The following is a 102,520-nucleotide window of genomic DNA, read 5'->3' as shown; positions in this document are numbered from 1 at the left end:
AAGTCTTGAGATAGAGAATGCTCAAAGTCTTCCACACTCCACAATCACATCATTATGTTTCCTCACTCAATGCTTTTCAAATATTCTTAAGCTCTTAATGAAATTTGGCTTACACTAACACTAGATTTCCAATAATACCCAAATTGGTTCTGTACTAACATGTGGGAATATTTCACTTTTCTTGTCAGGATTACTCTATTTTTAAGTTTATTTGGAAAAATGAATATATAAAGTTAAGATTCTCTTAATTGATATAAGATTTTCAATATTTAGAATTATCAACTTTTAATTTGACTTTCTCACTTCTTTGAAGTGTAACCATACATTATAAATCTTTCTCAAAATTTAAGTATTTTACACATAAATTCCTTACTTGTATAACACTCTTTTGAAACTATACAAATTGTTGGATGCTTTGAATAAGATAAGCACATCATATTAAGATAGTTTCCGTCTTAATCATTCACAGTATGAAATTGTTTTCATTGGAAAAAATTTCAATGTTAAACTTCGTGATCATGTATTTAAACCTTACTCTTAAATTTCTTTCCCTTGTTCTTACATAGGATACTAATTCACTACAAGAATTTTGATACATAAAGTTGGCCAAAATCCGCAAAATAAAAAAACATTCACCATTTAAAAATTTGCCTCAGTTTTGCATAAAAACATTGAAGTTCATAAATTAGTATCGATTTCAACAGAAAACAACTAATAGTCGACACAAGATAGAACAATAAAAAAACGATTTAATATTTATTAAACATAAAAGTGGCTCACCCTTAAAGGATTTAAATATTTATTAAGTTAAATGTGTGTTTACATATTTCTATAAAGGACATCTATAAATTTATTTATTGTATTATATTTTAAGAAAGACAAAAAAAATGAATTTAAAAATTGGATAATAAATTGAGAACCATATTTTTATGGGTGAAAAAAATATAAAAAAATATAAAAGAAGAATAAATATATATAAATTTCATGCAACCTGATCAAAAATTAAAAGAGTCAATATTTCTTTTTTACAAAACTGTATTATAATGAAGTTGTTAACACTAAAATAAGTATGAAAGAAGGAGATAATTGTGAGCTTAGTAGAATATAGATAAATATGAAAAAAAGTGTGTAAAGGAGATTTATATAAAAAATTGAGATAGAAAGCTTGTTATTTTTAAATAGTATTTGGATTAAAAAATAGTTTAAGACTTTTACATTGATTTATAACATCGACTTAATCAACAACACTAACTCAAAATAAATATCATATTAATATAATTCTAATTGATGTTACAATAATTTAAATAAATATAAATACTAAAAAATATAACATTAATGTAGATTAACACTAGTCTTCAATTTAATTCATGTTGACTATGTTGGTTGACACTAACATAAATATTTTTATTCATTAAAAAATAAAAATAATTAAATTCATAGAACTGCCTAAATCAATTTTATTAATATATAACATTAAATATGTTGTATTAACACTAAATCAATATAATATGATAATATCACAAATATTTATTCATTAAAAAAGTTTAAAATCATTAATATCAACTAAATGTTGATTAAACCGCTACAATAATATCAAAATTTGGTTAACGTTAATATTTATAAACTAATTTTATGATAAATATTAGTAAACAAAATACAAAAAATAAAAATGTTAAAAAACTATTAGATTATATATATAGACATAATATATATTACACATATGCTTATATATAGACATAATATATATTACACATATATTTTTATACTCATAGTTTCACATGTATAGCTAAGGAATAATGATTATATCTGCTAGCTATTACATATTCACTAATACCATACACACTCTTATAATGAAAATTCAATTTGGAATATTTGTTGGACCAGAACTATAATTTGGAGGAAAGCAATAGTTTTATTTTCCCTTCTTTTAAACAATATGAAATGTGTCAACAAAACTTTTCTGTTATTTCAGTCCATACTAATTCACTTTTCTCTATCCAATCAAAACCAACGTTCAGAGGCTGAGATTCTGTTATTGTACGATAACACGGTACACTCCTACCGATCTACCCAATTAATAATTAACAAAGCAAAGTTAATGAAATTAAGCTAAAGTTTCAAAGAGAATTTTCCAGGAATAAAATCAACTGATTCACCCAAATCACTGAATATATATTCCAACACAGATTTTTCTTCTTAGCCACTTTTTTTTTTTTTTATAAAAGCTCCTTACCTATGCTATATATCCTACTACACCGTCCAACCTTAATTTTATTTTATCATATTATTTATTTTTGAGGAGCTTGTTACTTCTGTTTGGACAGGACAAGACAAAGGGTGATGCTGATTTGTGATGAGACAAAAATGTTAGATTTACCTTGGTAAAGAGCAATGCATTTATGTCCCTCTTGTCACATTCTTCACTTGTTCATCTTCACATTGTAGTTAATCTACCAGCTGGCACACCACCATGATTGCACATTATTTACTGTTGTAGGGGGGAAAATAGGTGATGGGTCCTTGGATGAAATGAAATTCCAATTTCCTGATTTCATGGTACAAGAGAAGGGTGGTGGTGAATGGTGATGAATGAGTTTGAAACAAAATCATGGTACTACTAATGGAGTGAAATGCATGCAGGGTCAATAATTCATGTTTGATACAGGGCCCCTTGCTAGTTGGAATACATTACTACCTGCAGGCTTTTTGAATTATATCTCACACTTCATCATCTGTGCTAGGTGACAAGATTAAAAGACTCTGATATGACCCTCCTCTCTTGTAAAAGGATGAATAGGCATTCCATTTAGCACAAATAAGACCTGACTTGGCTAGTGCTTAGTGCTGTGCTTCGATTGCACTCACAACATAGTGTAACACACACTCTTCCTTTTGCCCACGCCATCAAATACAAAGACCTCTGGTCATCAAATCATAATTTCACCATGGAAACACTTTGTTTCAGCTCCTAAGAATCATGTGGGGTGGTGACATATATATGCTTAAATTTTGAATGCCTATTGTACTTGTACTAGGTAAATGGTGCATACAAAATTCATCTTCACTTTCTCTCTCTGATCCCTCCATTCCTTTGTTATTTCATTCTCCTTTTTTTTCTCGTTCACTCGTGTTTATGAAAATTCCCCTGTCTCTCAGGGTGTGATGTGGTAGTAGCGTGTGATGTGGTATCTGCAAGAACACTTCAAAGATTAATTCAGTATTTTGTATTAATTAACATATAAAGAATTAAACTAAACAATCTATCTACTTGTCAATGGACTTATTAGAGTTATTATATTACTGTAAATTTTCTGTTTTTTATTTCTTTTTAGGCATGTAGACTTTCGACATAACCACCTATGCTTGATGACATCTTTTACTGATTTTCTCAACACTGTGCCAATCTAAGATGGTTGCTCCAAATTACCAAAGCAAATACCAAATACTTTATAGTAACTTTTAAGTGTCTCATGGATTACTGACTAGTAATTATGCAATGCATGGTGTCATATAGTTATGCCTAGTATTTCATAGACTTTCACACTTATTTAGTCTGTGTTTGGTGAATATTAAATTGATTCTGCATAAAATTGATATTATTATTGTAAAAAGGTTAATTATTAGTAAAAGATGAATCCAATTCGGCTACCTCTGATGTGTTCTTTATGCCTGCAATTCAACACTTCTCTGCATTATAGGCACACACTGTTTTTATTTTGGCAGTACATCCATGCGCAATGAAGCCCCAGGCAGTCCATATACACGTGGAAGAACACACGCCTTTGCATGATGGGATTTTCTTACTTTTGCATATTAATAACATTCTTCAAACACCACCTATTCTTAAGATGTTACTGACAACATTTTTGACTCACGAAGCCCCTCCCCCCTGACTGAAAAAACAAACCAATGATGAAAAGTTAGGATGTGATCTCTGATTGACGTGGAAAGAAGATGGTTCACTCTACCTACCTTAATCTTATTATAACTATTTACCAAAACAAAATCTCAAGCTGGTAATTAAATTGTATAGATGGTGATAATGCAGAGGTGAATCACTCACAAGCACACATATATGACATTTTCTTGTTTTACTTATTTCAGTAAGGAGCATCTTAGCAAGAAATTAATTGAAATTGTGGGGCCTAGCTTCTCTGATCTAGTGCATCAAATGTGCAGAGAGTGGCATTGTTCATACAGGAATATGATTGTCCATTTAGGACTATAAAATTAAAAGAAAAGTAGGTTGGGACTCCACTTGTGTTTTATCAAATCCTTGATGGGGTCAAGGGAGTGTTATTTTGAAGATTCATGCTGTCTTCTGCCCTTTACTACAAAGTCTTTGGTTCGATTATGACAACCATTTCATATGCTTTAGTTAAACTTTATTCAATTCCCTGTTTGGGAGCTGTAATTCTTTTTACGCTTTCTAAGTTTCCATTATTTGCTTCTTGGCCCTTTCTTTTGGCTTCTTTTACTCATGAAAAATAAAGCAAAACAGAACTTAGAAAGTTCAAAGTCGATGTGAGATATGAAAATGATAATTTGTATATTTATAAGTGATTCGATAGTGGATGATCTGATAAACTCGATAATAGATGATCTGTTAATAGATGATCTGTTAATAGATGATCTGATAAATTCTTCAAACACTTGTTAAAATATACCATTGACAAATATAGCTAAAGTTAAAATGAATGAGTTGATTATTGAGGAAAGAGATTAGGATGATGAGAAGTGGTAGTTAAAAAGGTGAGTGAGGCTTATCTTATTATCCTGTTATCACTGTGGCATGACTGTAGGGAAAATGCATGACAAATTGGACCCCACAAATTGACACAACCATGGAACATAGGATTGTGATGGGGATATAGTTGGGCTTGGCCTAACTAACCCTCAAGAACAAAAAGACCTCCCCATACTAGTTAACACTATCCTATGTAAGGATTCATACAAAGGACATGGTTTTGTTTAGAGAAGGGGGAAAACAGTGAGAAATTCAAGCACTGAACTACCTTCAAATCAAACGATAAGAGTGCTGTTCTTGGGACCCATCAACTGCGACAGAGAATTTCCATTTTTCAATCATAGGACCTTTATTATACACCACCGACATCATCTTCACTGTAAAACTCCAAAAGGTTAAATAAAATACACTGCGTAGTATGTTTACAATCTATTTAGAGTTAATTTCACACACATACGGTAGAAATTCATCATATACTTCACTTTTAACAATTCAATATCTCATTAGTATATTATTCACTAATTTATAAAAAACATTAATTATATTCTAAACATAGAATCAAACTCACTCACGAATTTCTAACAAAAATAAGTATGATAATCTATATTATCCATATTAAAACTCAAAAATATTTTATATATTCTATAATAAAATAAGAAAAATGATAGTTTGACGGTTATATATAATTTTTGGTGTGATGAGTTTAAAAATAAATATTTATAATAAAAGATGAGTTTGAAATTAAATGATATGAAAAAATATTAAAATAATAATATTATGAGTTATAATATGGTTGTATATAAAATGTAAGTTGTCAATGTATCATTATTCAACAAAATACATTGTTGGTATACAATTTAAAAATTATAACCAACCCACATCTAGATCCAAATCAGTTATTTTTAAATGTTATAAAATTATAGTTAGTTTCCCTTAATGAAAAAATTCACTCAAGTTAAATTCTTAGAAGTCTTCGTTTTTAACACGGGAAGATTAAACCTCCTCAGAGAAAATCATGATCATCAAAGTAAATATATCATTTTAACCTTATAGGCTAATAGATATTTATCTTTGACCACCTTAAACCTACATGCAAACACAAAAAATATAGATAAGAAAAATTTAATCTAAATACAAATTTGATCGAAAATTTAGTCTTTACTAGTTTAATTGAGAGAGACTCGAATTTTGAATAAGATAAACCATTAACTCATAATATTAAGAAAATACAGAGGAATATTAATTTTAGATAAATAATGTTATTTTATGAAATGAAACTTAAATAATTAATTTTTATATTTATAACTTTTAACTTAATCAATAAAACATTTTTATTTTATCTTATTTAACTTACTTGTACTCATAGGCCAAATAACTCCATCTTTACACTAATTATTTTTAGAATTTTTTTCTTTTAAGTCACTTTTTCATCTATAAACAAATACTGTTTAAAAAATAGAACTTTATGCTATTTTAGACTAATATTATTGTGATTTCAAATTAATTTTGAATTAACAAAAAATTCTGAACATTAACGTTTCCGTGTCAAAGATGGCGAGCCTTAATAGTTATAAGTTATACAATATTTACTTAAAAAAATTGTTAGTGTAAGATTATTTTTAATGCTAAGTGCTCCATAATATATATAACTTTGTTTGCTTTTTGTGTAACTATGATTTGTGGGGAAAATAGTACTTAAGTGGAGACTCATTGTCACAGAGTTAGGAGACAACATACAAGTTCCTCCATTATCTTATGGTCTTCCATTCAAAAAAAATCAGGAATATATTAATAAGGGTTGAATTTTTTATAATATATGTGAACAATGTTTAATTGAAAAAAAATATATTTCAATCATTTTTACACCTTTAAATAATTAAACTTACGTTATGATGCATAAAGAGAAAGAGAAGTCAAAATCGACAACTTTTCTTGTACACGATATTTGACTTTTCAGCAGTTAGTAATCGTTATCCTGAGATGATTAATTATATCAAAACACAATAACTACTTTTGAAATCAACGTTCTTATTTTATTTTCTTAAAAAAAAAAACAAGAATTAATAGTATGTTTCACTGTAACATAACTTTCTTTGTGTATTTTTTTCGTATAAAATATTTTTTTCGTATTTTTATACGGGATAGTCGTAATTAAAAAACGCTTTTCAATTGAATTGTATGGATTGTTTATCACTTGTCTCCTATAAAACTCAGACACTTATCTTAAATGATATGTCAGTGTCGGATACTCATATTGAACTATGAGTGTACAATTTAAAAAGTATTTGTTGAATTTCTGACAATTTTAGTACGGTTATAACACAATTTTAAAAATGAAAAATACATTAATTTTATAAAAATTTAAATTTATTGTATAAATTTTTATTATGATTATAAATATAAGAAACAAATCCTTTTGAACCAATTATTAAAAATATTTTTTTCTCCAAAAAATAATCTAAAATATATTTGTACACATAAATTTTTATTATCAATTTATATAATTCATAATTATATAATATATAAATTTGTGTTCCCGTATCTTACATTTTAGATTTTATTTTGTATCTGTATAACTCGTCTTGCTTATTTGTTTAAGTTTAATTAAATAATTATATGTCAAAAATTATAAATTTTTCATTTGTTAAAATAAGAATTATTATATAGAAAAAGAGATACCTTTCACTTCTCAAAGTAACGGCGTTTTGTCTCCCACCAACCCATATTTCTCGTTAGCACTTCATTCTTTCATTAAAAGACTACATTCAACATTAATTGTACTGATTAAAAACAAAAAAATAAATTCCTTAATCAATAGTAATACTTTTTACTTGTAATACAACACAAAAATATAAACTCAAAGTCAGAATCATAAAGAGAAGTAAAAAAATTTAAAAAAAATTTAAAAATATGGTGGAGTTTTTTACAAATAAACTAAATAACGAAAAGTCTAATATATATATATATATATATATATATATATAATATTTTAGAATTTTGATTTATATTCTTTTAAAAGTCTTCTTTACTAAATTTTAAAAACCAGTTCCTACCTGTTGAAGCCAACAATTCAAAAACTTTGCATAAATGAATGAAAACTAATTTCAAATCAACCATTTTTTTTAATTTGTTTGAGTGTAATTAGTTAAAATTCTCTAATTTTAATCAAACTAAACATTCAACATTGTTAACAACCAAAATTTTCAAGAGTCAATCACATCAAAATATTTATCTATGAACCAAGATCAACAACCAATATACTCAATTATCTAACTTAACATTTTATTAAAACAAGTTTAAGTTAAACAAATTAAATAGTTTTTCAAACCTTATAAATCACATGTAATTCAATAAAAATACAAAGTGACTATAAAAACTAATTTAAGATGTAAAGTAATTAATAGCTCACCTTTTTTATAGTTAAAATTAAATATTAATTTAGAATTTAATTTAGAATTTTTTATTAATAATAAAAAATATTTTAGATAATTAATAATTTTTGCCTAACATAAAAGCCCTTTTTTATATAATAATTTTTTAGATTATAAAATAGTATGAATATAATAATTAATTATTTTTTATTTCTAAAATTAATTTATATTTAATCATTTTTTTATAGTAATTATTTACAATCTTTTATTGAATTGATTATTTTCCTTTTATAAATATATATTTTTTGAATTTTACATTATGTCTATTAAAGTTTTTTTGTTCTATAAATATTTTTGCAACTTTATGACAAAGTACAATCATTTAACCTTTTTTATGTATTATAATCTTTGTCATTGGCATGCCTTTACTGTCTATTACTGTCTTTAAGCAATGCTTGAGGCAAAGTAGTAACAAAAATGTTACAAGAATTAGTCACGAGTTAATTATTATTATTATTATTTTCTGATCTTTGTTTTTGCTTTTGAATTTTGTTTCAGAACTCATGGATTTCTTGTTTTTCATTAATTGTGAGTTTTGTTGTATTTGGTTTTGGTCGATTTTCTCTTTATTGGTCTCTCATTATTCGTGTAACTTTTGTTTTTCTTTTTGTTCACGAGAATCCAAGAAGCATAAGAGCCAAAAAAAATGTGAAGGTGGCTACATTGAGTGATTAATTTATGTATGAAAAATTGGGTTTTCGAGAGAGACACTGTTCGTTCCATCATTTTCTTTGATTCCTTACTCCACCTTTCCACCCTCACTGTCTCACCTTTCTTCCAACCAAACCAGCTGCCCAAACAGCATCTTAGCTTTTTCGTGCAAATTAGCACATTCTACAAAGCATAATAACAACAACTATAAACTATATAAAAACAATTTTTCAAATTTATACCACTTTTGCTTTTTTGGCATCTTACATATCATCTGCATAAACTATCACCTTTATTTACTTTCAGATCCAATATTTTTCATACAAATTCTAAAACTTTTCAAAACAAGTAACTATGGTTAACAGAATGATTATTCTAAAAAGCAATTGGGTTTTTAATTATATCCTTTAACTTAGCACTCTTATTGTTTTGTTTTTGGTTGTGTGGGAAATTAGAACAACTCCGAACATCATTAAAGTAGTGTGCTTAGGTATTAATCTGTATGTAACACGTTTTTTTTAAATGGATAAAATAAAGAAAGTATGGCGGATACTTTGTGTGGATTGTCGGAGTAGTTGGTCACAAAAAGATTCACACAAATTTATAAAAAACTAAAAAGGAAACACAGGCTTCAAAGAAGAATTTTTTAAAAATTGTGGAATAAAGCGGAAGCAGTTCCGCATTTTCTTTTGCAAACCACATCCTCATTCTTTGTTTAATATTGCCACTTCCCTGTCATCAATGCAATTGGTTAACACTACTTAACAGAGCTGAGAGAAAACTTTCATTCACTTGTTCACTCACATAACATCGCATATATATCTTTCTACTGTGGAGTTGTGGCTATTCAAATCCATATATTCTCTCTTTCTTGATTTGTGTTGTGAAACAGTTAAAAGTGGAGTTGATGTCTGAGGCATTGGAAGAGGTTCCTTCAATGAAAGGAGGGTGTGAAGAAGGGTTGAACCTCAAGGCCACCGAGCTGAGACTTGGGTTGCCTGGGTGTGAGTCACCTGAGAGGGAGGGTGTGTTTAAGACTGTGGTGGTGTCTGGGGCCAAGAGGGGTTTCTCTGATGCCATTGATGGAGGTTCTGGAAACTGGAATGGTGGATCTGAAGTGGGTTTGGGGAAAGATGCTTCCTTGTTCTCTCCTAGGGGAACTGTTAGTGCTGCCAAGTCTCTCACTCTCACTGCAATAGACTGCACCAACCAACCAACTGCTTTGGGTGCTTCTGTTCTCAAGGAAACTGTTCCACACTCTCCAAAACCATTGCATGAGAAGAAGCCTCAGATTTCTGCTCCGGCTGCAAAGTATATATTTTACTTTATCCTTGTTTCTTGCTATTAAGTATTAGATAAGTGTGTGTGTGTGCTGATTACTGTTTTTTGTTCTTGTTTGTTGCATTGTTTCTTCTTGTGTTTTATTTTATCTTCTTAATTTCTTTGTGTTGGCAATTATTTTATTTATTTGTCTTGTCTCTGTTTAGTTTTTATACTTTTTCTTTGTGTTTTCAAGAAGTTGGATGCAAGATGTTTCTTTTGATATTGAGTAAGTGGATGAGCAGATTTTTTTTCTTTCTCAGTTTCCTTTTGTAGTCAGTTGGAATTTATCCAGAAGCTTTGGTTTTTAACTCGTTTTTAGCCATATTGACTAGGTTGCGTGATCCATGTAGTTTAAATTTATTCCATCTACTAGGATAAAACTTTGTTGTTAGTCAATTAGAAAATAAACTGAACCTGTTGCTGGTTATATTCTCATGTTGGCCTCTAGCTTAAAAGGAAGTTCTATTGCTTGTGTTCTATGTAATTCAGAGGATATTCTTTCTTATTTAATAACCATCTTACAGCTAATTTGGTTGTTCCACAATTTTACTTCGATGTCTTGGTTGGTTGTCTGTGATCTTTGGTTTTGGTATATGATTGAGATTTCACTCCTCCAATTATCATTTTCTACTCTTCCTGTTACTGAAAAAGTTTCACCCTAGACATGTGGATACAAATCTGTACTTGGTAGATATTCCTTTGTGAATTTGGGGCCTATCATTGTATAATTTGTTGTTGTTGTTGTGTTGTGTGAATCAGGGCACAAGTTGTGGGATGGCCACCAATCCGTTCTTTCAGGAAGAACTCAATGGCTTCTCAGCCTCAGAAGAATGATGATGCTGAGGCAGAAGCCAAGTCTGAATGCCTTTATGTTAAAGTCAGCATGGAAGGCGCCCCATACTTGAGGAAAGTGGATCTTAATAGTTTTGGCACTTACAAGGAACTCTCTTTGGCACTTGAAAAGATGTTTAGTTGTTTTACAATCAGTAAGTCCCTTTCTACTTGCTATCACCTTCTGGCTTCTCTTTGTGTGTCTTGCCACTTGCTCTCTTGCATATCAACAAATTTTCAGATAATCATACTTTGAAAAAACATCTTATTTAGAGTAGAATTTAGATCTGGCATCTGTTTAGATCAAGCTACTTAAATATCACAGGTTCAAGCATCTTGTAACCATGAAGACTCAATCGAATGGTTTTGATGTAACTAGTTTCAATTGAAAAGGAAAATATGATGAAATCAAATGTCAAAACTCAAAATGAAGTTTGTTTAACAAGCACGCATATGCATGGATTGTGTTACATATTCTAATGATGTTTTATTGACAAGATCAGGTCAATGTGGCTCTTATGGGGTTTCTTCTGGTCGAGAAAATTTAAGTGAAAGTAGATTGATGGATCTTCTTCATGGTTCAGAATATGTTCTTACCTATGAAGACAGGGATGGAGATTGGATGCTAGTTGGTGATGTTCCTTGGGAGTAAGTGCAATTTCTGTTTTAGTTTCCAGGACAATGTTTAAGATTCACCAATTTGATAGTTAGACATTATTTTGTGGTAAAGTATCATGATTAATAAACTATCATTTTCTTTATCAGTAAGAATGATAAATAAATATGAATCTCTTCAAGTTCGATTAATCCATATTCCATCAGAAATCCACCCTTAGCAACATTCAGAGTAAACCAACACAATCATAAAACATAATAAGCCACCAAGCATAAATCATGATCTAAAGTATCATGATTCCTTTATTTGTTTAAGAAAGCATATCTAAAGTGATTTCTAACTTTTCTTTTAGGATGTTCACTGAGTCTTGCAAGAGGCTGAGGATAATGAAGAGTTCTGAAGCAATTGGGCTAGGTAGGTCCAAAGTTGTTTCTAATAATTAATCTGTTTTATGGTGTGATGTTTATTGTTACAGTGACCTAAGTTGTGATTATTGCAGCTCCTAGGGCCGTGGAAAAGTGCAAAAGTCGCAACTAGAGGAATGGTGTTGTGATCATGAAGGATGAAAGATCAGATTTAAGCATATAATACCTTATTTCTTATGTATAATTCTATATAGGAGATTGGGGTGTCCTAAACTTTTTAGTGGGTAAGGTCTATATCATTTTGATGTAGAGGTTTAAGGTTTTAGCTTCTTCTTCTCCCACACTTCAATTACACTCGTTAAGGCTTAGTATGTAAATTTTTTAGTATCTCTGTAACAGAGCTTTTTGTTTGTCTTGCCAAACAAAAGAAAACAACATCACACTTTCTTTATATGCATCTCACCACTCTTATATTGTAAAGTTAAATATTTATTTTCAAAATTATGTCCATTCTCATCAAGTTAATTATGTGATTTTTCTTATTCCCTTTTTAAATGTTTTTTAATTATAGTTTTTTAAGTTAAAATCTTTGTACATTGTATTAAACTAAACATTTTTTTTAAAAAATTAAGTCGAGCTTTAATACTATTATAATCTTTATCAATTTAACTTTAAAATATATAATCAATTCTCCATTAATTTCTTTTTAGTTTTTCAACTCTTAAAGTTGCAATGCTATATATATATTAATTTTAAAGTTTTTTCATGTCATGCATAATCATCTTTAATTACATTATGTTTTATCATTAAATCTCCAATATTTTATTAATATTTTGTTATTGTTTGGGATTAAAATTAATGCTAGGAACCTCACTTAATATGCTGAACATCATCTTCACTTTGTTATTGGTTGAGATTAAAACCATTAGTGTTTCCAACATCATCAGTGTGTGATTGTTCAGTCCATTTTTCATCAATGAAATTTGTTTCTACCTTCTTTTTATAAACATATAAATAAACCAAAGTTGTAATTGTTAATTCCAAAAGAAATCAAATAAGTTAGTTTTATAAACCAAAGAATTTATATAGATATTATAATGAATTCTTCAAAAACATCATCTATACAATATAAAACTTAACACGTTACATTAAAAAGATAATGAATATAAAATCATATTCTACATAAATAGTTGATATCAATTATTTTTTTTCACAAAATCAGTTATTAATGTTAGTTTTTGTAAATAAAAAATTCCAACCTACAATTTATCTCTTATCTTTTATTATATTTACCGCAATCAATTTTATATATTTTATAAATGATAACATTTTACTTATTTTTTCAGAAAAAAAAAATTATAAAAGTTTTTCTATAATATTTTAGAAAAAATAGAATAAATGATTTTTTTTCATAATTAAATTAATTTATATTTAAAATATTTTATAGGAACTCTTTAATATAATTTTAATTTTTAAAATTATATATAAATTAATATTTTTTAAATAAAAACTATTTTATTTATGAAGTATTTATTGAGAAGTTTCTTTAAATATAATTAAATAACACGTATCATTCCAACTATCAAAACCAAACCACAGTAAAATAGCTCGTCTGCTTCACAGCCCAAAAATACAATAAATTGGGCTTTCCACATCAAAGCCCAAAATATAACTGAGCCCTATAATGAATTGGGTTCAAGTTTGAGCTTAACAAAAATTAAGATGCTAACTTTAACATTACTCAAAACTTATTTAACATCATAAAAACACTGAACACCAAAAAAAAAAAAAAAATCAAAGTTAATTTCTATGCACCTTATTGTTGGTGTAATTTTTTTTATATTATCAACTAATTATAAATCAAGTTACATATGACTTTGAAAGTAATCATCGTAAGAAAATAATTTGTTATGTCTAGTTAAATTTCGTAGAAAATTTGTTAAGAAAATAGGTTTGTGGAATGATTGATAAATGTTTTAATAAGACATTCATACTCCCACAATCATAATCATTACTTTTGTACAATTGGATTATCAAATAAACTAAATGGTAATTTGTGAAACTTCCATAGACCAAAAATTGAGAGGAGGTGAAAATAAGAGAGAAGATTAACACGTAAAGTTATTTTTGTTGAAATGAATTATTAAGAAGATTTAAAAATAAAAATAAAAATGGTGGGTCTTGATTTAAAAATTTCCCATGCTAAAATATTGAGAAAGTGAATCAAAATGTTCAGAGGACACATTGGTTGTGCTTCTTACATTTACCAATTTTTTTTCTATTTTTCTTGCTTATTTTTTTTATTAATCTAAACACCTTTTTACTTTTTCTCATTTTCATTTATCAAATTTTTTTCACTCATAAAATTTCATTCCTTCCAAACATAAGAAAAGAGATCTAAATTCATAATTAATAAATTCTTAATACATATTATTTTGTTATATATTCGCGCGTATGGTCTATAAAGATGTCTACATTTTATTATTATGATCAAATTAAATAGATCTGTTTTTATTATATTATTATTTTAAATTTTAAATAATTTATCATTTTATTTATTTGGTGACCTACTTTACTTGTATTAGATACAAGTACAAATATTAGTACACACTTTGGAGCAAATAATTAAAGAGATTAACTTATTAGTTATATATATATATATATATATTATTTTTAAATGTATATTTTTTTATTACTGAAAGTTTGTATGAACCTTCTGAAATAAATATTCATGTGTTTTTCTTAGATTAACTTACGAACTAGTCTCAATGATAATTGATTAAATTTGGTCGTAATTTTTAGATGGTGGTCTTTTCCCTTTAATATTAGTCTAATATATTGGCTGCTTAATTTGTTTCACACTACTTTTCTGGCTTCCATCCCATGGAAAAGAAATTGTGAAATTTTAAAGTTCAAACATGCACATTTTACAATAAAAACAGAGAATATTATTTTAAAATAATCCATTAAGTAAGAATAGCTACTAAAATTGAATCCCAAAATTCAAAATTTTATATCATGGCATCAAGATCTTCCTACAGTATTGGTTTCGGTTTTCATAGATTTTACCTAATCCACTTAACTACAATTTTTGGTACATCAACTTAACTGGATTTAGGAAGCAATTAATTAGTTTACGACTATATATGTTATGTCTGATTTTGTTCTTATTTTAGAAAAAAATATATTAAAATTTTGAAGTCATGCAAACACAATTGGAATGCAATAAAAGGGAAAGGACATAAAGATTTGCAAAGAGAAGATAAGGGAAGGTAGAAAATTGAATAGTGTGATCACATGCATGCATGGAAGGAAATCTTTATGGGAAGTATGAATTGGTTTTGTTGGGTATGCTAAATCTAAGGATTAATTCAACAACCTCATAATCAATAAAATAATGGATCACCATGTGTGGAACTCTCATAATAATTTAATTAAAGATTGATGGGAATGACATCATGGATTGGTGTGCTATAGATAATTGTGTTACATTAAACCTATAGTCTAAGCAAGCACCAACTCTCTTCTTCAAACACAACTTTAAAGGCATATTCTCTCTTTCATTCAAAAACACCCAAATTAATCTCACAACAACTCTCAATCACACGTGAAAAGCAGAGTAATTATATATATATATATATATATATATTTTATTAAATCATACTATTTATATTATTCATATTATTAATAATAAGTATAATAAAAATCATAATAATACTAAAAAATTGGTTCTGTTGTATGGTGTAGTGACTAAATGTAGTGGTTAAAGTTTTTTGAGTCACTGAAGAAACTTTAATTCGAAAAAATCCGTATGTAATTACTTTTGGTTTACATACGGAAAAAAATCCATATATAATATCTATTTACATACGGATTCTGTATGTAATGTTGACTTTAGGTATGGATTTTGATCCGTATGTAATAATCCGTATATAATTCATGTTTTTCTTTAAATACAAACTTTATTTTATAAGTCAGTTTCATAAGATTAAGTTAAACTTATTATTTGATTACCTACCATTAGTCTATTCTCAGATTATTTATTATATACTTTCACATGTAAGAGTTATATTGAAAGATAAATAAATTATTTTATGATGTATAAGTAATAATGCAAAATAATATAAGAGTTATAAGCAATTAAGAAAAAGGACCACTTTGCATCTCAATCGATGTGTGTTTGAAAGAATGTTATTTATTTTTGTTGAACGTGTGTTTGATGCAATATTGGAGGCAAAAGATTTTCTTGGAAGACAAAAATTGAGCATGAGAAATGGATGATATGGTGCCATTGATAACAGCAAAAGGAATACTATAATTCCCCCGAAAGATTATGGCAATAACCAATATAGTGGTGCCATTGAATCCTCCCAGTATATAGCAAACCAAAACTAAAAAAATAAAGAAAAGGAATCTTATTCTGATGGCCTCCACTGGAAGGGATGGAAATTTATATATATATACCTTAAAAGGGTCCTTTATGGTATGATTGATCCTTAAGCAGACACTACTCTAATCAATATACAGTGTACATATATAAGAAAAGAAATGAAGATCTCTGATACAATCATGTCTCATATCATCATACTCAATTCTATGAAACCATATCTAAGATAGATCATGTGAGCACTTGGGATGTTGGTTTTCTGAATCAATCAAATCTCTATTTATATACGCTTAGGAGCAAAGGAGGACCACTCACATTAATATTGCCACATTTCCAAGTAATCAGTGGGACCATTTTTTTTATATTAGGGTTAAGAATCCAACTCTTCATTTTTCTCACCATGTGCTCACGACCATTTCCTTGTAGTTTCCAAGGTCCTGTTCCAGTTAGGTTTATTCAAATTTTTAGACTTTTTCTGGTTATATATATATATATATATATATATATATATATATATATATATATATTGTGAGGAAATCTTACACCTAAGCAAAACATGTATTCCGTGGCATCTCAAGAAATAGAGATCTATAGCTGCAAGATTTTAACTCCAAGGTACTTGTTTATTTGGAAAAAAAAAGTAGCCACAAAACTATGTGTACTTGTGACAGCAAACTCATCAGTTTTCGGTTTATAAAATATATGTTCAAGAGCCATGCATTTCCCACTTGCTTTAGATCGACTCTATTTTATACCAAGATGCGTAAATTAATCGAGTTACTTTGTTGTCAACTAAAAAAGAGAGCATATTTGATGAATTGTAAAACATGCTTCACTTCAAAGTTTTTATAAGCAACTGGTTCATTTTTAATCTAGAAATTAAACACGATGAATCTTGAGAAAAACTAAATTCATGTATGCTTTATATTTTGAAATCAAATCTAACAGTACAGACTCATTAAAGCTGAAAATATAAGAATAAAATAATATTTTTCTTAAAGTAGAAGTATGTGGTAGTATTATGGCTCCGATTGTAATTAAAAATCGAAATCTACTCATTCTTGTATTTAAAGATATTCGATGTTTGAATCAGTAGAAATCTTGGAATTTTGAATATTTGGTCTTGAAAAAGGTGTAACATTTATTACGTGAATAAGTCAATAACAAGATTAAATACAAAGGGAGAATAGTGAAAAGATTGAAATTTTGAATATTTGATCTTGAATAAGGGGTAACATTTATTACGTGAATAGGTCAATAACAAGACTAAATACGAAGAGAATAGTGAAAAGATTGTAATATACATTGGAGTATACGTTAGAGAGAAAAACATATTATACACTACTACATTTGTTCTTAACTAATTTAAATTTTTTGGGTTTAAAATCGTGTACAATCTTATTCCAAACATATGTGAACTAAAATAAAAAGATTAATTTTAGAATTGAAGGATTAATTCCAGAAATGAAAAGGAGTGAACGTTGATTATGTAATTAGTGATGAGGGTGGATGATCTTAGAAAGAATAATATCTTTTGCATAGATTAAAAAGGTGGTGACAGAAGGGAGATGCATTAATTGTGTAAGGAAAGGGTTGAATATTGAGTTAACTTAGCCGTGAGGAGAGGTAGGCTCAAGTTCCCGTGTGTGTGTGAATGAAATGAAATAATTAAGAAAAAAAGAAGATAAAGCGAGAATCTAATAAAAAAAGGGGATTGTGAGTGATTCTATGTAGATATGGGACCCGTTGGTTGAGTTAGGGAACTTTGTTTGGCTGCACTTCCATACACAGCGTTTTGGGTGGGATCGTTTTGCTCTGCGAATCAAGTTTCCATGTGTCCACAAAATCACCAATAGATATCCAAACGTCCTTTTCCACTTTCCTTTGTCTTCCATGCATAATTGATCACATAATTCTTTTTCATTCATATCAAAATTTAGTTTTATGATTAAGTTTTGTTTGGATTTTTTTTGACAAGTGTTTATTATGTAAAAATATTATATATAAAGACCTTATTTATTATTTTTAAAAATGATTAGTTTTATATTTAGAACAAAATATACACCATCCCATTTGAATATCATTTATACTGTATTCCATTGTTATGTTTAAACATTTCACCTAAAGTTCATCAACAATATAATATATGTATCATATTTCTATCATTGTCTAAATATAAATAACTAAATAGTCAATTAAAAAATTTATATCCTTGATCTGATTTTAAGCATTTTTTACTTTTTTTAATAATTGATAGTTAAAATCTTGATAACTAATTAGGTATCAATTTAGAAACTATTTAACAATAATAAATTTTTATTTTTTTTTAATTTTTAAAATGGTCTCTTATTTAGACATTAATTATTAATTTTTTTAAAATTGATTTTTATTTCATGAATTTCTTGTAGTGATATATATATATATATATATATTTTGTTATATTCAGTTGAGTTTAGAGAAATTAGGATATTAATATATTGGATGTTTTTTACAATTTCTTTTTAATTATTATCAGATTTTTTTACTAGGTTGAAATATCTCTAGTATATGCCTTGATTATTAATAACAGTTTTAAACTAGATTTTATGATTGAATATCTTTACTTCAGTCTTTATAGTAATATTTTACAATGAAAATTATTTCTTTAAAATGTTATCTGGGTTATTTTAGAAAATACTAAAATAATCAAATTAATATCAATCTAATTTTTTTGAAGCAATATTTAATTTTTTAAATATAACAATATAATTAGAATAAGGATTCACTGATATTTCATCAAAAATAATAATTGTCATGCTTTATTAGAAGAATAATTGTTAACATGAATCCCAGAGTTTGATATATATTTCTACATATTTCATATTTAGTTACCATTTTTACACAGACTCTCCCTATATTTTTTCTTCTTCTTGTCACATGTTTTTTTTCCTATTACACAGTCTCTTTCAATTTAGAAATGCATAAAATGGTGTGCTTACAATTTAAAATTGTTGAAAGAAATAAGGGTAGGTGTAAATTGAACAGAAATGAGTAGTTCTTGTTACCTTTTCATACACGTTATCTATAATACTTCATTGTTCAATGTCATCGATAAGACCTTTTTTTTCAATATAGAATTATTCGATGCCTTGCATTACAAGAAAGGAGGCACCAAGATTTTCCTCTACAAGGTTTTAGCTCACATATTATTCTATTACCATTTTTTTTCTTCACAAATCATTAAAAAAAATATATATAAAAAAAAACACCAGCTGCTTCTGAACAATTTTTTAATGCGTATTTTATTTGTAAGCTCAAACATTTCATATTCCCTACCATAATAAAATCATAAAATAGAAACCAATTTTTAGAGACAAAAAATAATTAATTGTTATAGTGACTAAATTAGATATCATTTTAAAGACTAAAAATTCGTTTATTTCTAAATTAGTTTATATTATTGTTAAATGGTTTCTAAATTGATATCTAATTAAACAACCAAGGTTTTTGTTACCAAATTTAGAAACTAAATAATTAGTAGTTAAAACTTTGGTAGCTAATTAGATACAAATTTAGAAACCATTTAACAATAATATCAACTAATTTAAAAACTATTTTTTTTAATTTTTAAAATGGTCTCTAATTTAGTTACTGTAATATAGAATATAAAAATTTTTAAATAATTAACTAAAGTCTCTCTTTCAATCTCTTGTAAACTTTATGGATGTGCTATTCAAGTACCTTTCTATATATATATCAACACAAAATACATATAAACTTAGTTCATCACATAAATTTCGGTTAAGTGACTAATTAGCATTAATAAAAGTTATTTTCTACTCTCTCTTTTCACTTGAGTGATAAAATGTTATTTAAACAAGAAAATAAAAAAGAAATATTTGCTCGTTTTATCTATTTTTATTTGAAAGAGAAAATGCCTTACTTAAATTAAAATATATAAAAACTAAAATTATGACCAATTCAAACTTTACAAAACGTACCGAAAACATCTTTTCTATCAATTCTAATATATTTTTTAACAAGTTTAAATAAACATACTACTTTATCAATTAAAAAAATAAACAATACTACTCTATTAATTCAAAACTCATGGAATACTAGACTAGTCAAAAATAGTTACTTCAAAACTAAAGAATAATATAACCTAATCATATCTAAAATAGTCCAATCATATAATAATTCAATTTAATGATCAACGTTAGAATATCTAGCCAAAGTCAAAACTTCATAAGTTTTTATATTTTCAAATTATCCTACACAATTAGACTAATAATTGTGCACTTACACAAGTTCTAATTCTTCAAAAATAGACTAATCAACAACTTCAAAATTAATCTTATAAAATATAAACTCATCTTAAAATATTAAATGTCATCATAAGATCAGTTTCATACCAAAATTCAAATTAAACTCAATCAATATAAATTTATCAACTTCTCTTACTTTAAATTTTGTGCTCCTTATTGAAAAGAAAAAGAAGAATACAAAATTAGAAAAAAAAAACTTATTTTTAAATATCCTAATCATAAAAATAAAATATATCACTATAGTCTTACCATGTCAGTTTTACTATGCAAGTGATACGCAAGAAAAGAAAAAAAAAATGAAAAATAAGTGAGTAGAAGTTTGTGCAGGATATTGAAAATAATATGTTTTACATTTAAAGATTGGGTTTTATAGTCTGGAAGAATGAATAACTCACATGTATACAATAGCCACAAATATAATGCATAAAATTAAAGTTGAAAATTATAGTAAAATGGATAAAAAGAGGTTGAATATATAATAGTTGCAGAATAAAAATTAAATCACTCCTTTTGTTTTATTATAAATAAAATAAAATAAAAATGTCCAAGACAATAAACATATGTGATTTCTAAGTTTTGTTTTTATTTATTTATTATTTTTAATTAATAATCTTACGCATCAGTGATATGGTGACAAAAATAAACATGAGATGCTGTGTGTGTCTGTTTTTTAATTATTTAATTATAAGTCACATCATATCATTTGATCAACCACAACAGTTTGTTACATGTTTTAACGTCCTAGCAATTATTAAAGTGATATAAAGTTTAATTAGGTATTTATTAAATAATATTATTCACATTTAAAATTCCTACAACATTTTTACTCCAATATAATAAAATTGAATTTTCATCTTAAGCAAAAATCTTAATTAAATTTATTTAATGTATTGTTTGAGACCAACTAAACAATCACATTAAAGAATAAATTAACAATAAATATAAGTAAATAAATATTTTATTGGATTATATTTTTTCAAATTCAAGTAATATCTCGAAAAATCCGTTAATATAAATTTAATGAAGATATATTTGAAATATATCTTCCTACAAATCTGGATGACACTCCTAGAAATGAACAACCACTCATTTATTTAAGATATGTGACATATATAACCCATCAAGCAAATAACTCATTATTAAATACTATAAATAAACTCTCTACAAACGAGTAAGTACACTTTTATCAACATATACTTTCAATACAGAGTACTTATTTGATCGTCGGATAACCTTTTAGCAAGTTTATTTTTTATCGAGCACTAAGGAACTAAGGAGAGGAAGTGTTGAAATCTGAAGGAGTGAAAAACTAAAGAACGAAAATACAAATGAACACGACCGAGCGACCAAACAATAACAATAGTTACATCAAATCTCAGGTATTATCTTGGTCCATTTTATCTATACAAGTGCATTTAATTTTCTAAATTTTTATAAGATATTTTTTAAATTATTTTTTAGTTATATATTGTTATATTTAAATTAAACGTATTTTTCAAATAATAATATTAAATATAAAAATTTATTAAACGTCCCTTTATTAAATACAGTTTTTAAACCACAGCGTGAATAAAAATTTGCAGATCCAACTCGTGCACTAATTTTTTGTATATAAGTAATTGTAAATACAATATTAGAAAGTAGAAGCTAAACTTATGGCACACTCTAGCATTATAATTAATGCGGTAGATTTTTAATTATCATTCCTTAGTTTGATTCCAGGGAAAAAAAGTGGCCAATCATGTGTTTCACGACTGGTTTTAATTAACTATATGTTTTCATTAAATTAATGATGAGTTAGTAGACTGAATTATCTTATCGCACTGCTTCATGGAAAATTTAATTAATAATACTAGTAATTATCCCAAATTAGTTGTAGTTTATTCAATTTGATATTGTCTATTCTTACTTGAAAATAATTTCATCAATTAATCTATGACAAAAATAAAATAAATAATGTATTATTTTTGCATATAATTATAAATATTTATACTATTTTTTTAATTTAGAAACGTTATTTGAGCGGTGAGATATGATTTAAACTATTTTATCCAATAACATCACTTCTGAATAAATAAAGAAGAAAACAACAAAAATAATCCATTTGTATGCTTCAATATCCATTCCAACAACAATACATATAAGCTATCAACTCTCAATCTCTTCATCTACAATATGTCCCTTTTATCAAACACGAATGAAAAGAAAAAAAAAAAACAATGCAATCTTTGTTTGGATTGAACCACCTACCAAAACTCCAATTCAATAATCTTGGTCATTGTCTAACTTTTTCCTTTAACTTATAATAAAGCAAAATTAAAATATTCTATAAACCTATAAAAAGTTAAAAGAAGAGAGTGTTCAGAGAAGCAAAAGTTTGAATAATATAAATAATGATATATAACTTTTATTTATAAACTTTATTTTTAATGATAAAAAAGTCACCTCTTACACAATTTCTTTTTAAAAAAGCACAAATTACATAAAGCAATAAATTAAATAGTGTAAATTTCAAGTAGGTGAAAAAAGAGAGTGCAATTTGTAATTAATTAAAAATGTTAAAAATGATGAGTTTAAATTAGAATGAATATTGATTGTGTTTAAGTGTAGTGTGTTTTGTGGTTAAGGAAATAATGAGATATTTTTGGTGTGATTTGAAGGGGTTCACATGTCTGGCTAACAAATTGGAAGATTCTTACTTTCCACCACACAAACAACTCATAAAATATGACCCACAAATCATGCCTCAAACAGCTCACTTAGATTTCCTATCTCAACACTTAACTATAACCACATAATTATTATTATTATTATTATTATTATTATTATTATTATTATTATTATCATCATAATTATTTTTATTATTATTAAACATTAATCATAAGATCAGTTTCATACCAAAATTCAAAAATATTTTTTAGACCTTTGAAAAGTGCGTCAAACCTGATGGAATATAGAGATATAAATAAAAAAAATTAAATCACTCTTTTAATCCCTATTTTTTCTTAATTTGTTCAACAACATTCATTAACTTTAGTTAATTAAATACTAATTTAGAAACTATTTATCAATAATAAAAATTAATTTAAAAATTAATAATTTTTTGTCACTAAAATGGTTTCTAATTTAGTAACTATAGTAACTAATTATTTTTTGTTTCTATTTAGTGATTTTTTTGTGGTGTATGTTTTTTTTTCCTTGTATTTTTACATGAATTTGATTTTCGTCCCTAATCCAAACTCTAGCAAGGAAACTATTAGAATAGGTTATTTACGTGACAAATAAATATCCAGTATAAATTAAAATGTTAAAATATTTCATGTTGATTCATCGTTCATCACTAACATGAATGTTGTAATATCATACTACAATCCGCGTTGAAAATTTGTGTTACATAAAAAAAAAACACTAATAAAACTCATTCTAATAGTTTCTTAACTATAAATACCTATGAATTCTAAAATTTATACTAAAAACAAAAATTAATTTCACATTATAACACCAATCCCTTCTCACTAAAGAATATTTCAGTTGTATATTACTTTAAAAAATCCAATGTACATGTTATGCAAAGTATGTATTGACTTGAACTTAAAAAGGTATCTATTTACTCAAAACATCACCTAATGATGCATGATCCCAATCTCAACAAAACATATATCTAACAAGGTTTATCAAAATAAATATTATAAGAATTTTCCAATCAATCACTTAAATTGCAAACTTAATTATAAATACAGCATGACCCTTAAAAATGAAATGAGACTAATATGAATCCGATTTAAATTCTTCATTTCAACATAACATTTTAGCTAAATACTAATAATAAAAAATATAATGTTTGACTAGTAGCTTTAGCTAACTTTTTTTTCCCTGATAGTTAGAAAGTTTTATTTGACTATCAATATTTAGTAAACAAGTTTATTTAGTATTAACATTTTTTATTACTTTAAATAACATTTCAAGCTCTTAACTTTTACACCTTCTAACATATAATAAAACAGATTTGTTAACAGATACACATCATTGTGTTTTATATTTGTTAAACAATTATGTGTACGTGTATCTTGTTATTAACTTAATCATCACACATACACATAATTGTTATAAGGCTATTATAACACGACTCTGTCTGGCTTGTTGTTCTCCCATAGCTAATAATATACACACTATGCAGCGCGTGCGGCTTACCTAATGGCGCGTGGCTGCACATTATGACACAATACACATTATTTATTTAAGATATTAAATTGGAGACAATCCCTATCAGAAAGAGGGTCCAAAGTGTATATAATAGATGCATATGTAATCATTATTATTAATATAAAAATAATCAAAATATAAAAAATATCTTGAGCCAAGAGAATAGGAGCTATATAACATTCATACAACACTGTACGAAAATATTTATAATTTTTAAAATATTAGATATTAAAATATAAATCTATATATTATATAATTATAATTTAATAATAAAAATTTAAGTGCATAATTATGTTTTAGTTATTTTTAGCATAAAGATGTTTTTCATGATTGATTTAAAAAGATTTGATATTTATTTTTATAATTATATTAAAAAATTATATAATAAATTTAAAGTTTTAGAAAATTAATCTATTTTTTTAAATTGTGTTAGAATCGTGTTAAAATTGTCAAAAATTCAATAAATATTTTTAGAATTGAAAACTTTACCAATGTTTTACCAATGTTATACCTGTCAATAAATATTCTATAGGTATCGATGTTCAATACAAACACGTCATTTAAGATAAGTATACAAGTGTTGATAAGATAGAAGATAGATCGAAAGAAGAGAAAAGATTTAGAAGTATATAACATTGAAATCTGTAGACAATCTCATCCAGCGATGCAATACACATACTTCCTCTGCTGCAAGTAGTTTAAAAGACCCATTTCAGATCTCTCCTTTCCCATCATCACAACCTACAAAACTTTTCTTGAACTCATACCAAACCCACTTCAACATTCTCCATTCCATTTTCAAGATCTCTTTCCAACATCATATACATCAGAAGAAAAACCAAGCATGGATAGCAGTTATTTGGGAGAACCAAACTTTGGAAATGAAAGATCAAGTGTCTCTTCTTCAAGAAAAGGGAAGAAGAACAACTCAGACAGGCCTAAGCAACCACAGAGAGGACTTGGTGTTGCTCAATTGGAGAAAATCAGATTACACAGTCAAATGGCCTGTGGCTATCACCCTTCTCTCCACGGCCCTTCCCCTTCTACTTTCACCAACGTAAACCTCTATTATCTTCTTCTTCTTCTTAATTCACTAAAGATATTATTTTTTTTTCTGAATTCGTTTCATTTGTCCCTCACGCAGGAAGATCCAAGAGTGCAAATAGCATATTCATCGGTGCCCTCATCTTCTTTTTCTTACTCATCGTCTCCTACATCATCATATGCAGCTTCCTATGGATTCCAACCCGACATCATGGTAGGTGCAATTTTGGCTTTTCTTAAATATACCAATTGCTTTTCAACTTTTACTTTAAATGTTATAATTTTACCTATTTTAACTCTCATATTCTTTTGTGATGTGGGTGACATGTTCCGCACATATTTTTCACCTCTCTCACTAATAAATAACATTTACTCAAAAGTCAATCTATGCAACTGCGCAGTATATATAAATGCACAGCACGCGATGTGATATACAAACTTGGCATTATAAATATTTTAATTCTAAACTGACTTTCCTCTTTATTTATTTGAGTTTGAATTAAAGTACTACTTTATATTTCAAGGGTATATAGTACAACTTTTCAAGGACTAACCCTAGGCGATGAGGGACGAATATTTGAGTTATTGGTACCTGAATGGACCAAAAACATTCTATAACATGTGGAGGAGAGCCAAGATTACAGTTGCCTAATAATCTCACATCTATTTGTTTCAAGTTGCAATATATATATATAGTACATATGTAGTTTTTTGTATTTTCTTTTTTTTCATAAAATGTGCAAGTATGTGATAATATATATATATATATATATATATATATATATATATATATATATATATACACATGAAAGTGAGTGAGTTGGATTGGAAGAAATCCTACAATTTTGACAAAAATGGTTTGCTTGTGCAGATGGGCATATCCGAATATCACAAAACAAACATCAGATATGGAGATTCTCAGAAAACTAATACAGCAAGGTACTTAATTCTTGTCCAGCTATGCATCGATCGATTCTTGCATTCAACAGCTGGTTTGCATGTTTTTTTTTATTTGGATTGGTGTCTTGAAGCATTGGTTCATATGAAATCCATTAGAAAACTTGAAGTGTAAGAAGAGTTTGGTGTTGTGTGCATTGTAGACATGTGATCGATAATAGAAATTATGGTAGAGTAATTTTTTTATAAATTATATTGTTCTGTTTGTTTTAGAAGCTTGTCTCTTGAATTTAAGGATATCTAGTTATATTTTTTTATATAAAGATTGAGATATTTATTTTTGTTGATAAAAGAAAGATCGATTCTTGCCCTTGAGAAAAAAGAATGTCTTTATAAAAGATTATATTCTCGTTTTATGATGAATTCTTGCTGATATGTGTTTTTTTTTTCTGAAACAAAGATGGGAAACTACCAACGCCATCTTTGAGAGTCAGTATTCTGCTCCATCCAACGTTACTCGACCCTTTATAAACCTAAATGTAAGGAAATTTTTAATAGTGCTCCGCTATGATATTCCATGCAGAAATTTGTATCCAAAATCAGTAAATTCTAAACGATCTTACTATGTTTTCCTCTATTATTAGGACCCGCAAGACATAAATACAAGGAAGCTCAGAAATGGTTCTGTGGGTTCAAGCAGTCAGAACTCCGAATTTACTGATTCTCAAGAACTAGATTTGGAGCTCAGATTATCTCTTTGAACTGCCATTGATAAATGCAATGATGTCTTCTTATATGATCAATTGTAATGCTTTTGTTGACAAATTAGAATTGAAAAGCACGAAAGGTGAACAAGCCAATATATGTGTTAATCTACTTAACCTAAAAGGAAATGATCAGTGAGTTGTATCAACCCATCAACCTATACCAGTTCTTTTTTCTTTGAAAGCTGGTTCTTAGAAGTTTATTACAGTCTACTATTTTTTACCTGTGTCTTTAACATTTTTCTTAACTTTTTATTCATTTTCCTATTTCATTTTTTATACATTTTAAGTCAACTCACTTTTGTTAAAGAACCACCTCTTCCCGTCTCATTTAAGACAAATTGATGGCTTTGTATCATGCTAGAAAATATGAAAATAATGAAACAAATATTTTGCAGTACAGTGGATAATGAAAGGAAAGATCCAAGGAAGGTGGAAAATAATGCAACATACATCAGTCCCTTCAATTATTTTGGAGTGTCTGTCAAACGGACAAGAGAAAAGTTCCATTTTATATACATATTTTTTTCTTTCAAATAAAAGGAAAGAAAATTGTATTTCTTTTCTTATTCACTATTTTACCAAATAACCTATTTTAACATAGCTAAAACATTCTGACCATTATTTTATGTATTACAATTCACACTATACTGATAGATTGTAGGCAAAAAAAAAATGATTAATCCTGAATTAGCTGATCCGATCATAATACTTGCAGTATTGAGCAGACACGTTTTCAATCAGATTAAAGTAGCAAAGATTGATGGGAGAGAAATGTTCACATGCGACTTTGAAACTGAAATGTGATTCAACGTTGAAGGTTTGTGGTGACAAATATGGAAAATTTGGTCGGTTACTTTCTTTAATAGGAAGGAAGTGTTAGGTATTTTTGTTAACGTGGTTTTGCAGAGTGATGAGGACTTTAATAAGTGCAAGTTTAGGTATGGAAAAGATGGATATAATTATTAGGCGAAAACTTAAGACATAATAATGTAGATGTGTCAATGGTTACAAGATCTAGCTGCTGTGGGGGACAATGGTCATGTCAATACCACAAGAAGAGCTGGATTATGCAACAGTGTTCATGCCTGGCTGTTTATGAAGATGAAGATTAGCATCAATGGCAGCATAAAGTTTTCCCACTTTTGCAAATTTTCCCTACTTTATATGTTTATGTAGGGTGTCAATGAATCAACCTCCACAGGTAAATGATGGAAAACAGCTGTATTTAGTATTAACCAAGTAAAAGAAATTTAATTATTTATGACTAAAAAATTATTAAATATAAATTAATTTAATAAAAAAATACATGTAAATAATTTGCTTCTAATCTTTAAAAAAAAATTGAAGGGGCTAATTTAAAATTAATAAAATATTACATAGGCTAAAAAACAATATTTTATAGGATTATAATAAATTGCGTGATAAAAATAAAAAATTACAAAAACCAGAAGTCAAACCATTTTTTTAAAGATAAAATAATTATATTTAATATATTTAAGTTTTTATTATTTTTCTCTTAACAAAAATATTTATAGGAAGCTTCAATCAAGAATTGTATACCTATTATTTAGTGGTTCATTATCTTTATGTCTCATATCTCTTATTAAATATAAACTAGATTGGAGATAAAAACAAATAGTGAGTATATTAACTAAATTATTAATATTTAAATTAGTTTTTATAAATAGTTTTTAATTGATATTTAATTAGTTACTAATTTTAGAATTTAACTAATTAATAGGTACCAAGGATTTAGATACCACTTTAAAAATTATTTATTAATAATAAAAAATTATTTATTAATAATAAAAAATTAATTTAAATATCAATAATTCACTTAGTCTCTATCTAATTATTTTTTATCTTTAAAATTAGTTTTTATTTAATGATTTTCTTTTAGTTTTTATCTCACCTATTTTATAAAATATATATTTATTTTAATTTTATTGCATATAGATGTCTAATAATGAAAATAGTTATCATCTTATTTTAAACCTTTAAACAATACACAATAATAGAAATAGAAATTTTAACCTATATCATCTGGTATATCCAAGGATACAAACGAGGTCTAAAGGAGTTGATGGTTATAAATTTAGTACATTATTATGTTAACTAAAAAAGAAAGTGTGACTATATTTCAGCTGGCTCCTTTAAAACACTTTCTATTTTGGGAAATGCCTTTGACCCAACCATATAAAAGGTCATGCATGAAAGGGAGAATTAGGAAGAATTAACAAAGGAATCATCAGAAACCTGAAACCAGAAACCAGAGGCCCACAGGGGCTTTAACACGCCGGTTTCTGGTGCTTCCTTTGTTAAACTTCCTCACATATACCAATTATGGCAAACCACCTCAAGGTTCTTTTTGTTTGCACTATCTTGTTCCTTGTGGTGGCTGAAGCCAAACACAAGAAAAAGCACAAACACAAAACCCATGATGATGCTCACCATTTTCCAAAACAATTCAGTAACCCTCAAAATCCCGAAGTGCAGGAGCAGGAATCATCATTTCCTCAAAATCCCTACTTTTCTGAGCCACCACCTGTTCCCTTTTATCCACCTTTTCCCTTCCCTCAACCTGCTCAAGAACCTAAGGGTCCATTCGTGGTAAATTCCATTGGAAACTGGGAGTTGATTTCAGAAAATGCAGGTGTTTCAGCCATGCACATCAACTTGTTACCCACAAACAAGATCATCGTCTTTGATGCCAAAGTTTATCGCACCTCTAGAATTAAATTACCTGAAGGGGTTCCATGTGTTCCATTCAGAGATGCAGGCTCCAATGAGGACAAATTCGATTGTTTTGCTCATGCAGTCGAATATGACATCGAGACAAACCTAGTTAGGCCACTACAGGTGTGCGTCATTTGTTGTTATCTTATCATAATTAGACTTTCATTTCATAAAAAAATTGCATATGATATAAACTTTTCCTTTTTTTATTGTCTTTTCTTGGGTTAAAAGAAGAATGATAAAAGAATTAAGTTGGTGGCAGGTAGCAAAGGGAGATCCATGGTGCTCGAGTGGAGGGGTTGCACCTGATGGTACCTTCGTGAGCACTGGTGGTTTTAACAGTGGAGGGAAAAGCATTAGATACATGGGTCCTAACTGTGATGGTTGTGAATGGAGGGAATACGACAACATTCTAGGAGTAGATAGATGGTACAAACCCTTGTTCATGTATAGCACCATTTTCACAAAAGAGAAATATATAATTGATTTGAAATTTATGCAAACTTGTGAATAGGTATTCAACTCAACAAATCCTTCCAAACGGAGACTTCATTCTGGTAGGAGGGCGCCAAGCATTTAGCTATGAGTTCGTTCCAAGAGAAGGCCGAATGAGCGAGAAACCTTACTTCTTCCCCTTCTTGTACGAAACCTCAGACCTTGACGAGAACAATCTCTACCCTTTCGTCCATCTTTCCACCGACGGTAACCTCTTCATCTTCTCCAACAACCGCTCCCTTCTTCTCAACCCCATCTCCCACAAAATCGTTCGCACCTTTCCCGTCTTATATGGAGGCAGCCGCAACTACCCCACCTCTGGCATGTCCGCTCTCCTCCCCATTGACCTCAACGACCCCACCTACAAGGCGGAGGTCATGGTTTGCGGCGGCAACGTTCCCGACGCCTTCCACGTTGCTGAAACAACCAAACTCTTCCTTCCAGCTCTTCAAGACTGTAACAGGTATTACACGTTAAACCTCACATCTAATTGTCTCTCCACAATTAATCTTAGATAGATTGTTTAACCCTAACCTTACTTAACAAACTAGACAATTAAGATTACTAGATGTAATAATGTGTGATTGAAAAGTGACATAAAAGTTGTTGATCACTGCAGGTTAGTGATCACAGAGGATTTTCCTGAGTGGGAGAATGAGTTGATGCCTTCAGGGAGAACGATGGGAGACCTGTTGGTGCTCCCCAATGGGCAACTGTTGCTGATCAATGGTGCAATGAAGGGTACATCTGCATGGTGGGATGCTGACATGCCTAACTACACACCCGTGTTGTACAAACCAGATGAGCCTAAAGGGTTGAGGTTTACAAGCCTTATGCCAAGCATCATTGCAAGAATGTACCACTCTACTTCCACAGTGCTTCCCAGTGGCAAGATTTGGGTTTCTGGAAGCAACACGCACAATACCTACAAGGATGTGGACAAGTTCCCAACTGAGACTAGAGTTGAGGCTTTCTCTCCTCCTTACTTGGACCCCAGTTTTGACATGTATAGGCCACAAATTAACGAGGATGCTTCTGAGAAAGAGCTGACATATGGTGGTTTCTTTGAGACTAGTTTCACAGTGGAAGGTGGAGTTGGATTGAGCCAAAGTGATATTCAGGTGTCCATGTATTCGCCACCTTTCACCACCCATGGATTCTCTATGGGACAAAGGCTCTTGTTTCTTAGGATTGACGAGTTCATAACAGAAACTGAAGGCTTTTATAGGGTCAGATTGGAGGCTCCTCTATCTAATGCGGTTGCTCCTCCTGGCTACTACTTGTTATTTGTTGTTCATCGTGGCTTGCCTAGCAAGGGAATCTGGGTGCACATACAATAGAGCAAAATTATTTTGGATTACTGTTAATGAGAAATTTTCCTCATAATCCTATTCATGTTTGAGTGCTTTTTCTTGTTTTGGTTGTATTCCTTTTAACAATCATAATATTCAAATGATTCATTGGTATGGTATACTCAAGGAAAGTGCCCAAGTTTATATATTATTAATGGATAGGTAACACTACTTATTAAGTATATTTGAATTGTAAAAAAGTTATGTGACACTCTCAATACTAAAACACTTTCCTAAAAATAATATAATAATATTTTACATTAAAAAATAAAATAAATATAATTAAAATATTAATTTAATGAATTGTTAAGTTTGTGTATTTAATTTGAAGAGTGTCAATGTATACCCATTTGAACTGGGTTATTTATAGTCCGTAAATACATTAACGGAAGGAATTATCTTTCCTGATCGATAAACACACAAGTAATAGTGTAAAGTCTAATTATCTACGTTATTTGAATTTTAATGCAATAATTTTTATTTTCACACAGCAACAAATTTTCAAGTATACGTGAGTACATCTCTCGCAGTGTCAATTTCCAACATGCATATATTTTTCTCTATTTCAAATGTTGAAAGTAAATTAATGAATGTGGAAAAACCACTTATGATACGATATCATCAGGTTCTTGTCTCCATCTATCCTTGATAATAACAACTTTAATTAATGTGAAATTTCTAATACACTTTCTTATATTAAGAACATTGTTTATATTAAGAACATTGTGTGTTCTCATCGAAAGGTTAAAATCAAAAGGAGTCGACAACAAATGAAACGAATAATACAAATTAAAAAATAATTCATTAAATCAATATCTGTAAATTTACATAAAAAAACTACAAATATACTATTAAATTAAAAAAAACTAATTATATAATATTTGTAATACCTAATTATGTCTAATTCTAATAAGAACTATGACGGCTTTGTATAGGTGATGCCCTAACTAGTCATATGACAACCAATCCAACCTGAATCAACTTTGATAGGAAAACCTCTTTGTTAACTACATTTCTCCACAGGGGTCATGAACCCTGCAAAATAAAATTAATTCTCTCAATATTATATGTAAATTGTCTTACATGTAAGACTAATAGTTAAAAATTATGAAAAAGGATAAAAGATTTATTAAAATTCTCTCAGTTTTTCGATTCAATTTAAAAAAATCTCACACAAGACGGATTTTATATATATATACATGTATATTGATGTAACTTATAAATACTTGTGAAAAAAAGTTGAAGAGTGAACAGATCATGTGAAAAAAATAGAACAGGCACACGCTGAAGAGTAGGACAGATCATGTGAAAAAAATCCAAACACTATATTTTCAAAGTAATGCAGTTATTAAACAATAAGCTTTTATAATTATGAAGAAAAGAAGGTAAAAAAGTTGATGTCAAATGAATATATAAATTTACTGAGTTGTTAAGATATCGTTCTCCATAAATAACTGTTTCTGATCAATTTGTGGAGATATGACCAGGTATGGACAAGTGCGTTGAGATCTTCATGATCTGTTTATAACACTGAAACCACAATTCTAATATTCTGCTGCATGGTCCAATTCTGCTACTCACATTCTACATTTCTACATGATAATTTACATTCCATTCTCCCAAGTTCCAGCTTGCTCAGGCATACACAGTCTTAGTTGGCAGCAGAACCTCGCCAACTTCCCATGAATCCTGCCTTGTGAACCTCAAAATAACAAGCCTGTAATAGCTGGGAAATATTTAAAATATAAAAGAAAGATTGCAGCAGACTTTAAAGTTCAAACACTTGTACGCCATTGGGAGCCAACTTATTTATGAATCCTGACATAAATTCAGCAGGCTCCCAGTTCTAAAAGTAATAATATCAAAATGACAAATCCTATGAAGAGGTCCATATATGTTAATAGCAATTAAATGAACAGAGTTCGTCTTTAGATTTGAAACTTATATAATGACCGCACCGAGCAATCGTTATTTCATAGACACAGAGGTTGTTCGCCGGAGTTAGTATGTCCAAATTTGAAAAAATGTTGATAGCTTTGTTATTCTTTGCATTCCTTCCCAGCATTATCCAAGTGGATGCCAACTTTTCCAAGAGCATGCACCTCACTTGGGGAGTCCAGCATGCATCAATTCTGGGTGAAGACCTTCATCTTGTGTTGGATAAAACCTCAGGTGAAACATTTATGATTAACATGCATCAATTAGATTTGAATTGAATCGGATCATATGGTGAGAAATTTTTTGCATCCATAAGATAGGAACAATTAGAAATATTACAAGGCTGATGGCATTGCAATTGAATAGTGGTGGAAAAGAATGATAAGATGGTTTAATACAATAACATTTAAGTCTAAATATACGAGCATAACAATAATATGTTCATAGAGAATTTTACTTCTGATCAAACAAAACAATGCCGAATATTGTGCAAACTAAAGTAAAATAAATAATAAAAATGCATTTATACGACTAGCTAAGTGGAACAATGTGGTGTTGTTGTTGCCTTCGGATTTCAGGGTCAGCTGCTCGATCGAAGAGATCATTCTTATTTGGAAGCATTGAAATGCAAATCAAGCTGGTACATGGTAATTCTGCCGGAACAGTTACAGCATACTATGTAAGTTCAATGGATCCAAGACATCTCAATAACACCAAAATATCTACTTTTAAACAACCAAATCAAAAAGCTTCCATTACTATAAGAAATGCTAATTAATGTCTCTTGCTCAAATCCACAGCTATCCTCTGCAGGGAGCGAGCATGATGAGATAGACTTTGAGTTCTTGGGCAACAGTACAGGACAACCATACACTGTCCATACTAACTTGTACACACAAGGAAAAGGAAGCAGAGAGCAACAATTTTACCTCTGGTTCGACCCAACAGCTGATTTTCACAATTACACCATTCACTGGAATCCCACAGAAATTGTGTAAGTTGATCAATTTTACCAAAGCACGAAGTTATTCATTTTTCTAAAATTGCTCATGATCCATTAACTAGAATTCTGTGACCGGTACCTCAGGTGGTATGTTGATGATGTGCCAATTCGTGTCTTCCGAAACCATGAAAAAGAGGGCATCACTTACCCAAACAAACAAGGAATGAGGGTTTACACCAGCCTATGGAATGCAGACAACTGGGCAACCAGAGGCGGCCTAGTAAAGACGGACTGGAATCACGCACCATTCACAGTCAGATTCCACCATTTCAGAGCAAGGGCTTGCAAGTGGGCTGGAGCAAAGAGCATCTATCAATGTGCCTCTAATGCCCCTGCAAATTGGTGGACTTCAGCTAGATACAAGAAGCTGACACAAACTCAGTTGGGGCAGCTGAATTGGATCAGAAACAATTACATGATCTATGACTACTGCACAGATACCAAAAGATTCAACGGACAAATGCCTCCAGAATGCTTTAAACCACAATTCTAAACATCTGATTCGTATTCCCTGCAGCCAATTTTCCACCATTCACACAGTCAGTCGGCGATTCAAAACTGTTACACAAAGATCGGACAATCATTTTTTTTCCTTTGAAAATCAAACTTAAAACATGTACTTGAAATCTGACCGTCCTATCTTCATCTAACAGTCACAAAAAATTCCATTGACTGTGTTAAGGTGTGGAAATGCCACTGCAACTAAACGTCGCGGTTTCAAGGCAACGCACACGGCAGCTGAAGTGCTTTCATCTCCTTTTTTCTTTCATCTCATATTTGTTTGTTATTTGTCACGGTTCGGTGATTCCATTCTTGTTCACCATGTACTGAATAAGCTTTTATCCATGGAGAAATAAATTATAAATTATGCGACACAGGAATTTGCAAAGTAAACCCTAAGCGTGTAGTGCGATTGGAGGCGCGTAAGCCGTAACAAAAGAACGGAGTAACAAAGATTAAAAAGTTTGAAAAATGATTTTACAAAGATTGCGGAAGAGCTCGGACTAGGAGTTGATGCAGAAGCAGAGACCGAGGACGATGAGAGCGGTACCAAAGAAGGCGCGGAGGAGGTGTGTGCGTTCGCCGAGAAGGATGCCGAAGATGGCGGTGGCGGCGAAGGTGGTGGCATTGGTGACAGGGACAGCGAGGGAGAGCGGGGCGTCGGAGAGGATGGCGAAGAAAGTGGCGGAGGCGGAGAGGTTGATGAGGAAGGGAATGGAATATTGCCAGATGGAGAGAAGCTTGAACCAGTTCCCGAGGGAGATGCGCACTTTCTGGCTCATAGGTGAGTGGGGATGTGGCTTTGCGGAGGATTTCAGAGCCTCGTCCCAGAGAAGCGCACCCCGGCGCATGATAGCGTTGGTGGCGCCCCATACCATACCCACTGCGATCATCTTCTCCATCTCCGCTCCCTCACTCTCTCTCTCTCTCACGGCTCTAAGTTTTTTACACGCGTTCCTCATGGGCTAGGCTGGCCCAAATTACGCTGGGCCCTTTAACCCAAAATATTTTTTTGCAAAACATTTTCTTTATTTCAATAACTTCTAAATTAAGGCATTATAAATTAAACCTTATGGGAAAATAAACATTATTTTAAATCTGAAAGAACGAACAAAATATATTGATCAGAAATTGTCTAAATAAGATACAACACTTTTAAAATTTAAAACTCTTGGCAAATAATTAAATGAAAATATTTTATTTTCTTCTTCCTTCACCAACCCTTAATTATTGTATATTTAAAATATAAAAAAATAGTGTATGTTAGTGAATGGATAATAACAGAACTATATGGTCCTATTAAAAATTTCAACCTAAGTAACTTAATTCTTTCAATAAAAATTAAACAACATCCTCGTTTTGAAATTTCAATTTTTTGTGTGTTTTAACTTTTAATTTATATGGGGATTAATATTTAGAAGGTTAATTAATATGTAAAATGTTAAATAAAATCATTACTAAGTCAAGTTATTTTTCCTGTAAAAAAAATGTCAATTTTATTTTCCCAACTATAACTCGAAAAAAAGAATTATTAAAAATATTTGAAACAGGTTGCTGTCAAGTCGCGTGCTTACTGCATGTCATATGTTTTGTCTCATTAAAAATCAAATCCTGTGCTTTGAAGATTTTGTCTTTTGGAAGCGCATACGTACATTCTTTAAAATATTGTCTGAAACAATTTCTTTCTTATAAAAAGTAGTTTAAGTTTTATGAAAACATTATTTCTTTATTTAAATAATAGCTACAGCAAGTATAATTTTAAGATAATTATAATAAAAATAAATAAAAGTATCCTATATAATCATTTGTAATCACGTGAAATTGTAATATATATATATAAAGATTATTAACTTTAAAAAGGTAAATATAACGCTTGCGTCTGTATCAAAAAGCAATTCCTTTGAAATTGATAGATAGGCCTAATCAAATCTTATATTAATTAAACAATTAGTTAGTTAAACAATAAATATATTATGGTCCCCATGGATGTTACTTATAATATAAAATTTTCAATTTTTAATTTTTAATTTGTGATTTGTGATTTTTTTTATTATTTTAGCTTGTCTATAATATATAATAAATGTTTATTTACGGAATTAAAATTATAATAAATAAAGATTTTTAAATATGTAAATTATATTATAAATCAAAATCAAAATCCTTTTTTAAATGTTATAATAAAAAATGTTGTTATCACTGGGTAATATAAAAGTATTATAGAACTTGTAATTATTTCAGTATTTTTGTTTATTAAGCCTATTTTTAAAATATTAAAGATTGATATTTTCTTTTGAATATTAAATATCATATTTAATAATTAAACATAACTTGTCTTGAACTTAATGTAAGTTAAATCACAACTTCACTAGTATTTTGTCTTAATTTTCTTCATAGAAACAAAAACACACTTCTAAAAAATGTAAAAGCATTTTACGTAAATAAAGTTTGACAATTTGTATTGTTTTCAACTTCTTAAAACTAAAATACGTAAATATAAAAAACAAAGCAAACAAAAATAAAAGTAATTATATATAACAACCTTAAATACAATATTAGATATTTTTTTTTCAATAAATTATAATAATTTTTTTAATGAGAGCATTTATAAAAAAATTTATATAAGTTTTTACATATATTAAATCCTTTAATGTTAATTTAATACGTTTATCTTTTATTGTAAATGTTATAAAGAAAATACATTTAAAAATATTTAATAAAAAATTATGATAACTGATATATTTAAAGTTTAAAATACTATTATTAATAAGTTATTTTTTAATTATATAAAATGAATATCAATATTATAAAATTAAAATATTAGTTTATTATTTAGTGGAAACGAACTACAAGTACAATCACTATATACGTTGCATATGATACTGAAATGACATGTGTTAGCCTTTCTGACCTGTATTATCACCAATAGGCAATCATGACTCACTTTTGAAAATAAATAAAATAGTACATTCAACTGGATCATAACAATCATTTTTTATACCCGGAAATAAAGAAATTCTATTAATTAAATAATGTTTTCTTAAGATATTAAATTCGAAACTTCAAAAATCTTTCTTATAGACAAGAGATATATCTAATTTTTGAAATGTATAATACTAAAAAATATATATTATATAAATTAATAATGAAAATTTATATTTATAAGTATGTTTCAATTTTTTATATAATATATATCCGTATTTTGAGTCCTAATTTTAGATATTCTACATATTTTTTTTTCGTATCAATACAAATAAACAGTTATTTTAATAAATGCGTAAGATGAAAGTTTATATAAAAAAATGTGATAAAACGAGTGAAAGAGAATATGGATAATTTGAATTGTTTATTATATTTAACTTCTAATTTAGAAGAACCATCAAATTTTTTTACTCTTTATCCTTTTTAAAACTTAATTATATTATGATAGAAGCAACTTTAAGGTAAAGAAAACTATTTTTTTTTAACTTTAATTTAGGTTGTATGTGATGACTGTAAATTATATTACAACTTTTATATTGTATAAAGTTGTAGTTGTGATATTACCTGGATTTTTGTATGGTGTGAGATTGAATTTGTTTTTTAACTATAAACTTTGGTTCTTTACTAAGTTTTGAGAATTAGAATAATGTGTTGAGTTTTGAAATTTATACACGTGAATTGATCATGATATCAATGATAATTTTAAATATGTAAATTAAATAATGCACATAGATTGAATTTAGATCAATATATAGTAATTGATTACTCATTTCATTGATTTATATAAATGATAAATATAAACTTGTATTGAATATTGTGTTTATATTTTAAAATTATGACATATTTACATTTATAACCATTTTATTAGTGTAAAATCATTTGGATTGTTGTTTTTTTAAATTTTTATGATTATTGTTCGTATATATTTCAAGTATCCATTTGCTCAAATGAGATAAAGATAGAGTGCAAGTCTATCAATTTTGAATCTTTTTGCTCAAATCACAAGTATCACGAATATAACTTGTTGACTTAAACAATTATAAAGAAATGTCAAATTTATTTTCCACAAATTAATATTGCTTAGGAGATAATGTTTTACTTAAACGATATTCTCATATGCATACGCTATGTGTAATGATTTCAAGTGTTTTTAATTTGTATTAGTTACGTATAATATAACTTTTATAAAATATTTTGGTGTTGTTGTTTACAAGTTTAAAATATATTATACGTATTTGTGATTTTAAATTTAAATATGAAAGGTATGCATGATGTCTTAATTATCTATGCACTAACAAATCTAAAATACTAATATTAAGTATTGAAATCATTATGAGTATGGAATATTCATGTTTTACTACTAATCTAAATTATGTAAATTAAGTATAGAGTATAAAAATATATTAAATATGTGTAAGGAATTATCTTGATTGTATGTAAATAATAATGTTTATTCAAAAATACTTTTGATCATGAATTAGGTATTGATCTTAAGTGAACTTACTTAAGTTTTCTAGTAATCATTAAATCAGTAATGTTAGTATTGAGGATTTAAATCATTATGGGTATGAGTCATTCAAAATGAATAGACTTAAATTACATATATTAAGGAGTGAAGCGATGATAAGAAACTAATAAAGATTTATCTACATTAATATGTTAAATAAGTAAAAAAAAACTCATTAAATGTGAGTAATTATGTTTATCTATAAGATTTTAATAATAAATTAAGTGTTATTTTCAAGTATGTTTACTAAATACTTTCTTATTATAATTGGTTGACTTTTAATAATTTATTTGAATATTTATTTATAATATTTTATAATAATAAACACATTGATAAATTGGAGATTGATTTTTTTTTTATCTAAGATTTGAATTTGATTGAAATTTAGTCTGTTATTTTATAACATATATATTTGAATTTGTTGCTCTTATTTATCTAGTTACTTCATTATAATTATTAGGTTCAAAGGTTTTTCTTACAAATTTTGGATATTAGACAATTATTTTTAAGAATAATATTACATATTTATTATTTGTAAAGTCAGTTGTTTAAGTATTTTTATTATATATATAAATTATGTTTTATAATTAAAGTCTTTAGTTTTTAGATAAAATGTTAGCGGGATTTTCCACAAAAACTTTCATTCCATTTTTTACCATTTTTTCAAACATATTATATATAAAAAAATAGACTCGCTTTATATCATTTAAAATTGTATTATATATAAAAATTCGACACGTTATTAAGTCAGACTATTACTATAATGAATGACCGTACTTATACTTAGATCTTGTTACGACGGTCTTAAATCTGTAGTTGATTCTCACACTTAAAAATTATAATATACAAATATAAAGTCATTTTAGATAATCTAGCATTGAATAAAAAATTGTGAGTTTTATTTTATTAATTCAGTCTTATAATAAAATCTGCATATAAATTACACCAAACTAAAATAATTTAAGTAAAAAATTTACAAATTACACAAACAGTAAAAAAAAGTTATATATATTATCCGAGTATAGATTATCCAAATAATTATAATAATAAAAAAACAAATTGAAGGGGTAATGTAGAAGTTAGCCCAGGGAATGATAGTATTGTCCACGTATGACAGAACACTGAGTAGTGAACAGGAGATAAAAGAAAGGCACAACAACACATAGGCAATCCTCGTGAACATGCTAATAGATCACTGAAAAGACATAAATACCCTCGCCTCCTCTCTTATTTATTTTGTCTACAATACCCTTCCCTCTTTCTTTCTATCTGCTGTGTGGCTTCGTTTTCTCTATTCCGAAGGGACAATCAGCAACCACTCCGATTCCCAAATCATACTCTGTTTTGCTTCTTGAACCTTCCCAACATGGAACGCATCGTTGGCCTCAAGTACAAGCTCGGCCGCAAGATCGGAAGTGGTTCCTTTGGTGAAATCTACCTCGGTCAGTCCTCTCTCTTTCTCTCTTCTGCTATTCATTTCACAATTACCGTTCACTTTAACTTTCTTTGTTCTCATCGCTCGTTTCGATTTCGCTTTTTGCTGCAGCGACGCATATTGACACCTTCGAGATCGTCGCCGTCAAGATCGTAAGATTCTGCAGATTGCTATTTGTTTGGGCCTTCTCTGTTTGTGTTTCTGGTTCTTTCCTGTTTCTTTGTTATTTCGCAAGCGCTATTGTCTGATTGAAGTTGCATGTGCGAATTTTTGTGTCTGATTACCGTGCATGAATTGGCACGAGCTGTTTTGACTGACGGCTGCTACCAGTTAGGTTTTTAATCCGCTGAAATTTAACTTTACCTTGTGTTTCGATACTTAGTTGCTCTCTCGCGTGTTTCAGGAGAATAGTAAAACGAAGCATCCGCAACTTCTCTACGAGGCAAAGCTCTACAGTATTCTTCAAGGAGGAAGTATGCATTTTGCCATTTGAACTTTTTTTTACCGGTGTTGTTTGGAGTTGGAGCGTATCAGGAGGTTGGTGAATTTTGATTAAGATTTTGGATGTTGTCACGCTTTTGCATGCAGGTGGAATTCCTAACAGAAAATGGTCTGGCATTGACGGGGAGGATAATGTGCTTGTTCTTGACTTGCTTGGGCCGAGTCTTGAAGATCTTTTTGTGTATAGTGGAAGGAAGTTTTCGTTGAAGACAGTGTTAATGTTGGCTGATCAAATGGTAAGTTAGTCTGGAATCTTTTGGCGGTATAATCACCAAAGTGGATATTTAAATCAGAGGTATCTAAACATTATGTTGCCTCAAATGGACTTGATGAATTTTCTGTTGAGCTGAACTGAACTCCCTTCCTCCCTCCCTCACCCTTCCTGTCAAACTTCATTCATTTTCTTGTTAGTCTTGCAGTTGCATCTTCTTATATATTTGACTCTAACTACTTTTTCTTCTTCTTCTTCTGGACAGATCACTAGGATAGAATATGTGCATTCTAAAGGATTTTTGCATAGGGATATTAAACCCGATAACTTTCTCATGGGACTTGGTCGGAAGGCCAACCAGGTAACTATTCATAGCACGTCGAACTTGCCCTTAAATTATTTGTTATTGGTGTTTATTTAGGTTCCACATATGTATGTAATTGTACTGTCTTTTTCAGGTTTACATAATTGATTTTGGGCTTGCAAAACGATACCGGGATTCGACTACCAATCGCCACATCCCTTATAGGTGCTTCTATAGGATTCCCTGTTACTTGCTCATTCGTTTTTTATTTTTATTTTGATTCAACATTTATATCATGTAATTTTCTCTTGTCTGGTTTTGAATTATTTTGATATTCCTACCAATCTATTAGTAGGTTTACATTGATATATTTTTATATTTTTATTTGGAAATTTTGTTATTTTTCTCTGTATCTTATTTCTTCTGATCCACGGGAATACTCTGGAATAACACTAACAATACAAACACGCAGGGAGAACAAAAACCTAACAGGTACAGCCCGATATGCAAGTTGCAATACTCACCTTGGAATTGGTAAGTTTGAAGTTAGAAAAAGTTAGACCTTTCTGCCTAAATAGATTTCTTTTGTTTTTCATTTGCTATATTTTTTATTTTGCAGAGCAAAGTCGGCGGGATGATTTGGAATCTCTAGGATATGTACTTTTGTATTTCCTCAGAGGAAGGTACAGTATTCTGCTCTCATTTTCTTCTATAAGTATTTTTTTTTCTATAATCTTTAATAATTGGGATGATATAATGAAAATCCTCACCATTTAATGGCTATATTTCTGTCTAGCCTTCCTTGGCAAGGTCTAAAGGCTGCTACGAAGAAACAAAAGTATGATAAAATATGTCAGAAGAAAGTTTCAACTCCTATTGAGGTAAGTTTGGACTATCTGTCTTGTGAAGAACACCTCCCCCCTCCCCAAATATAATGGTATGCTTATCTGTTTGCTATTTTCCTAAGGTACTTTGCAAAACTCATCCCGTAGAGTTTGCTTCGTACTTCCATTACTGCCACTCTTTGACATTTGATCAGCGACCTGATTATGGATTCTTAAAGCGCCTATTTCGGGACCTATTTGCTCGAGATGGTGAGTATTAAAGTGCCTATTTTGATACCGTGAAGAATCTAAGATTTCGTTGATATGCTTTATAATTGTTTTCTCTAAATAAAAATACAAGGAAACTGTTGAAATTATGGGGTTTTAGATGTAGAGAAAAGGAAAGGAAATAGATAAAAAAACTAAAAATATGCTGAGATTGATATTGATTTTATCTCTTACTTTGTGATACAAAACGTAAAGCACTAATTCTTATTTATAATAACACTCCGTCATAATACTAACTAAATATTATGATTTTACTTTTCTTTGTTTTTCAGGTTATGATTTTGATTACGTTTTTGATTGGACCATTTTGAAGTACCAGCAATCACAAAAAAATGCCGTGCTACCTCCACTATCTGTAAGCATTTGATTTTTGGGCCATGTTCTTCCTGTATTTGAGGCAGAGGAATAGGGTCACTGATTGTTTTGCACATAGAATCTTCCTGTGCACCTAACTAATTTAAATTATGCCATATCACAGCCGGTTCCAGGAGCAAGTAGCAGTCGAGCAATCCCAATGGATATTGACAGCCATCAAGGTTGGTTGAATCCTTTTATGCATGTCAATGTTATCTTTAATTTATTAAGGATAGGATTATGGACAAATTAGATTTCTACTTTAATAAATGTTTTTTTTTTATTATCTGATTGGTATGTTTTAATATATATTCAGGGCATGTTAAGGAGCGTATTAGAGCAGGCGATGCGACTGGTTCTGGTGTTAAAAATCAGCTTAAATCATCAGGGGGTAAAAATTTGAGTAATGAGAATCCACTTGACAAAAATGTAAGCCATCTTATAAATTTAAACTTTTTTGGCTGTGGTGACAATTCTGTGATTGCACACTCTTATGTCTAAAATTGAACCAATCAGCGTGTACCAATTATTATTCTATTATTTTTTGTAGATTTATGGAGAAGCAAATATACCGTCTGCTTCATACTCTCCTGCTAGTACTTCGAAAAGAAACTCCTTGAAGCAATCTTTGTCTGCTGAAGCTTCCAACCATGGACCATCAAGTAACTGGATGTCATCTCTGCAGCACATATCTTCTGCTAAATGAATGTCAAATATGGTAATTTTCTATCTTTTTTCTTTCCATACTGAGATTTTTTGTGTAATACTTATCCTTGGCCATTTGTACTTTGTTGTATTTCCAGATATGAAGCTTTAAAGAAGATTCTATGCATCTTTTCTCAAGTGTTTGGTCAACAATATTGAAGTGCATTCTTGGAGACTGCAGATGTGCTATACAATCGACAGATTGCGTAGCTCCTATTTTGAGGCCATTTAGTATTGCTTCTTTCCTGAGGTGACTACAAATGATTGTGCGGTATTAAACAGACTTCCCAGGCTTGGCCCCTGTGCTGTACATAGATGTCAAATTTGGCACACAGCAATATTGTGTATTAATGTTTTCATGTAACATTAATTTGTGAAGTAATTGAGTTTCTCCAATATGTTACTTGATGATAATGATCCTTGCGCCATATAATAAGTGGCAACAGAGTTTGTTTTAAAACTTGAAAATTGTTTGTCAATATTATAAATTGCAAATGTATTTTCTGTTTCTTTTATTTGGATATCTTTGAGAACAGTATTTTAGTATTTGCTTCTCAATTTTTTTTCCTGGTTGTATTTGGTGTATATAATCGAAATGGTACTTTGCACCCACACATAATGTTAGGAAGCATCCGTAGGTAAAATTTCTTAGAATGAGACAGTTATGTAATCTGAAAGAGTTTCATATTTATCAATCGTTTTCATGTCAAGTATTTCAACTTCCTCGTGACATGATTTACCTTTCATGATGGTTAGTTGCACTCTCTTGTTATTCACCAGGTTATCGAAAGTGTAAGTTATTCTGATACTGAAGCAAACATTATGGCTGAAAGATCACTGAAATAATGATCCCTTTTGGTTATCAAAGGTAGTTATTGGTGCCTTGGCATCTATTTTTAACTTAAATGAATAAGATGTCGTACCCAAAAATCAATCAAGATTTGTGCCCCATCATCATTTGAAACTTTCTCATTTACTTTTGAACTCAAAGTTGTTGAAAAAACAAAGGAGAAACACTACAATACCCTGGCACCGTAAAAAATTGTAGTTTCATACAATTGACAGTAGTTGAAATACTAGAATGGCATTGTTGGAATAATTGGACATAGTTACCAGTAGTTGGAATAAAGATATTTCATGCTTCAGATTATCTTTGATTTTTGTTGACATTTATAAATTATATGGCTTCATTTTCATTTTTTTAATACATCTCTGATGCTCAAGAAACACTGTATGCTTGTAGGTATCACAGATTTGTCATTTTTCTAGGTTAATTTATACTGGAATTCCTGGGATGAAGTGAACAATATGGTCTTTTTAAACTGATGTATATTTCATGTTCCTGTGGTAGCTGGTAAATTTTACTGTGCAATTGGATTGCTCAATTATAGAAGTTCATGATTTTTACTTTTGCAGGACTTCTTTTTCCAATCAATATTGTCTGAAGGATGAAATTTGACAGACTCAATGATGCTGCTACTTCTGATAAATAATTCAGCATAACCACTCGCAGAGACTAGGTGAGAGAATGCATCATGTAAATATTGTCAATGCCTTACATACCAGTATCACTGAGCATGATGTGTCAATGTGGTTCATCATATGTTAATGGAAGTAGGTAGTTATTGACTTCAACAGGAGACATGACTACCTAGTAATGGTGCTTCAATTTAAGAATCTTGAATCGTTTTGCTGGCCCAAATAGTAATAATTAAATTTTGAATTACAGCTAAAGCTGACAAGATGAAAGATAGATTTATTTGTTTCTATTTAGTGGTGAGCCCATGCAAAATGTCATCTACCAGTGAAGTTTGCAAAGCTTTTGGTGCTGATATGGTTTTTTATCCGTATATATATGATACAAATTATTATATGATTCTCTAGTGTTCTGAAACTTGTATGTTTGATGTGAGCCTTGATTGTGATCAGTTTTGTGAAAAGAAGGAAGATTTACACTTTGAATTTCCATTGCTTTAGGACAACGAAAGCTTCGTAATTTTTGAAACTAGAGTTGCTCGTAATTTGAATGTTAGTTGGTAAAGCTCTATTGAGGAACATATATATATCCGTTTTCTTTTATTCAATCCATCATTTCTGCAAGGTTCCAAATTAATTTTTTAATCAATGGACATGACCTATTATCATTATTTTTGGTACTTGTGTGTACGAGTGTCCCAAAAAAAATCTCTACAAAGGGGCCATGCATCTGAAGGAACAGATAATTTTCATAGCCTGAACAAGATTTGGTTTCAATTGAACTGAATCTCATTCTTAATTGGGGTTTCCATGGACAAGTAAGACTACCTTTAACTTCTATGACCCCTCTCCCCATTTGTTCTAGTTCAGTGTAAATGCTTATTTTGTTACTGAATAATTTGTTTCATGTTTCCAACTATTTTCGAGCCACAGACCAACTGTACCAAAACATGGAGATCTTGAATGGAAACTATGAACTCGCAGATTTCATATGCAAGCTTATTCTGTATACTAAATCTTCTTAATTCAAGATCTCAATGTTTTGGTACAAGCAACGAACAAAATTATGTTGAAATATAAAGTAATATAGCAGGCATTTCCATGAGGCTGGTGTTTCAGTCATATATTGCCAAACTAATCCTGTTTGAGTTGTTCTTGTAAAATTCTGATGTGTCAAGTAATTCCCAGGCGAGTAAATGGAAATTGTGCTTGAAACACAGGAAATCAGCACCCGTGACGTGCACTTGGAATTTGATTAGTTGATTGCATAATGCTATCAGAATACCAGTAGCATTTACCTTTGAATAAGGTTTTGCCTATTTATGGGACTGTAGGTAAATGTTATTCAAATGATTATAATGTAATTTATGGCTAAAGATTTTTGCTGTGTTTTAAAAGCACGATATTATGGAGTTGAGATGTGGTACAGTTTTTTGTTTTGACAAAATTAGACTCCATTCACCAATTACATACACGGAGTTTATGAACTTGGCATGAAACTCTAAGTTAAGTTTCATTGTCTCTTTTTGCTATTTTTTTGTTGTTTTCTCTGTTGTACAAAATGATTTCTAATCTTCAAAATAACCACAAAATATAACTAAGATAACTTTGATTCATGATATACTAAAACATATATATATTAACTATTATAAAAAAATTATGGTGAAAAGGTAACTATTATAACTGTCCATATCATGTTTTTAATTTTTTTTTTCTCTTTTATTTTATTTTATAAATCGCTAATATTAACCACTGAATTAAATTATCGTTATAGTTACCATAATTATTATCATTATTATCGTAAGTATTACTATTATCACTATCATAACTTTTATTATTGTTATTATCAATGTTATTAGAATTAAACATGTGACTACACCAATTGAAAGTTCAATTGGATTGGGTCCATTTTAAAAAAATATACTATTGTTTAAAATTTTAATATAATAATACAATGTATGAGTCACGTTAATGAAAAACAAAATTATAGACATAAATTTATAAAATTAAAATTTCACTCAAGTAATATATATATATATATATATATATATATATATATATATATATATATATATATATATATAAACAAACAAAAGATATGATATTTAAGTTTACTATTAACAAATAAATCCGTAACAATAACAAGTCTCTTAAAAAATCTACTAAATCAAAACACATATGTGCTCTAGTCAACCAGGTCAACCTTTTAACATGTTGGTTTTACAATTCGAAACAATTGATCCCGTTGGAACAACTATGTTGCTATCATTATTATTAATAACATGATTGTAAAATAGTGATGTTGGTGATCGCATTCTACAAATAATCATGACAGTAGCAACGAAACAAATTATAAAAATAATATATAATTATGACAAAAATTACGATAATAATAATACTTAACAGAATATTAAAATCTAAATAATTATATATTAAAATTTAAATAATTAATATTTAAATTTTTTATTGTTAATTATATACTATTTTAAATTATTTAACAATAATATAAACTAATTTTCAAACTAAAAATTATTTTAGTCTCTAAAATATCTTTAATTTAGTTTCCTATAACAACTAATTATTTTTGTTTTTATATTTAGTTTTATTCAATAATTTTATTGTAGTGAATGATTATTTTTTTAATACAAATAAATAATTAATAAAAGATATAACATACTATTTTCACTTATTTCTATATTATTATTTTTGTCTCTTTACTTATTATGAAATGAATTATTTTATTCCACTTTTATTTTCTTCTATTTTAAAATACCAAATAATTAAATATTTAGTTTTACTTTTTACATATTTAATTTTTTTCAACTTTCTTTTATTTCCAGTTCATTTGTTTTACCTAAGTGGTCTCACTCAGCCAAACACAAAAATAAATAAAAAATCTCGTAACCTATAAAAAATAAGGTGGTAATGTTAGTTACTTTTAATTTTCGAACATCATAAGAAAAATATTTGATTTTTTTTTATCAAATTTAAGTTTTAATTATTATGACATGGTTTTCTATTTAATATATGGCTAATTTTCCCAGCACCACCAATCAATTTTGATCTGCATCTTTTTTTTTAAATCCAAAATTCTCCTTCTCATTTTTTTTTGGATTTTCGCATTCAGAACTAGAAAAAGAAATTTTCAGATCTTAACGTTCAGAAGCCATTTATGTGTGTTTAAATAGGACGTTCAGAAGGCATTTATGTGTGTTTAAATAGGACTACAAAAGGTCATTTCTAGAAAATACATCTTAAATTTGGATTTATATATCTAAAACTGCTTTTTTTTTTTTATATAGTGGATATAGATATTAGGAAGATTAAGGATAAAATAGATATTTACAGGATAGGTAACACGACACAGACACAGATACGTATAATCTCTAAAATGTACACGGTGACACAAATCTATATATTATATAATTATGAATTATATAAATTGACAATAGATATTTATATGCACAAGTATGTTTCAGAATTTTTTGGAGCAGGAAGATGTTTTTCATGACTGGTTCAAAATATTTTGTTTCTTATTTTTATAATCATAATAAAAAATTTTACAATAAATTTGAGATTTTAGAAAATTATTGTATTTGTCTTTTTTAAAATTGTGTTAGAATAGTGCTAAAATATTTATGAATTATATAAATTGACAATAAATATTTATGTGCACAAGTATGTTTCAGAATTTTTTTGGAGCAGTAAGAAGACTGGGTCAAAAAAATTTGTTTCTTATTTTTATAATCATAATAAAAATTTATACTATAAATTTGAGTTTTTTTGAAAATTATTGTATTTGTCCTCTTTAAAATTGTGTTAGAACAATGCTAAAATTGTCATAAATCCAACAAATATTTTTTGAATTGAAAACTTCACCTATAAGTACCCTATGAGTGTTGACACCGATATGTGTATCCGACATACCATTTAAGAGAAATGTCCAAGATTCATAAGTTGAATGTAAATCACAATTGATCTGGTGGAAGAAGAAGCAACCATAATATATTTATGTATTTCTACCCACTTATTTATATAATTAACATTTATATTTTTATTTATTTAAATTTTATTTTTTTATTATACTTTTTACTTTATTTTTTTTTTCTCTCGTGCAGGATTGTATGAAAGTAAATTAGGAAGAAAGAAATATGAATATTGAACGTTTATGGTATAATTGTAAGCCTATAAACCCCTGACGAAAAGAGGTGGGTTTTATTGTAGGCATGGGGGAAAAGCACAAAGAAGAGAAAAAAAGAGAAAGAGGCGATTCAATGGAAACCCAAAAGCAGAACAATAAAAAGCGGAAGCAAGTTTTCCCATACGGAAACTACAAGAGTTACTATGGATATCGAGTATTCTTCTTCTCTTTCATTTGTTAGCGTTTTTTTTATTGAGTTTAAGGTTGCCCATGTTCGATATTTTGTTAATTTGATGTTGTTTCAGATTGATCAAGGCATGGATGAAGATCCTCGATTGAAAGTGTTCAGAAAGGAGTGGTTTGAAGGGAAGGACTGTCTTGATATTGGCTGCAACAACGGGATAATCACTATACAGATTGGTAATTTTCTCCCTATTTCCTTAATATTTCTGTTTCAATGATTTATGCCTTCAACTAAGCTATCATTCAAATGGCTATAAGTTTGACTATTGCTGTAAAGTAAATAACTATTTGCATCTCATGCTCATTGCTTCTCCCCCACAGCACAGAAGTTTTGCTGCCGGAGCATTCTTGGACTTGACATTGATTCTGGTAAGATTCTAATCTTTTTTAATTTTTATTGCCTGCCTGATGGTATCTTGTGAGTTAAAATTCAGCTTTGTTCTGCATATGTTTCTTTCTTACCCTAGACGAATGCCAAACATAGCATAATTCTAATGTGTATGTCTTGAAATTAAAAATTGATATTGCTTTGCCATGAACAGTAAAAATAATGTTTATTTTTCTGTAGTTATTAGTGAAAACAGTCAATGGAAGCAGAAAACATTTCCTTAGGGCCTCAATTTTTGAATTGAATAGGGCTTAAACCAACTCAAACTATATTCTCCTTGCAACGGGACAGGTGGCTAATATGCAGTATACTTCTCTAGCAAAGTAACATTTATGATTTAAAATCAGCATAGAATGAAACAGTTAGTTAAAAAAATATATATTTAGAAATTGATTTAACTCTATCTCAAGGAGAAAAGAGGGTGTAAAGATGCTCTGAATTTTGTTTCTGGTATCAGTATTGGATACTTATCAGGAAGTTAGATAAGTTGTTTACAATTATGTCAATATCATATTCATGATTTAGAAACAGATAGTATTAAGTATAAACTCCTTACTCAACTTTTGAACTTGCCAATTGGGTAGTACCAATAATTTTTTTAATTGATTTTTTTATGCTCAATGCTAGATCGAGTTCAGGATGCATATTGGAATCTCAGGAAAGCTCTTAGATGGACCTCTACTGGGAATAAACCTGTGAAAGCCTCCAAACTTCAGGACAAGGATCGTGCTGATGATTCAGGCAACAGTGTTTCTGCCTTGTCTAATGAGACTAAGGAGATTTCAAAGAAACATTCTTCTTCAGAGCAAAGTGATCTGTTAACTATAGTTTCATTTAGACGAGAAAATTTTGTTCACAGTCGACATCCACCAGGAAAGAACTATGATACAATTCTTTGGTAAGTTACTGTGTTAGTTGTTGCCCCCTGTTTCACTTCCTGAAAAACATTTTTTGGGCTAAAACTTTTAAGGGGAGGGACTGAAGTAGGTAGAAATTTGTCATGCCTTATGCCCTATAGGAAAAGTCCTGTTCAAATTTGTTTGGATTTGATTTTTTTGTCCTTTCTAGTCCTTTCTACTCCTTTTTTTGGATTGACTTCCACTGGATAGTTGCTATTTATTGAAAATAATTTGGGCAATATCCGAGACCCAGAAGTTGTCTCCAGAGTTAGGTCAGGAGCGCTTTGGCTATGTTTTTCTAGTTAATGTGGGACATCCTAATACCCACCACTCACATCCACCAATGGATAACTAAAGGGTAAATTTTGCATGATTGGACATGTGTGGATTACCTAACATCAAGACTAGATATGTGTTCCATTGTTATCAGTATAGTTTGATTCATGATGCAATAATGATTTGATTCAAGTAGCTAGCAATATGAATCATTGAAAAAAATCACTGTGGTGTGGTTCTTGAATCGTACCATGAATCACAGGTGAATAACAAGTATCACTACATTACCATTTGATGAATTATGTGATTCTATGGCTGGTGAGTTGCGTACCAAACTAGGTCAGGTTATGCACGACCCAGCTCTGAAAAGACCAAGAAAATATAATATTATGTTCTCAACCCATTCTTTTTGACTTCTTTCTACTCTTCTTTGATCCTCCTCTTCTTGACTCTCATACCTTTCTTTGATACGTTTCTTTTGATATAGTAGCAACTACTTGAAGATGGTGATTTTTTTTACTTGTCTGTGGCCTGGAAATTGTAAATTTCAGAGGATGGTCTTTTCTTCTTTTCAAACACTAATGTGGTTAGCTACTATTCGTTATATTTTATCTTCATAGGTAAAACTCTTTAAATTATTCCCCCTAAATGTCAACTATACTAAGGAACCCTGGTGTGAGAAAACTTCTTACAGGGGAAGCTATGAGCAAGGGTCATTGTTCTCAGTCTTACCCTTGCATATGAAAACAATCTTTTACCGAATTCAAACTCATGCCAACCAGTGACCCTGGTGCAAGTTTACCGCAATGCCAGGTTTTGCCTCCTTCCTCCTAAATGTAGGCACCAGATTCAAAATAATTTGTGGAATTTGGGTCCATCAAACACTACCACTGTTTTGGCAGTTTTTGTAGATGCTGGTATCTGTCAAGTTTGGCATACCAATATTATATATTTTATTAAAAAATATATTAATTTGTATATTGTGTATGTTCCATAATTTTAATTTGGGTTGAATGTGTTTTTAGATTTATTTGTTTCAGTTATTGATTGTGAATTTGTACTTCTATGTCTTTGTTAGTTTATGGACTATATTTTATTATCAATCATGAATCTTACTATTCATGATACCGTTAAATTCACAATTGAGAAAATAGACATTCCAATTCTCCATTTGAATGTTGATTCAATTGCCATGTCTGGCACTATACTGATAGTGATATAATTCAGCCTCCAGCTAACTTGAAGGGAAAAATTTCCCAAGTGTTGTTATAAGTACTTTATGGCCATATTCCTAGTCTATGTGTGACATCTTAGCACTATCCTAATGGATATCTCATATTTTACTTTTTTGTTCTTAATGCTTGGATATTTTTGAAATTGCATTTTTAAGCATGATTACTCATTACTTTTATTGACCAAGCACTTGCATTTTCAATTATTAAGCTGCAGGAAGAAAGATATTCTCAAGTTGGTTTTGACTTAACCCTTTCTCTATAACAATATTACCCGAATATGTTTATTTTGATTTGTCTCCAATGTGCTGCTTAGGTTAAAATATAAGTTATCTTTCCATTGTAGTTTGAGTGTAACGAAGTGGATACATCTAAATTGGGGGGATGACGGCTTAATTACTTTATTTTCAGAGATTTGGGAACTGCTCCGACCTGTAAGTATTATCTCTTTTTATCATCCTATTGTTTTTCTTTCTACTATTTGTCTTGACCACCGAATATAAAAATGTTGAAAAAGAAACTGAAAAAGTATATATGGCTGCACATGATTTCTTCTGCAAACCTACTCCCAGCCCCTTCCTTTCTCTTTAACCTGGTAGTCATGGATGTTTTCTTCTACACTCTTTCTCAAGTTCCATCTCCTCACTCTACTCAGACTTTTTACTTTTTCTTTTTGTTCCAGCTTGGATTAATATTCTTTACTTCTTTTTATTTAATAATGCACATGATCTCCAGGAAACCAGCAAACCACCCAGTACCCACGCATCCCTACCTTTCTGTAACTATATTTTGTTGTATATGTAAAAAAACATTATTTCTTCTGTGCAGGGTGGCATTTTTGTGGTGGAACCTCAACCATGGAAGTCATATGAAAGCAATCGTAATGTATCAGAGGTGATAGTTTGCTAGCCTTCCTTTCTGTGATTATCATGTTAATATTATTAAAGGGGTACTGGGAAGTGTAAACTATAAACCTTTACATGCATACTTTGGCAAGCTTACTAAGTTTACACTAGTTATCTTTGATCTATTCTTGTAAAATCTCTGCATGGTCTGGAATCATTTTTGAAAGTGGAAAATGTTTTCTTGAAATAAACAAATCATTAGCTTCAATGGATGTATATTCTGTAATTCTGTTTTTATGTTAATGGAACAACTAATGCGTTATGAATTTGCTGATATTTTACTACTGTTCTTAAAAATTTCTTTAATCCTAGCTGGACAATGCTAAAAATAAGAAAGGGGCTATTGAATTATTTCATTTTTTCCATTATGCAGACCACTGCTGCCAACTACCGTAATATTACAATTCGTCCAGAACAGTTTCAGGAAATATTATTAGATAAGGTTTGCGTTGAATATTTATTTTGGAATACTACCTTCCTCTTTTGGTAACAAGCATTCCTGTTGTTGCATTGCCTATTTATCATGACTTTATTCAGATTCTAATGGCTGATGTTTAAATGACTCAGATTGGATTTCGAACTGTAGAAGACATCACTTCTGGTTTGACACTTAGCAAGACTGGTTTCAATAGACCAATTTTGGTTTTTCGCAAATGATCTGTGCAGAGTTAGTTGCACAGTCAATGTCATAATTTAGCTTTTGCTCCGCAGAGATGCGGCTGTTATATATTGAGATCAATGCTGGTTCTTACCGACAGCAATCTTGCATGCAGTGCAGATACTGTTCACGAAACAGTAGTAAAACAGATTTTGAGTTGAGGGGGTTGAATGTAGAGGAGGAAAATGCATATCCATGTATTTTTATCTTTTTGTGTAAATACGAATGGCTTTTATGGAGCTTTTAAAAGTGAGTAAACACTCAGAATACTTAAAAATTCACTCCACTTAATTTGATTTTTAAGCTAAGAAATGTGATGTAATTTCTCTTATGTTTTATAGATTGAAATTGAATGATTAAAGGATGTGTTATGTTTACAATTTTGTAAAATATCTGGATTGACTTTTAGAAATAATGGTAGCGTTTCTATTTTTCTCCAATGTCCTCTTGGAGTATTTATTCTAAAAATGAATCATGTTTATTTCAGTACTTTTCTTTTTTTAATTTAAATTTTTGTTTCTATTTAATTGTAATTTGTTAAGTTCAAGGGAATATTAGTATTTTTTATCAATTAAATATTTAATTAGTTTATCTATATATAAAATAATTATTGAATCGTTGCAAGTACTCATTGGGTATGCGTGTGTGCGCGCATTTGCATGCTCAGAAAAACTCACGTGAACGTGCACGTGCACAGAGGAGGGAGAGAATGACTAATGGTGCCTATGTGGATTTCAATTTAACCCTCATAAATAATAACCCTTTTTACAAGCTCACAACATTATCTTGCATACCAGATCACACAATTTTGTTATGGGCAACAAAGTTAAATAAAAGACTTAATTATATTTTGATTTTTTTTTCTTAATTTGAATTATAGAATTTAAATTTGATTCAAAATTTGAAAAAAATAATTATACATTTCATAAAATTGAATAAGTAGCTATCTAATACAGATTAGACATATATCTATATTTTGAATTATATAAAACGGAGATGTTTCTCTTAACTGGTTCAGAATAATTTGTTCCTTATTTTTTAATATAATAAAAATTTATATAATAAGTTTGAACTTTTAAAAAATTAAGGTATGTATTTTTTTTAAAATTATGTCAGATGTTAAAAATGTCAAAAATTAACAAATATTTTTTTAATGAAACACTTTACGATATACCGTATCAGCGTTTAGTGTGTCCGATTTAATTGCATTGTCTCATTAGCCTGATAAATCAGTAGTTAAAGGTGATAAGAAAGAAATGTATAGTAGTGAAAGCAGAAAAGTCAAATGTGTGAAGAAAAAGAAAAAGAAAGGATGAGAGGCTTTACTAAAAATTCAAAAACCAGGGTCCAAATGAATTATGGTCATAATTGCCTCATTACTTTTACTTTCAACGTTTTCTTCATCTCACCTCACTTCATAACGCTCGTCATTATTGCACTTCATGACGACTGCACCAATTCCTCTTATATCTTCTCTTCCATATTCTTCATTCTCCTCACACCATGGACCCTTCATTTCATGCTCCCGAGGCCTCTGATGAAGAAGAACTCACTTTGGATGACTTCCTCAATGATGCCAAAACAAAGAACAAAATTCAGCAGCTGGCTGCAATGGTTGGTGTTCACACTACAGAACCAGCGATTGTGCTCACTGAAGTAGTCAGAGCTCTCAAACTCTTCAACCATTACTATAATATTACTACTTCAAAATAATGTTTTAGTTCTTTTCCATAATCGCCTTCATGCTTTTTTTTTTTTCTTTTGTTCATATGATATGCGACTTGCGTATTTTCTGTCATCCTTCTACCAAATAATACTTTCAGAATCTGTCTTTGGATCCTTCTTACTTTTCTTTAACTCTTCTCATCCCACTTAGATAACATCAAATCTTTCATCCTTCAATTCACTTTACAGTTTTAGGTTAAGTATATTTTTTGTGATAGTAATATAACGCTTCCTAATCCAAATTTTAGATTTCGGTTATAAGTATTTTACCAGTGTTTTTAAGATCTAACAAATAAATTTTCAACAGATTATCATCAACACCAACATCTTTCATCTTTCATACTGAAAATTTGTTTATCATAAGAATAAGAATAGTATGAATTCATTTCAATTATTTTCTATTGTTACAAAAACTTAAAAAAGTCTAAACTTTGGATTAGGAATAAAAACCACCTAAAAGTACATTCACGAAAATCATTAAATAAAAATCAATTTTAGAGATAAAAAATAATTAGTTGCTACACTGACTAAATTAGAAACAATTTTAAAGATTAAAAAATTATTTATTTTTAAATTAGTTTCTATTATTGATAAAATAATTTTTAAATTTGCATCTAATTAGCTACCAGGTTAAAATCTAAATAATTGATAGTTAAAATTCTAGTAGCTCCTTAGATATCAATTTAGAAACTATTTATCAATAATAGAAATTAATTATTTGTCTAATTTAATCACTATAGCAACTAATTATTTATCTCTAAAATTGATTTTTATTTTAATGATTTTCTTATCATTAAGAAACAAACATAATTAACCCTTTAATTTTTTTTATTTAGTGAAAGATTCATTTCATTATGTCCATGATTGGCGAGTTTGGAATGGAGGAAAATTAAATTAGAAAAAAAAAATCCAGGGAAAGAATGTAATATATATAACAAAAATGAAAAAAAAAGGGTATATTATTGACCAGTGTTTAAAAATTAGACTAATTCCATGAAACAGATAAATAAAAGGTGGTGGACTGAAAATTGTGATAAACAAAGTTGGTTGTTTAAAAATATTTTCAAAATGCAAAGCTAAAAATTGGTATAAAAGGTTGCTTCCACCATTTTGTTTTCTACTGTATATGTTTTTTATGGTGGTGTGTTCTAGTAACTGGGTCTAAGTTCCAGAATGAAGTCAAACCATCAATATCATAATTTCTTTATAAATATATATATATATATATATATATATTAATTTTATATAATTTTTCTATTATATAAAAAATAAGATAATTAAAAAATTATTTATTATACATTATAAACATTTACAACTTAATTGTAGAATAAAAATAAGTATTTTTTTTTATATAAGTAGTAATCTATTTTCATTATCCTTTATTGTAAATCTTATAAAATATTATTAAGGATAAAGTGAGAAAATAATTTGAGTGGAAATCTTATTATACATTGTTATAAATGTTACAATATTATTGTATGTATTAAATAAGTAAAAAAAAAACACTAGTTTTCTAAGTATTAAACATCATTCTAAGTAATCTATTAAAACTAAGGGACACTAATATTAACTCATTTTACTAAATACGAAAATTAGTTAAAATTGTTTATTTCTTTTTTTCATTTAAAAATAATTTTATTAAAGTACATTTTATTAACTTGATTTAAAAATAAGAGTTATTGAGAATAGAATCATTGGTTTTTTTAGTAAGTGTGTATTATATGTTGGATGTGTTATATTATGGAGGTAGAGTTTTACTTTAAAGAAGGTGCTACTTTGGGATCATAATGATTTCTTGTTCCTTTTTAGGTAAAATTATTAGGCAATTTTAGGGTACAAGATCACTCAAGTAATTTTTAATATGAAGCTCAAGAACTGTCATTTTCATTATCATTCGTAAGGGATTATAAAATTTTGATCACACTTAAAATCTTTAAAATGTATTCTGGTGTTGATCTTGGCTTGAATGTTGCATCTCCATCTATTTACCATTTTTTTTACATTTAATCTTTTGGGGTTAATTATTTATTTTTCCAGTTAATCAATTTATCAACACGTTGGATTGATTATTATTTGATCTTAAGTACAAACTTAAGTAAATTATTATTTTATTTAAATATAAATTTTATGGTTTTTTGTTTATATTTATAATATTGTGTTATGAATATTGTTTTTTAAGAAAATGAACTAACTGGATTTTGTTGTTGTTATATTATATAATAAAACTTTTCTGATAATTTTTTAGTGACATGTATTATAAATTCATTAAACCATTATTTCATTAATTGTTCACGAGATAAAAAGATATGTTAAAAAAGAGTAAATTAGCCACGTAAAATAGTGATTTATATCTTATACTTCGATTTTTTTTTATATATTATAGCACACTATCAAATTATATGTTTGAGTGACCTATTTTTATTTAATGATGCTTTTAATTATGTATATAACTAGAAATGTATTTAAAATCAGTACATATGATTTTTTTTTTGTTATTTTTCATAATTTATAGTTATTTACATTTTTTTACTTTATTTGTGTGAATTTATTGAGTACGATGTTTTGATTTTAGAGTATAAACTAGTGAGCATGGGCACGGTCATACGAAAATTTATTTTAAATTGTATGAATCTGATTAGAAAAATGTGATTTTGAAATATGAAAATAATGATGTTAATTAAATATTATTAATAATATTTATGATTATTTCGAACCTGATTAAAAATAATATGTCTATATATTTATTAATGGTATTTTAAAATATGATTCTTTAACTTTTGCTCATAATTTAGTAAAAATTGAATGTATGTTAAAATTTAGCAACATACTTTTTTAAAAAATTTATATAATTATTTGCTAATAATATACATATTTATGTTAACTATTTTAATAATTAAACTATATAAATAAAAAATAATGAAACAATAAAAATATCACTTTCAAAAGAAGTGAAATAGTATTAAAAAATTAAATAGTATCTAAATTACAAAAACAACAATTTTTTTCTTATAAATGAAATCAATAAATTAATATTAATTTCATAAATTCGTATTATTATAGGACAATTTATATTATTATATATAAATGTAAATAAGTGTAAAACTTAGTAGATATATAATTTTGAAAAACTGTCTTTGAAAATAATATTGGTGGTTGTGTTTGTATTTTATAGTAGAAGGAGGTATAGCTTGAGTTAAGCGTAACAAAACCTGAATTTTCATCACATTAAAAGACTTCAAAAGATTAAAAATAAATTTATCTAACCACGAATTAATTCCCTGTTGTTAATCGGATAACTTTTCAGACAACTTTAACAGCATCAACTATGGTAAAATAAATAAATAAAAAAGCAAGAGATTAAAAATCGAATAATTTTATAAAGTGATATAATTTAATTGGCTAACACCGGAGTCCAAAATTTATAGAAGAGTGATGATCCATCTGAAATATTGGGAGTGAACAACGAACGGCAAAGTTTGTCAAAAGCTTTCTTCATTGTATTTAGACAAAGACATCTGCTACAGCTTACAGGGTCGGTGCTATTGTGTCATTATTACATTATCTACAAAATCTGATTTGAATATGATACATCTGATGCAAATATTTTCCTTCAAAGAATACTCTATTCCAACTCCTTTAGAAAATCAACATTATCTACAAAAACCTGCACATTTAGAGGTGGTAAAGCTAGTTAGTCACAAATGCTGATTAGTACGAATGAGCAACAAGGATTGAATTTCAAACCACATGATCATAAAAACATTGATATCATGTCATGAATTAACTATCCTATCATCAGTTCAGATTGCTAGTAAGAACATATGAATGATTTTATGTTTAACAGTGTCGAACAATCAAAATTTTTATGATCAAGTAGTTCAAGCTTTCATCTCTATTGCCATTTCTTCTAAATGAAGATAAAGTTGAATATACTGTAAAAATGGGCCTATTGTGTGAAGGGTGAGGGGGCATGTTAGTGATATAACTTAATCCTTTTAAGAGTGTTTGCCTTCGATAAGATATTAGAGCCTTTATCAACAAACAATCAAGTTCAATCCTTGTCTATTATACATAAGCTTTTTTTATCCAAGCCTCATTCATGAGCTTTCATTTTCTAGCTTAAGCCTTGGGAGACATTAAATAGCAAGATCAATTAGACATACCGACTTCCAACCATCAGGATCCAAGCATGCAGTAATTTTGGTGTTGATACCAGGTAATGGTCCAGGTTCACGAGTAATCTTTCCTCCAGATAGTTTAATCGCTTCTGCAGTTTTGTACACATCATCTGTGCCTACTGCAATCTGCAAATTGGCATAGAAGTTACAGATTTGATAGAAAATGAGAAAAAAGTTTAGAGAGAAAACAAAGTAGTGCGTGTCACTTTTTAGATAAATATAATATTGTTATTTCTCAAAAGTTGAATACAGCAGCACAAGTTCTTGTTCAACTGATTCCTGAGTCCTGACTACCTTACACATTCAGAATCAGAAAGGTGTGCAAAGAAAATCAACAGAAGAATTGTCTTTGGGTAGGTATGAAACAAGTCACTAAGAATCTACAACTGGTCAAGTACAGAGAGCTTGGGTAGTTAGTATGAGATCATACGTATTGTGCTGAAAAATTGAAGGTATGAAGTTAACTATGGATACGAAAACACAAGGTAACAATCATTTCAGTTAGCTTCTGTTTGTTCAAACTCTTTTACTGTTAGCGAGGATCGAGAAGAGATGATATGCGATTGTATTGCACTTTTAGAACAGCGGTTGTGAAGTGATTTGCGCTGAAACTCTTGCGTGCATCACAGGTTTCAACTTCTGCTTTATAATGGTGAGAAATGAGAAGAAATTTACGTTGACTTGTGGCTTATAAGCTTCATATAGCATAATCAATTACTTGAACCCATAATCGATTGAGTTTTATTTTTCTATTATAATCAATAATAAATAATTAAAATAATCTAAAAATAATAAATAATAACTATAATAAATGAAATCATTTTACTTTTCACTCATTTTCACTCTCAACTCATTCAAAGAATATCACGTTCCACTCTAATTCCCTTTCTTTCTTTCATTTTTACTTTCTCCCTTACAGAAAATAAAAGCTGATATAATAATTGTAGCAATGAAAACCTCTTCCACAGATCCCATAAAAAGAATTTGGGGAGGGAGAAACTTCTACTTACTTGAGCATAAGCATTTCCTTTATCGTATTCAGTGACTCCATAATTGTAAGTCAACTCCAGAACAGTGCTTTTATCTTCTGGACCATAACCCAGCATTGCTATGGTATACTGCCCAAAAGAAGGCCATCAAAGAAACACAGGTGAAATGAAGATAAGCACATGCCCTAAAGTATCAAATAAGGTGTTGTGAAACAATTTTGAGGCAGATAAAGCAAGCAAGACGAAAACCTCAAATTTATAAAGGAAACCATCATAAAAATCAGAAAAAAAAATTTCGGAAAGTTGCATTTGCAGATCATCAAATGTACTTGCAAAAATTTCACACACTCATAAACCTAAATTTAAACCATCTTAACTGTTAAATATAAGGTATATAATTTGCATATATTTCACAGAAAAAAAAAAAGTAAAGGGGAAGTCATCATACCTTGTATTCTGGATTGTCTCGAGTACGAAGCAGCTCCATACCAAATGCCTAAATGTTAAAAACGACACGACCTTAATTTTATGCAAAGGAAATAAGAAAACAGTAGAGTCTGAACCAACATAAACTACAAATGACCCTAACCTTCTCATAAAATTCTATGGAACGATTAAGATCACCCACTCGGAGCATTACTTGGCACAAGGGTTCAGGAGTTGGACCTCTTTCTATAAGTTCAAATTTGTAACCATCGGGGTCTTCAACAAATGCAATTACTGAACGCCCTCCCTTTACAGGACCAGGCTCTCTAGTTATTTTACCACCCTTAGCTCTTATTAGCTCCACTGCTTTTACAACCTAATAGAGAATCATACAAACAAAGAAATTCTAGCAATGTGGTCAAAAGGCCAATAGAGAAGAAATCCTACCAACTCAACAGGAAAGAACAACCTATGAGCACTACAAAGATGTTAAAAAAAAGGACCACAGAGGATGCTAAAGCTTGGAAAACTTACATCATCAACGGCAATACCAAAATGGCCAAATGCAGTTCCAATATCATACTTGTCAACTCCATAATCTGAAATGTTGTTAAACAAAAAAGCCAAAATCAATCGAAAACTCTCTTTGCATAAGCAGACATAGCTTACTCCAACAAAGAGCCAAAGTCCTATAATTATTACTAAAGGTCATTGAGTAGACTAGATTTTGCACATTTCAAGAGGAATACCATTATAAACACAGTGAGACCCTTACTATATGTCAGTTCAATAACAAAGTGTGAGTCTTCAGGCCCATATCCAAGAAAGGCATTAGTATATCTCTCCTCCGGTATGTCCCTCTTTCTGAGGAGCTTCATTCCAAGACACTCCGTATAAAACCTAAAATCACCAAGAGTAAACGCTCATCCATAAACCTTTTTATATCACAGATAAGCAGCTTTCAATCAATTAAGCTGAAGTTCTCTCATTTAGCTTCTTCTAAATTTACCTTAACTCATCTATGCTGATTTTTAACTTAAGGTAGAAACTTAATTAATTTTTTACCTTTTTTTTTCTCTCCTATAAGTGCTTATTGAAAAGTTTTATCCAAACAAGACCCAATTGGGATATATATATAAGACAGTGCATACTTTATGGTCCTGTCCAAGTCCCCAACTCGATACACAACGTGAAGCATTCTTCGATTGTCCTGCTTGACCCACTCAAGCACATTTTCCGGTGATGCAGCCGCGACAGATTGAGACACGTCCCCTGACGCCATGACTCTCACGGGATTACCATCTTGTCTCAGCACTCTGGAAGCCTTCAGGCCAAAACTATGGTACCGAGACACTGCACCCAAATCCAAAATTCAATTTCAAAGTGTTGAATCAGCACAAGTGGCAATTGAAGCAGCAATTGGGATTGAAAAAAGGCAACAAATACTCATCAATTGAAGTGACAGAAGAATATGAACTTACCAGAGAAAGAGAGACGGGGAGAAGGGTTGAAGAGAGGAAGAGAGGAAGGTGGAGAGATGGTGAGAGAGGAGAGAGTGGGTCGAATCGAAGAAGCCATGAGAACCACTCTCACCATTGGTGCTGTGTGTGGTGTGGATTAGGGAGAAGAGAAGAAAAGAGAAGCGGAGAATAATAGGTATTATATTGGTTCGGTAACTTAGCTTCTCAAATTTTGTTTCCTTTGTTCCATCATTTTTACTTTGCATTATTCCATTTCTCTGGAATTATTGTTACTTGATTCCTCTTTCTATTCCTTTTCCCTATCATTTGGGAGTTCGATGGAACGTTTCAAACTTCAAACCAAAAATAAATTAATCGTCTTCTACCAATTAAAATTTTATACAAATCTCCATTTTGATTTTCAAATGATTATGTTTTAAAAACACTACACCTAAAGATCATACTAAAAATATAAATATACTTTAAGAAATTTATTATTAAAAATTACTCTGTCTAATGAATATATAAATTGTTATAATATAAAATTCATAATAATTACATATTTTAAATATAATCTATCATATTATACAATTCATCACAAATTAATATTTAAATTGAATTTACAATGAATAATTTAAGTCATAATATAATATTTTCAATTATATAATATAAATATTTTATACATAATTGTAATTAATTAGTAAAGAAGAGTATGTTAGCATAAATTACTAATCAGTATAACTAAAACACTGAATAAATGTTAAAGAAATCAAACTTAATTAGTTAATATATGAGTTATTTCTAAACAGGGACGAGAATAGGTGTTATTCTTTAAATTATAAACTTAAATAAAAATTTAATTCTAAAATGTAAGTCAAACTAAATATATGACAAACTATCAATAAAAATCAATCTTTTTAAAAAAATCAAATAAATTATATGCAAAGTATATGTTTAAATAAATTTTATTTTCTTAAAAATATTTTCAATTCTAGAAATCTATATATATGTATATATATATAAATAAATATATGAAAAAAAATATAAATCATTTTTCAATTCTTAATAATTTTACTGTAGTAGTTTGATAAAAAAAAATCAAATAAAGATACTAACAGCATGTATTCTGATATCATAATATCTTATCCACCTAATAACTAAAATATTTGTATTCATTATTATTAATAACTAAGATACTTTACATATTTAAGATCATTGTGATTGAAAATTGAATTCTCGAGTGATTGAAAATACATTATATTTTTCAAAATGATAACAGTTAAATACCTATTTTTTTTTAAATTATGACAAATTAAAATTTTCAAAACATGCTTTAGACCCCTTTCTCGTTACTTTATTATCTCAACCTGCACACAGTAAATTTCCATCTTAATCTTTAGAGTTATAAATATCGATTACTTGATTTTAATTATTCAATATTTACTTTTAACCTTTAATTGATAAAGTTAAATTAAGTTTAACCCTTTTTAATATCCTTTACAAAATTAAAGGTTGAACAAATTATGTTTATAAGATCTAAAAGGACATTTATTTTGACCCAGAACACTGCCCCTTAGATTATCATCTTGACTATATGAGCTCAATAATAAAGGTGACATAGATACCTCATTCTACATGCACCGTTCAAAACCAATTTCATTTCATACTTTTGAAAAACTAACCCATGTTTAAATGAAAAATGAAAAATGAAAATGAAGGAATTTTTTATTTTTAAAAAATAATCAATAAATTAAATTAAAGAAGTTTTAAATTATTTATACATTTTGTTATATTATGAAATCAAAAATCTGAATAGACGGTCTAGCGGTCACTTAGTAAAAAAACAATGTTCACGTCACATCACAGAGTAGGAACATTAATCTCGATTAGGGATTATAAAGTGGGATTAAACGTCAATTAGATTTTGTTTAATCATTCTGACAGGATAAGATTCACTAAAACGGTATAAATAAGAGAAAACTTTCATAGTGAAATGTAATGTTATTTTGAATTTTGAATTAAACTACCAAAATTGACCTCCTCTAACTTGAGTGTCAGAGGATCTTTGTAGATACTCTTACCCTCTCGGACATCCAAGAAGAACACTTATAATTAAAGAGAAGACAAAAACATCTTTGCAGGTATCCCACCTGGACACCCAAAGAGAACAGTTAAAATTAAAGAGAAGACAAAAATAATTCGATTGAAGACATTCGGTATTGGATAAATTGTAATAACACATTTTTTGGGGACTGAGGATATTATGGGAAATGATTATTTTCTTTACGCATTTCATTTTTTTTTTTCCTTATATTGAAAGTGATATGTTTTCTCACTTTCTTTATTATCTTATAAGAGAAATGTTTCTTTATGTGCATTTGCAGCAATTACTTTTCGTTCTAAAATTCCTCAAACTACTGAACTCTAAAGAACAAATCATTACTTTAGAAGATGAAAATTAGTTCTTAAATTATATTATAGTTTCTAAGTGAGTTTTAAACTTAATTTTTATTTTTATTTGCTTAAGAAATGTTGTTTTCATTTTTAGTATTACGTGTTACTATTTAATTACTTATGGGTTGAATAAAGTGTCAAATGACTATTTTAAGTGACGCCTACTAATATCTTAGATATAACTAGTAAAATAAATATTATTTAACTATCTTAAAATGAATGTGAGAACAAATGGTGATTTTTAAATTTTGAAGGGATAAAAAAATTATACATAGATTAAAATAAAAATTCATGCATTTTATAAAGATTAAAAACATTGATTTAAATACCACAGGAATAAAAAAATAAAACTTTTCATAAAAATAAAAAATTAAAACTTATTTATTTTACCTAAACTAAAAACATATTTAAGTCAAAATAGTAAAAATATTCTTAAATTATATTTAATTGGTCATGTTAATATATATTTGTTTTTTTTTATGAAATAGCTTTTAAGTCATTCCTTAGGTTAGGTGAGAAAAGGCTACATTATATATATATATATATATATATAATAATAATAATAATAATAATAATAATAATAATAATAAATATATGTATTATTTAATTTTAAATATTACAAAAATATGCTAAAAATTCTCTTTCAAAATGAACTTTTTCATATTAATTATTTAGAGATAGATTTCACTAAATAAAATGTAGTGTAAATAATGAGTGATGAATTGTTCGATTTTCAATAATAACAAAGAAAAAAACACATGAACAACATTGAAGAAAAGAATTTTATTAATATCTATAGTCTATCCAAAACATTTACTCAGAATGTGTGTATGGTCTAAGTTTATAAAGTCTTTTTATAAATATATATATATATATATATATACCTTATACTAAAGAGTAACCGAAAATCGTTCAAAAAATAAAATTATCAAGTCAATTATCGAACACAAATTAGACTGTAAAATTCATTTTAATATTATTAGATTATCTCCAATAGATATTTTATTCTCCTTCACATCAGATGGTCTAATTAGACTGTTTGACTAAACTCTCCAATAGACGATTTGTGTATATGATTTAGGTCAATCATTACAATTCTCTACCTTGATTTCAAATCATGGGAGAGCTATCAACTTCAACTTTCTTTCGTCTCAAATGAAAAATTAACTAGCTTCATACACTATCTGAATCTCAATCTTGGTAAAATTTTTGTAAATATATCTAGTGAATTTTCTTATTAAACTATCTTATTGATCTTGACCACCTCAAACTCAATAATGTCTCACGAAATGTATTATGATGTATATGTGTTTCATCCTCTCATGGTAATTTTGATTAGCTATAGATGTATGTCACTTTGATTCTTACAATGAAGAGTTCAACTCATCCCCTTCAATTTCAGTATCTCATCTACCCCTTTTGTGAACGCAATACATTTTGTATGAGTTGTAGATAAAGTCACCGCTAATTGTATACTATATTTATAGTAAACTACATAATCAATGTCCAGATACCCTTCTATAACAATTTTATGAAAGGTAGATAACTATATACCAAACAAGACAATATTGTTCTTCTAAATATTTCAGCACCCACCTTAAAACCTTTTAATGAGTTTGTCTAGGTTCTCTCATATATCGACTAACAATACTAAGACTATGAACCATATCTATGCATAATGTTACCAACTCCATTAGCATAATGTAATATTCATCTTCCTTTTTTTTTCTCCAGTACTTGAATCTTGAGCAAATATCCCAGAAGTATTTCTATAATTCCAAATCTTTCAACCACATTCTATAAACACCAGACAAACAAAGCATCACAAGTGTATGATCCCTATAAATATTCATTCGTAATATACGTCTCGTATCGGGAGACCAAAATCATTCATCTCGAAGTTACTTTAAAAGTTTAAACTCCTCCAATTCATCTTTTTATTGGTAGGTATAAGGATGTCTACACCAATTGTCATTATTTAGACAAAGCTGGTTGTGTCAGTACATTTATTGTGGAGGACTTCTTCAACCAATCCAACAAAATTTATCAATTCACGACTTTCTATTTCAATTTCGATTTCTCTGTTTCATAAACTACCCTTCTTTGTCCAAAAAAAATAGAAACCTTCTTAAATTAGCACAAACGTAATTGGTTGTGTTCCTCAGTCTTTTGTCTCTCTTTCTTTCGGAAATTGCTGATTGTTTCTACCTCTATTCATAGTCTCGTAATTGCTGATTGGTTGATAAATAGCACTTGCTGTGATTCTCAGGTGTTGTAGATTGAAACAACCATAAAAAAGTGTTTTGTTAGACAACTTTAACTTATAGTGGTTTGGTTTCCAACGATATGGAAGCTTCACCTAAAGTAACTACTCCATTGAGGAGAATTTGCACTGGAAGAATCTCACAAATTTTTTCCTCTCGCGATATTTTGACATACATTTCATTTATTCGGTTTGATGCTGTTAATTGTTTCATTGAACTTAGTTAATTGAGTTGATGGTTCTTCTTTCAAATAAATTTATATCTATGATATAATATATCAGATAATACATTTCCATAACTTTCAAATGAGAATATTTATTCTCAACTTATATTTTCCAAGAAAAGTAAAATAAAATTACAGAAAACAAACATCTTTCAAACACTGAGGGTTCACAAATGAAATGATATCAACGAAAGGAATGATTTATTGTGGTATATTATAATACAAGGATATGAAATAATTTAAAAGCAATAATTTAATATTATAGATAGATAGATAGATATATAGATATAATAGGTTAAAGTTTTGATAAATCAATATTGCCATTAACGTATGTATATATTATAAAGTAAAGGTGGAAAGTAGTAATTTGAGTTATTGAACCAATATATGGTTGAGTTGAAAATTTATTTATTTATTAATTAGAAAACAAAAGAGTGAGAGTATTAAGAATAATAATAATCTAAATGCTATATCTTTAAAGACATTTGTTATAATTTTAATAATTTATAGTATGCATTAAAAAAAATATTTATTGTGAATTTTAATTATATATAGAAGAAATATTTATGAAGCGCTATACATGGACTAAAATACCAATTAATAAAGTATTAACCATTTATACATAAAATCCCATATCTGGATAGAAAAAATTGATTTAACATTCAAAATAAAAACCAGCTTAAATAAATCAACATTAAAATAAAAATAAGATTAAATTAAATCCTTAAATAAATTATTTATCACTAAATTTCTCCATTTAATTGTGAATTTTATGCTATGAGATAGTTTTGAATTAACTTACGCTCAACCAATTCACAAGAACAAACTAATGTTTAAATTAGATTAATTAAATATGTTAATTGATTTTATGTATCATTATTTAAAATGCATTTTAAAAAAACAGATATAAACCATATCACATGGTTCGACAATAGTTGACTATTTCAAAATAAAATAGAATGCATTGACGAATGCAGCCTCCATATTAGAAAAATGATGAATTTTTGATTGGTAAGTTGTCACAAATTATATATTCACGTAATTTATATGACTGAGATAAGATAAGATTGACCATTCAGTTTGATAATTCCACACTCTGACTCTCACTCTTATCATTTTTTATCTTAATCTATATTTCCACTGCTAATGATTTAAACTTAATTAATTAATTATTCCTTAATATATTTGTTTGTGAAAGGGAAAAAATAGCATATTTTATTCTGGCAGCATTAAATTAGAGTTGTTTCCTTTCGTAGTTGCGCATTAACTGTGTTTACGAAATCTGAGGATCCGTTGATGGGTTAAATTGGTACTATCTGTTCACAACTCATGTTGTGTGTGATGTCATTTGAGGTTATCCATTAGAGACACTTAACATAATTGATTCAGAAAAGAAAATGAATTTTTCTTATGAATTTTTAATGTCCTTTTGCCAAAATACCATTTATGATTTTAATTCTTAAAATGTCTCATTCTTTTTCCTATACACATTTGGAGAAATAAAAAGTTCAATTATTAGTGTCCTTTAGTGTTTAGGGTGAAAAAAACAAATTATTAATGACAAACTAAATATTTATTTATATATAGAAATAAATAAAGAATATTATTTTATTGGAAATGAAAACATTAATGAGTGGGGTAGGAAGAAAAGAATGAATAGTAATTTAGTAAACGTTGTATTTTAGTATATTAATTTAAATAAAATAAAATAAAATAAAAAAGAGTTACCTTTTGATGAGTTGGGTTGGGGCGTTGACTAGGACATCCTTATAAGAGTCATATGAAGTGGAACTGTGTGTGTTGTGTTGTGTTGTGTTGAGCTCTGTTCTGAAACACTAACACAAATTCAGAGATAGAGAAATGGCAGGTGGAGGAGTAGAAAGTGGAGCACCAGGGAAAAGGGCTCACCTTTACGAGCACAGATTCACTCACTATTTCGCTTTTACATGTTTCGTTGGGGCCCTTGGCGGTTCTCTCTTTGGCTATGATCTTGGTGTTTCAGGTTCTTCTTCCTCTGTTCATGTTTCTGTTCTGACATCACTTTCACATGCTCTGTTCTGCCAAATTATGTTACTTTTTCTTCTTTATCTGTTTCATCGGTTTCTCTTTTAGATTCACCACACCTCTTCGTTGCATTAAAGAAAAGTAACAACAAAAATCTAATTACTTGACGATGATGCATTGGTACTCGAAGTATAAACTTGTGAAGAATTTAATATAACGATCGTGAAAAAAGGGGGTTTTGATTTGATTTTGATTTATTGTTGAAACATGCGTATAGTGTGTATTGATTTTGACTCCAAAACTTTGCCGGGGATAGCCGCTGGAATTTAGTATTCTCTGAATTCATGATACCCTGCAATTATTCAGGGTATTAAACAAACACTGTTTTTGCATTGCTTCTTTTACTTTATTTTTTGTTATTCCATTGTGTTTTTAGTAGTATTATTGGTTTTTAATTTGTCTATGTGTTAATTCATGTTTTCACATTTTACTTTGTTAGAATTGAATTCGTTTTTTCTTGGACATGTCTTCCATGGGCTAGGGATGTTCCCAAAACTAAACTGAACTTTGTTTTGAAGTTCAGTTTTTTGAAAAGATTGCTGTAAAAATGGTTTGGTGAACTGTTATAAAACTGAATTATCAATTTCCATCTTCAATGTTTGATTAAACAAACTATCTACTTTTGTTGTGTACAAGCAATGAAGTTGCATATGTCTGAAAGCTTACGTTGAACTATGATATGACATGACCGCTTACAAATTTGCTGCAGCTTCTGTTCAGATCTATATCTGTCTTACTCCATGAAGATAAATGGTTGAGAATAATGTTTAAAACATGAGAATTAACTATTTTTTAATTTTAAAAATAAAAGAACAAAGTCGTATAATTTTGAAAACAAATTCGAAAATTCAGTGAAACACGAGCCAACACAAATAAAAAATCAGATTACAGAAGATAAATCAATAGCCACGAAAGAGACGACAACATCTGTTGAACTTTTGTGAAATTAATTTTGATACTAAACGCAAAGACCCGTAATCAGATTTGGTTTCTTAATTTTCAGTTGAAGTGGTATTATTACCTCCCCTGCATTTTTTTATTACATCAAAGTAAGTTGAGAATAAAAAATTTAGTTGTGATGGTGTGGTGTCAGGTGGGGTGACTTCAATGGACGATTTCTTGAAGGAATTCTTCCCAGACGTGTTCAAAAGGAAGCAGGAGCATCAGAATGAAACAGACTATTGTAAATATGACAACCAAGTGCTGACACTGTTTACATCATCTCTTTATATCTCAGCACTGATCATGACATTCTTTGCTTCCCCCTTAACAAGGAAGAAGGGAAGAAAGGCCAGTATCATAGCAGGAGCCCTTAGCTTTCTAGCAGGGGCAATCCTCAATGCAGCAGCCAAGAACATTGCAATGCTAATCATTGGCAGGGTTCTTCTTGGTGGAGGCATTGGCTTTGGTAATCAAGTAAGTCAAATGCTCCAAAACTAAACCCATCAACCCTCACTTTAGTCCTCAGATTACAAGACTCATTTCAGTCCCAATTTTATAAATTTTACTTTAGTCACTCATTTCATTCTTTTCTAATTGTTTCTGAATGGATTTCCAAGCATGCATATGATAGTTATAGAGAAACATTATTCTTAATGGTGCATTCAATTGTGTAGGCTGTTCCATTGTATCTTTCGGAAATGGCTCCAGCAAAGAACCGAGGAGCAGTGAACCAACTGTTTCAGTTCACAACTTGTGCTGGAATCTTAATTGCAAACCTAGTGAATTACTTTACCAACAAAATCCATCCGCATGGATGGAGGATATCGCTGGGTTTGGCAGGTGTTCCGGCAGTTCTTATGCTCATTGGTGGTCTTCTCTGTGCTGAGACACCTAACAGCCTTGTGGAGCAAGGAAAGTTGGATGAAGCAAGAAAAGTATTGGAAAGAGTTAGAGGTACGAAGAATGTTGATGCTGAATTTGAAGATCTTAAGGAAGCAAGTGAAGAAGCAAGAGCTATCAAGAGCCCATTTAAGACACTCCTGAGGAGGAAGTATAGGCCACAACTGATCATAGGTGCCTTGGGGATTCCAGCATTCCAGCAGCTAACTGGCAATAACTCCATCCTCTTCTATGCCCCTGTCATTTTCCAGAGCTTGGGATTTGGTGCTAATGCTGCTCTCTTTTCATCTTTTATTACCAATGGGGCTCTTCTTGTTGCCACTGTGATCTCAATGTTTTTGGTTGACAAGTTTGGTAGAAGAAAATTCTTTCTGGAAGCTGGATTTGAAATGATATGCTGCATGGTAACTACTTGTTCAAGCTTTAGTTTTATCAAACAAATGCAACGCTTTTAATGGAATTGCTTATTGGACCTTTTTTTATTGCTTTGCAGATTATTACAGCTGTGGTTTTGGCTCTGGAGTTTGGACATGGCAAAGAACTTGGGAAAGGAATCAGTGCCTTTCTGGTTATTGTGATTTTCTTGTTCGTATTGGCATATGGAAGATCTTGGGGTCCTCTTGGGTGGTTGGTTCCCAGTGAGCTATTCCCATTGGAGATAAGATCAGCTGCACAGAGTATTGTGGTGTGTGTGAACATGATCTTCACTGCACTTGTTGCTCAGTTGTTCCTCATGTCACTTTGCCACCTCAAATATGGAATCTTCTTGCTCTTTGCTGGCTTAATTATCTTCATGAGTTGCTTCGTTTTCTTCCTTTTGCCGGAAACAAAGAAGGTCCCAATTGAGGAAATTTATCTTCTTTTTGAAAACCATTGGTTCTGGAAGCACATCATAAGATCGGACCAAGACCAAAAGACATCAAACTGGAAACCAGTAACTACAATATAAAACTGTCAACAGAATAGATTGAACAAGAATATATGTCTTGTCTTTCTCTTTTAGCTATTTGTTTCTTACTTACATTATCAAAGAATTAAGTGTATTATGTTATTGCTTTGAAAATATAATTTGTTGCTCTTAAAATTGTCCACAGTATACTATATAAAGACCATTACGATAATACTTAGAGCAATGGCAAGATATAAAATGAAACAAAAGGATTTTATTTGATTCATTATGCCTAGTGATTTATGACTACCAATAAGACCCGTTATACTTGGAGTGAGACAAGTACTATTTCTTTAGCATGGTTGCCACTCCTTTCCTTGTGGAATAAAGTTATATAGAATTTGATTCAACACTTTTTAATTTTTTTAGATGAAAGAATTATTATTTTATAAGTTAAATGTTTAACTTTTAGATTTTAAATAATTATACAAAATAAAATACTATTATTATTAAGCATATAATGTGAAACTAGAATTAGTAAGCATGAATTGTATTAAATTAAATTCTCTCAACCAATATAATTGTATAAAAGAAGAAAGGAAAAAAATAATTAATATAATGCTATGTTACTATATAATTTAAAAACATATTAAAATTAAATAAATATGAAATATTTTTTTATTAAACCTTATAAATATTTACAAAATTTATCCAATTATTTATAAATTTAGTCCTTATATATTATCAGGATAAAATAATGTAAATAATTTAATTAAGAAAAACATATTTTAAATGTCAAAAATAATTATATGATTAAAATTAATTATTTAAATATATTGTATTTTGGAATTTATTTTTTAATTTTATAAAATAATAACTTTATAACTAATCACCTTTCAATATTAATTTATATTCATTCTCATTAAAATAAAATAAAAAATATTTTAATAATTCGCAATACTATTCAATTAATTTTTTCTATCACATCAATTAAATTTATTTCTATTTTTCTTCTCACTTTTTACTTAATTTTTCTTAATCCAAAAAAATCCACTTAATCCAAACGATTTACGTCAATAAAATATACTGTACCTTCATAGCATCTAGATGGATATCTACGAAAGAGTGTTATAATAAATAAAAAAATCATTTTAATATAAGTCTTATATATATATTGATTATTTAAATTAAAAAAATTATTTATAAATTGAAGAAAATTATTTATATGAATAGATTTTTATACTTTATAAATACCTCTTTTTTAATTGAGAATCATATTAAAATAATAATTTTTTAAAAAATATAAACGAATCTCATTATGAATACAATAAACAATCAAGGATGTTTATTTTTAAAACTTGAAGATATTAAAATTTTTTTGAAGAGTTACTCGTAAAGTGAAGAAAATTATTTATATAACCAACATTTTATAATTACAAAACTCAAACAATTTTTTTGTTCAGTTAAGTTTTTGTCCTACACTGAATAAATTTAAATTTTGTTTTGAAAAGCAAAGGAATCTTATTAGTGGTTTAAAGAAGAGAGAATTGTAGCAGAAAGTGTGCCAAATTTGTTTTTAGAAGCAATGGAATTTTATTAGTGGTTTAAGAATGCCAGAATTTAGAACAAAGTGTAACCACTGATTCTAACCCATAAAGCAAAGATAAATACAGAAAATTTTAGTTATATCACTAAATTTCAAACTAACTTTAAAGTACTTATATTATATAAGAAATATATTAAAATTATATTATAAAGTAGTTATTTTTTTAGGTAGGAAATTTCATATTCTGCATTTCTTCTTTTCTTGAATCTTGATGGAAAATTTTGTTTGACATTTCTGTGAATAGTAAACAACACACTTCATACCTCCTTATAATAATATAATAATATTTTAAATTAAAAAATAAAATAAATATTATTAAAATATTAATTTGTTATTATGTTATATATATGATTTTACTGTATACAGTTTTAACATATCATCACTCTCTTTTTTAAAGGTGTATTTCCCTACTAACAAGTTAAAGAATTATACTTCACTCATCACAAAATACCTTTTATTTTTGTATTTACAAATTACAATTGATTTTTTAGAATGTTTATCTGTTTTAATTTTTCATCTTTTATCTCTATCTAAATTTAAATTTTTACAATATTTTAAATAATCGATAATTGAAAAACAACCGTATATCACAATTTAAATTAAGATTTAATAGTTATAAACTTTCATTATAAAACTTATCACAACATGAAATGCACCAATGAACAAAAACCTACTCATGTTTAAGAATCTCAATTAAAATCTTTATAAAATCAAATTTCTAACTAGAATAAGTTGTTAACAAATTGTGACTTTTAGGTAGAAAAAATAATTATATCTAAGTAATTTTAGAAAAAAAAATGAATAATGGAATCCCTATATTATATATATTGGTATGGATTAATTTAATTTTAATTAACTATGAAAATCTTTAAAACTAACCGAAGTAAAATCAATTAAATATTATTAATTCATTTTTATTTTTATTTTTTCAGTTCGAGCAATCCAATCAGTCCAAAATACTATTGTTTTAACAGAACATATATGTTATTTATAAAAATTAACAGTTAAGTATAATAAATAATTTAGATGAGTATTTAAATAAGGGTAACGTTTTAGATCTTTACTATGAGACTCGGACACACGTATAAGTGTCGACACGACATTTATCGTGAAGTGTTCAATTTAAAAAAATTTGTTGGATTTTTGAAAATTTTAACACGGTTCTAACACAATTTTAAAAGGTATAAATACAATAATTTTCTAAAAACTCAAATTTATTATATAAATTTTTATTATGATTATAAAAATAAGAAACAAATTCTTTTGAACCAGTCATGAAAAATATCTTCCTGCTCCCAAAAGAATCTGAAACATACTTTTGCACATAAATATTTATTTTCAATTTATATAATTCAAAATTATAAAATATATAAATCTGTATCCCCGTGTCCTGCATTTTAGAGATTATACATATCTCCGTGTCTCTGTGGGTCAGTGCTCGTTTCTATGTTACATAAGTGTAAAGTGCTCGTATCTATGTTACATAGGTGTAAAGTGCTTTTATATTTCCAATAACAGGTTTATTAAGATTAATGTAACGTACCATTTTTATATTATATTGTATTTTATATATTTATCTGTATATAATTATTTAAGACGTGTCTATTATTAAATTATTACTATTTTTTCGCTTTTTTCTCCAATATCATACAATGTTTCGTACTAATATTATTTAGCTTTTACTTATATTTAAAAAATTATTTAAAGCTTGCAAATATGTTATTTTAAATTATGGAAACGAGTAAAAGCTATAGTGTTTTCAATTTTTATTTTATGATATCTGTTTCATTAAATTTATTAAAAAAAATTCTTTAAATTCATTAGAAATTATTTTATACATAAAACTTTCCAAATATAATTCAAGTGTGATACAATCCAAATTTGATATAGTTATAAGTGCTTTGAATTAGATACATCCTCCACATTAAATTGTATTTTTTAAATTAAATCAACTCAACATATTCAATATTAACTTTTTCTGGTTTTATTCTTCATATTTAAGTTTAAAACAAATTTGGCTTCAAATAAACCAATATGTTATAATTCCATAAATAGTTTATCTCTTCAACGACTTTAGGATTTACATTATACTATTTAGTATATAAACTAAAATATACTTATACTATTAATTAACAATTAATTTCAATTATTAGAATTCAACATATCCTTTTCCACATATGATAACAGAGAAACAAAGCAATTTGAAAAAGATATGCATGAAGAAATATTTTCTTCCAATTCTGTAATCTATATTTCATATTTTATATGCTTTTTAAGTATTAACTATTTTAGATGAATTAACAACAGAATTACCTACTAGTTGTTAATATATCCCTGTTTGTATCTGTTACTGTTACCAATTTTCTTTTTCTAATGGCTGTAAACTGTTATTTACTCTGAAGCTCTAATATATATATAGTGAAAGTTGGTGGAGCTTTTTGTATTCAGAAAAGGAAGAGTGAAAGTTGTGACAGAGAGAGCAATGGCAGGGGGAATAGTAGAAGGAGGAGAACGTGGGAAAAGGGCTCATCTCTATAACCACAAATTCACTATCTATTTTGCCTTCACATGCATTGTTGGGGCACTTGGTGGTTCACTTTTTGGCTATGATCTTGGTGTTTCAGGTTAATCTTCTCTCATTTTTATATTTATTTTAAAAAAATTTAAATACCAAATATGTTTTTAAAAAAATATGAGATGATTACACTGTGTCTTTTGTTCTAATGGAATTGGTCACTATGAGGCATTAGAAAGTAGAAAATTCAGAAAATCATTGGAAGAAAAGTTTGTGATGTTATGGGTGTGTTGTTCTTTTCATGGTGTCTGAAAGTACGTTGAGAATGAGAAATTTAGATGTGATGTTGTGATGTGTCAGGTGGGGTAACTTCCATGGATGATTTTCTGAAGGAATTCTTCCCAGACGTGTACATGAGGAAGAACATGCATCAGAATGAGACCGACTACTGCAAATATGACAACCAAGTCCTCACACTGTTCACATCATCTCTTTATATCTCAGCACTGTTCATGACATTCTTTGCTTCCTCCTTAACAAGGAAGAAGGGAAGAAAAGCCAGCATCATAGTGGGAGCCCTTAGCTTTCTAGCAGGGGCAATCCTCAATGCAGCAGCCAAGAACATTCCAATGCTAATCATTGGCAGGATCCTTCTTGGTGGAGGCATTGGCTTTGGTAACCAAGTAAGTCAAATACTCCATTCACCTTATTAAAGTCATTTTAATTTTCAATATAATAAGTGGATACAAACTTCATAATAATGTTTGTAATTATAGTTTCAACTTTGCTTCTTGTTTCTGACTCGATATGTAACATGCATAGGTTACTTATAAAGAAATATTATTCTTAATGGTGCATTCAAATGTGTAGGCTGTTCCATTGTATCTTTCGGAAATGGCTCCAGCTAAGAATCGAGGAGCAGTGAACCAACTGTTTCAGTTCACAACTTGTGCTGGAATCTTAATTGCAAACCTAGTGAATTATTTTACCAACAACATCCATCCGCATGGATGGAGGATATCGCTGGGTTTGGCAGGTGTTCCGGCAGTTCTTATGCTCATTGGTGGTATTCTCTGTGCTGAGACACCTAACAGCCTTGTGGAGCAAGGAAAGTTGGATGAAGCAAGAAAAGTATTGGAAAAAGTTAGAGGCACGAAGGATGTTGATGCTGAATTTGAAGATCTTAAGGAAGCAAGTGAAGAAGCAAGAGCTGTGAAGAGCCCATTTAGGACACTCCTGAGGAGAAAGTATAGGCCACAACTGATCATAGGTGCCTTGGGGATTCCAGCATTCCAGCAGCTAACTGGCAATAACTCCATCCTCTTCTATGCCCCTGTCATTTTCCAGAGCTTGGGGTTTGGTGCTAATGCTGCTCTCTTTTCATCTTTTATCACCAATGGGGCTCTTCTTGTTGCCACTGTGATCTCAATGTTTTTGGTTGACAAGTTTGGTAGAAGAAAATTCTTCCTGGAAGCTGGATTTGAAATGATATGCTGCATGGTAACTACTTGTTCAAGCTTTAGTTTTATCAAACAAATGCAACGCTTTTAATGGAATTGCTTATTGGACTTTTTTAAATTGCTTTGCAGATTATTACGGCTTCAGTTTTGGCTGTGGATTTTGGACACGGGAAAGAACTTGGGAAAGGAATCAGTGCTCTTCTGGTGGTTGTGATTTTCTTGTTCGTATTGGCATATGGAAGATCTTGGGGTCCCCTTGGGTGGTTGGTTCCCAGTGAGCTATTCCCATTGGAGATAAGGTCAGCTGCACAGAGTATTGTGGTGTGTGTCAACATGATCTTCACTGCAATTGTTGCTCAGTTGTTCCTCATGTCACTTTGCCACCTCAAATATGGAATCTTCTTGCTCTTTGCTGGCTTAATTATCCTCATGAGTTGCTTCGTTTTCTTCCTTTTGCCGGAAACAAAGAAGGTCCCAATTGAGGAAATTTATCTTCTTTTTGAAAACCATTGGTTCTGGAAGAATGTTATAACTGACGACCAAAATGTATCAGACGGGAGGCCAGTGGCAACTGTTTAAAACTTTACGCGTAGTTTCCTTTAGATTGTTTTTTTTTTCTTTTTTTAGCATATTGTGTTGTTCCTTTCTTTGTCAAAAGTTAGTTATATTTAGACATTTTCTTTTAAATATGTTTGTTGCTTATATATATATGTAATCTCCTTTTCTCAGTGATTATCACTTCCTCTTGTAATATTTTGTGAATTGAATAAAAAGTGTATAAAATGTGATGAATAAAAGGTGACTTGATGTGCCAAAAAGAAGGCAAATTAACGATAAAATGCGATTCATCTCTACGCATCTGAAAACTTTATTTGTTTCCTACCAAATTCGGGAGATTGTGGGTTCACGATCTTATTTTTCAATCATTTCTTCATCATTCTACCTGAAATCCATACAATGAAATAAACAGTTGACCCCATTTCATCATGAAATATAAAATAGTGATGTGATACTTCCCCGTCTTTCCATACCACTCTGTTACATTAGACGTCTAGCCACAGCCTAAGTCATGAGGAAGCTGATAACAAAATAATGACAGCGAGTAAACCATACTGTGATAATATTGGAATTATACTATGGAAAGTAACAAAAGCAAAGGCCGTAGAAAAAAAAAATACATTGTCAAAAAATGCACTACGTATGATTCAGATGGAAAATGAAATGCACTGCAATGTCATCAGAACTTTCGATAAAACCATCCAGTATCATAATAAAAGTTTAGCTAGTTCATCAACTCCTAATGTTCCTTGTGGTACAACATTCAGTAATTGGTCATCAAAATTAGCTTTTCTAGAAATTTTAGTACTCTTCGCCTTTTCCCGTTTCGTGGAAACAGTGGTAGTTTCTTTAGTCTCTAAAGTCGAACCTTCTTTCTTGTGACTCTTTTGAACCGCATCTGGAGACTTTCTGTGTTTCCCAAAAATTGGTCCAGGTGAAGCTGACTTGGCAAAGGCAACTGTTTTTTGATAAATATTGTCCGCATCCAAAGAATCTTTATCTAGAACAAGTGCACTACCTTTCTCAACAGCTTGTTCGAACAGTAATAAAATTTCTTTCATACAAGGAGCAGCTGACCTTGGTAACTGACTCACATCTGCTTCTCCTAAAGCATCTAGCAGCTCATCAGAATGAGGATCTACCATGCCATTGATATAATTGTCACCACCTCCAACATTTGCATCAGATCCTGAAATTGAAGCAGAAAGACCACCACAGCAGGTTTGGCTATCCATTATATCCTCAGCTCCATGGTTATCACTCATAGCTCTCGACGAGTCTTCAGAACTGTTATTATAAAAGGTCATACTTGGACTGGGACTCGTGCAAGGGTCTGGCTGAGCACAGGAGTCTGTGGCAACATTTGCGGTTTCAACTTCATAGACTTTTGTGAGTGAAGTAAGCTCAGTAACCTCAGAAACAGATTGTCTGCTATTTTCATTGGGATATGGCACCTCAACCTTATCCAAAGTCGCAGCACTTGAACAGGAGGAAATGCTAGCGTCATGTGAAAAATTACTTGCATGCTCTACTGGGTTCTTCTGTAGACCTGGAGCTGAGATTTCTAGGGCCTCTGATGACCGTGTTTCAAAATGTTTATCGTCAACAATTTTATTGGCTTCCTTGAGGTCATCTCCAAGATCTGGTATAGAGGACTTCCAATTTGGTCCTCTCCACATAAGTATGTGCTCATATTGAAAGGAAATCAATGTGCAAGGTACAAGATCCTACAGTTAAAAGAATAGATGTGAAAGAAAGATTTTAAAATAGTATGCTCATTAATTAATGTAAGAAAATCCAAAATAACAGCGAAAAAATCTGAGTTCATATTATCTTCGACACTGGAGGCAAAATTGGTTATACCCTTAGTTTTGCTCCAATCTTTCGATAGTCGCTTTTATTTAGTCCTTGACAGTTTATACGCACTAGGTCACACTCTTCAAATGCCTCCCGGACAGTGTTAACTAGGTAATAGTAAACACCATTTTTTCCTGTAGCATGATAAAAATAGCCAATGCATTAAAAGAGTATGTGTATCATGAAAAAAAAAGACAGCTAGATGCCAGTTTGCCATGAGAAATTAACTTTTCTTAATTACTAAACTGCACTAAACATCCTTAAAATGGTACCTAGCTGGCAAATGGGAATCAATGTGCGTCCCTTTTCACGCATTTTAGTTACTTCTTCCAGAGTTAGACCTTTAGGAACTCGCGGAATCAAACTAGGATATACTGGACTCACAGGTTTCCACAACATCAGTGGAAAACGTGGGCGTGTTTTATGATTGTAGTTTCTTCCTCGAAACAGGTAGACCTTACCACCTCGTCTGAAAATGACTTTACCCCCTGTCTTTTCCTGGAAAATCAGATAACATGAGGCAAGAGAAACTCAAATGATGCAGCACAATGATATTTTGCACATTTCCATTTCCTGACAAATCTTGCACTTCTCCAATCAATATTTATCTTCCTCCTCCTCCTCCTTAACCCAGAGGTTGTGTTTAAGGGTTGCAAGATATGCAAGGAGATGAAACTATGCGGAAAAATTACCCAACAACTAAACATGATTAACTTCTTTTCAATGATAAATGTCAGGGGACACAGCCAATACACAAAAGTAGGTTAAGATAAATCATTGCAAAGAAAAAGAAACGGGCTTTTTTAGATCATTAAGAGAAATCAAAGAAAAGAAGTTCTCAACCTGCATAAGAGTGTTCCACATGGCATGCTAACCTATACTGTTCTTTACCACTTGATCTCTTAGAAAGACAATAAAAAAACACCATAATAAAGAAACAACCACATCGGAACACCCAGCAAAATTATGACTTCGAAAACTTCTCAGACCATTTCTTTTAGTTGAATTTGTACGTGCTGTCAATATAAATATTTTTAAATTAACAATGTCAAGTGTCACTATCAGATTTTCGAGAAGATGTGCAAGTGAACCCAAGTTGATAAGAGGCCAAAAGTAATAAAACAACAAGGGAGGATTTCCATAGAAGCCTCTCATTGTATTTGATTGATAAGAAAAAGATGCTAATATGAGTGTATGTATACATCTTCAATTTGTAGAGCTCATTTGGGAGAAAATTAACAACTAACAAATTTTACATAACTAGTACAACTAACATAACTTATTGACTGCTACATCATAGATGAATAACTTTTACGGTAATTATTATAAAATTTGAGGAATGTAGCTTATCATAAATGTCAGAATGTGATTAGACGCGAGAATGTAAAAATCTTTAAGCATGTAAATTAATGTATTTTATTTATTGCAATAAAGTAGAGAAGAATCCAACCTCTAACTGCTGGCAAACATTATCCATATCGACAGTACACACTCCCAAACATCTGATCTTGCACACCCTTCGCCGCTTCCAATGAGCATGTATATTATCCAACATGTTATGCGTAAAACCATCTCTACCTAAAATAAAACACAAACAAAGACAGTGAATTTTCCACCACAAACACAACAAAAGCGAGGAGAAAACAGTAGCAAGTAGCAACGAACGAACCCATATTGAGTTGGCGTTGGGTTTTCATGCAGGAATTAACCAATTCACGAATCTCCTCCTTCGTCAATGGTTCCCCCAAAATCTCCTCCCTCGACTTCACGTACCTGGGCCCAGTCCCCCGCAAATACGGCCCCGGCGACTGCACCGGCTTGACCCCCTTCTTGTGCGGCGGTGGAAGCTCGAACGAGTCGAACTCCTTCAGCTTCTTCTTGCTCGGCGGTAGCGGCGCGCGCCCCGTCCATGGCCGCGGCATGGTGGCCGGACCGAACGGCAGGAACGGCGCTTCGCGTATTTTGATTGGCTTCGCTTTGGGGGTTTCCGTGTAGCTGTACTTGAACTCGAACGGGGCACCATCGATGACGTAGGAGAGTCCGTCGTCGCTGATTTTCACGTTATCGGGGGCGGAGGTTATCCGTCGCGGCTTCGATTTGGGGATGTTGGAGAACCTGAGCGCCGGGTGGGACTGCGGGTCGACGTTGGGCCTTTGTGGGCTTTTGGACCTTTTGGCCGGGCCGGAGGGCCGGTTTGTTCGGCGTGCATTGGGGGGTCTGTCGGAGCGGGTTTGCGGGTTGTTCCAGCGAGAGAGTCGGAGCTCCGAGGATGTACGCGGGTTGGGGTTGGGGTCGAGGGTTGGGGCGAAGATGGGAAAAGTGTTAGTGTGTGCCACCTTCAGAGCCATCAAGAACAAGATAAAGTCTTTTGCGTTCTTCAACTTTGTTTGGGCTCAGGGTTCTGTGTTTGTGTGCTGTCACATGGCAGAACAAATTCATGCGACGTCGTTTTGGATGTTTGTACCTCTAAACAATGTCAATAAAACTGTTAAATTGAGACTTAAGGTGAAGAAATGTTGAAAGCAAGGTGAAATTCTTTTAGAAGTCAATCAGTCAAATTCATATTTTTCTGGAAGTAAAATCTATTTCTTTGATACAGACAAAAAAATTCTAATTAAAAAGAAAAAAATTAACCTATTTAATTTTGCAGTAAATTTGTTAGAAGTTTTTTTCAAAATGTATAATTAATAAAATATAGAAGATGAAGTAAACGAAGTGATACAAATAAATTAAAAGAAGTATTTTAAAGGTATAGTTTTTAATAAAGAAAACTTACAAAAAAAGTTTGGAAACTTCTTATTATTTCCTTTTCTTGTTATAATTTTCGTCGAAAAATATATAATCCATAAAAATTAATTGAAAAAAAATATAAAATATGAAGCAACTTAATTTATAATTATAATATTTTTTATTCTTTTTCTAAGGTTAAAAACATCTGTGAAAAGATTGTTTTACAGGAATGAAAATGTTGAAGTAAGATTAATTAGTTTGTGTGGCTGGTATAAAAAAAATAGTATATGTGCGTTGATGAAGTTGTTTCTATTATTAGATAGTTTGAAAGATTTCAACTTAGATCTCTTCTGAAGTGCGTCTTTGTTTGGTGACTGTATAAAAGAAATAGCGAAAAGGAGAGAGAAAGAGAACTTCAAGTTTGTCTCTTCGGTTTCAGTCTTCACTGTACTAAGGTTAGTACTGCTACTGCACCTTCCCATCTTGTCTCGTTAGTGAAAAGACCAAACAAATGTCAATTTTTTCAACTCTTTGCTTTTGTTTTCTTCATGTTCCTCAAGTTCCATACATCTTAAGAAATAGTGAAAATTTAGACCCAGTCGTTAATTACATGATCCGACTCAACATTTTTCTGGATTGTCTGCAATCTCTCTAACTATAAAATATTCCAATTTTCTTAGTGGGATCCGTTGATTTTTTTCTCTTCAAGTCTTCTTCAATGATTTGTGAAGTCATATGTAGCAGATTGTTTGGAAGATCGAAGGTAATTGTCCAAGAAGGAAGTGATTTGGGGTCATCTCAGTTCTTAACTGGTTTAACTGTTTCCATATTTTTATGAGTTATGTCATATGGGGCACCGGAGATTGCTTTTTCTGCTGGGGGTACTTGCTGTTAATTATTTACTGTTTCAGTCAATATTGATTCCATATGGAAGTGGAAATGCCCCATGGTCTTCAGTGCCTCAAAAGTATGATAAAGTTAGATTTCCATCATTGCATTCAACACCAAAGTACTTCACTGTTTGGAGCCCCCCAATGGGCTCTGTTTCAGGGTTTTCTAATTCTTCTGCTTTCATTGCCACGGTGGAAAAAATGCCCAATCCCATTGTTCAATTTGAAGTTGGGGACGGCAAGAAAATGGGAAGGCACAATGATGAAAACGGCGACTTAGTCTCTGAAAGAAACTTATCTAATGATGATGTTTTTGAACATGGGACAGATAAAAATGATGCTCGCAGTTTATCTGAGAAGAAAGATGTTGGAAGAAAAGGAGACGGATTGGACTTGGAGAGTGTTGAATCCAAAAACTTCTATGCAATTTTGGGCAAGGGAAGTGATGTTAACTTTTCAGGGAAGCAATTTTCGAAAACAAAAAGGAGAGCCTCTAGGTTGGTAAATGATAATAATGTGGATTCAAGGGAATATGATGGTGTTCGTGTTCATACCTCGCACAGTTCAACTTCCTCTGCTAATGTGACTAGTCTTGAAAATTCTGCCCAGAAAGTTGTGTTTTCTGCCTCAAACAACAGTACTGCAATGATAACTCCTAGGAGAAAGATGAGGTGTATGATGCCACCTAAAACAAGAACATTAATTCAGGAGATGAACCACATTCTAGTACGTCGCCGTGCTTCTGCTCGTGCAATGGTATTTGTTAAGTTTCTTAGTTTTCTGTTAATACTGATTAGTCATCACAGTGCAATCTTGATTAACATCAAGAACCCTAATATCATGAATTACCATATTCAATAGTATTTATGTTAATATCTCTGTCAATTATTAGTTAGCTACCTGGACAAGACATTGGTATGGTTATTTCAATCTGGAGATCTACTTTTATTGCAGAGACCAAGGTGGTCATCCAAACGTGACCTGGAAATTCTTGCTGCCAGGTTAGAGATTGAGCATGCTCCTACAGTAACAGAAGACAAAGAACTTTATGCTCCTCTCTTTCGCAATATTTCTATGTTCAAAAGGTACGCTTGATGGACTTGTTAAAGGAAATATGAATGAACTCAACTAAAGTGAATCCTTGGATTATAAAAAAAAACTGAAGTCCTTCCTTGACATGCATATGTTCTGAGTCAAGCTTGTTTTTCATACACATGATTCCTCTAATTGATCATTAAAATGTTTGACTCTGGTCACTCCTCTTGAGGGTATGATAATATGGAATGTACCTTAATCACAAGGCCATCTTAGTTTTCGTCTCTAAATATGATATTTGTCTTCATTTGTTTGGTCCTACGTTCCTTTTCATTGTTTGACTTGGGTCTGAGCTACTATGAACAAAGTTCAAGAACATCTAACTTTTTTCTTGTTGGATTTGCAGGAGTTATGAACTCATGGAACGCATGCTCAAGGTTTATATATACAAGGATGGAGATAAACCCATCTTTCATCAACCTATACTTAAGGGACTATATGCCTCAGAGGGTTGGTTTATGAAATTGATGGAGGAAAATAAACATTTTGTTGTGAAGGATCCTTCAAAGGCACACCTGTTTTATTTGCCATTCAGTGCGCGTATGTTAGAACACTCCCTTTATGTACGTAACTCTCATAATCGAACAAATCTCCGTCAGTTTTTGAAAGACTACACAGACAAAATTTCCGCAAAATATCGTCACTTCAACAGAACTGGTGGTGCTGACCATTTTCTTGTTGCTTGCCATGATTGGGTATGCTGTGTGTTCTTTATTTTTCCCCCTTAATTCTACTTGCAAGTGAACCATGGACTGTTCCAGCCTTCAAACATATTTTATTTACAATTTTTGAAGAAGCGTATTTTTTAGCTATATCACTTTCATTTTTTGTGAATAAAAGGGTAAATGTAGCAACCTTTTGATGGTCATCGTGTTCTAAAAAATATCACTCTGGTATTAAGTGTTCTACTGAGTTACATCATCTTTAGTTTTCTTTTGTCTGTGTGTCACTAAAAATATCAGCATATCAGCAGTGTTTGTGTGTAGCATAACACTGAGCATGTGTGCGTATTGGTACAAAATTTATGACTGGATTGTTGCAGGCTCCGTACGAAACAAGGCACCATATGGAATACTGCATAAAAGCTCTCTGCAATGCTGATGTGACTCAAGGCTTTAAAATAGGAAGGGATGTTTCTCTTCCGGAAGCTTATGTCCGATCAGTTAGAGATCCTCAGAGAGACCTGGGTGGAAAGCCTCCTCACCAAAGACCCATTCTTGCCTTCTATGCTGGAAATATGCATGGTTATTTGCGTCCAATATTGCTAAAGCACTGGAAGGACAAAGACCCTGATATGAAGATATATGGCCCAATGCCTCATGGTGTTGCAAGCAAAATGAATTACATCCATCACATGAAGAACAGCAAGTATTGCATATGCCCTAAAGGATATGAGGTCAACAGCCCAAGAGTTGTTGAAGCCATATTTTATGAGTGTGTACCTGTGATTATATCTGACAATTTTGTTCCACCTTTCTTTGAGGTTTTAAATTGGGATGCATTCTCAATAATCCTTGCTGAAAAAGATATTCCCAACTTGAAACAGATACTTCTCTCAGTATCACAAGAGAAATATCTCAAGTTGCAACTTGGGGTCAGAAAGGCTCAGAAACATTTTTTTTGGCATGTAAAGCCCTTGAAGTATGACCTCTTCCACATGACCCTTCATTCGATTTGGTATAATAGAGTGTTTCAAATAAAATTGAGATGATGATTCACACGAGTCCTCTGAACTAGAAATCAGAAGCACACCAGACATGAGGGTTCTGAAAAAGAAGAGGAAATTTTTGAGTGTGAGAAACTCATGAGAGAATATAATAGGAACTTGAATTTGTATTCAGTGTTTCAGATTGTCTATATGTATAAACTCTGTACCATATTAATCTTGAATGCATAAAAAGGAAAGCTGGAATTATTAAGTAGAGTTGTGCAGTGATTGTATGGCATAGAAAGGGTGTAAAAATATGGTAACTTTGAATGAATTTTGTTTTTCCTTCTCTGTGGGTATCTTCTTTGTAAATAGCTTGGGTGCGTAGCAACCTTTTCCATTTCTTCTGTTATTATGTCAAACTATAAACAAATTACAGAGACACATTACATTCATCATTTTCATCCGTGCAAACTTCTCATATGGAGGTTGAAAACCATGGAACCGATGAGCAAAGAGCCTTTAGCAGTATCTAAGAACTGCTTGAAGTTACGAGTTCTATACTTCTACATGCCAGTTCTATCTCTGCAACCTTTCCCTTCTTTTTCTTTTTCACTGTGATTTAAATCATTTAGCCAGAAAACAGTAACTTCATAGATAATTTTTGGTTACTATCTAACTGAATAGTGCAAATCTTGTTAATATTGGCATTAACAGAATCAACAGATAAACAACAGTCCATTCCTGTTGAATAAAACCCAAACACGGTGTATGTGAACACTGCCCAGTTCATTTGTTTATCTGTTGATTCCAGGTTTGTGAAAGTCAAGGTTTTAAATTACGGTTATAATTGCAGTTTTGTCGCATTTCTAGATATTGCGGCGGATGCAGTCACAATTGTAGTCACACATAAAATCAAAACCTTGACATCTATAAAAAAAAAATATTTGCTTACTCATATTTCTTTTTAAAGTGGTAAGATCGAAATATGATATGTTTTGTTAATTTGATTTCTTACTTAATTATTTTCTATTATCATTCTTACACATAGTTTATTATAAGAATTTCCATATTTTCAAAATGATTTTTTACTTTCTATTATTGTGCTTCTGAACAAAAAATTATAATTCAAATATTTTAATTTTGTAAATAAATAACGGGTAAAGTAGTAGTTACAGTTAAAATCAAAATATTAGTTTATTAGGCCATAAGAGTTCACAGTGAGGTAATGGATCATTAAGTCATTTAAATTAGTCAACCGATTTTAACCAATGCACATAATTTTCCGTTCACACTACAAAATCTGCTTCTGTTGTTTGCTGAGGAGTATGTAGCTCATAGTTTAAAAACTGTGTATCTTTTCCATTTGAACTTTTTCCAGTACACATGCAGTTTCAAATTTCCTCAATCGTGTTTGGTTACCCTCATTAGTAGTTAGTTGCAATAAGTTGGTTACTATCTATGACGTTAGTTAGTAATTACCACAGTGAATGAGATAGTAGAATGAGTTATCTATTTATTGGTCCGACCTGAAGGACAAAGTTGCTGGTTTGGCCCTGCTACCGAGCCATATGGTGGCACTCCGTCATGGCCAGATGCTGACAAAGAAACCCTGAAGATCTTGGAACTTATAATAGACGGAATGATTAAGGTAAAGAAAATCATGAAATAGAAACCAATTTTTAGAGATTAAAATAATTAGTTGCAATAGGAACTAAATTAGAGACCATTTTAAAAACTAAAATAAAAATTGGTTTCTAAATTAGTTTCTATGGTTAAATAGTTTCTAAATTGATATTTAGCAACCAAGGTTTTAGAGACCAAATTTAGAAACTAAATAATTAGTAGTTAAAACCTTGGTAGCTAATTAAATACCAATTTATAAACTATTTAACAATAATATAAATTAATTTAGAAACCAATTTTTGTTTTAGTTTCTAAAATGTCTCTAATTTAGTTACTATTGCAACTAATTATATTGGTCTCTAAGAATTGGTTTTATTTGATGATTTTCTTGTAGTAACTGTTTCCTATGCAAAGAAATGAGATACTGATTAACCGGATAATAGTGGATCTAAAGTGAAATTTTTTCTCTACTTCAAGGACACTCATATGTGTTTGGTTAAAAAAAAGTTCTAAGGATGTTTTTCTCTTTATCAGATTGGGTCCAAAGTTCAATTACTTGTATTATTATGGTAGCAAAACGTTGATGTTTGTGTAGTTTGAGATATTAGTTTTCTTTTTCATTTGCTTGTTCTGGAATGTTTCTTGATGATGTTTTGTGTGAGAGACATACCTTTATGTATAAAGTTTGGAATAGTGTTTCTTTTATATTTATTTATTGTTTGGTATTAAAAAAAACTGTTTCCTATGCTACAAAGTTTATGCATAGACTTTAAAGTACTAATTCCTCCATTTACATGTAGTGTAGGGTGACAGGCTGGGTTTGGAGGATCTTACATACGAAAAGAGAAAGGAGTTGGTCATGAAACAGAAGCTCCCTTTAGATATTCCTCTGATCTCCTTCCATTCTGAAGCAAGCACAGTGACTCAAATAGTTCATGCAGAACTTCCCTGTCTCCCTCAACCAAAATCATATACTGTTGAGTCTGATACATTTTTAATGATTCCTATATCTGCTGACATGGCTGTTTGTTCTCTCCACTTGCGGCTCAGATACGGAGAAAAGAGTGTTGTCTTTGTGACATGCCGTGAAACCCTAGTAAACAATTCATTGTTTAATCACCTTTAGTATTATATATGTGCTTCCTTAGTATTTGACTCAATGTTTTTGTCTCATCATCTAAACTGCTCGTGGGATTGTTTATACTACAATAATAAACGAGTGTCATCAATGGTGGTATTTAAAGAGAAGTCTTAGTAATATATGTTTCTAGAAAAATAAATCATTTCCAATTAAAATTCATTTCATTTATATAATTAGGTTGCTTATTCTTTACTACAATGATGGAGTTATTAAAAGGAAAATGATAGTTTGATAATTCTTGGATTTGTATAACTCTTTAGAGATGAGTTTAAAAATAAATATATATAATAAAAGATAAATTTATAATTAAATGATATGAAAAAATATTAAAATAATAATATTGAAAATTGTGATGCAGTTGTATAAAAAATTGAAATTACCAATATATCATTACCTTTATTAAAATCATTGACTTTATGGTAAAAATGGGAATTTATAAATTATGCTATGACACACGGTTGAGAATAAGTCGAGCAAAGAAATTTTTAATAAATTAATAAATAGATAGAACATCTAAACAAATTCTATATGGTAATAAGAAACCTTAAACCCCTAATAGTAGCACTAACAACAAGATTAAAACTCATTAAATTTGTTTTTCTGAAAAAGAAAAAAAAACTTACAATTTGTTATTGTTCTAGCCAAGAGATATGTCTCATTAGTCAGAAATAGTGGTTTCGAGTCTAAATAGTCTGTCTTTTCTGATCGGTCTCCCTTCTCTTATATTGGATCTTTCCCTGTATCTAATCTTCTTTCTAACCCTTATTCCATCATTATTCTCTATCTCGAATATTTAGCAAACTATTTCATTAACGCACTCGTTTCTTTAAGAGAAATGAATGAGAATCTTTTTCATCAACTCTATAGATCGTCATCCGAGTTGTTTCACCTTCTTAGTGGGATCGGCCCATGACATCACAGTTACTTGTAAAATCAAAATAATAAATTAAAAAATATAGTAATTAAATTAAATATTTAATAAGTTAGATTAGTGATCACAGGCTGTAGTTACAGTGCTGAATTATTACTTGCGCTTTTAAATAAAAGTTGCTTGTATTAACCAATGGAAAGCCATAGGCCATCTTAAGTATGATTTTTTTTGTAAAAGTAATATTTTGATATTATTGTTATGAACATGAACACGTTGACGTAATTCGTAATTCGTAATGAAAGATTTAATATTTAATGTAAGGATATATAGTTGTGTGTTGGTGGGTGGTGGCGTAGTTAGTGAGTTGGAGAAATCAAAGCGAAATAGACAATGTATACCTCATCTCACCAACTCATGGATTAAGAACACTTTACACCATCAGTTACCTTTGCACCGTACTAACCCTAATAAATACACCATGCATCTCTTTCAACTCAAATTGCATCTGCACAATTATGTTTCTATTCAAACTGTAATTTCGACTTTATAACTACAAAAGAGGAGGAACAGCATGGGAGATATGATTATAAGACAATGAAGTTGGATAAAAGAAATGGAATTTGCAGTTATTTACTACTGTGCACAACATGCAGCAATACATCAGAGAAGCAATGAATGTCATTAAAGTCTGCATATTTTAACTACGGTTCAAATTTTAACATATATTCATGAAAGTGATTATTAGTTTGTAAAACTGTTTCAAGTTAAAACTTTCTTTTAGATGATATTAGAAGAGTGTTTGGTTGATCTATGGTGTTATATGCTGTTTAGCTATTATTAGGTTATTCATAAATATTTAGACCCCACAGAATGTTCATTTTTCTGTTACAATTCATTGCTCAAATGTTAAAATAAAATTGACAGAAAAAAGATTGAAAAGGAGCAGCAAAAATAAAATGAGAGTGATATCTTGGAAGTTGAGAATCCCAAAGTGTGAGGTATGGGTGACATCTGAATTGCATGTGAATAAGATGAGATAGTGAGTGTTATTATGTGATCCAAAACTAAATTACAAGATAAAACAACAACAGCACCAATAACACGTGGTGGCTCCACTCATTTAATACCATATGTTTTGGCTCTGCTCTCTGTAACCACCACCCATTCTTCAATGCTATTTTCTTATGTTAATTCTTCTCCTTATTTTGCAGTAAAGACCCACAAAACAAAATTCCGTATACTCTCAAATCATACACAGAACGAGATTCTATTCAAATCAACTTCTTTTCTTTCCTTTTTCTTTCTAACATTTTCACCCTTTAATCATGGCTTCTACGATTTCAAACTATGGTTAACAAAAAATGGATGGCTCCACCCATTTAATAGATCAAATGTTTGGGCCCTGATATTTAGGACTAACTGACACCACCACATTCCAACTTCTTTAACAATTCTTCTTTAAATAATCTCATAGCTTTGGGATATGCCCTATTTTCAACCTACACTGTCAAATCTATTTTTGGTTTTGAAGAGTGACTTCTCTTGTCATGCTGTTGTGGGTATGATTGTGGACGAAGATTTTTTATTTATATTAATACTTGTTTGTAATTTGTAATAGAGTTTATTTTGTGTATATTGTTTAGACTAAATACCGATTATATGAATCCAGACAAGATAGTAGGGGTTGTATATTGGATTTGTTTGTCATTCCTTTCTTTTGAGGTTTGGTTTATAGGTATGTAGAGTCTGTTTGTACAGTGTTGAATATGTTGACTTTTGTTACTTTGTATATAATAATTTGGACACCCTAAAATATCTCTATAAGGATTAGAATATTTCTAAAGTGTCTGATTTTATTTTATTTATTTTTTCTAATAAAAATTTTTTTTTACCCAAACTCTCATCAACCTAATGCTCTCACCATTTTAGTTACACTTTAATTGCCCCTAGCCACCACGACATGTGCCGTTTTGTTCTTTAAATTAAAACACACTTTCACAATTTTATCATAATTATGTTTTTTAAAAGAAATAAATGTATTTAAAATGTTTTAATATTTCCTTAAAAATAAAAAAATATATGCGTTTTTGAAAAACTCTTTCCCTCTTCTACGGATTCATTTCCCTCTTATTTACAAAGTTCATTAAAGGTGCGAACTACCAACATTTAGGTGTCACTTAAACGTGAAATCCATCCAAATTTATAATTTGCTACAAATTTTAGCCTACTATAAAAAATAGAAAGATATTGGTGCTTTTTTTTCCCAATAAAATTTCATTAATACTTAGTAAGGAAACAATTATAGAAAAAAACATGTTACTAAATAATCTAAAAACACAACATAATAACATGCAACAATGATATATATATATATATATATATATAATAATAATAATAATAATGGAATAATATGTTGAAAACCTAGACCATCTAAACACATGTTAAGCCTAGGTACAATCTAAACACACGTTAAGCTTGGGTAGAGTATGTTAAATTATTAGACAATCTATTAAATCATTAAATGAGAGTATCATATGTGAAGTTTTACATTTTTGTATTTTGACTGTAACAAAAATTAACTGAAAAAAATCCTATAGATGATCTGATAGGAGTATGGTCGAAGATCCTATAAACGATATGATAAAACACTAAACGATATATGACTCATTAAATGGTTTGATAATTAAAAAATCATATTAAAAATTTATATTTTAATGATATTTAAAAGTAACTCAATGTTTTATTTTGTTTTGACAATGATTTGAAACTCTACAGTGTAAAGTAAACCTTTAAAGCGTATACAATTTTGTCCATTACAAACGATTTGACGAGCATATTGAATGAGTAACATATTTTTTATTATAATTGTTAAATAGAATTTTTTAACCTTATATATCTACTTAAAAACGCATTCGATAAAAGAGATTCTATGTGCAACAATGAAAATATTTAAATATGTGTAGTAACTTTAATATTCGACCGTATTTTTCAAATATCTTTAGAATTGATATTTTCATAAATGTGTTTGTTCAAATAAATCTTGAACATATCTTTTTTAATTCTTTAAACAGAAACAATTTAAAATCTTAATTACATCATTTTAATATTTTTTTTATCTTCGTGTTATGTTTAAACAAAATATTTACAATTTCTATTTAAGTAAAATATTCAAGACATCACACATAATAAAAAGTATTATCATAACTAACTATTATACCATACTTAATTATATAAAGAAATACAATTGAGAAGAAAAAAAAATATAACTGATGATAAAAAACAAATATAATAATAAAAATGAAAAGAACAATAGAAAAATAAAATATGATGATAATTTTTTTTGTTGCACCTTCTAATAAATGTTTTTAAAAAAATAGAGGGAAGAAGATCATGGTGTGTGTTTTAATGAAATTAAAAAATGAAAAAAAAAGAGAAGAAAATGAAAAAAAAAAGAGAAGAAAATGAAAAAAAAAAGAGAAGAAAATGAAAAAAAAAAGAGAAGAAAATGAATATATTTGACTATTGAATTTTGACCGTTTGACCGTTTCCTCCAAAAGACAGTTAAACAGTGAAACAGAAAAGCTAAAGAAATTCCGTTTTGACACGAACAGAAACAGGGTATGCGTCGTTCTCTTCGTTGAGGTATGTGAGTTCCCAAGTACATACATTAATGGCTTCCCGACATAAAAGTAGTTTCACACCTATTTCAATCTTTAAACTCCAACCTTTTCATCTTCCATCCACTTCTTTCTTTTAACTTCTTCACTAACACTACCATGCCAAATTACTTATCTTTTTATCAATCACCAATACCCAATTTTACATCTTTAATAAGAATTTGCAGAAGCCTGGTTATGGTCATTAATGATATATCCCCTTACAAAGACCTGAATCAGAAAGTTTCTCTCCCCTGTTTCTTAATTAAATGCAAGAAAATCGTATTTAACTGAAGTGGTGTCCGTTCCCAATAGGTTAGGGAACACTTTTTGGGTATTTATTGAAAAGAATAGCATGAGCATTGTATATAATGAGGAAGTGGATGGGAAATGATCCAAAAATGGATTTGATGTGGATGAAAGATGCAGTTGAGTTATGATTGGATTTTTGTAATGCCGGGACCAAACCCTAGAATGGTTAGATTGTGTATAGAGATTGTTATGTTAGTAAAAAGATGAAAAGAAAACGAAGAAAATGAAGAAAATGAGAAAGGGAAGGTTTTGTTGGAAGGTGACTGAAAAGTGAAAACGAGTCCCTTATCTCTTCTTCCTCTGTCAGGTGGGTGACAATGTGAATATAATGCCACTGCACCCTGCTACCTTTTACAAATATACTTCTCTTTCTTTCCTTCGCTACAGGACAACACTCACAAAGAGGGAAATAAATGCTCTACGTTTTCATTTTTCATTAATGAGTAAAAGGGGAAAGATTAACTAACAGCCTTCACTCTGGGCCATTCTGTCAAGTCTCAAGAGGGACTCTAGTAATCACTCCTCCATTCTAAAATCAAATCCTCTGTTTTAATTCTATTCATAATCAGATTTAATAGTTAAAATGAATGTGATTAGAGTGTAAATGAAGGAGAGTAATTCCCATTGAGTCCAAGAAGGCCTCCACTCCTCTGCCAGGCTGTGTTTGTTAGGGCAATGGTCAAGCTATTAAGGGCGACTGGCCCCTTGTTACCTTCCTTCACTCACGCCACACTCGCTCATCACTTTCACTACAATAAAATAAAAATAAAATAGAGATCTTTGAAGATGTGCATGCACCATATATTAATATTATGTATGCATGTTGATGGAGGGGTTTGAAAGCAGAGCCATTCGTGTGGGGGTCACTTACAAATAAGACCCACGTTTCTCTTTCATATCTTTAGTCCTTCTCTTCTCTTCTCTTCTCTCCCCTTACTAAAACCCTTCACTCCTACTATATATGCACACAATCTCCCCTCCCTCCAAGTTACTTTTCATTACCACTCACTCACACATTTACTCACTCACTCACTCACTTACTCACACCAACAACACTCAAGGAACGTAATGGCTGAGCAACCTAGCTCAGAAGCATCGTCGTCTGCTTCCACTGGCAAGCACTCCTCGTCGGAGGCCCATTTGGAAGGACCGGATCAAAAAAGGCCCAAGCAGGCCCGAGATAGCAGTAGCAAGCACCCCGTATACAGAGGGGTACGAATGCGCTCCTGGGGGAAGTGGGTGTCCGAAATCCGCGAGCCCAGGAAGAAGAACCGGATCTGGCTCGGCACCTTCGCCACCGCCGAGATGGCAGCGCGTGCGCACGACGTTGCGGCGCTCGCCATCAAAGGCAACTCCGCCATTCTCAACTTCCCCGAGCTCGCGGGCTCCCTGCCCCGGCCAGACTCCAACTCGCCGAGGGACGTTCAGGCGGCGGCGGCGAAGGCCGCCGCCATGGAGGTGATGGATCCCCCGACGACTCCATCGTGGACGCTGTCGCAGTGTTCGTCCTCGTCGTCGTTGGCGGGTAGTTCGTCGTCGGGGGAGGCGTCGACGGCGGAGGATCTGGGGGAGATAGTGGAGCTGCCGAGTCTGGGGACGAGTTTGGAAATACCGGAGCGGAGTGAGGAGGTGGTGTTTGTGGAGCCGGTGGACGGGTGGCTGTATTCGGAGGCGTGGTGTGACGGCATTTATGATGAAAGGGAGTGTGGGGGTTATTTCATTGGAGATGAGATTTCAATGCGGGAGTCAGAGAGCATGATTCTTTGTGGCTTTGAGGGTTCCTTGTGGCAGCATTAATGTGTGTGCACTGCTTTCCTTTTTTTGTCCCATTCATTTCATTTGACTTTGAATGTGTGAGCCCTTTCCCAATTTTTCACTTTAAAGGGCTCCATACATTTCTTGTCTCTCAAGAAGGATGATGGACCTACCCATTTCACTCTCTTCTTTTCCCCTCTCTCTCTCTCTCCATCCTCCTCCTCAAACATTCATCGTCTTCTTCTTCTTCTTCCTCCTACTAATATTAATAATAATGCAAATCAAATCCCATACGTGTAGAAATGGTGCCAGATCCTGTATCATATAATTATTGCTGTATTTTTGTTCTACTTTTCAACACCAATAAAAGTAAAACCGGATTCTCTGTCTCCACTTTTTCTTCTCCTTCTCTTTTTTTTCTTACTTCAGCACTAAAAATGAAAATGCATAACTTGAAAAACGAATAGATTATGTAAAAGAATTGATGATAGTAAGCTCAATAGCTTGTTGAGACGTGATGTTATTAGTTTCTCACTTCTCTTTCTTAGTTATATTGCATTTTGGGAAAGAAGTAGAAGCTATTCGCTGCTCTGCTGGTTTTGCAAAATGCGGGAAAATCCAAATAACAAAGACATTTTTACTGAGTAGAAGCAAAAGCATCCAAGGTTAAGGTGTATTGCTGTTTGGACAGGAACAAGGAAGAAGGAATTTAGAAATATTACTGTCATGGAAAGAGAATAACGAGGAGATGAGATGGCAAAGGGAGATGGACACGCGTTGAAGTTGAAGCAAACCATACTAGGTTCTGCGTTTTTAAGTAATTTGACATCAATAGTGGAGATTCAACTTGAACACGTTTATTTCTCTTACTTCTTATGTCAGTACCTAATGACATTCAATTTTAACTTTTACTCAAAACAATTTTTTACTTGTCGTAAATCCTAAATCTCGCTCCAACTTTAAAACGGTTCGATCATGGTTACGTCTTTGTTTGTGGGGTTCAGATGGCTCTTAGCGGTGGTGACAGGTTGCAATCCGCAATTGGTGCGCTGTAACGACGCGTTATGTACGTGTGGGTGCAGTGTGGTGTGGTGTGGTGTGGTGAGCTTCGGAATGTGGTCAAAGACCCAAAATCTTTAAACCTTCAGAATGATAAAATGGTCAGAAAATATGTGATAATTGAATCGACTTTTAAATTCGAACACTTGGGTCTCTTATAAGTCTCTTTCGGTCGTTTAATTTCCATGGTCAATGTAGGAGCCATGTTAAGTGTCCTACTGTCACATGCTTTTAAATTATAGCAAAAAATTAATTAAAATTATGTCTGAGTAACTTTAATTTCAAGTTATGTGTGTGAGTGTAGAAGAGTGGTATGGTATATAAAAGTAATTATGAAATACTATAGGTAAAAGAGTTATTAATATTTGCAATGAATGGCACAGAAATTGGGGATCCCAAAATAAAATAGAGAAATGGATCAGGGTGGAAAACAATAATGCAGCCTACACTAGTTACCACCTAAGCAGTGGATTTGTTGAAATGGGGCAAAACGAGAACTGTGGATAATAAATTTGCCATGCATGAAAAAGGAGAAACTATAATCATGCTACACCTTCTCTAAGCCAATAAATCTCCTCTTTACTTTCTGGAAGCTGGACCTTACCACTGTTCAATCCCTTAATGTGGAGGGAAGGCTACAGTCACCTCTCTGTAAGTTTTTTTCTTTTTATATATACAAAATGAATCATTAAAATTGGCAGATTTTACAATTATTCTTATTATTATTTTTATTTCATGTGTTGAAATTTGTTATTAGGGGTATATAGACAGTTTATAAAATTTATTTTTAAGACTTTAATTGAAACGTAACCGGAAAAAATAGCCGCAAAAAAAAGGGCAAAGCCAAAATTCCCATGTTCACACTTGCCAAATTTATATTTAATAACAGCCCCACCTCACAGTACTGTTGGATTTATTTTCATCTACCATTCATCACATTAATAGTGTTGTGGTCCATTTGGTACGCAATTTTTGTGACAAAACAAAGAAGATTTCGAGTATCAATGGTGGGATTCATCATTCATCTAACTAAATGACACTTGTGAGATCACAAATCCACCATTTCTCTTCTTACAAACATAAGGAAAGTGAAACCGTAATTGTGTTATTAATTTCGGACCCTATAATTTCATAGTACTTGCTAAACTTGTTAAGCAGTACCCGTATTTCTAAAATTACTTTTTTTGACACAACTTTTTAAATTAATTGAATAACAGTACTTCTAACTATTTCTGCTTTTGTAATTTACCTCTATGTTGAATAGTAACGTATTATTTAGGAGTAGAGGTGAAAAATAATCTAAATACGGGTAATTAAAATTTATTCTCATTTTTATCATTAAATGTAGTTTCGTGAGTTATATTATAACTTGGGCGAATGATAAAGCATGATTGGTAAACATTTTTTAATGCAACAAACGAAAGTATACTTGTTCAAGTAGAGATGAAAATAAAGAAATGATATTAAATAGAAAAGATAAATGTTAACTCAACATTATTGGGAAGAATGAGAAACCCAATGGTAGGTCGACACAGGTCACACCATTACAAAGAGTGACTTTTGTTCCAATAATTGAGCAAAAAAGCTTTTGCATGTTTCTTGGCCTTTCAATTCACTATTGCTTTCCACATGAACTCATTTTATTTCTTAACTTTTCTACGAGATTACAGGTTACACGTGTTAGAGAACATTTAAAATTGATGAAAATAGTAAGTGAAAAAATAATTGTTTTAACAACAACAATATACCTAATTAAAACTTGATAGTATTCATGCAATTTACAGCATTGTGAATTCACCGTTTCAGAGTGCATCGGTAATAATGGAAGTGAAAACTTGGTGACCCCATTACATAGCTGTAAGATGTGAGGCAAAGGACCCATATTGCTTTGCTTACCTTTTTTTGTATTTTAGTACAGATTTGGTTGTATTATTGTTGTGAGGTTGGAATTGGCAAGATCTTAGAAACTACAAACCAGAAACCAGATTCATTTTTATATTATTATATAAACATTTTCTCTCTTCTATAATCTTGTGACCTTTTCTTTTATAATGTTCTTTGCTGTTTTATGCGTGTGCTTGTGTCTAATATCACACTTTTATTTATTTATTTATTTAAAGTACTTTTGAAGAAAAAAAAAGCTGGATCCTCTGATAATAGAGAGTTTTTTTAATGCTAAGACTGATAGTTGCTATAGATCAAACAACAACTGCATTGTTAATGTAATTTGACCCAGGTAGAGTTATATAAAATGTTTTTCATGTTATCGAGTTTAGTGTAATTCCTTGTGGAGTTACACGTGCTCCTTGATTCCAAGGTTGACTTGTGATTAATAAAGGAAACATTTGGGAACTACAAGATACTGAGGACTGCTTAAATGCTAGTAAAATGTTGAACATAAACTGTATGAACATTTATCTCACTGAATCTTCACTCTTCAGTTCTGGTTTAAGAGTTTTCACATTTTTCTCTGCAAGCAATGAATTCTCTTAGTGTGATAGCCGTGAAAGTTTGGTTAATCATTCTCTATGGCACGGAATACAATATACAATCACTACAACTATTTCTTTTCTTAGGGACTTTGTATTTATATTTAGTGGTTGTGATGATGCATTAAATCATTGTTCACAGTAGTTAGTGATGCTAAATCATGTGAGGGTTAAGACCAATGTTTTCTTTCTTCCGAAGAAGAGACCAATTAATTAATGTGATTACGGTGGAGGGTTATTAGGATTCCATGATGCTCACATGCTTCTGCATGCCGTTGCAGGCGCTTCAAAATACAAAGTGTCTATGTCAGCGATTTGCTTAACTTAGCAACAAAACAACTATAAACCATTAATAGATGCAGATGCAACAGAGAACAGACTGGCTCAAGATACTCATCACTGAGATCTTAGATGGCCCTAATTACAAATTCTAAACTAAAAACTTGGTTCATAGATAAATCTTAAGAGTGCCCCAAACCAGAACACAAAACAAGTGCCAAAAAAAAGTGTTCTATTACGATTTCTCTTTTGGGATTTGATTCTATTACTAAGTGTCATCCTTGCATTGCCTATTATATTAGATGATTTTTGTTTATCAGAAAGAATATATACATAATAATCATTTCAGAAATGATCCACCCCATATAAAAAAATCTAAGACGATATTACAACACAACACTTTCCAGCCAACTAATCAAAATTAACCTTGACAAAAACTAACTAGCAGCAAGAAAGAAGGTAAAACATCCTTGGTTCATAGATGGTAAAATTGTCTGAGATATAATGTGACTAGCTAGCAGCAAGAAAGAAGGTTCTCAAATACAATAATAGGAGATGAAAAAAGATATTTGTATGGCAATGATCTATGTGTAAATGGTGTGTAGTTGCAGTGCAGCCTCTTAAGGGTAGTTGAGGTGATATGATGGCAATGAGAGAGTCCCCAGGGGCCTGAGCACCATGTCTCAAAAAGTTTTTGTCTGTTAAGGAGGCCTAGCAGTCTCTTTCCATAAGGACAAGTGTTGTACTGCAATAGATGAATCAAGATTTGGGCCCTCTGGTGGGGGATAAGATAAGACAAAAGTGCTATAGTGATCAATCTCGGTCATAATGCAATCCTTTTTCATTTTTTTTCTAGCCTGTGTGTGTGTTTGAAGCAGTGAAGCCAGAGATGAGTGATCATAAATAATGGTCTGAATCTCAAGATTCTCTTGTCCTGTTTTCTGCTCGAGTGAAAGTGTGACTGAAAGTATAAACAAACTAGTTGTTGTCCTCTTCTTTTCATGTGTGAGATGATCAAATTTCGTACTAACACTCGAGGAGTTTGATTTATTTGTCTAAATTAATGAAACATTGTATTAGCTATTAGGTGAATAGACGTTGCTGATATCAAATTAATTAATGAAACACGATTGTTAGATTCACGTTTCTCGGCACCATACCTTTTTTTCAGCAGAGATATTTTGGTTCTGGCTATTGAAAGAAGCTTCTATGTGTTTGTTTTGTTCTGGTCTATAATTGAGACGGTTGGAGTATAATAAAATAAAGAAATTTATCACAATATTTATTTATGCTTATTAAAAAATTATGAGGAAATCTTCATTGTTCTATGCCTCTCAAACACAGTTATCAATCAATGTTACCGAGTATTTTTCCTTCTCTTGAAGTTCTTTTCTATAATTAAGAAAATCATCCTAATACAAATAATCAGATACTGCAAATTAAGCAATTAGTCAACGGTTTACCAGTTAAAAAAGTATTTAATTAATGATGGTGCATGTGATTACGCAGAGGTAGCTAGTGCAAATGAGTGAAGGATGC

At 30.3% G+C, this 102,520-nt stretch overlaps 13 protein-coding genes and 1 long non-coding RNA gene across 19 annotated transcripts; 11 read left to right on the top strand and 3 right to left on the bottom strand.

Annotated features, from left to right (window-relative positions):
* Positions 1–9,183: 9,183 nt before the first annotated feature.
* Positions 9,184–12,465, top strand: LOC137812859 (auxin-responsive protein IAA27). The gene is made up of 5 exons (XM_068615089.2): positions 9,184–10,140; positions 10,912–11,138; positions 11,487–11,631; positions 11,952–12,013; positions 12,099–12,465. Exons 1-5 carry the CDS (start codon positions 9,737–9,739, stop codon positions 12,134–12,136), a joined length of 876 nt encoding a protein of 291 aa, XP_068471190.1. The 5' UTR covers positions 9,184–9,736; the 3' UTR covers positions 12,137–12,465.
* A 12,987-nt stretch (positions 12,466–25,452) lies between these two features.
* Positions 25,453–27,966, top strand: LOC137812858 (protein SPEAR3). Its single transcript, XM_068615088.2, has 5 exons — positions 25,453–25,918; positions 26,006–26,119; positions 26,777–26,844; positions 27,263–27,341; positions 27,447–27,966. Exons 1-5 carry the CDS (start codon positions 25,706–25,708, stop codon positions 27,561–27,563), a joined length of 591 nt encoding a protein of 196 aa, XP_068471189.1. The 5' UTR covers positions 25,453–25,705; the 3' UTR covers positions 27,564–27,966.
* Positions 27,967–29,794: 1,828 nt separating this feature from the next.
* On the top strand, positions 29,795–32,273 carry LOC137812855 (aldehyde oxidase GLOX1). Its single transcript, XM_068615083.1, has 4 exons — positions 29,795–30,428; positions 30,568–30,734; positions 30,820–31,263; positions 31,420–32,273. Exons 1-4 carry the CDS (start codon positions 29,913–29,915, stop codon positions 32,138–32,140), a joined length of 1,848 nt encoding a protein of 615 aa, XP_068471184.1. The 5' UTR covers positions 29,795–29,912; the 3' UTR covers positions 32,141–32,273.
* Positions 32,274–34,144: 1,871 nt separating this feature from the next.
* Positions 34,145–35,623, top strand: LOC137812856 (putative xyloglucan endotransglucosylase/hydrolase protein 26). Its single transcript, XM_068615085.2, has 4 exons — positions 34,145–34,324; positions 34,669–34,769; positions 34,891–35,084; positions 35,178–35,623. Exons 1-4 carry the CDS (start codon positions 34,159–34,161, stop codon positions 35,584–35,586), a joined length of 870 nt encoding a protein of 289 aa, XP_068471186.1. The 5' UTR covers positions 34,145–34,158; the 3' UTR covers positions 35,587–35,623.
* LOC137812857 (uncharacterized) lies at positions 34,457–36,536 on the bottom strand. Of its 2 annotated transcripts, none has more exons than XM_068615086.2 (2): positions 36,076–36,536; positions 34,457–35,604 (listed from the first exon to the last, which is right to left on the bottom strand). In XM_068615086.2, exon 1 carries the CDS (start codon positions 36,494–36,496, stop codon positions 36,098–36,100), a length of 399 nt encoding a protein of 132 aa, XP_068471187.1. In that variant the 5' UTR covers positions 36,497–36,536; the 3' UTR covers positions 34,457–35,604; positions 36,076–36,097. The 2 variants fall into 2 exon arrangements, with proteins under 2 accessions (XP_068471187.1, XP_068471188.1); XM_068615087.2 differs by having other exon boundaries at positions 35,287–35,425.
* Positions 36,537–41,253: 4,717 nt separating this feature from the next.
* Positions 41,254–45,217, top strand: LOC137812854 (casein kinase 1-like protein 3). 2 transcript variants are annotated; one of them, XM_068615082.1, is made up of 15 exons: positions 41,254–41,522; positions 41,627–41,667; positions 41,919–41,988; positions 42,104–42,252; positions 42,493–42,588; positions 42,686–42,756; positions 43,004–43,065; positions 43,151–43,214; positions 43,328–43,412; positions 43,499–43,625; positions 43,916–43,998; positions 44,122–44,179; positions 44,314–44,426; positions 44,548–44,715; positions 44,801–45,217. In XM_068615082.1, the coding sequence occupies exons 1-14, from the start codon at positions 41,447–41,449 to the stop codon at positions 44,701–44,703; spliced, it is 1,251 nt and encodes a 416-aa protein (XP_068471183.1). In that variant the 5' UTR covers positions 41,254–41,446; the 3' UTR covers positions 44,704–44,715; positions 44,801–45,217. The 2 variants fall into 2 exon arrangements, with proteins under 2 accessions (XP_068471183.1, XP_090155310.1); XM_090299184.1 differs by having other exon boundaries at positions 41,311–41,522; positions 41,627–41,844.
* A 220-nt stretch (positions 45,218–45,437) lies between these two features.
* On the top strand, positions 45,438–47,542 carry LOC150029209 (uncharacterized). Of its 2 annotated transcripts, XR_016518902.1 has the most exons (3): positions 45,438–45,570; positions 46,119–46,222; positions 47,399–47,542. It is a non-coding gene; the product is annotated as an uncharacterized LOC150029209 (long non-coding RNA). The 2 variants fall into 2 exon arrangements; XR_016518901.1 differs by lacking the exon at positions 45,438–45,570 and having other exon boundaries at positions 46,117–46,222; positions 47,367–47,542.
* A 2,798-nt stretch (positions 47,543–50,340) lies between these two features.
* On the top strand, positions 50,341–55,281 carry LOC137812853 (S-adenosyl-L-methionine-dependent methyltransferases superfamily protein). Its single transcript, XM_068615081.2, has 8 exons — positions 50,341–50,533; positions 50,625–50,739; positions 50,884–50,931; positions 51,578–51,848; positions 53,704–53,791; positions 54,186–54,251; positions 54,636–54,704; positions 54,830–55,281. Exons 1-8 carry the CDS (start codon positions 50,405–50,407, stop codon positions 54,917–54,919), a joined length of 876 nt encoding a protein of 291 aa, XP_068471182.1. The 5' UTR covers positions 50,341–50,404; the 3' UTR covers positions 54,920–55,281.
* Positions 55,282–60,120: 4,839 nt separating this feature from the next.
* LOC137812851 (putative lactoylglutathione lyase, chloroplastic) lies at positions 60,121–64,038 on the bottom strand. The gene is made up of 9 exons (XM_068615080.1): positions 63,720–64,038; positions 63,390–63,591; positions 63,014–63,138; positions 62,773–62,837; positions 62,402–62,614; positions 62,261–62,308; positions 61,834–61,941; positions 60,809–60,949; positions 60,121–60,309 (listed from the first exon to the last, which is right to left on the bottom strand). Exons 1-9 carry the CDS (start codon positions 63,832–63,834, stop codon positions 60,268–60,270), a joined length of 1,059 nt encoding a protein of 352 aa, XP_068471181.1. The 5' UTR covers positions 63,835–64,038; the 3' UTR covers positions 60,121–60,267.
* Positions 64,039–70,385: 6,347 nt separating this feature from the next.
* On the top strand, positions 70,386–73,629 carry LOC137812850 (sugar transport protein 14). The gene is made up of 4 exons (XM_068615079.1): positions 70,386–70,641; positions 71,797–72,119; positions 72,320–72,949; positions 73,039–73,629. The coding sequence occupies exons 1-4, from the start codon at positions 70,500–70,502 to the stop codon at positions 73,492–73,494; spliced, it is 1,551 nt and encodes a 516-aa protein (XP_068471180.1). The 5' UTR covers positions 70,386–70,499; the 3' UTR covers positions 73,495–73,629.
* A 3,875-nt stretch (positions 73,630–77,504) lies between these two features.
* On the top strand, positions 77,505–79,729 carry LOC137812849 (sugar transport protein 14). The gene is made up of 4 exons (XM_068615078.2): positions 77,505–77,664; positions 77,916–78,238; positions 78,426–79,055; positions 79,145–79,729. Exons 1-4 carry the CDS (start codon positions 77,523–77,525, stop codon positions 79,592–79,594), a joined length of 1,545 nt encoding a protein of 514 aa, XP_068471179.1. The 5' UTR covers positions 77,505–77,522; the 3' UTR covers positions 79,595–79,729.
* Positions 79,730–80,219: 490 nt separating this feature from the next.
* LOC137812847 (CRS2-associated factor 1, chloroplastic) lies at positions 80,220–83,991 on the bottom strand. Its single transcript, XM_068615074.2, has 5 exons — positions 83,100–83,991; positions 82,881–83,008; positions 81,703–81,928; positions 81,437–81,564; positions 80,220–81,300 (listed from the first exon to the last, which is right to left on the bottom strand). Exons 1-5 carry the CDS (start codon positions 83,776–83,778, stop codon positions 80,281–80,283), a joined length of 2,181 nt encoding a protein of 726 aa, XP_068471175.1. The 5' UTR covers positions 83,779–83,991; the 3' UTR covers positions 80,220–80,280.
* Positions 83,992–84,459: 468 nt separating this feature from the next.
* On the top strand, positions 84,460–88,064 carry LOC137812848 (putative glycosyltransferase At3g07620). Of its 3 annotated transcripts, none has more exons than XM_068615076.1 (5): positions 84,460–84,615; positions 84,905–85,806; positions 86,005–86,135; positions 86,492–86,840; positions 87,188–88,064. In XM_068615076.1, exons 2-5 carry the CDS (start codon positions 85,009–85,011, stop codon positions 87,854–87,856), a joined length of 1,947 nt encoding a protein of 648 aa, XP_068471177.1. In that variant the 5' UTR covers positions 84,460–84,615; positions 84,905–85,008; the 3' UTR covers positions 87,857–88,064. The 3 variants fall into 3 exon arrangements, with proteins under 3 accessions (XP_068471177.1, XP_068471176.1, XP_090155309.1); XM_068615075.1 differs by having other exon boundaries at positions 84,841–85,806; XM_090299183.1 differs by having other exon boundaries at positions 84,466–84,615; positions 84,902–85,806.
* Positions 88,065–95,835: 7,771 nt separating this feature from the next.
* Positions 95,836–97,543, top strand: LOC137812846 (uncharacterized). Its single transcript, XM_068615073.1, has one exon. It carries the CDS (start codon positions 96,468–96,470, stop codon positions 97,194–97,196), a length of 729 nt encoding a protein of 242 aa, XP_068471174.1. The 5' UTR covers positions 95,836–96,467; the 3' UTR covers positions 97,197–97,543.
* Positions 97,544–102,520: the final 4,977 nt, after the last annotated feature.

The sequence above is a fragment of the Phaseolus vulgaris genome, chromosome 2 (genome assembly GCF_051622355.1).
Source record: "Phaseolus vulgaris cultivar YP4 chromosome 2, ASM5162235v1, whole genome shotgun sequence".
Classification (NCBI taxonomy): Eukaryota; Viridiplantae; Streptophyta; class Magnoliopsida; order Fabales; family Fabaceae; genus Phaseolus; species Phaseolus vulgaris.
The sequence above is the reverse complement of the archived record's forward strand: the minus strand, read 5'-3'. Positions and strand labels throughout refer to the sequence as shown.

Coding starts and splice junctions, on each gene's coding strand:
- LOC137812859 (XM_068615089.2), top strand. CDS start 9,737: ATGTCTGAGGCATTGGAAGAGGTTCCTTCAATGAAAGGAGGGTGTGAA. Junction 10,141..10,911: donor ATTTCTGCTCCGGCTGCAAA/GTATATATTTTA, acceptor TGTGTGAATCAG/GGCACAAGTTGTGGGATGGC. Junction 11,632..11,951: donor GTTGGTGATGTTCCTTGGGA/GTAAGTGCAATT, acceptor CTTTTCTTTTAG/GATGTTCACTGAGTCTTGCA.
- LOC137812858 (XM_068615088.2), top strand. CDS start 25,706: ATGGATAGCAGTTATTTGGGAGAACCAAACTTTGGAAATGAAAGATCA. Junction 26,845..27,262: donor CAGAAAACTAATACAGCAAG/GTACTTAATTCT, acceptor TCTGAAACAAAG/ATGGGAAACTACCAACGCCA. Junction 27,342..27,446: donor GACCCTTTATAAACCTAAAT/GTAAGGAAATTT, acceptor CTCTATTATTAG/GACCCGCAAGACATAAATAC.
- LOC137812855 (XM_068615083.1), top strand. CDS start 29,913: ATGGCAAACCACCTCAAGGTTCTTTTTGTTTGCACTATCTTGTTCCTT. Junction 30,429..30,567: donor ACCTAGTTAGGCCACTACAG/GTGTGCGTCATT, acceptor AGTTGGTGGCAG/GTAGCAAAGGGAGATCCATG. Junction 30,735..30,819: donor ATTCTAGGAGTAGATAGATG/GTACAAACCCTT, acceptor ACTTGTGAATAG/GTATTCAACTCAACAAATCC.
- LOC137812856 (XM_068615085.2), top strand. CDS start 34,159: ATGTCCAAATTTGAAAAAATGTTGATAGCTTTGTTATTCTTTGCATTC. Junction 34,325..34,668: donor TGTGTTGGATAAAACCTCAG/GTGAAACATTTA, acceptor TTCGGATTTCAG/GGTCAGCTGCTCGATCGAAG. Junction 35,085..35,177: donor TGGAATCCCACAGAAATTGT/GTAAGTTGATCA, acceptor CCGGTACCTCAG/GTGGTATGTTGATGATGTGC.
- LOC137812857 (XM_068615086.2), bottom strand. CDS start 36,496: ATGGAGAAGATGATCGCAGTGGGTATGGTATGGGGCGCCACCAACGCT.
- LOC137812854 (XM_068615082.1), top strand. CDS start 41,447: ATGGAACGCATCGTTGGCCTCAAGTACAAGCTCGGCCGCAAGATCGGA. Junction 43,626..43,915: donor GGACCTATTTGCTCGAGATG/GTGAGTATTAAA, acceptor TTTGTTTTTCAG/GTTATGATTTTGATTACGTT. Junction 44,180..44,313: donor GGATATTGACAGCCATCAAG/GTTGGTTGAATC, acceptor ATATATATTCAG/GGCATGTTAAGGAGCGTATT.
- LOC137812853 (XM_068615081.2), top strand. CDS start 50,405: ATGGGGGAAAAGCACAAAGAAGAGAAAAAAAGAGAAAGAGGCGATTCA. Junction 51,849..53,703: donor AACTATGATACAATTCTTTG/GTAAGTTACTGT, acceptor TTTCCATTGTAG/TTTGAGTGTAACGAAGTGGA. Junction 53,792..54,185: donor TTTGGGAACTGCTCCGACCT/GTAAGTATTATC, acceptor TCTTCTGTGCAG/GGTGGCATTTTTGTGGTGGA.
- LOC137812851 (XM_068615080.1), bottom strand. CDS start 63,834: ATGGTGAGAGTGGTTCTCATGGCTTCTTCGATTCGACCCACTCTCTCC. Junction 62,838..63,013: donor TGTTATTGAACTGACATATA/GTAAGGGTCTCA, acceptor ACAACATTTCAG/ATTATGGAGTTGACAAGTAT. Junction 61,942..62,260: donor GAGACAATCCAGAATACAAG/GTATGATGACTT, acceptor TCTTTTGGGCAG/TATACCATAGCAATGCTGGG.
- LOC137812850 (XM_068615079.1), top strand. CDS start 70,500: ATGGCAGGTGGAGGAGTAGAAAGTGGAGCACCAGGGAAAAGGGCTCAC. Junction 72,120..72,319: donor GCATTGGCTTTGGTAATCAA/GTAAGTCAAATG, acceptor TCAATTGTGTAG/GCTGTTCCATTGTATCTTTC. Junction 72,950..73,038: donor TTGAAATGATATGCTGCATG/GTAACTACTTGT, acceptor ATTGCTTTGCAG/ATTATTACAGCTGTGGTTTT.
- LOC137812849 (XM_068615078.2), top strand. CDS start 77,523: ATGGCAGGGGGAATAGTAGAAGGAGGAGAACGTGGGAAAAGGGCTCAT. Junction 77,665..77,915: donor CTATGATCTTGGTGTTTCAG/GTTAATCTTCTC, acceptor GTGATGTGTCAG/GTGGGGTAACTTCCATGGAT. Junction 78,239..78,425: donor GCATTGGCTTTGGTAACCAA/GTAAGTCAAATA, acceptor TCAAATGTGTAG/GCTGTTCCATTGTATCTTTC.
- LOC137812847 (XM_068615074.2), bottom strand. CDS start 83,778: ATGGCTCTGAAGGTGGCACACACTAACACTTTTCCCATCTTCGCCCCA. Junction 81,929..82,880: donor ATGTTTGCCAGCAGTTAGAG/GTTGGATTCTTC, acceptor CTGATTTTCCAG/GAAAAGACAGGGGGTAAAGT. Junction 81,565..81,702: donor GATTCCCATTTGCCAGCTAG/GTACCATTTTAA, acceptor ATCATGCTACAG/GAAAAAATGGTGTTTACTAT.
- LOC137812848 (XM_068615076.1), top strand. CDS start 85,009: ATGGGGCACCGGAGATTGCTTTTTCTGCTGGGGGTACTTGCTGTTAAT. Junction 85,807..86,004: donor GTGCTTCTGCTCGTGCAATG/GTATTTGTTAAG, acceptor CTTTTATTGCAG/AGACCAAGGTGGTCATCCAA. Junction 86,136..86,491: donor AATATTTCTATGTTCAAAAG/GTACGCTTGATG, acceptor TTGGATTTGCAG/GAGTTATGAACTCATGGAAC.
- LOC137812846 (XM_068615073.1), top strand. CDS start 96,468: ATGGCTGAGCAACCTAGCTCAGAAGCATCGTCGTCTGCTTCCACTGGC.